Source organism: Eurosta solidaginis, chromosome 1, assembly GCF_040869045.1.
Source record: "Eurosta solidaginis isolate ZX-2024a chromosome 1, ASM4086904v1, whole genome shotgun sequence".
Classification (NCBI taxonomy): domain Eukaryota; kingdom Metazoa; phylum Arthropoda; class Insecta; order Diptera; family Tephritidae; genus Eurosta; species Eurosta solidaginis.
Genome location: NC_090319.1, coordinates 2,982,779 through 3,095,138, shown reverse-complemented (window position 1 = coordinate 3,095,138; position 112,360 = coordinate 2,982,779). Strand labels below are relative to the sequence as shown.

The 112,360-nt window shown below is 35.9% G+C and overlaps 2 protein-coding genes across 4 annotated transcripts; one reads left to right on the top strand and one right to left on the bottom strand.

Moving 5' to 3' along the window:
- The first annotated feature begins 5,273 nt into the window (after window positions 1–5,273).
- On the top strand, window positions 5,274–11,372 carry LOC137246288 (uncharacterized). 2 transcript variants are annotated; one of them, XM_067777401.1, is made up of 4 exons: window positions 5,274–5,668; window positions 9,483–9,973; window positions 10,600–10,966; window positions 11,046–11,372. In XM_067777401.1, exons 1-4 carry the CDS (start codon window positions 5,425–5,427, stop codon window positions 11,243–11,245), a joined length of 1,302 nt encoding a protein of 433 aa, XP_067633502.1. In that variant the 5' UTR covers window positions 5,274–5,424; the 3' UTR covers window positions 11,246–11,372. The 2 variants fall into 2 exon arrangements, with proteins under 2 accessions (XP_067633502.1, XP_067633509.1); XM_067777408.1 differs by lacking the exon at window positions 5,274–5,668 and adding an exon at window positions 5,897–5,918.
- A 16,496-nt stretch (window positions 11,373–27,868) lies between these two features.
- Window positions 27,869–99,762, bottom strand: LOC137246273 (uncharacterized). 2 transcript variants are annotated; one of them, XM_067777391.1, is made up of 10 exons: window positions 99,405–99,762; window positions 98,658–98,836; window positions 68,066–68,161; window positions 66,894–67,976; window positions 61,307–61,536; window positions 53,169–54,026; window positions 38,588–39,090; window positions 35,107–35,279; window positions 31,031–31,154; window positions 27,869–29,044 (listed from the first exon to the last, which is right to left on the bottom strand). In XM_067777391.1, exons 4-10 carry the CDS (start codon window positions 67,595–67,597, stop codon window positions 28,916–28,918), a joined length of 2,721 nt encoding a protein of 906 aa, XP_067633492.1. In that variant the 5' UTR covers window positions 67,598–67,976; window positions 68,066–68,161; window positions 98,658–98,836; window positions 99,405–99,762; the 3' UTR covers window positions 27,869–28,915. The 2 variants fall into 2 exon arrangements, with proteins under 2 accessions (XP_067633492.1, XP_067633486.1); XM_067777385.1 differs by lacking the exon at window positions 99,405–99,762 and having other exon boundaries at window positions 66,894–68,161; window positions 98,658–98,852.
- Window positions 99,763–112,360: the final 12,598 nt, after the last annotated feature.

The following is a 112,360-nucleotide window of genomic DNA, read 5'->3' as shown; positions in this document are numbered from 1 at the left end:
ACTCCGATAGGTGGTGCATGGATCGAAATATGTCAAAAAACCATATTTGCCGTCCGATTTTAATCATATTTGGAAAACATATTACATACATGAATAGAAAGCGACATATGAAAAAAATCGCCACCAGGTGGCGCAAGGATCAAGATATCCAAAAAAAAAATCGTATTTGTGATCGGATTTGGTCCACATTTGGAACACATAATACATACATGAATAGCAAGCGACTTATGATGTTCGACTTGGCTCATATTTGGACCAAATATTACATACAGTCCGGTAGAAGTGACAACAAAATACTTTGGAGTTCGAGGAGGGACAAGCATACGTGGCGCTGAGTCGAGTAAAGTATTTGGAAGGATTATGTATTGAGGACTTACATTGTAACAAATTGTCAGGAAAGAGTCCTTGTAATAATGAAACTAAATATAATGAGAAATAATAGGCAATTAAATAAAGACTAAAAACTTGAAATTTCTAAAAATGTGAAGAGTAGCATAACCTTATTAAGATTCAGTTGGCTTTACTTATGACTATCAATAGAAATTTGACGCGCCCAACGCTTTTATTTAATTATCTGATCAACGCACTAGATTGAGGAATGTGATGACTAGTATCTAAGACCTACCTAATTTATTTATTTCATTTAGTGACTAATTATTACAAGGACTCTTTCCTGACAATTTGTTACAATGTAAGTCCTCAATATATAATCCTTCCAAAGACTTTACTCGACTCAGCGCCACGAATGCTTGTCCCTCCTCGAACTCCAAAGTATTTTGATGTCACTTCTACCGGGCTGTATGTAATATTTGGTCCAAATATGAGACAAATCGAACCACAAATACGATTTTTTGAACATATCGATCCTTGCGCCACCTAGCGGCAATTTTTTTTCTTATTATTGCATTGTCATTGGGTTCTGAACTATATTCCAAGTTTCAAGCTTATCGGGAAGTTACATAAATTTCAATTACAAAATTCATGCGGGCCAGCCAACAGGCAGGCTTGTCAAGTCAAGCTAAATAAAACCGTTTTAAAAGAAGCCAATTTAAGATATTTAAATTTTCAATTTAAGATTTCGAAGAAATCTCAGTATTATTAAATATAATGCCGAGATTTCAAGATGGCAAAATGGTTTGCGAGGTCTGGGATTTGGAATCGGGATTCCCGGGACTCGATGCATTAGAACGATTATTTCTGAAGAACACAATCCCTATGTCTATATGCATGTGATGTTAAATGGCAGAGACCTGTAAGGAACCCCCATAATGGGCTTGTGTTCTCTCCATTTAGTGATTAGACAAGCACTAATATGGGAAACTTTGTTGCCATGAACTTGGTTTCACGCCTGTTAACAATTTTTTTTCTGGCATGTTCAGAAAAACAATGCAATAATCTTTGATAATTCGCATCTAGATTTTAATATTCTGCTGGCCACAAATTGAGCGGCATGTTTCACCATCGCTTTAAATGTTCAATGTGTGTTGTAGAATTATGGTAAGAAGTAACCAAAAACGGCAACCCCTCTCCAATGCCATGTATTGCATAGCGTGTGGTAAGAGAGCATTGCCAAGAAAATATGGGGCGAAACATAAACCACAAACAAAAAAAGTTTAACAGCTTTTAAGAGACGAAATCATCATTAATAGGATTTTCGAGTCATTGTATTTGATTTGTTGGTGGAAGTAGTGATGAAAAGGCCACATAAGAAAAAAATCCGTGCGGCCAACATTTGTTGTAAAAACAATTACAGCGAATACAAAGCGACGTTAGAATTTGATGAAACATTGAAACAAGGCTGAAAATAAAATCAAATTCAACTTTTTCCGCCTGCTGATTCTCCTTGCGTTGTTAGCGCGAAGATAGCAATATCACTTCGAATATGACTTGCAGTGGACCAAATATGTGGGGGAGAGAAGAGTGAATTTTTTGTGTGTAGTGTCCTTAGGTTTTTATGCACATGCATTAGACTGTACCAAGATATATGAAAATGAATGCTTACCTTATGGAATTTGAAAAACGGTTCACATTTACTTTTGCCTATAACTTCTTCAGTTATCATTCGATTAATTTGAATGATGTATTGTCGGCAAATAAGTAGGCAAAGTTTTATTGATTTTTGCAATATTCTTCCAAATATTAAATCTACAGCTAAATATACGCTTGGCAATTTGTTGCATGATAGCATAAGTTTCTGAAACTGATATTCCCACCTCAAAAAATATGTGGATATCGCCGTATCTGCAAGAAAATAAATTGAATTATTTCTTTTTTGGGAAAAGAACACTTTTAACCAGGTCGACCTCATAAAAAAAACTGATAAAATAAATGATCCCAAAGTTTGAAGTTTATATTCGTTTTTATCCTTGTAATTTCTGCCGGCCGCCGTGGTGTGATGGTAGTGTCTACCGCCTACCACACCGAAGATCCTGGGTTAACGCCCCGGGCAAAGCAACATCAAAATTTTAGAAACAAGGTTTTTCAATAAGAAGAAATTCTTCTAAGCGGGGTCGCTTCTCAGCAGTTTTTCGCAAGCGCTCCGAGTGAATTTCTGCCATGAAAAGTTCTCGGAGAAAACTCATCTGCCTTGCAGATGCCGTTGGGAGTCGGCATAAAACGATTAGGTCCCGTCCCTTTGTAGGACAAATTAAATAGGAGTACGACGCAAATTGGAAGAGAAGGTGGGCCTAAAATCTCTTCGGAGGCTATTGCGCTTTACACTTTTTTCTAATTTTTGCCTGATTCATACATGGTTATGTAACATTCGACATGGGGAAGCTGTATAATTCCTTCTTACGTCGTTTTAAGCTCTTACATACTTCAAAACTCTACAACCCGTTTAGCAGAGACAATTATCATACCAATGGGCCCTCTTTTGCTACTTTTTTTTCAACTGGCCTATTACTTATTGTACCATGAGCATTTTACATATCACTTTTATAATTATTGAAGTAACATATCATATACATTACGCTGTTTTTAGAAATCTTTGTTGGGGCCATTATTCAAGGCACTCTCGAATGTTTTGTATAGAGGTGTAAATTGGCCCCTTACTATACGAGATCATATTTTTTTTATTATACATTATTTGGGAGGAGCTGATTCATATGGGGGGGAGGTCCGCACCAAAATAAAACATGTACATCATGAGTAGTCTCGGAAAAATTCGCAAAGTTTATTTTACCGTTGATACTAAACGAAATTTGTTTTTTTTTTATATGGAGTCAATTTGCGTTAATAAGCGTAAAATGAAGAAGAAACTTGTATTTTAAATTAATATGTACCTTTAGCTATTATAAGCCATTAAGAAATTTAAATGCTTCGCTTATGTGCGACCAGTATGTAAATATGTCGTTTTGATATGAATCTCCATACAAATAAGAAAAAAAATCAAATTGTTGCAAAAATTATATAAACTCCAGATTAGCGTCTTTGGTATTGGGGTGATTAAAAGCTTGGTGAAAAAGTAGTTTAATTTAATACTTTAAGTAAAAACTAGTCAGGAATAGTATTACAAGCTGGCTTAAAGTCAACGTAATGAAGACTTGGTTGCATTTTTTAAGTTCGCCATTAGGAATTTCGATTGAAATCTGCAAGTGGAAGGGATCTGCATTAAAAGGTAAAATTTTTTAAAATATAAAATATGTAGATTTGGCGAGTTGGTGTTGACCTCCACATTTATCATAAGAGTTACTGTGGGAAATATATGGTTATGGTTATGGTTTATTAATTTTTTCTTCCATCGTAACATAGTAACTTAAGTTAACATCATTTAGATTGAAATATAAGAAAAAAGGTAAAGCATTCTGTAAAATATGATATAATGGTGTTGAATGCTATAACTACATAAATTATTAAATCTAATGTGTGGGGTTACATGGCACTTAAAAAGCATGTATATATTTTGGCAATAAAAAGCAGGCTTATATTTCTATTAAAAGGTTTCTATAATTAAAATTGTTAGTGTAAACACATACATACATACAACTACACGAATTCGTTAAAAATCAGATAATCTTAAAACAATTTAGCTACATCGTAGCTTCTACATATATTGTTTCTACATTATTCTTTAGACATATTGTCGTGAGAGAGCATCTACGTTACTTGCTTCGGGTGATGTCTCTTTTTACGTCCATTATGTACGATTATGTTACAAAGCAACACTTCCGAAGATTACAAAGTAGCTGAGTTATACCGAGTATATCATGGCATCGTACGATTACTAACACAATTACTTTATATAGTAACGGGTAACACATTTACTAATGTTAGCAGAAGTGAAGGGTAGCGTGTAATTGGGTGCAGGGATGGGAGTTCGTAAATTGGAATGTGGTTAAATCTGCACCGAACTTTATTGGATCGTGATTGGAATCCGGATCTTATACTTTTGTGACTTTAGAGATAATATTTGAAATTAATTTCCGAATTTCATTTTGGGATCATTAAGGTCACCGACTGATCCCGATGCTGAATGGAAATTCTTCAAAAGTGATCTTAAAATTCTAAGTTAGTTCCGCAATAAAATCATCATAGTGATTACGAAGACAGTCTCGAAAGGGTACAGAATTGTTCCAAGGGAATCTAAGTAGCCCCGGACGAAACTCTTTTTGGTCCAGCAAAGATTTCGTACTCACCATACTTCCACACTCTCAGCATTTTACTTTATGACATGTGTTAATCACATGTAATGTTTTACTGTTACTAATTGTACGATATTGCGATACCACGATGGAAAATTTGCAGCTAAGCAATATGTACTCGTCGCATCGGCATCGTCGTGAAGTAAAGTGTTACTTTTTCAATTATTCGTGCATAAACAGCTTACAGTTTGTGAGCTTATTCATATCATATAAGGCAATTTCATCATTATCATCAATAAACAAAGCTTTTTTTCAGTCAAACACTTAAATTAAGCTTTTTAAACAAACTGGCGGCCACCGTGGTGTGATGGTAGCGTGCTCCGCCTACCACACCATATGCCATGGGTTCACACCCCGGGCAAAGAAACATCAAGATTTTAGAAATAACGTTTTTCCGGTCCGACCAATTTGTACGGAAAATCAGGAGGAGCACAACGCAAATTGGAAGAGAAGCTCGGCCTTAGATCTCTTCGGAGGTTATCGCGCCTTACATTTATTTATTTTTATAAACAAACACGGCGCTTCGAACTGCTATCTATTTAAATAAATTGTTGTATGTTTTACATACATACATACATACATACATTAATTCATAAATATTTGTTTATATATAGCCGTACGCTACTAATATTTATTTATTTGTGAGCGCGTTATTGTTGAATGCTCTGGACAAACGGCAGTGTGAAATCGAGAATAAAAAACAACAACAAAAAAAAAAAAATTACAATAGATAACTTTAATATTAAGTCCATTTAATTTGTTGTTCTATTAGATAAAAGCAATGTCTAAAACTACGCAGCAAAACGTAAAATCGAACAATGATTCGGAAGCAACTGCGGGTGGTGATGGCAAAATTGTTTATGAAAATCCCAAATGGCTTAAGGCCGAATTATTTGAAAATCAACTTAAGGAAACAGTTCCAAATTATCAAAAGATCCTAAAATTCGAAGCTAAGCCCGCTGTGGCTGCTGGTGAAAATTATGCTACGGTCATGTTATGTGTCAATATAAATGTCGAGTTAATGGGTCAGTAATGTGATGGCTCCGAGCTATGAACTTTAAATGTATTTTATAACGTGACTTTATAACAATTTAGTGAAGTGCAAGGTTACATTTTACAAGCTTTTTTTTAGTTCGTATATGTACATTAGACTGGATCGGTCCACATTCGAAATAAAAAAGTTGCGAAGGACCGTTCCTAAATTTGAAGCTTACATATGTTGAAAAGGCCTCTGCAAATTTTTGTTTATGCACATCCTATTTTTTTTAATGAATGGTATGTTTTTACATTTCAGTTAAAGAATTGATATGTTATTATTTTAGTTTTGAAACGCTCTAAAATTTATTCTAATATCCTTTTTAGCTTGGCAATTAGGAAATCGGGTACTAAATACCAAGATACAATAAAAACCAGTTTTGGCTGCATGATCAACAATAGAATAAATCTGTGAGGCTTCTAACATAAGCTTAAGTTTCAGGGCGCTTTTTTGATACTTTTTTTCGACTCGGCCTAATGCACTTAAATATATTTGGAAAAATAGATTTAGAGTGATAACATAAAAACATAATTCGCGCTTAATTGGCTTTACATTTCTGGCCCGAGCAGCCCAAAGCGCGCCAGTTGTAACATACCTTAATTAGAATCACCAATTGAAATTACACTTACGGTCATAAAAAAAGCCGACGACAATATGTTCCCCTTTTACATCGTTTTTACGGTCATTGCACCTACGTAACGAAACTTTTTAGATATTGTGAGTAACATCGACAATCCCTTAACTCATTAGGTGATATCTTAAAGCAAAAAGCTTGAAAGTTCCTAGCATTTTGAGTAAAAGCAAAAATGTTTCATAAAAGTTATAGTTTAACCTTAAAAAAAAAAAATAAAAATTAACATAATTGTCTACGAAAGACAAATCACGCAAAATTGGGAAATCGTAGGCGGAGTACATCACAATGAAATATCCTCAAAAAGATTATGGACGAAATGTATTGAATAGGTGACATTATCCTCTCATTTTCGAAGTGGACGACCACGAAACCCCAATGTACGCGTTGAAAAGAATATCATCAGCATGGCTATTCTGAATACATTTAAAACTAATCCAGAACCTTCCGCGGAATTGAAGGATAATATAAACATGAAAACTACAATAGCAAAGGCACAGTGTCTATGGAGACAAAATAATTTGATGGCCCATGGTAAAAAAAAGAACCAACTTTCCACCACAAAAAAGCGATCCTGCACGCTAACTGGTATTACAAAAACATAACTTGGACAGGGAACGATTGGCCATGATTCATATTTTCTTATGAGTGTAAAATAAGTTTTATTGAGTTAAGGTTCGCGAAGCTTACTAAGCCACAAAAATCAGGAAGATTGAGTCAAAACTGCGTTCAGGCAACAGTGAAGGATTCTCCGTATATAATGGAGTGGAAGGCATTAGAAACCGTGAGAGTTGCTTAGATTTTGTTAATGGGGAGTTAAACTAACATTGACAGCATTCAAGACGGCATCTCACCAAGAATTTGGGGCTAGTCGAGCACAGTAATCTGAACGCATCTGTGAATCCATATTTTTGTATTTTTGGGGCTAACTACGCATTACAAAACTGGATTGAATTTATTTATTTTGCGCTATTCAGAGAATATGACTCGTCCCCAGTCACTCCGAGGCCAGTTTCTTTTTTCGCAGAACCAGCTTAGTAGCGAGGAAGGATTTTTGTGCTAAGAAGCTGACGATGTTCCTATTAACGCGTTCAGTGGCCTTTCGTGGTCGTCCACTTTAATAACGTGTTAATAAATTCACCTATTCAATATATTTCACCCAGAATCTTCATAGGAATAATTCATTATAATGTTCTCCCCTGACGCTTTCCATATTTTGCGTGATTTGTTCTTTTTAGACAAATATATTAATTTTTTCTTCAAGGATTATTGCTTATATGATTTTACGAAAACTGCTAGGATTTTCTTACTTTGGCTTTGAAATTATCGATATTAACCACAAAAACTAAAAAGTTTCGTTACGCAGCTGTAGTGGACTATAGAAACGCGGTAATAAGGAAAACAGTTTTTCTCGGTTTTTTTTGACCGTAAGTGTATATCATTCGGCACGTAGTCTCTCCAGCGCAATGGGGCATCTCCTTTGGTTTACGTGTGACCGTGGATACCGCTAGAGAAACTTCTGTTCAATCATTCCCGCTATTGGTATACATATTTTCGAGTAGAGAGCTCTTTCAGTAGTTTGGCCAATCGTATATGAATTTACAAATTTCTAAAATAGTAGTACAACTATTCAAACGATTTATCTATAAATGTTTTTATATATGATATGCGGTAGTTGGCTTAAATTATATTTTCCTTGGTGGTATTGAACAAAAGTGTTTTACATTTTTTTTAATACTTCACCTTATTATCAACTCATCACTTGAACTCAAGTGTAAAAAACTGTTACCACATAAGCAGATATGTTTATGTTAATATTGCACATGCAGTGGTTAAAATAAAAATCCATGGTATATTCCTCAAAATTTTGTTTGCAGCATGTACATATGTAGCTCGAAAGCAGTTTTATAAATGTTTATAAAAAATAATCTGTTTTTTCAAATTGCTTAAAGTTTGATTTACAAGAGAATATAGAGGAACGTCTTAATTAGCGCTTAAAAATTCTTTTGAAATTTTACCACTTATTATGTGTTTTATATACGAACCTGATGACAAATAAACGATATTACCTCTTTGCATGGTAGATAATTTTAATTTTCAGATAAACTATAGAAATATTTTCAAAATTTCCTGTACCTTTAAGATATTTTCTCAATATTTAAAAATTTTAAATTAGAATAGAAGAAAGAAAATTATAAGTTAACTACGATAGCTCGTCGTAGGGATCCATTTCGAGAGCTGATTCATCGGCAACATTTTGGCTCAATGTTCACTGTTTCTCCAAGAGATGTTGCATGTTTTTATGTAGAAAAACGAATCACAGCTGTCATAGGTGAATGGTTAAAACAGCGGGGCTATAATGTTGGTGAGGAAGGAGTTTAGCAGCCCCTGAATGGGCAGTTTTCTTATAATTTTCATTCTAATTTGAAAGGTGTTTCAGTTAAGAAAAATAGAATATAAAAAAATATATGCAAATATATCGCACTTTAGATTGGAAACTGGACATAATTTTCATTTCTAAGATGTTTTGATATTTTTAATAACTGAATGACGACATTATGTTCAGTCTCGTATCATACTCAACGAGATAAAAATGGCAGAAGTAGAGGTCTTTGCGTCGTTGTTTTATAAAACTTGCTCATCGAAGATGTTTGGGTTTTTGAATTTTGAGTGAATAAACACGAAATGGATCTGTATTTTACTATAAACAAGTTTATTTTAATCTCCTTAATACGAAAGTTGTATTTGGTAAGTAATTTTTTTTTATAGTAAAGTGAATTAACTATAAACGAAAAATGCCAAGCAAAAATAAAAACAAATTCTTCAAAATATTGTTGATATATTTTTCAACAATATATTAAATTAATAACTGAAGTTTAGCCATCTACTTTTAAATTGGCGCAACTCTTTTGGTGCCCTATAATATTGACCTCAACTATCATAAACAACAAAACTTTAATTGCGTTTTCCATGCAATATCACAACAATAATAATGACAAAAAAAATATTGTTAAGACCTTATTTCTTTTTTCTTTCATCTAGCGAAAAACACAATTCCACGTATAGTTAAGTTTTATACGAATACAAGAGTATATTACTTTATGACCTTAATTTGTACCATTTTTATTTTGGAGTTAGTTGGTTGACTTGTTTTAATGGCTACTCATTGCAGATGGCAAAACCAAACTTATCTCATACATGATGAAATTACCCCAAGAAAACGAGCACTTTATAGACATAATGCGAAATCATAACATTTTCGATATCGAACGCACAATGTACTATGAAATTGTTCCCGAATTTGAGCAACTCTACCGGCAAAATGGAGCAAAGGTGAATATTTCAGCCAAATGCTACAATTTTGAGACACCATCAGAATTTGGTGTCATTTTATTGGAAGACTTACGTCCTCATGGCTACAAGAATGCGAATCGTTTGGAAGGACTCGACTTAGAACATACAAAAGCTGTGCTTGAACGTTTAGCGCAATGGCATGCTGCTTCTGCGGTTCGAGTGGAAACCAAAGGTTTATACCCTGAGGCATTTCAAAAGGGCGTATTCAATGAATCACAGAGGGAAATGATGGAGAACTATAGAAAATCAAATATGCCAATATTTTTGGAAGCTTTAAAGGAATTTAAAGCCAAAGAAATTGTCGCCATGGTAAGTAAAATCTTATAATATAGAATTAACAAAGATTAAAGTCAAAAAAATTCTCTTAACCGCCTTAAAAAAGCATTTAAAAATGTTTATGTTAAAGCTGTCATAATTATAAAGTCGTATTTTACGAACACTGAAGGGGTAGGGATTTAAAGTGACGAGAACATTTGGAATATATTTGTTTAAAAAAACTTATTGATTACAAAGCCTTCCATAACAAAGAGCCAGTAGAGTTTTAAAAATGAAATCAGAAGAAACTTAATTCTTTGTTTGGGAAATTTAAGACTTTTCAAGTAAACAACAAATTGAGGACCCTGTTTTATCTTTGAGTTTGAATTTTAAGTACAAGTTTGTTAAGTTAATGGGTAAACTAGAATCGCAGGAGTTTATTGGCATCAACAGTGAGTCAGTAAGTCAACTTTACTGCCTTTTTGCTATGCAGCTTTGATACATTTTTTTAATTCGTGGCAGCTTTTCTTCGATTTACTTTGAATAACTGAAATATATGCCCACACTTTATCGAAAATCCTGGTCAATTTGGATTAATGTAAGACCTTTCACACCTATAAATAAGTAAACTTAACTTCAATGTTTCTTAGAATTTAAATCAAATTTAATTTAATTAACAGGAAAATGTTTTAGAAACACTGACAGACCAATTGATTCGTACGTCAATTTATGATCCAGACGATTTTAATGTTTTAAATCATGGCGACTGTTGGTGCAACAATGTTTTGTTTAAATATGACAGAGAGGGCAATTTGGAAGATACACTACTCATCGACTATCAAATGATCAACTATGGTTCACCTGCGAAAGATTTACTTTATTTCCTGCTTTCATCTACGAGTTATGATGTCAAATTGAAACATTTTGATTATTTCATCAGATTCTATCATGAAAACTTGGTAAAGAACTTAAAATTGTTGAAATATCCGAAAAAGCTGCCTACACTGAAAGAAATGCACATCGCGGTATTAAAATATAGCATTTGGGGTAAATATGGGTATTCAAGTTTAAAATACCTTTCTTGTGTTCTATCAATTTTTCCTTAACATAAAATATTTTTTTTTAGGAATAAGTGTGTGTGTGGGAATTATGGCAGTGGCGTTGCTAGAACAGAATAATGATGCTAACATTGATGGATTTTTTGGTAACTCGGAGGCTGCAACTCGCTTTAGAAATTCTTTATATGGGAACCCCCGATTTCTGAAGCATGCCAAAGTGCTGATATCATGGATGTACAATCGGGGTTTTATGGAAGTTTCTCCATAAACTGGTACATTTTATTTTAGTTCTTTTAGGTAATTCAAGATAAACATCGCGCAACTATATAAATAAAGCAATTTCCTGAATGTTTTCCCACTTAAACCCAAAATAAAATTTAGTGAAATTATATAAATGCCAATAACTTTTTTTTTAATTTGAATAGTTAAGCGGCAGCCGATTTCTTCTTTCACTGCCGCTAAATATTTTCTGAAAAGTTTAGTGCACTATGAAGTTTTGGACTTATACATGTTACCGTTATAAAAAAAAGTTATTATTTCCATAATCGTTACACTCAAAAAAAAAAAAAAAAAAAACTTCCTTTGCACATAGAAAATGAGATTGATTTTTCAGAATAGAAAATTTTCCCCAAATTAGTATACGAACTTTTTGCTAATGCAGAAAATATCCAATATCCTCTTATTTGCAACCTTCTACTAACGTTCGAATCACTAAACTGTTGCATAAATAACTTCAATATTCCATAATGCAAAATGGCCTTTATTAAAGTACTTTACAATAACACTTCCATTGCTCGCCAGATAGCGTCTTAAATCAAACTGATTGTCGTGCCTCTACTGCTGCTGCCTTTTATACTGTCTGGTTTCCTAGTTGCATACTTCTAGGCTTTTCTGTTCTAGAATTTACTAGTTAGTTATTAGCTACAACTACGTTTATAGCTTCTCATATGCGCGTGTATGCGAGAGTAATACTTGAACAAATTATTGCCTTCTTTTGTGAGCATCTCAGATAAGATATATGTATGCATGTGTTTGTGCGTCTCTTCTCCGCTGCTCGTATGGACATATGGGTAGACATAATGATTGATTTAATAATGTGCATACAAGTCACTGCTTAGCATCGGCTTAGAGATGATAGTATCCCTTAGTGTTGCTAATATTCGTCACAATACATATAAAGCTAGTTTTAAGGAGAATGTTGTTGTTTTCAGAAAGAAGTTCGAAAAAGTTTTTTATTGTAAAATTGGTCGATTTTTGTTCGGTTTATAGCCTTAGAAGTATTGTAAGTAATTAAAGATTTTAAAAATTTCTAAATGTTTTGCACTTATTTCTACCAAATTATGTTTGAGGTGGAATTTAAGTGTAACCTTAAATATAGTATGTGTCAAGGGTAGACCTTTTAACAATTTCCCTTTTTAAAATGGACGTGATTTTCCACCGATTTTCTTCTAAATTTCGACATGATATCTACGGCCTTCGATTACCCGCTTACAAAGCTCTAATCTATCTATTAAGTATATCTTTTAAGTATTAGTGAGCGGTGCCATGCCCATTTAAAAAATTCAATAAATTTCTTTTTTATATACATAGATATAAAGTCAATTCACAAACCATTTCTTGTTTTTTTTTACTACGCCATTTTCCAGACCTTCCACTGGGTAAAACCACTCTCCTTATACCCAGGTGTGCGATATTGAAGCAAAAACAGATCCCAAGATTAAACTGTGATAAACTGAAATCTTACTATTCTAATTTTTTTTCTACTGAATTAAACAAAACACTGAAAAATTATGAATAACTTAAACTAATTGAAGTATATTATTTAGTTTTTTTTGTTTGTTACTAAAGTACACAAAATAGTGGTTTGTTAAGAATATATTATTTACAAATCAATTACAGTCGAAATAATTAAATTTGATGAATGACTAGTGCGAATAGATTGATGTGGCATTATCAAACAACTATTAATTACACAATATCGTGTGTGTGTTTTATATAAACATATACATACATATTTATGTATCAAAACTAGTTATATCAATAAACTAATCAACTTTTTATTAAAAAGCTTCGTGTATTGTTAAAAGCTGTTGTTAATAAATTAAATGAATATGAATAGTTCAAATAACTGAGCAATGAGGTCTTTAATTATTTATAAGGCACAAGTCATTCCCATCAGATATGCAATATAATTTCTGAGAGTGAACAATTGAGCCACAAATGTGTAACCAATAAAAGTACGAATAAATTTGTGACAAACGTGATTTTTTATGAAATAGTTAAAGTGAAACACTGCCGAAACGAGACCCCGCTTAGAAAACTGTCTTCTAATTGGAAAAACTTTTTTCTAAAATTTTGATGTTGCTTTCTGATAGATCTTTACCCAGGGACAAAAATTCCGATATATATCAAATGGTATGCTACCATATGGGAGAATTTCCGTTGCTCTCTCATTCTACTGCAACAAAAGGGAAAGAACGCGATAGTTGATGCGTAATATTGGGCAGTAACAGAAAAAAATTTAATACATGGGTTAGTCGTCCGGTAGGTGTTGCGTGGATCGAAATATTTGAGGTGATTGTAAATTTGTTTAATAAGTTCTGTTATTTAGCAAATAATTTTAATTTTACTTAAATTTTTGTATTTTATGATACTTGTCTGAACTGTAAACTTATTGATAAGATCTTCAAGATAATTTAAAATATTAGTCTTCTTATCATGCTTCTAATTGCACACGATAAGGGCACTTAAACTTAAAATTTGGCGAGTATTTGGTTTAAAGGGCCCTACAAAAAGGTTCATATTACTTCAAGAAAAATAAATTGTTTCAATATTTTTCATACTTTTTTAAATGAGTAGCAATTTTAACTGTGTCAGGGTTTTTTATTAGTTAAAAAAGTGTTACGAGCTTTTATCATGAGCCGTTTGTCACAAATATATACTGATTTTATCCGATGGCTGGTCCTAAAAAAAATTAAGTTAAATTGGTAATGGGTAACCTCTAAGTTGCCATATACTAAATTTAAGGTTAAATGAAGTTATTTTATGGAAAACTTGCCTATACTTTCAGTTTTGTACAAATATATTAAAGCTTGGCGTAGCTATTGATTTTTTCCCGGTTGCCAGTCCGATCTAAGCCACTGTGCTGCGTTGAGTAAATTTGGTGACCGGAAAAACGGAATGATCAATAAACAGCTGATCGAAAATTGTGTTTTCTTAATTGGCCTAATAGAGTTTACGAAACCGACTATTCGGTAAATTAGAACAACAAAATATCAAAAAATACTACAATAACATCAATCAAAAAGTAATGAAAAATTCGAAAAAAACTACTAGTCTTAGAGCGAAACAAATAACTCAAAAATAAAAGTTATTTTCGACTTTTACGATTAAATTCAGAAAAATAAAAATCAATCAATTTGTCGATAGTCATTGTAATAAGAAACGTATTCAGTATGCGCTAAGGAGACTTTCGTACTTAACATTTTTCTTTTTATATCAACAGAATATGAAACTCATTTCATTTCGGCTAAAAACATTTTAAGCGATACTTTCATTGTCTTTTGTCTTTTTAAAGTTTTAACCAAAAATTGGACATATTTAGCAATAGTAAATTTGTTAGAAACGCAATTTTAGTTGAGCGGAGGAAACACTCCAGCGACAAAAAATCCCTCACCGCAATTCTCTGTAAACCATTTAAACTTTTGCCTGTGTGGGAGTTATTATGTAATAATTTTTCGAATTTGTCCACCGCAGAGCCGTACAAATATTCCTTTTCAGTTTGAGTGATTGTGAGAGGGTTGGTATGTGTGTAGTTCTAACATGTGTGTGTGTGTTATCGTCCCCCTCATCTATTGCAATGGGTAAGAAAATTTGTTACGGCTTCACGCGTTACCAACACTTTGGAAGCAATAAATAAAAACGTTACTAAAATAACGTAAAAATAATTTCAGCTTTTTTAATTTTTGGCATTTATTTAGTTATTTAATATTTTATAATTGAATTTTTAATGTTGATAAAAAATTAAAATAGCAATCCTTAGAAACAAAATTGAACCGCTAAACTTAAGCCGGAGTCATTGGTGCCGTATGTCGTATCGCTGTATCCGTATCCCTAACGTAATCAGCTGTTTATCGTTACGACGGTAAACCAAAACCCAATTGGTTGGCTACGATACGGTACCGACCTTAGCGGCACCAATAATCGATTGTATTGATTCTCATAAGGTTGGTCGAATCAGCTGTTATAAGGTTACCGATACGGTTACCGATAAAGCACCAATGTCTCCAGCTTTAGAAGCATTGTGGATAAGACAAGTGTGATAACTTCTGCCTTAAAAACTACAAATAGGAGCGATCAACTGATTTCTAATTGATTATCGTGGTCTCATTCTGTATCTCTTTCTATCACGCCATATTTAACTGTCAGACAGTTGACGGATAAATGCCACACTTGTTTTATCCACAATGCTGCAAAGAGTTCTTTTATTTACTGTTTAATTAAATTTGGTATTCCATAAAGCACAAATTGTTTTCAAATCTTCCACACAATTTTCATTAACGTCAATTCTCATAAGAAAAGAGTTGCAATCCTCAGTTCCTTAACGTCCCCTCTTCGTGAAAACTTTCAGCGAAGTTTATATTTATGCTTCAAAAGTTCGTAACAATAATCATATGTTTAAGAACTTCGAAAGTAAAAAAAAAACTTTATCCATTATCGCTGCAGATTATTTTAAACTTGAAAGCATTCCTTTGCTCATTTCGAAGTAGCTTTGCATGGCTTCAATGTATTGCGACTACTCTTGTAGAGGTGAGCAGCTGGAGCAGGAATAAGTTCACTTTCTTGAGAACAATTTTTTTAGAAGAGGGGGGAGACGAAGCTTTTCAGTGACACAACGACAAATGACAATGCAACTAACACATAACCATTGTACATACATTCAAATAAACAAACATATGAATATAGAATTAAATGCACGCTACAGCGGTGTAGCCAGGATTTTCGTTAGATGGGTAAATCTAAAAGTCTAGCTAAATTTAAGCTGGAAAAGTGAATGGGTAGACGGCTCCGGCACAAATTCAACAAGTTAGCGGATCTTCAATTCGGATTGACTTTAATTTCTGTATCCAACATGGCAAGTTTTCTAACGAAATAAACTTTAAAATTTATTCTCAAATCGTACCCCGTCATCCTCAGTTGGAGCACTGTCAACCTACATTCTTGTACACATATATACCGTACTCTATAATTGCTGCATCCATATAAACATTTTTTTACGTACCTATATACATACATATATCCTATAGTAGTGTGAACGTGATTCTATGCGCTCCACATTCAATGAACTTATTTCATGTATCAGCAGTCGTAGTAGGTCCCACTGTATGAGCATCTCTCTTCAGCGCCCTCAGCAAGCCGTTGTACGATTTCAGGAATGTAGGATTTAATGCTTGCCAGATATGCATGTAAAGTTGTGTGTGTGTGTGTGAATTTGTGATGTGAAGAGAGATGAGCGGCCATGTACGACAATTGCGATGCTCGAGTAATTTGACAAAGGATCAAGATGTTAATTTGTATGAAAATGATACCAGCAGAGCAAAAATACCCCATTGCTTTAATAAAGAGTTGTAAAATTAAAGGTATGGCAAATTCAGCAGGATAAACATTTGAGCAAATATTTGGATACACAAGAAATTTCACAGAGAATATTTTCGTTAGGACAAAAGCGTCTCGAAACTTTTCAACTTAATATCACCGTAATATGAGTGTTTACATGATACGTAACGAGAGCGTGCATGTGAAGTTCCAACACTTCAAGATAGTTTATTCATTAAGTAAGTCCTCAGTGAGTGCTGGGCCCATTCATTCAACCATAGTTTTTTTGTTTTTGTATTATTTCACCTATTGCGGGCAGCTGATATTAGAGCGACAGCCGTAACTATTTATTTCTAGTGTAGTAAGTCCCACAAATGTGTACCATTTAGTTTTGCTTTTGTTTCGACTGTTTGTGTCTGTGGTGTACTATGGATGGCACCGTCTTCTGACTAGAGGCGAGAAACATATTCGCGAGTTTATTTGTCGTCTCCTTCTCTGGCAGCACCACGTCCGTCGTATATTCATATGTGCCGCTTTTTCGTTCAGCCAATATCTTAATTTTTTTTATTTTCATTGTTTTGGTATATTTGGGTTCACAAGCAAACCGGAAAGAGTGTTGCCTGATTACAGAGCTAGGTCTGAGCTATCCCCATATCGTTTGTAGTCAGAGGACGAATTATAATAATGTGTAGAAATGAATTTATTTTTCAATAAGGGCATTCCTCTTAGTTCATCACGGTCTGAGGTTCGCTACATGAAAAATGCCTCAGGTTTCCGTGAAAGCCCTTTCGCCGCGACAAGCCGACCAGCAATGAGGGAAAACCATATTCTTTTACAATATTCTAAAACATGTTCGATTTTTCACTGAATTCTTAACCTCCTATTTTTAAAGTGTGCAATTGAAGTGGGAAGCAGTGTGTCACACAAAGAATGTAACTGTGCATATAAAAAGTTGATAAAATTAAGCCTTTTGTTGGCTGACAACAGGCCAAGAGGTGCAATAACACGTGAACGTGAGCTACCTTCGAGAATGCTGCTCATTCCTATGTAAGTTTATTAGACATACTTTGAGACTGCCGGCTTTGTAAGAGCAAAGAAGCTACATATGGGCGCAGGTGTAAGAGCACGATTAACTTCGATAAGCTCAGCAATGAACAAAGAGATTATTTACCAAACAAAAAGCAAAACTTCATTGTCATCCACTAGTGATGGTCGGGTTAAGAGTCATACTAAATTAGACACACTTCTGCTCATAAAAATAAAAACAAAAGCAAACATGTGAAATCAAAGCAGACCAACAAGGGACAAAGAAGGCTCAACTGAGGTCAACTACGATAATGCTGTTATCTAGACGATAAATAAAAGGCTTCTCATCAGCTGATTTTATTGTTTTTAATTCACTGGTATAGGGATTTTCAAAAGGAGAGGGAAATCGCAAAATGTAACCAACACATTGAGAATTATTTACTGCCATGGTGGTTAATTTTTTATAAAAAAAATAGTTTCATATCACTTTAAGTTATTTCTTAGTAAAGCATTTAATTTAGCGCATTATTTTCCAACAACGTACAAGAATTACAAAGTTTTATGTTTTCTCTCCATTCCATTCGCCTAACACCAACACGCAAATTTTGACAATCTGAACAGAGGTATGTTGCTGCTGTAGAGATGAGCCAACCATATGGTTGAACCATGAATAAAGGGTAATCGAATTTTTAAGCTAAAAGTGAGTTTAGTTAATTTTTAAAGCAAAAACCAAAAACGTTGTTTAAAGTACTTATATATACATACATATATGTAGTATATATCTACTATGTATGTATATTAAGAAAATACTGTACAAATCAAGTTTTTATATTCTTCTTTCTTACGATTTTTATGGTAAGTATTTGCTCTAAAAAGCAATTTGCATATTCTTTAAAGATGTTTCATTCGTTGACTCATTCATCAGCGGAAACAAAGTACCATAATTTCCAGCACGATTACAAGACGCAGATGAGCGTTTTCCGTTTAACTTTTTCCGACGCTGTGAGCAATTAGATGCTGTATAACGATTATGTCGCAGGATGGACTAGAATTTGTACGATTGTGGTTATCAAGGCATATTTAGAAATCAACAACACTAAGGCTATATACCTAAGCAAGTCTGCAGTCATCCAAATAAAACGCTTAGAGTTGAATATCTTATCATCAGTCTGACTAGCAGAGGGTGAACTCAAGAGGAAATGTCTCGTTATATACGGTGATGAATTTCCCGTCGTCTGCCCCTTTTTAAGCATCTCCTTTGACACTTACTGTATTATTAGCTGATAGAAAAGTCTCTCTCTGCTGGCTTGCCATTTACGGTGGGAGTATCTACTTGTTGATGGCATCTGTCCACAGTGCTGCTAAGAAAGCTCCTTTCCATCACTTCAAAAACTGAAGCCAACATACTCCAACGCAATAAAGGCCTAAGAAGAATGATAATGACTATAATTATATCATGCTTGTATTGAAGCAAAGTGATATGGTTAAGATCGCCATAAATAAAAATTACGTAATGCGTTATGGTTTTATACCAACAATTCTTCATAATGTCTGCACTAAGAGTTGCTGCACAGCGAAATTTTCCATACGTATACCAACAGATTGATAGTTCTTTCTAGAATCTATGGGTTGTGATGCCTGGCCGTTCTTAGTTCGTGAAGTGATTTGTCTGGTTAATTCCGATAACGAACAAACGAGAACTAAGCTGACATATATTCATTTGAAAGTATGGAAGAAAGCTCCCCCAGCGGTTTAGGGGGCTTAAAATATACACGCGGCAGGTATTCCTGTCGTAAGAGGCGACTAAAATACCAAATTGATTTAAGGGGTTGTGTAGCGCAACCCTTTGAAGGGGTTACCAGTGCAATTTATAGCTTCTCCAAGCCAACGACCAATCTCACCTACCCGTGGCGAGTCCTGTTTTTTAGCAGCCGAGGCTCTGGTCACTCCAAGTTCCTCATCGATCTAGGGAGTGGGAACGCGGTACGTCCTAGAAGCTTATGTGGTCATACTACATCGTTCCCAAGATGGTCGGGCTAGTACCGTAATGGTGCTTGTTACGGGACGTACCGGATCTATATCCGGCAAATGACCATCAACCATCGTTAAAACTCCCCAAAACGAACGAAGCCAATGACAGTGTGAAAAGAAGGAAGTTGTTTCTGAAATAGGTGTTTTCTTTGAGCATTAATTTAAATTCATATAGGTCAGGCTTAAGCAAGTGTAAGATAAGTGTGACTCTTCATCCGATTAGCACCAGTTCGTAGGTAGTCATTAAACCTGTAGTGCGAAACTGCTGTTTGGGTGATTGTCAGTCATTGCAGAGTCAGTAAAAAAAAGGCGTTTTGAGTGAAAAGTTGAGACTTTTAAGCAGATTTTACGTCGTCTCCATGGCGGAACCATACAAGCTGGCAGCACGATGTCATACATACAAACATAAATAAATATTCCATGTAATTTGGTTTTGTAAAAAGATGGACTAATGTCAAAATCGTACTGCGCCGGAAGTTCAAGCGTCAAATCACATTAAAAAGTACCAATCAGCTGACTTCCGGCGGTCACCTGTTCCTGGTTCCGCCAAGGTTGTAGCTGAAGTAATATCGTTCAGGGCACTTGTTGAGTATTTTTATACTTAGTTGAGCAGAGCTCACAGAGTATATTAATTTTGTTCGCATAACGGTACTCCGTAACGGCATAAACTAATCGAGATAGATGTAGACTTCTATATATCAAGATGATTTGGGCGAAAAAAGAAATTCATTTAGCTATGTCCGTTCGTCCGTCCGTCTGTCCTTAAACACGATAACTTAAGTAAATTTTGAGGTATTTTAATGAAATTTGGTATATAAGTTCCTGGGCACTCATCTTAGATTGCTATTTAAAATCAACGAAATCGGACTTTAACCGCGCCTACTTTTTAGATATCGAAAACTTTGAAATCCCGAAAATGTGCGATAATTCATTAACAAAGACGGATAAAGCAATGAAACTTGGTAGGTTGGTTGATCGTATGACGTAGAATAGAAAATTAGTAAAATTTTGGAAAATGGCCACTTTTAAAAGTAGGTAATTTAAAAGTTTTGCATGCTGTAATTTGGCAGCTGAGTATGTAATATTCGGTTACACCCGAACTTAGCCTCCCTTACTTATTTTCTCTTAACTCACTTTTACTTGTTTTTGTTCCATCTTCGGTAACTCGTTTCAGTTTTATTAAAATTCCATTGCAAATTAAATAGTTTTATTTATAAGCATTGCCCTTATGATGCGGTTAGTTGTTGTTCAATTAAATATTTTCCATCGGCTTTAATGAAGTTCTTAAACTTCAAACTTTGGCTGTTAGAAGCCATAGTGAATACGTACCGTCGCGTCGTTTTAACTTTGCAAGTTCAATTCCTGTAAATGACTAATTAAAATTTTTGTAGTTAGCGTTGCTACAAACATCTGTATGTATGTACGTTTGTGTGTGTATATGATGATAGACACTATGCAGATGAAATGAATGAGGCTCATCGTAATTTAGATTAAGTGCCTGACACCTTGATGCATCCAGTGATAGAACTTTGTAATTAGAATGTAGACATTGCAAATTATGAGCCAAGGTAACTTACGCAGCTTGAATGTTTGTATGTACGTATGTAATTGTTTTACTTTGCATTTTGACATACTTACCTTTGTACATACATGGTATATACAAGTTTATGTTCATATTTAGTTTTAAACCAACATGCCACGCAAATGATTTATAAGCACCGCACAATTCAAACACACAAAGACACTTGATTCATATTGTTTTGTTGATTTTCCGACAGGGTGGGTAATTGATGTATATTGTATACGATTTTCCGGGACCCTATCAAATTCGTTTTGGAAACTAACCAGTTTCGGCGTTGTTCCATCTTCAGATCGAATAATAACACTGAAGATGGCACAACACCGTAAACGAAACAAGGGATGACAGATAATCGAACGAAGACACTTCTTGCTAAAGTTTGCAAAGTGATATATTAAATTGGAATTTTTAAAAGAAACCATAACTTGATCCATGTACAAGACAACACGCTTCACTATGAAATATGAGCGTATGCGATGAAATTCCGGTAACATAGAGAAGCGATCCCTTCGGTAAGATGCAGGGAGACGCTACGAGTCGTCCGAGCATAGCGCATGGTTTCCGATACTTTTTCTCGCTGAGGTGAATAAAACAGTTTACCACCTATAAAAGGATTCGATCGGTGCCTTGCAACAATTAAGCTACAGTTTTGCAAAGACCATGGAACCAATCATGACGCAAACAAAATCTACATTGTAAAAATTTTGAATAAACTTTAATATGTTGAAGCTTATATACTCGCCTGACTTCATTACTATTTAACCCAGACCCAAGTTCATCATTTTATTGAAGAAGAGGAAATTCCATTCATTATTCTATTTCTCAAAATTTGTGTAGAACCGCAGCATGGATAAATAAAACTCCACTCAGTTTTCAGTACGGTTTTTTTTTATTTTGTATTTTTTATTGAATACAGTTTTTTTGTTTTCATTCTATAAAAGAACATTTGCACTCCCACATACATTTCTATTTTTCTATAAAAAATATGTGTGTGCGTGTGCGTGTCATTTGATATTATATATTTATGTGTTTTTAGTTTCTCATTCCACATTTGTTGGCTTTATTGTTGTATTGGCAATTATTTTACCCTACTTTGAACTTTCTTTTGTTCGTCAAAATTCCGTCGCTTATTGTTGACAAATACCGCTTTTGTGCGAGGAAAAGTCGGTCCATAAAGCCAACCAACAAAGGAAGAAGCTAACCAAGTTTATCCATAATAAAAGATGAACGAACACTGAACAACTTAACTATTATTTGTTATTTATAAATGTATGTTTGTATAAAAGTTCTCAAGTTTATCAAAAATAACACAAAATAAATAATAAATCTCAGCAATATCACTTAAATGGCTGATAAGCGAAGTTTAGTCGTTTTGCGGGATGATCCTAAGTGTTGGTTTTTCAAAAACACAAGTACAATTGCATATTTATATCTACATATTATTTAAAAAGGGTGGCAAAACGGATATAAATAACTACAGGCCTATTTCATTACTGTCTTCAATTTCAAAAATTTTTGAAAGGTCGAATCCTATCATTTCTTGACAATAATAACTATTTCAGCTCAATGCAATTCGGGTTCAGATATGGGCGGTCAACAGAAGATGCCCTGCTGGACTTTTGTTCTCACATATATAGGGAACTAGACAATAAAAAGAATTGTGCTGGACTGTTCGTTGATATCACTAAAGCATTTGACATGGTTGATCATCAAATTTTATTAGACAAATTGTATTTTGCGGACTTCCGTGGGTTTATATATAATCGGTTTAAATCTTATTTGTCAGGAAGAATTCAAAAAGTAAAAGTTGGAAGTAGTATAAGTAACCCAGTTACAATTAGCTTAGGTGTACCTCAAGGATCTGTCTTAGGTCCTATTCTATTTTTGATTTACCTTAATTCAATATTCTCGCTGCCATTGTATGGAAAAGTAACAGCCTTCGCTGACGACCTTGCTATCGCCTATGGCTCATCGACCTATCTGGATTTAGTAGCAGGAATCAATAACGATGTGCATTTGCTAAGAGTGTGGTTTGCAGCACATAAGCTCTGTGTCAGCAAGAAAACGAAGTTGATGTATTTCAATTTGCATCCAAAATCCTCACCTGACATAGCCATTGTATTCCATGCTACTGACTGCAAACGTTTTGTACTAAATAATTTTCTGTTCTGTGCATCGTTTAAAGCTGAAGTAAATTGTTCCGATAAGTGCTTCACTATTGAAAAAGTAAGCGACTTCCAATATCTTGGTGTTATTGTTGACCAAAACTTGAGTTGGTCTACGCATATTTCTCGTTTGAAGTCCTACTTGCGATCTTCCGTTCGTTATTTTTACAATTTAAGAAAAGTTTGTTCAAACGAAACACTTAAAACTATTTACTACGCTTTAGTCCATTCCAAGCTCCAATATGGTATAACCTGTTGGGGTGGCGCTGAAGGTAATAAAATCCAGCAGCTTCTAACTATTCAAAAATGGGTCATAAGAAAAATATGTAATGTTGATCGTTTTCACCACTCTATGGAGTTGTTTAGGGATCTGAAAGTTCTTCCTGTTAAGCATATGTACTACTATAAAACGTTAAAGATATTTTTCATTCGCTGTGGGTATTTACATAGCCTGGTATCGGATAGTTATAACTTGAGGCAAAACTCATATGGACTTGTGTATGTCCCGACCTCTCGAACAACCAACTTCAACAACTTCTTTACTATCGTTTCTTGTAAAGCTTTTAATGCGTTGCCTGCATGTATACGTGTCACTAGAAATCTGAATGAGTTTTTGGGAAAGGTTAAATCTTTTCTACTAGAGAAATCACACGAAGACATCAACATTTTGCTGAACCATAGCACTTAAAAAAATATATGTACATATTGTATTAATATATTTTATTACTTATTATTTTTAATCAAACTTCACCCCACGCACTATTTTACATGTTTTTGAATTCAATTTTATTCGGAGATGGCATTCGATACTAAATACATATATTTTTACAGAATGCCTTACTTTTCTTTCTGTAATTATGGTTAATTTAATTTAAGTTGCTATTGTAACATATATGCTGTTTTGAAAGAAAATGAATAAAAAATGAAATGAAATATACTCGTATATGAACTTCTTACTGCTTCATTTCTTAGGACATCACTTGAAGTCGTAAGGTGGGGATATAGCTTCAATCGTTGAGGCAAATACATAATATATATACGATATTTTGAAAAAAAAAAAACAAAAATAAACAAGAATTTGCCTATGAAAAATTAGCTAAATTTCAGAGCATTATCTATAATGGAACAAGACGAAATTTTGACATGCAAATTCCCAGTACGAAGAATCAGTACTTTTGGTACCTTATTTTATTTATTGAATAGTTTCTAATGCTCAGTTTAAATAAATAGTAAAGTCGTATATGGTTTCGTAACAGATATTAGTTTTATTAGAAAAAGTCGCTCTTTTGAGTTTTTAGTTTCCTTCTGAAAAAACAATTATATGAAAATTGTTATCTTTTTGTTCACATACTTTTATTTTCATACAGTTTCCCAAGTTTTATTCGGCTTCGTATCAGCAAGTGACGAAGTTATCGGGCTGCATTGTTGAATGACATGGGTATACCGGAATTAGCTTCATATATTTCATTTCACTGGAAAACATGCGATTGGTCTAGAATGAATGTTCTTCATAATTGTTGAACTTTATGTCTTCTATGTACTCCTGTTTGTTTGCTTACGGCCACGGTTGGCCAGGTCTCTTTCGATGCCTACCGCCGTCATATAAAAGAATGTGGGTATCTCCATTTCAATTTAAATTAAGATATTGAACATAACATGTTTACATCTGCACTTTTCAATTGAAATTAATTAATTTTGATGTGATATTTCTATTTATTTATTAATTTAAAATTTCATACCTTACACGCAAACTGTACATACTGCTCTTTCATAACGCAAAATTTTTTACGAAACCTATTCAGGAGCCATATTTACAATTTTGTATGTATATTTTTGTAGATACGCCCTTTCTTTAAAAGGAAAGTCGTCGTAAAATAGCTGAGATTACTTCTGAAAAAGCAGTATCAGCGAAAATACGGTATTTTCGATTAAGAGTAGTGATAGAACGATACGAGTACTGAGGGAGTCCCACAGAGGGTTAATGGACTTAGAATATACCCGCGGTAGGTGTGCCTGTCATAAGAAGCGACTAAAATACCAAATTGATTCTTGGGGTTGTGTAGCGCAACCCTCTCAAGGGGTTGCCAGCGCAATATATAGCCAATTGTAAAACTCAGTTACCCGTGGCGAATCCTGTTTCACGAGGCTCTGGCAACCCCGAGCTCCTGATAGATATAGGGGGTGGGAGGGCGGTATGACCTATAAGGTTGCATGTGATCATACCAAATCGTTCCTGAGATAGTCGGGCTAGTACCTTTATGGTGCTTGTTACCGGAACGTACCGGATCTGCAGCAGGCAAAGGACCATCAACATCGATAACACTCCCCAAAGCCTTGGGGGAGTGTCCTTCTCGCTACAACAACAACAGTACTGAGTGAGCAGTATCGATACTTTTACCAAATATACTCGAGTATTTTGTACTCGATGATTTTTTCCAAGTACTGAGTAAATTATGGATACTTTACCTCGATAATTTTCTCCGATTCTTTACCAAGTGCCAATGGTCGACATGTTTCAGATCAGCAAAGTAGAGTCCATTAACACCATACCTTGTGCATAAATTGAGATCGTCGACAATGCGGTAAAACCTCCTCAATTGACTTAAACCGACTTTTTGATAATGGTTGAGTGGGAGACGATTTCTGCATATGGTGGGTGGTAAAAGAAAATTATATATTTATTTTCCAGAATCCCCAACTCCAATAAAATTATGAAATGCTGCAAACTCCATAAAAATTTCAATACATTTTAAGCTGCCATGCAATAGAGCTTTTTCGTTTTACTGTGTAATTTTGGTGGATGCAGTGAACACATTTTACAGCATCGTCGAAGATATATTGGTATTGTCGAAATCAGATTATATCCACGCCTGCTTTCGAAAATGGGAAAAGGAACAATACTTTAATAAATACTGCTGAAGTCGCGAAATATGAGGAGTGGCTAAAAAAAAAGTTGCGAGGTACAATATAAATTTATTACAATTTTGTAAATGTATCCTTAACATACATGTAAGAGCTCACAAATGGGTATATAATGCTTGGTTTCGTCCAAACTTAAACTTCCTTATATACTTGTTTTCTATTAAATTCAAAACAAAAACCTTATTAAAAAAAAAGTTTCTTCACTTTTGGTAAAAATTCCGAAGTACTCACTTGGATCGAGAATACGCGACACCTTTTACTGAGTTTGAGTACTAGCATGGATACTTTTAACCGATTACACTGGATCACAAATTCCAATTTTTTTTCTGCACCAGAGATGCCATTATGAAATTCCTATGTAAAATCACCCCCTGATTTCGAAAATCAAGGTTATTTTTAATTCTATGGGAACGTTTTTCAGATATTTACGGATAACGGTTTTTTCCAAAAAAGAAACAAAAAATTGGGTCCACTTAATCATATACATCTCAAGAACGAATTGAGCAATTCCAAAACAGTTTAAAGCTTTGAAAAGGTAATAAAATTTCCTATAACCTGTGAATACAACACTTTTTGCTAGGCCCTGCAGATTCAAAGATAACGAACAATTATTACGGATTTTTCCCATTTTTTTCGTAAAGATATAAAAAAATTTGTACATTGCGAGGAAGGATCTCGAAAACTTTTTATTTCTTTGCAGATTTGTTTTTTTCTCTCTAAGCTCTGTTTTATTACAAAAAGAAAAATAAGCTTTCATTCAACAAAATCGATGGACTAATACAAAAGTTATAAGCATTCAAGGAAATATATCCATTCCCTAACTGACTGATATACGCTAACTTACTGATATACGAATACTAACACATATGTACCAGTAGGGTACTTAAGTATTAAATGAATATATTTACATGAATGCTTATAAATTTTGTATTAGTCCATCGATTTTGTTGAATTAAAGCTTATTTTTTTTTGTAATAAAACAGAGCTTAGAGAGAAAACAACAAATCTGCAAAAAAATAGAAAATTTTCGAGATCCTTCCTCGCACAGTACAAAATTTTTTAATATTTTTCAAAAAAAATGGAAAAAATCCGTGATGATTGTTCGATATCTTTGAATCTGCAGGGCCTAGCAACAAGTGTAGTATGCACAGTTTATAGAAAATTTTATTACCTTTTAAAAGCTTCCAACCGTTTTGGAATTGCTCTATTCCTTCTTGAGATATACAAGATTACCTGGACCCAATTTTTTTTTTTTGGAAAAAACCGTTATTCTTAAATATCTTAAAAATTTACCATAGAATTAAAAATAACCTTGATTTTCGAAATCAGGGTGTGATTTTACATACATAACCAGTGTTATTTTATATGAGTACCAATATCGATACTTTTTCTAAAAGTTCTATCACTAATTTAGGAGATATGTTGTAAGCTCACATGATTTCCTACAAAAAGTGTAGATACTGCTGTTTTTTGTAGATACCCACAGTTTTCGTTAGGATTTGTGGAAAACATGTGTAGATACTGCAAAAGTATGAATTTAAAACCACTATAACAGTATGTCTGGTTGCTATTTTAAAAATATTTTTACATGCCTATGTGAATAACTCAAATGTAGATACCCATATTCTTTAATTTAATATTTAATTTTAATATTTTTTATCGTAGTAATACAAAATCGTAGTATATAAAAAAATAGTACTGTACAGAGGCACTACAACTTAAATTTTTAAATCTTGAAGAGCTTTAAAAGCATTTCAGTTTATTTTACCCTTGAAATGCAATGAATGATTAAGTCTAACGAATCCCAGATATACCCAAAAGTGACTTGTGAGGTTCTTGATTGTGTTAAAAATATTTTTTTGTTCAGTTCTTGTTCGCAATTAGAATTATATAAAAGTTGCCCAGATATCTTCATAACACCCTTATTGTACTTGTATGTTAGTTTGTATGCAACTGTTTTATACCAAATAGTACCAATAAGAATTAAACCTAAACGTATACGCACCGGTATCTGACTTTTGAGTTGACAGGCGTATGTTTCAGTGTAGTTGGTTGGTTTTTAATACAAAAAACGTGCTCAAATACTTTCACAAAACGAAATGACATTATACATACATATATAAGGAGTAAGCTTATGTCTCTACTATACATATATACATACATATGCTATTCGTACTTATAGTAAATCGAGATTATTATTTGTCATTATTGTGTTCTGTTAAAGTGTTTTGTAAGACTTCGATCGGGATTCATCAACATTTCGCATCTTCAATACGTTTCATTTAACATCGATTTAAACATATTTTGCTTTAACAAATATGTTACATCCATTACAATATATTATTTAAATTTGTTTTGGTTTTATTTTATGTTTAGGACACATATGAATCACAATATTAAATATTTTTTAAATAACGTCCAATATAATTCCTATTATTTAATTTTATTTAATTTTCTATTGCTTACCTCGTATGGTTTTATCAAATAAATTTGTGTGTTTTCATTTGTTTATTTCATATGCATTTTATTTCTTTACCTAAATTAGTATTTATTTTAATTATAGTTTTTATTGTTGTTCTTTTTTTTTGTCGGTTATTGGTTATTACACGTTTGCCACTAATTAATTACCGTAATCACCGATGAACGTGTCGATTATGTAGCGCTTCACTTCATTTATTGAAGTGCGTTTATTTGAGCATTGTTTTCGTTCCTGATTATCGGGCAGCACCAGCAATTGTTGTAATTCGCCCTGTATTAATAAATGATATTAAATTATGTTAAACAAATTAAATTATGTTAAACAAAAAATGTTCAACCCATTTGCCATTATCTTGTTCAAATTTCGAAATTTTATTATAAATCTTATTTTTAAATATAGACCAAGGAAATCATATAGCTTATACAACGTTCCACTAAACCCAGACAGAAATTAAGTTTTGAGTTTTTAGCGTTCGAATACCGAGGTCCAAACGCATCTTTTGATTCTACGAATATTTTTATGAACTTTTCATTAAAATCGTAAAAAGTAAATTCAATATAAAGTTGCTAGGTAAGTAAGAAAAAAATTGTGGGGGTCGCTCGGATGCCAATTGCAAGGAAGCCTTTCTCCATGACCATCCTTACTGCCTGTTTTATCATAAACATTTGCTTTTTTGTTCTGTTTATTTTAATTATTCTACGGCTGCGTAACGATTCGTGTGTGCTCCGTTACCGCATGGTTGCGGTGCAAGTTGGCGTCACTTTGATGCGGCTTTGTCATCTTGCGTCGGCTTACCTCTAATAGGAACAAGGCCATCGAAGAAATATCCTACTAATGTTTTCACACAGATGGCTTATTGAATAATAAACGCAGTTTTCTACATTAAGACGCTTATTGAGCTCAATCTTCCCTACAAAATTCGAATCTATAATTATTTCCTTAGTAGCTAATCGAATGCCTAATGAAGTCAAAAGCACAATGCAACTCTATTGGGAGCGTTCAGTTTCTTAGTTTTTGGTGTGCTTAGTGCTTAAAAATGTCATTTGTCAAAGTAAATGTCATTGTCTGCATGGCGGAACGATACAAGGTGGCGGCATCGAACAGCTGATTATAACCTTTCTTTATTTGATTTGATACATCACCTTCCGGCGCAGTACGATTTTGATATTTGTCCATTGAATTTATAAAAACAAAGTACATGGAATTCTTATTTATGTATGTAGGTATGTCACCATGCTGCCACCTTGTATCGTTCCGCCATGATTGTCTGTCATATAGTATTGCCATTTTATTCGCTTCACATTTCATCCTTCATACTTATACTATGTTCAAACAGAAAAATAAATTGAGGCTATTTCGATTTAAATTGAGTGGTGTTCATACAACTCTATTTAGCTTACACAATAGTAATTTGATAGCTGGTTGGCTCATCTCTACAGTAACAACATTTGTTGAGACTGTCAAAGTGTGCGTGGTATTAGGTGAATGGAATGGAATAAAAATATAAAACTTTGAAATTTTTGTGTGTTGTAAGAAAATGTGTTCAATGTTTTGGTTTCATTTTGATTTTCCCATCTTCTTTTTACAATCCCTACTCCAGTGAAATGAAAGACATAAAATCAGCTGATGAGATGGGCCAACCATATAGTTCAGCCATGCGTAACTGACGTTTAAATATACTCAATAAACACACTTTACAATGTTGCATTTGCAGTTTGAAACAATTTATTACGCAATTTTTTTTAAATTGGCAATTTATTATTATAATTTATTATATGACAAATTGCGTAATAAATTGCCCAAACAGTATAAATTGCCAATTTGGTGTGTGTTTGAACCTAGTATAATCGAGCAGTTACTTCTGTGTGAAAGCAAAAAATTTACGATTTCATTAGAAGGTGAAATGAGATCATTAAGTTTCTGTGTGAAAACAGTATACTATCTACTACCATATGCTTAAGCTAGCTTGCGCCAAGGTTCACTCTCATCAATGTACATATGTATGTTTCAGTTCCAACTATGCAACTATTAAATTATACAAACACCAAATAATAATGGTTTTAGATTATCTCACGTATTATCTAATACAAATTAAAAACCATAAATTTCACGAAAATAGCTTACTATTAAAACCAATGCAATAAATTCACTACTAAAAACCATAAAATGTTGCTGACAGCGCAATTTGACACCGTTGAAAAATTGTCCCATTTCCTCTACCCCTTCAATTGTATGCAATACGTGTCCCATACTCACATTAAAGCCGCGTCCAATTTCCACATCAGCATCCAGTGGCAGCGTATAAAGGCGCTTCGATACGACAAAACTATTTGTCCAGGAACAATCGACATAAATTGAAATGAAATCACCATTTTGTATGCTACAATAATTTCACGGCAGACGAAGCGGGGTGAGGCAAACAATCCATGACACGCATGAAAAATAAAAAGTAAAAGAGATAAAATTAATTTAAAAATATATAAGAAATTTAAATATGCCAGTTGACGATAAAAAAAAAAAAACATTTACATACTACCTAAATGGAAAATGGAAATATTAAATGCATAACGCGCGATAAAAAAGTTATACAACGAGGAAAAGGTTAATTTGTGCAGCAACGGTGAATTGTTTCAAAAGGTAAATAACAAAGAGAAATGATATGAAAGTGAAAGGGTCCGTCCAGTGCTTTCGTTTATTCACTGCTTCAGTGCAACTTTAGGATGTAAATTGCCGGATGTATGAATATATGTGGATTAGTGTTGCCACTGTGGAATATTTTTCCAAACCAAAAATCTTATCAAAGCGGCTTCCAAATGACCAATATTTTCTCATTATGAATTTTTAGTTTTATTCAATCTACAGACTTATAAGCTGAACAAAACGCTATGTGAAACCGACTATCTTAAATGAGCTATTACTTGCCAAAGAAGGAACAAAATGAAATTTTATGTAATGGCTTCAATACTGTGGCGAATGTTGACACCACTATGCTGTTTGTAAATAATCGCAACAAAAAATACAGCAAGCAGCGATACTTATGAATGTACAAGGAAACGAAGAGATCTCACACACACACACATATAGTCATCAGCCGAAGTAGTTATTCACACATACACACGCATATGGCTACTAGAAAAGCATAAACTACAAATATACATCTATATAGCTGGTAAGATACAACTGTTCGCGAAATTACTAGACCTTAGGAGAAATGGGTAAACGAGAAAGCCGAGAGTATAAAGGCAGCGCAAGCTAAGGAATCAGTAATTAGTTTGATTTAAATACGCTTTTGTGAAGTACGTGATATTGAGATATAATTGTACTACTCCCAAAGTAGTCTAATAAAGACCATTTTGCAATACAATATTGGAGTTATTTATTCGACAGTTCAGCGATTCGAACATTAGCAGGAGGTGTATAAATTTCAAGAAATACCCAGAATTCATTACAATACTATTGCTTATAATTACTCTCTGTAAGCTGCCCTCCCTATCCCAATATCCAATGAAAAAAAAAGGATGGCATGCCACGTGTTTCAAGAATTATGGACTACCAGCCTATTAGTTATTTTTATTTTGAGGTCGCCGTGGTGTGGTAGTAGCGTTCTCCGCCTACTACACCGAAGGCCCTGCTATCAAGCCCGGGCAAATCAACGTGAGAAATTTTGAAAAAAGTTGTTTCAACTAGAAAAAAGTTTTTTCAAAAAAAAGTTAAATCGCGGGTTTGAATAAATGAAAAAAAATTTAAATTAGAATAGAAGAAAGAAAAAATTTAGACAACTACCAAAGCCCGTTGTATAGATCCATTTCGGGAACTGCTAAATTCCTCCATCGGCAACGTTAAAGCGCTGCTGCCATAACCATTCAGATATTACAGCGGTTATTTGTTTGTCTTCCTTATTACTATTTCTATCCTTTTTCTTTCAAGTGATTTTCACAGCGCTGCGACATCTGTCGAAGAAACGATATGAATATTGAACTTGCTTTATTGCAATGATGTCATAGTGTCATATTTATTTACACTTTTCTCCGTGCTCTGGGATGTATTAACAGTTTTTGGTTGTTATACCGGCCTACAGATTTGTAAGATCGTGGGTTCGAATCGAGCGGTTCGGAGTCGGCATAAAACATCTATGTCGCGTCCCGTCAGTTTATAAGAAAAATTAAATAGAGAATGGCGCAATTTGGAAATCGCACCGAATATTTTCTTTTTTATAGAACTCCCTTCTTTTCTATCTCTTAACATTAACTTTCACTCTATCTTGATCCATGTCGAGTAAATAATTTGTATATCAATTATTTCGCCAGATTTCTACAAAAACTGCTTAATTTCTATAAAAACGGCATCAGCTATATTTTTATAGCAGTTTTGCTACCAAAAGCTTTAACTTACCAAACCGCCTATCAAAGGTATAAGAAGGTACCAATGGGCGGGCTTAGCGTGCACAATTTTTATTGATACGTAATAAGAGGGCACATCTTATCCACAACCAACGTTTATTCGATTGGACCAAAACGGCAATCATAAAATGGATACAAGAAACTCGCTGCGGATAGTCCTGTGTGGAGTAGGGGGGAAGCGCGGCTGCAATGAGTATATGCGAGTATATGCATGAACGAGGCCGTGAGAAATCGCCATGGAAACTCGGAGGCGAACGGCGAGGAAGCGCTTGAAATAATAAATTTATCATTTCTGATATCTCATTCAGCTACTCCTGATATCCGATCACGGAGCTGAAAATTTGCGTCCCATTATTTTACTTTTAAAATAAAAGACTCACTGGAAAAATGTATTTACAATTGAAGTATTCTAACAGAGTTCGTGCGTAAATTTTATATTCAGCGTGCTTTGCCACTTTAAAAAAAAATTTTTTTTAAAGTCAAATTTTAACAAAAAATCTTTACAGTATATAAGTAAATTATGTCAAAATTCAACTCCAGTAATGATATGGTGCAACAAGACACAAAAATAAAAGAAAATTTCAAAATGGGCGTGGCTCCGCCCATTTTCATTTAGTTTGTCTAGAATACTTTTAATGTCATAAGTCGAACAAAAATTAACCAATCCTTGTGAAATTCGGTAGGGGCATAGATTCTATGACCGTAACTGTTTTCTATGAAAGTGGGTGAAATCGGTGGAAGCCACGCCCAGTTTTTATACACAGTCGACCGTCTGTCCTTCCGCTCGGCCTTTAACACGATAACTTGAGAAAAAATCTATATATCTTTACTAAACTTAGTTCACGTACTTATCTGAACTCACTTTATCTATAAAAAATGGCCGAAATCCGACTATGACCACGCCCACTTTTCGATATCGAAATTTATGAAAAATGAAAAAAAAGTGCCATAATTCTATACCAAATACGAAAAAAGGCATGAAACATGGTAACTGGATTGGTTTATTGACGCTAAATATAACTTTAGAAAAAATCTGTAAAATGGGTGTGACACCTACCATATTAAGTAGAAGAAAATGAAAAAGTTTTGCAGGGCGAAATCAAAAGCCCTTAGAATCTTGGAAGGAACAGTATCATGGTATTACATATATAAATAAATTAGCGGAACCCCACAGATGATGTTCTGGGTTACCCTGGTCCATATTTTTGTTGATATCTCGAAAATGCTTTAACATATACAACTAAGGGCCACTCCCTTTTAAAACCCTCATTAATACCTTTAATTTGATACCCATATGGTACAAACACATTACAGAGTCAACCCTGGTCCACTAAGACCCACTCCCTTTTAAACAATCATTAGCACCTTTCATTTGATTCCCATATCGTACAAACCAATTCTAGAATCACCCTTGGTTCACCTTTATGGCGATATCATGAAAAGGCGTCCACCTATAGAACTAAGGCCCACTCCCTTTTAAAATACTCTTTAATACCTTCCATTTGATACCCATGTCATACAAACACATTCCATGGTTACCCTAGTTTCATTTTCCTAGGTGGTGATTTTCCCTCATTTTGTCTTAAAAGCTCACAGCTGAGAATGTTATGTTCGGTTACACCCGAACTTAGCCTTCCTTACTTGTTTAGTTTAAGTCGAATCATAGCACTCTAATATACATATATACATTTATAACAGACATCTGTTTGTATATTACATACATGCACAACTTTTTTTAATACATATTTTCTACAACTGTGCAAAAAATTCATTATTACAATACTTTTGTTGGTTTGTCCTTTTTTTAATTTTCGTGTTGAACCAAGTGTTGGAGACACTTCAAAATGACGCTCACTAACTTACTTTGTCCATCAAAACACACAAAAAATAAAATATGTTCAAGCACTTACGTAAAATCGATTCACAACTCACCTGATGGCCACTTGATGCCAACGATAATCGTATAAATTAAATTTTACTGGCAGCATTTCCGTTGTGCTATCTCGTTCCAAATACAAACGCAAACCATCCTTGCACGAATCCAAATATAAATTGTGTGTGGCATTGCGTATCGAAAAAATCGTCGTTGCGGTTTTGCTGTCATTCTGTAAAGGCAACATTGAAAGTAAAGCCCACAAAAATGTTGCATATAGATATATATGTATGTATGTATTTATTTAGGTTTACGTGCGGATGCGTGAAGTGATGAAAAACATTTTCATATGCATATGTGGTGGTATGAATGAATAACAATATTTACGTTAATAAAAACTCATAAGAAAATATTTAACAACAAAATAAAATAAACATCAAGAGAATTAGTCGATTTATGCATATTCGACTACATCGTAGAGCTACATACATACATATATGTATATGAATGCGTTGGTGTTGAAAGTTGAAAACCATCTATCCTGAAATTTATACAAGTCATAAGTAATTAACCATATCGGATACGCAGTTTCACAAAAATAATATATGCGGTTTTGCACATTTGCCTATGCTATATGTTGGCATGGTAATTTGTATGCCTGTTGCTGACAGGTGAAGTACACTTTCAGTTTTCCTAACTAAAAATGTTATTTTTATTTAACACTGTTGTCTTTCCAGAAAAAAAAATTGAACTACATATACCGATTTTCATACATATGTACATAACTAGTTACAAAGCTTTTCGAGAGCTGAACTCAGCAAAAGTCATTTTATAAGAGAATTTTTTCATGTGATATATGTAGAAAACTTTCGTTTTTATTGCAAAAATCGAAGAAGCATGTAACTAATATTTGTCTGGCCGTTCAATAAAGACCTCAGAACTTGTTTGATGACCAAACGGAAGAATCTAAATAAAGTGCCAAGACTTAAGTTTTAGAACAATTCCGTCCTCTTGGCAAATACTACAAGTTTTTGAGGAACTAGCTTAATTACTGCCTCGAGATCTGGCAGCTCTGCCGCCTCTAATAACTAGAGCCTTGACCTGGCGAACGCAAGACACGAACACAGAACTTGCTCAACCATTTCTTCCTGCAGCTCGCACTTCCTATACCTGCTTTTACTTACGAGACCTAGCTGTGACGTCAGAAGGCAGTGCCCAAGTTAGTATCGTGAGCTTAAGTATTCTCTCTTCAGAAATGTGAGCCACTTTGTGAGTCTGCACATGATCTTAGAAATTTTGGAACCCTCGCTTTTGTTCACGCCTTTCCTGCTTGATAGCTCTTATGCAGCTCCGGTCTTCTTGTAATTTCTTCCTAACGGCTTGGGCCGTCTGTTGTCGTTTCACTGAGTGTTGCACCCTTCTTCGCCAACTCATCGGCCTTTCGTTACCTTCTATCCCTTCATGACCGGGCACCCAGTATATACATATGTATGGTCCGGCTTGGGCGAAGTTTTTCCAGTGCTTCTTTGCATTCCAGAACACTTCTCGATAAAGTACTGTGTGAGGTTATTGCCTTAATCGGCGCCTGACTATCAATATATATATTGACGAGACTGCAGCTTAAGCACGCTTCCTCCAGAATTTCTACTGCTTTCTTCACGGCTATAATTTTCGTCTAAAAGGCGCTGCAGTAACGTGGCAGCCAGTAGTATCTACTTCTTTCTGGATCGACGCAAAAAACAGCAGACCCAACCATTTCCATTAATCTGGAACCATTCGTATACAAATGTATAGTATTTTCTGCCATTTCTGCACCCTGGCACCAACCTTCCGGCTCAATTGTGGCCCCAAGCTCTCTTTCGAAGCTATGGCACGGGACCATATATTCCGTTCGCCCTAATTAGATGGCGCTGTACCGCTATGGCCATATGGCCTCCACTTAAGCCTTGTTGCAGTTGCTAGCGCGATGTCTTTGGCCATTAGGTCTGCAGGTGGGGTTGGGATTCTAACAAATGGCTTCTCGCCATATTGATAAATTCATGTATCTAGGAGGCAAAGCTGGTTGCCTGATAAAAGGATTTCTTGTAGCAAAAAATACAAATGCAATTGCCTTGGTAAACTCCATATAAATATCTTTCATGAACACGAAATTATAAAGTTACTTTATATACGATTGTTGTATGTAGCGAAAGGAGAAGATTCCATCAACACGATTAGCTGAGTACCTCTACATCTAATTCTCATCCGCCCGAACCTAGTCCTGATCCATTCTAAATCTCATTCTCACACTACCCTCTTTGAAACCCTTCCCAGTCTTTCTCTAGCATCGACACTGTCACAGATACAAACAAACATGTGAAAAGTTGTAGTAAACAAACGCTAAGATTTTTTGGCTTTTTTCTATGAGAAAGTGTAATACATTGGGAATTATGAGAAACAGTTAATTTATTTACCCTAGGGGTGTGTCCACTTTTCTAAAACTTTATATTGCCTATGTTTGGTTTAAAAGTCAAACAGGAAGATAATATGCATTTTTTGCATTTTTGAAATGCACCCGTTTATGGAACGAATGCATATTTGATTTCATATTTTGCGTTTAAATTGCTGGAGTTGAAACGATAGATCGACTTCTGCTTTACAACTGATTTCATACAGTAGATACCGAGATCAGAATCAGAAGCCCAACTTATTTCGAAGCTCCGAATTATCGGATTCGAAGCCTATCTATATTCTTAGTTTATAAATACGTAGCGTCTACTTATTCCTACATATCTTCAATTTCATATATCCGTACATGCAAAGAGTAAGCCGTAGTCCAACGAAAAAAAAAATGCAGTTTAATCTGCGGTGAAATATATTTTAGGACAAAGTTCGATTAAATCAAACAAAGTCATATGAAATTTTTTTTTTTTTTTTTTGTTATCGGAAAAGTTTATTTCTTTCATTGAACATGCTATTAGTGTTATTTCAACTTTCTGCCCTTTATACATATTTCTATGTTTTAGATATTACATTCGCTTAACTTCCGAACGTGCGGTGCAGGCTGGCCAATTACGTAAGCAAACATAGACCAAATCAAATATTTGGCAATGCTTTTCATTTGAAATCAAATATTGAAGTTGAGAAAATTTAAAACTCGTTCGTAAGACCTCAACATATGAACGGTTGGGTGTTCCTTTCAAATCACCTACGAACCAGCTGCGATTTCTAAGTAAGTGTAAACAAAAGACAACTTAAAATCTATTCAATTGATAGCTTTTTCATTACGAAAATTGCTTCTTGGTATTTTGTGCGAAAGACTTAAGTTATATACAAACGACCAGTTTGGGAATTCTGGCAAACACTTTAATTCCAAGAGATTTCTCTAAAGTGCTTAAATGGAAAAATGGTTTTTGGCAAATGATACGAACGCTTAATTGTTATGCAACACTTTCTGATGTCAATAATTTACATTTAAACACAAAATTTATGCTCTGCGACCTGCTCACTTTTTCCAACTCAATAAATAAAACTTAAATACTCATACTTCAATTTACTTACTCGAACTCGCAACGTTAGCATTATCGTGAAGTTCAACGTATTCCGCCAACTACGAATGTAACCCATGTTAGCTGGTGTCGTTGAAGGTGGCAATGAATTGGCAACAGTTGCTGCTATGCGCACAGCATTTGTATTCGTCTCACCGATTTTGAGTGAGCTGCCAAGTGCAGATGCTGCGCCAGCATCAAGTATGAAACTGACACCAGCGATGGCAGCGCCTGACCCAGCACCACCAGAGTTAGAGTCAGGAGCCGAGCCAAATCCAGTGTTCTTGTTGGTGGATGATATGGCGGCGCCTGTTGTTGGGGCATTGCTTGCTGAATTAACTGCTGTTATTGTTGTTGGTAGTGCCGATGACGCTGTGTCTGTCATTGATGTCCCCACTGTAAAAGTTGTTATTGTATGTCTATCAGCTGCAAGTGGCATAACTGGTGACGATTGCAACGAAACATCTTCTGGCAATGGGTATTTTTTATAAAATTTTAATAAGTCACTTATGTCATCTGAAATATTTGGAAACAAAAGATGAGTTGGAAATTTGGTTAGCTTTTATTTGGATTTATTTGCATAAAAGTGGTGAATGAAAATAAAAATCAAGAAAAGGCTAAGATATGCAAATTTCACAAGCCATCGTGGCATTGTCTTCTGATTGAGTTGGGAAAACAGAGATCCTGCAACTCCAAATATCAAATGGCTACACATGCATGAGTGGCATGGCAAATCAATAAACGTTCGTGTGTACGTGTGTTGCGCATAGATGAAACATATTAATTTCGCCTATGTTGACTTTACTTTGCATGTGAGTGACATCCAATTGTCAAAAATGTTGATTGTGTCGAGGGAATTAAATTCTACTAGTTTTGCACAAAATCTAGGAATTGAGCCCGTAGAACCGAATGGTTCAAAAACTGGAACTTACAAGTTACACATAAAAAGGAAAGGAAAATCTAAGAACTGGTTGGTTTTATTACTTTCATTGAGCTCAAGCTCATTTATATTTAGCAGACCTGTAATATATGGGAATAAAATTTTTAAATTAACTTAGATTGCAATGAAATGTGATTGCATTTATTATAATTATAAAAGTTACAATCAAAAATCACTTCATAGTAATTGATTGTAATTGCTTTTAGTTGCATTTTAATTGGTTGTGAATAGACTGAAGCCCAACTTTAGTACTCTTTCTGCCAAGAAAAATGTGTGGTCTTTCTAATAGTAATGGATAGAAAAGGACAAATGTGATATGCTATTTTATTGATTCTCTGAATTGATTGCATTCAAAACGATTGTAATTTGTTAGAGTAAATACGAATTCAAGGTATTGCGTAACGCAACTCTTTTACGGGATGCCAACGAAATTCGTAGTTCATCCAAGCCAAATATCAATCTCACCTACCCGTTGTAAATCCTGTTTATTTAGCAGGGTAGGCTCCTACGACCCCAATTACCTCATGGAAAGAGGCGGTTGGATGACCTAGAGGGATTAATATGTTTACATTGCTACTGAAATAATAAGTCTTGCGGCGAAAAGAGGAAATACGCATTGATTTAACAAATGGAAAATATTAGCGTCCGGCACTAGACTTAACCAAATCGGTTCAATGAATACTTGAAACAGTGGCATCACTATTTGCAGCCATTTTAGATTAGTATGCGAAATACGAATTGATACACGGTTAGAAATTCAAGCCGACATTTTAGGCCATTCATCGCTTTAAGCACGATTTGAGATATTTTTCTATTAATTCAGTTTCAATTCAAAACTTATTTGAACAATTAGTCTCAAATCTTAAAATTATTTAAAAAGAAAACCAAATAAATTTCAAAAACCTAAAAGTAAAAACTTGTAGTCACTTCTGGGTTTGAAACAAAATCAAAAAGTTTCAGAAGTCTAAAAATAGAAACTTCCATACACGTCGGGGTTTAAAACGGACCCTATGAGTTTAAACTTAGTGCTGAAACACACATTTCGTTGTACATGTAAGTTGCTATGATATGTTTTGTTACACAGATGCGTTAGCTCTGTAGGTAGAGCAAGCTACTGGAAAACGTGGAACGTTGGTTCGCAACCAGGCCACTACCCACTAATTTTATTTTTTATAACTGCAAGTGTAAACTTATCTTATTTCAAATTGAAACACAGTTCCATGCATTCACTTAAAGGAAGACCGTATAATCTATATTTGAAACCAATGGTCATAATGTAGTACAAAAAATTTTTAGATTAAGGTTTAAACTTTTTACCGTGTACTCATTTCTAGATATGGCAGGACCGAAGTTTATATCAATCACGAAGAAACTTCTATGCAGAAACAATGCAATCGATAATTTAATTTATATACTAGCATATAGTGACAACTTTAAGAAGTTCGGCCTTAAAGCTCAGCAAGAGTAAAAATATTTCTCATTTCATTTTACATCCGATTTGCCTTCATGTAATTGAACCTTTTTGCTTGATGAGACATATTGAAACATTATTATTTGTTTTACTGTTTTTTTGCTTCTGCGCTTGATATACATACAAAGCCCTTTAATAGATATTTTCCTATCTGCTTTGTTTGCCATTTAGTTAGAAGCAGCTGTTAGATTAATCAAAAGCGGCACACAAAATAAAAGAACATAGAAAAAGAGGGCAATTGCTTAGATATCTCTTTAAGTAGCAACGAACTTTATTTTATTTTAGTTCGCTATTTGGGTATGCTTAGGAGAGAAAAGCACGTACTTGTGACGAGACCCTGGATTCTTTCTGAAGTTAGTGGTATGGGCAGTACTAAGGAGATGTTTGAAAAACAGTCGGCAGGACGGTACCGATGCCGTGGGTTGAGGAAAATTTAAGATTTGCCTTTTCTAATTTCAAAAGCTCTACCAAAAGTATATTTCAGGGAATACTCGAACTGCCTTGCGAACGCATACTTCGTTTTTGCTTTCAAAGAATCCCAAGAGCAGGGCAGTTCAAAAATGTGTATATTGAAGTGCAAATCATAGTACATATACAAAATTATATGTACACTGAAATTTTTTAAATTGAAAAAAAAAAAAAAAAAAATTTAATTAAATTATTTTAATTATTTAAAGAGTTTTGATGGTCCCCTGAATTAATAAATAAAAAAAAATTTTTTTTAGTGCCACAATATTTTTGAAAAAATTTTGTTGCAAATTTGTTAGTGTAAATTTGAATATCATACCGAAGGACTTTGACTTCATATGGAAGTGCTTTTTCTTTGCACTTTCATATGAAATTCAGGCCCTTTTATATGAATCGAATTTATATGTGATGGCAGATGGGAGTGCTATGAAAATTTTTTTTTATATTCAAAGTGGAATTTGTAGCTGTGCCTATTCTTCAGGGCAAAATAAAAATAAAAGTGCTATAAGTGTATAGGGGTTGAGCAGCTCGGCACAAGAGTTCTTCGAATTCAAATACAAAAGTAAACTTACTTGATTTTGTTTCTCGTCCAAGTTCACTTATCACTATTTTAGATTCAATAGACTCTGTTCTGATGTTATGAAAGCTTTCGGGATTAAATATTTATATTTCACATACTAACAGCAAATGCATACTACTGCATACAAGAGACAATAAGTGAGGTTGATCCTCGGATTAAATATACTTTTAGATAAAGCAAAATATTTTTACGTTTGCAATTTTTCATTCTGTGTAGAAGCGAAATTATGTCTGGTTTTGTCAAGTGCAGCATATGAGAAATGTCAGAGAAATATAGGGGATACGTGAATACATAAAAATCACATATGTTTGTATGTATGTTTGTTTATCAAAGTAAATGCACTCTTCTATTTCTCCAGCTCAAGTATAGAAACGCGTTTTCCCTTCGCTTGGCAAATATTTATCATCATTAATCCCACTTGCTTAACTCCTAATAACACTCGAGACACCAATCAATCAACATATTTGTCTTCATTTCCTTCAACATTCATATACTCAAACGTGGAGTGTGAATGCAACCATTAAATAAGATGGATCCTAGTCTTACTTTGGGTGGGTGAAAATCGTCTCAGTTGCTATCCAATATTCACATATAATAGAGAAGTCGCAAAATTGGCGATTTGAAAAAGTATACAATTTTGGCACTCTATATGATTTTCTTGAGAGCTTGGCTTTAAACAAAAACATCCGGAAAAAAATCTGGATATTTAAAGGGAGAAAGTTTAGTGTTGTTTCGACCTAAAGATTGAAATTGAGGACGTCTCTTGTGCCTTTGTTGCTCTAAATTAAGTAATTCACGCCTTTGATGGAAATCGATAATGCATTTAATGTCACTCATATGCTCCGTGGTCGCAGGATTTTTTCTAGTTTGCATTATTATGGCACATTTATGCGACTTTTAAGCTGTAAGGGCTACGGTCGGCTTTAGAATTTGTATTTCTGAAGTGCTTTAAATTTGTACATATTGTAACGAATTTGCTGCAATTCCTCTGCTAAGTTCGATTCACTAAACTGTTGAATAAATAACTCCAATTTGTAGCAATGCAAAATGGCCTTTATTAAAGTACTTCACAATAACACTCCAACTGTACAACGAATAGCTTAATAACCAAACTGATAGCTTAAAGGAAACTGACTTTCAAAATAATAGTGCTATTGCTCGCTAGATATCGTCTTACTCGTAACTGCTTGACAATTCAAATCAAACTGAATTCTTCTTACTCGCCTGCATCGCTTTTATAGTTTACGCTGCATACTTCTAGGCTCTTCGATTTCCAGAAGTTACTAGTTGTTTCGGCTACAAAATCGGCAGCCACAACTACGTGCACAAATTATTGCTCTCTCTTGTGACAACTCAGATAAGGTATATGCATGTGTTTGTAGTTTACAGTCTCCCGCACACACATAAGCGTATAAGTAAATTCATCGGTGTGTGACATCTCATCTCTCGCTGCCTTGTATGTAAATGTTGCTCGTCGGAATGTGTACATATATGTAGACGCAATTATTGATTCGTTTATGTAGATACATAATGATTGAATTATTGATGTGCATTCACGTCACTGCTTAGATCGGCTTAGAGCGGGCAGCACTCCTTAGTTTTGCTAATATTCGTAACACTGCCCTCCACCTAAGTCTGATCGTCCCGATCAGACAAATCTCCCAATCTAAACGCCGCTAGCATCTCCAAATGTACCACCCTTCTAATCCGTGGTTTCCCAGTGGTTTGTATGCGGTAGATGGTATCACTGATCTTCTTCACAACTTTGTACGGGCCTTCCCAACTGCACCGAAATTGGGCTGGAACACCTTTCCGCCGGTGAGGGTTGTTTAACAGTACCAAATCTCCATTCCGGAAACCTTCCGAATTATTTTCCCTGTCGTACCTGTGTTCCATCTTACTACTCATTATTCTGGATCGTTCTCTCGCACTCTGTTGCTTGGCCAATGAAGAACTACTTTGTAGAGCTTGTTGTTGACGGATTGGCTTCACATACTCAGTATCATTCCGACGTTTCCCAACAAAAGTGCGCGCTGGCTTGAAACCATCCTTGCATTCTTTCTGAAAAATTCTTTCAGTCATTTTAGTGCGTCCATTAGGGTTTGTTGATGCCGTTCTTTTCCTCGCAGGTACTTTTAATTTCGCTTTATTTGGCACATTCGACCCATCAACCTTTGCTCGATCTACTTTCCTTGACTTTCGTGGTCTCTGTCGAATCTCCTCCACCAGCACTCGCTTACTGCTGAACCCTTTTTCCAAACTGAAGTTAAGTGGCACATCTTGGTTCTCATAATGCATCACCCTTCTCTGCATATCGATCTTGATGTCATGGTCAACCAAGAAATCCACTCCCAATATAACTTCATCAACAATCTCCGCCACAACAAATTTGTGTAGAACCATGACCTTCCCAATCAATACTTCACATATCACTTCTCCCTGAACTTGGTTATACTCGCCAGTGACCGTACGCAACTTTGCTCCAGGTAACGGTTTTACTCTCCTGTTGACCAAGTCAGATCGGATCAAGGAATGAGATGCGCCCGTATCTACAGTCAGTATTCGTTCGTTGCCATCCACATTCCCTCTGACGGTAAGACTGTTCGATTTTCTACCAATTTGCGACACAGATATCACAGGGCATTCAATAGCCGGATCTAGCTCTCTACCTCTTACTCGCTTTTGCTCATCTCCTCCAGCTTTCCGTTTACGCCCACCCACATTGTTGGAAATATTAAGGCCAAGATCGCAATGACGTGCAATGTGACCGGAGTTCCCGCATTTGAAGCATTTGATAACTTTTTCACTCCGCTTTTGCGATCCTTTCAGCGCCTCCAATATTGCGTCTACCCACTCTGGCCTTTCTACTTCCACACGGCGTGCTTTGAAAACTGGCTTACACAGAAGCGACGCTGTTTCCTGAATCAGAGCTTGTGACACCGTTTCTGCGAATGTTGGCTTTGGGTTCGCGTATGTGGCTCGCTTCGTTTCGACGTCCCGTATGCCATTTATAAAGCTCTGAATCTTCACTCTTTCCGTGTATTCCACGGGTGCATCCGCATTTGCAAGATGAGCCAATCTTTCAATGTCCGAAGCAAACTCCTGCAAAGTCTCGTTAGCTTTTTGGTAGCGGTTTTGCAATTCTATTTGAAATATCTGTTTCCTGTGTTCGCTTCCGTATCGCCGTTCTACAGCAGCCATCAATGCGTCATAACTGTTCCGTTCGTACTCTGGAATAGTCTGTAAGATTTCCGCGGCAGGCCCTTTCAGTGCCACGAACAGAGCTGCAAATTTATCTTCAGCATTCCATTGGTTCACTGCTGCGGTCTTCTCAAACTGTAGCTTAAAGACCTGAAAAGGAACAGAACCGTCAAAGGATGGTGTCTTTACCTTTGGATTACTCGCTGAAACAGCTGGGCGATTTAGTTGTAACTGCTCCATACGACTTTTAAATCATCTACTTCTGCCTGAAATTGAGTCATTTTTGCATCCTGCGCTTCCAGTTTTGATGATACCTGTTCCAAAATTTCTGCCGAAATTTCAGACATACGTGCCTCTTGCTCTTCCAATTGAGATGCCATATATGTCTTTTGGTCTTCCAGTTGAGATGACACTTGCGACGTCATTTCTGAAATACGTGCCTCCTGTGATTCCAGTTGGGATGCCATATATGTCTTCTGCTCTGCCAGTTGAGTTTCCATCTTGGATGTAATACGTGTCTCCTGTGACTCCAGTTGGGATGTTATATTTGTCTTTTGTTCTTCCAGTTGTGATGACATGTTGGTGGATATTTGTGATGACATTTCGGACATTTGTGCCGATATTGCAGCCAATATCATGTTCAAGTCTGTGTTTGTAACTGTCTGCGATGTTTCGTTTTTCTCTTCAATTTTTGTTGTTGTTTCGTCCCCATCAGGATAAAAGACAAACTCGTCCACATCAATTCCTTGCGACTCCATTACCTCTCGTAGCCGTGCTTGAAGTTCGATCTTATTGCCGGTTGTATTTAATCCACGGTTCTCCAAGTCCTTTTTCAGTTGCTGGATCTTCAATTCACTGAACTTTGCCATGCCCCAAGTTGTATTCCCAATCTTCGGAATTTATTCAACAATTCCTCTTCTGACACCAATTGTAACGAATTTACTTGCAAATCCTCTTATTTGCAATCCTCTGCTAAGTTCGAATCACTAAACTGTTGAATAAATAACTCCAATTTGTAGCAATGCAAAATGGCCTTTATTAAAGTACTTCACAATAACACTCCAACTGTACAACGAATAGCTTAATAACCAAACTGATAGCTTAAAGCAGGCATGCTTAACGAACGAAACGATATCATTTCGTTACGAAAATCAACGTTAATAAACGAAACGAAGTCATTTCGTTTCGTTTATTAACGTTAAGAACGACAAATTAACGTTAATTTGACGATCTTAACGTTAATAAACGAAACGAAGTGACTTCGTTTCGTTTATTAGCGTTGATTATCGTAACGAAATGATATCGTTTCGTTCGTTAAGCATGCCTGGCTTAAAGGAAACTGACTTTCAAAATAATAGTGCTATTGCTCGCTAGATATCGTCTTACTCGTAACTGCTTGACAATTCAAATCAAACTGAATTCTTCTTACTCGCCTGCATCGCTTTTATAGTTTACGCTGCATACTTCTAGGCTCTTCGATTTCCAGAAGTTACTAGTTGTTTCGGCTACAAAATCGCCAGCCACAACTACGTGCACAAATTATTGCTCTCTCTTGTGACAACTCAGATAAGGTATATGCATGTGTTTGTAGTTTACAGTCTCCCGCACACACATAAGCGTATAAGTAAATTCATCGGTGTGTGACATCTCATCTCTCGCTGCCTTGTATGTAAATGTTGCTCGTCGGAATGTGTACATATATGTAGACGCAATTATTGATTCGTTTATGTAGATACATAATGATTGAATTATTGATGTGCATTCACGTCACTGCTTAGATCGGCTTAGAGCGGGCAGCACTCCTTAGTTTTGCTAATATTCGTAACAATATAATTATGGAACACAGGGAAGATGCTAAATCCATGCTTGCAACCTGCAGCCCAATATGGATACATTACTTACGGTCATACATTCAGCCTGCGCCAAATGGCGAAAGGAGTTGATTGTATGCTGCCTGGAACACGAACGATAAGAAATACTGCCAACTCCGTAAGAATTAGGAAGGACATCTCAGACCGAGCTGATAATTTGTGATAATTTTGATATATTGGTTCATGTAGTTTCTATGGATTAAATAAAATGATGAAAAGAAGGGTTTTGCGGTGAGCGGGGACAAGACGAAGCACCTGCTATTATCAAAGAAATAAATGGCAAATTCGCTCCTCAGCAACTACGTGAATGTTAAACATAAATTCGAGACAACTACTCTTGTCAACAAATGCTAATATGGAGGAGTTGGCAACTTAAAAGAAAGTTTCGATCACAGCACTTGCTGGTCCTTTGCCGGATATATGTAGACCCGGTACTATTCCGATCAATTCGGGAACGATTAGATATTATAATGAGAATGGTCAGGTCGATCAATTTTGTTCGCCGCTAACGGCAAGCTTACCTACCACGGAAATATTATAAGCCCCTTAACCCGTTGGGGGAGGAACGATCCGTATTTACGGGCGAAGCCGACACTGCGAGAGCGGATGAGATGGCTGTTGGAATATTCGGTAGAAATATTTTCAATATATTTATGCTCTTGACAAAGACAAAAACATAGCGCATCGAGTAAAAGCACAAAGGCTTCAATAGCTAGTTCAAATACGAATATAGGAAGTTGCTCCGGCTCATAAATTATTCCAATAGGCACCCGTTTTTGTGAGCAGAGAAAGAAAAGGGGCATGTGGAAGAAAACGAGACTTCTGTAGTTGCACCCAATTGGCGACAATAATCGCTAAAAAATAATAATTGGCGTCAGTTCTTGCACTGCTGCCCAAACCGCTTAGGTCAAGCTCTAATTAATGATGACGATCATGATAATAGATCACTTAGTAGAGCAAGTGTAGTTGTGGGGCCATGTATGACTCTTTTACGAACCCTTTTAATATAACTTCGTGGCTATTGGAACCATTTCGGTATATACTGGCACTATCTATGGCTAATTTAAAATTATTTTAGGGAACAATTCACATATATTTGGAGTAAAAAATGCTTTCAAGACTATCTAGGTTATTATTATTTACAATTGGGGATTGTATTCGTTTGGTGAAATTATATTTAATGCTCCCTTTAGACCATCTAGACATTTTCAACCGCTTCATACACGCGCATGCGGATCAAATTTTGAAATGCGCGAACTTCTTCGTTGTCTGTGTACTGATTTCAATAAGCACTGCAAAAACATTGATACGTGTGGCTAACTTCTTGTTACAAAAAAATATCTCCTGACTACCTTAAATACGCAATAATTTGGGTGGATCGATTAGAATGTCGTCCTTTCCAATCTCCCACTATTATCGCCAGATCCAGTAATTTTGCGCGGGTGGTTTGGAATCACGTCCTTTCCATAGATCAGCCCTACTTATTGTGTTAAATATACATCGGCGGCTCGAAATCACGTCCATTCCGAAAGCACTAATAATCACTTCCCGTAATAATATATACTTTATAAAATTAATTTTGTTCACCTTGAATCACCTTGCATCCCCCTGTGGGTTGGGGGTTAGAATATGCCCACGGTAGGTATACCGGTCGTAAAAGGCGACCATAATACCATCGGTACCCAATCCATGAGTAAGGTGTTTTACTCGAAAGGTAGCAGGGTGGACGCGGTGTATCACCCTGTGAGACCCTAGGCAAGGTCTTTATAAAAACTGCTACCGCGGGAGCAGGAGAAGCCAGTGTGATCTGGTGCACTGCATCGAACGATGCTTTGTACTCAGGTCTCACCTCCTGTCCTGGGATGGCCCCCTTGTGGGAGCATCGCGGTGGCTGTGGTTTCAAATAGAGTTCACTTATGACACACGCTCTGAGTAGACTTGTTTTCCCTTGGGGCGTGTAAACCCGAGGGAATTCGGTCTCATGCTTGCCACGGCAGTCCCAATTTCATTGAGAAACTGACCCTGAGGGGCAGATGATAGGTTGGTCACATCCCTTAATTTGTGACAAATATGCTGCAAATAAGTTGACGAAAGATGGTGAAGGAACGCATGTTTATCGTCAGCCGAAAAACAATCGATAATTGTACGAGTGGGCCGGTGCTCATCTCGTCTTTTGAGATGTTTGAGGCTGCTTTAGACTGCGTAAGCGAATAGGAGGCGTTCGCTGTGTGGATGGCCACATCCTATATGTGGCAAGATTTGACGTTGTCAAATCACTGCAGTGTGGCGGACTGCAATGCAAGGATGTTGCTGGGGCAGGTACTCGGTACTTACAGGTCTGTGAGCGGAAAAGGTTGGACACATCCCTTAATTGTGGTAGGAGTTTATTTGGAGGCATATCGGTGCATAATTGTTGCGTAATTGAGTAGAAATTGGAGCGAAATTAGTAGCAAAAATGGAAGCCAATTTTTATAGCGTATGATTTTCATTTTGTTTCTGATACCTCAAGATTTTCATATCGCGATTTCAATCGTATAGACTACGGTAAACTCTGTGCAGGTGTTAATGCTGTAAATTGGAGCTCAATACATAGTATGACTTCTGCCGATGATCAGATAAGTTTTATTCAAAAGAACATAAGTACCCTCTTTGACCAATTTGTTCCGCTTGTAACAAGGTCAGCTGAGACCAAGAGGCATCCATGGTTTAACAATTTTATAAAGCAGCTAATAGGAAAACGCAACAAAGCTTATCTGAGTTGGAAACAAAATCGATCAGATAGAGCTTATAATGGTTACAAGAAACTGAGAAGAGACGTGACTAAAACAATCAAGAGGCAAAAAAGAAAATATTATGAATATCAGTTCAGTACAGCCATTGGCTCACAGAAGACGTGGAAGCAGATCCGCGAAATTGGCATTGGCATTGGGAAAAAACTACACATATTTCCGAATCGGTTAATGTAGATGAGTTAAACGCAACCTTTGCAAATTCCCCACCTTCTCTGCATAATATCAACTATAATCGTTATAGTTCTGGTCCAAGTGTTACCTTACCCGGTTTTGCGTTTAAATGCGTCGATGAATGCGATGTGGTCGAGTCCATTCTCTCAATCAAGTCAAACGCCGTTGGCCTTGATGGTGTCCATCCTAAGCTCGTAAAATGCATCCTGCCAAAAATTCTTTCATATATCGTTTACGCTTTCAACTCCATTTTTACCTCATCAGTTTATCCTAAATGCTGGAAAAAAGCTAAAATTATTCCTGTCCAGAAACCAAATGGTGACTTTCGACCTATTGCTATTCTGCCTTTTCTTTCTAAGGTTTTCGAACGCGTGATGCATCGACAGATAAATATTTTTGTCCATAACAACTCCCTGATAAGCCCACATCAGTCGGGATTCAGAAAAAGCAGGAGCTGTATCACAACACTATTAAGCGTTTCAGATGACATTAGAAGAAATATGGATATGGACCAAGTAACGTTTCTCACACTTTTGGACCACTCGAAGGCATTTGACTCAGTTGACCATACTTTACTATGCTTAAAACTTAAAACGCTTTTCAACTTCTCAGCTCCAACCTTGGAGCTAGTAAATACGTATCTTCTTGAGAGATATCAAGCAGTAAGCGTCGGTAGCTCCATGTCAAACTTTCTAAGTGTAGCCAAGGGAGTCCCCCAAGGATCTATACTTGGACCCTTGTTATTCGTTCTATATATAAATGACCTGCCATAAATTCTTAAATATAGTAAAGTGCACGTTTATGCAGATGACGTTCAAGTATATTTAGGCGGGCCCTCAGCCTCCATTAATAACTGCGTACGAAATGTAAATTCCGATCTATGTCTCATAAATAAATGGGCTAGTGATAACGGGCTAGTCTTAAACCCAAGTAAGTCTAAATGCATCGCTATTTATAAAAAAAACTATTAACATAGATCAGTGCCCCAAAATAACACTTAACAATGCTCCGATAAACTTTGTCGACACGGCAAAATATCTTGGTGTCATTTTTAACAGAACATTAACTTGGAATAATCATATCCTTCCTACAATAGGCAAAGTATATGGCAGGTTATGAACTCTATGGACCACACAGCACTTCACACCAATTAAAATCAGATTGCTTCTGGTAAAGTCTTACTTGATACCATCATTGCTGTATGGCTGCGAAGTTTTTGCCTATTGTGACAGTGAGTGTATTAAAAAACTTAATGTAATTTACAATAGCATAGCCCGCTATATTTATGGTATACGTCCTTATGAACATATTTCCGAATATGCTCATAAGATATACAATATAACATTCGACAATCTGCTTAAATTTAGATGCATTTCACTCCTTCATAGAATAGTGTTGTTTAAGGAGCCTGCCTATCTATACGAAAGACTTCAGCTAGCACGGTCCGTGCGATCATCTCAACTACTGCACACAAGATTTGGCTCACGAATTTCTGAGCGTCAATTTTTTGTTATAACAGTACGTCTCTGGAATGTTTTGCCTTTGGAGATCAGAAGCATTTCTAACATAATGCACTTCAAAAGGAAACTATTGAGTCATCTTGCTTAGCATGTTGAAATACTTTTCTCTTCTTTCAAATCTTAAATCTTATATTTTTCTCTCTACAATTTTTACATAAACACATTTAATATTAGGTTACTTTAACACCAAACACTGTAAATAAAACTTATGGTTGTTGTGTTTGGAATTTATAAAATAAAAATAAAAATATAGTAGACAATATGGCACACAATGTTTGTCAACGTAGTGTGGCCTCAAGCGATGTCAAGGGGCATTGTTGAGGCGGGCACTCGGCATTCACAGGTCTGTGTGCGGAAAAGGTTGGTCACATTCCTTGATTTTAATTGTGATGGAGTTTTAAGACGGAGCATAATTGGATGCCAAGCTCACTTTGTTTGTCAACGTAGTGCGGCCCTTTAAGCAATATCTAAGCAAAACCAAGCTCCGTCGTTAACAATGTATTTATACATTGTTGTAACACTGCAGAGCAGAAAAGGTTGGTCACATTCCTAAATTGCGACAAAACACAATATCTCAATCTGGTTAACTTGTTAATCAGATATCGAGATGTCAAAATCAATGAAAGAGGGACTCTGAGGCAAGCACGGAACTCGCGGTGGAGTTGCCGTGCAACCGGGTGCCATTACCCGAAAATGGAAGAGGAGGATGGATAGTCCTCCTCGGCCAAACCAAGGCTGGTTGACTTGAACACCCCAGCTCACCGATTTGGTACCAACTTGTTGGGCCGAAGATCAACGGACATTGATCTGTGTTTTACACCGGAGGTAAGTCTTCACGACAGGGACTCCCGTAATGCACGTCTTTCGTCTGAATCACCTTGCAATTGTGCAGTAAATCCGTAACTATATTTAGTCTGACTAGTAATTAAATTTGTACACTAATAAATAAATAAATAAATAAATATTTCAGAATAGTTTTTTGAGAACTTTAACACAATATCTTGATCAATCGTGGACTATTACAGCATCCATAGAATACTACCACCGAATTTATTCGGGTTTTCTTTTCGGGATTATTTATGAAGTATTTCGAAAACGTTTTTGTATCGTTCGAGGACTCGTCCAAATCATATCGATACTGTTTTCGGAATCTTTTTAGGGATATGCCAGTATCATTTCGGGATTTTTGGGACATATACATAGAACGAGGTCCAACCAATTTTAAAGAGGGCCAACACACAACTTGAAAGTACAATTTAGCTGATAAAGGTTATCTCATATCCAGGCACTCACTATTTTTTAAATACGGATTAGTTACAGTTTGCAACTGATAGCTGCAACCACGTCCTGTGCCCTATAGAATAACTGCTTATCATATTTTAACTAAAAGCTAAGTGATCTTATGAATATCCCAAATTGCAGAAATTTTTCTGCCAATTTTTACAACAAATCTGGTTGAGAATTTTGAGCTAATAAAATTTAAATATTTCACATCAGCAGTAAATCTTTGCAATCATCGCATTTTCTAAGTGTACGAAGGTTTTTATAGCTTTTAATCACAGATATGTTCGTTTACCTACCACTGCACTCAAATGTGTTACAATTCCGCTGCTCAATATTGTAGCCTTCGCAAAACATGGTCGAATAGCTTTTCGTTGGTTTTCGATGTTTTTGTTTACGCCTCGTCGGAGTTACTGGCAAATGTGAATGAATTTCATTTTCCTTCGTCGCAGGTTTGTCAAATTTTTCAAATAATTCCTTATCACCTTCAGCACCGAAGAAATTGTCCTCATCCACTCTCATATCACCTTTAAATGTGCGCAACGCAACTTTATATTCACCAGTATTTTCGCTTTTGAAATCATTAATTTGGTCATCCACATTTTTGGTTACACCAACTTTGTCAGCATTTGTGGTTTCCTGAATTGTCAACGAATTGAATTTATGTGACATAATCATGCTGTCGTACATGTCGCCAGTCGCTGTCGCAGTTTCTGGTGTCGCATTAACGGCATTATTCACTCCTCCCGATGGGACTACTGAATAGGCGACATTGTCTTTAGTTGGTGCATTTTCATTGTGCTTTTGCATATTCGCGCTGCTCTCTTTAGCAAATGTGCTCTTCCTATGGCTCTGCTGGTGCAATTGGTCCTTTTTATCATTCAGTAATGCATCGTCACTCTCAATTCGAGTGAAGCCAGTTAACGCATTATCCATGCGTCGGGTGTTTTCGAAACCGGCTCTACTCGGCATACCATCATCATCGACCACATCTTCGTCATCAGCATCATCATCATCATCTGTGGACGCTGCATTCAAATTTAGTTGCATGTTAAAATTTACCATTGGATTATCGAGCAAGCAACGCCGAAATCTTTGTTGTACACCTTTGCCGCATGTAACGCTGCAAAGCGTAAAATCACTCCAATCATCCCAACCTGCAGTAAATCGGTGTCATATTGTTGTTGTTGTAAAGAAGATGCCCAATCCATTAGAAGGTATCGTTGTTGGTAGGGTGTTATGATTGTTACGCAATTTGAATCAGTTTTTATTGTTGTCCAGCACCGTTGTAATTGGAGCAGAAATGTTATTCGCGTAAGTTGTTGTTTTTGTAAATATCAGTGACATTGGTTTATTTGCATGTGCGAGTGTGAACATCTCAACGCATGCGGCAAATTGCAATATGTTGCCAACGATTTATGTGGCGTATTCGTGTAACGGCATAAGTTACAGTAGTAGCACTCAATGATACATCAGGTGTAGGTTGCAGCAGCGGGGAAAGAAGGAGTAACATGGCCAATGTATGTTCATCATTCAAAATCAAAAGCGGCATAATTTTCAGCCGTTGTGAAGATTTGATGTAGTGGAAGTAAGTGTTGAGTTGAGGAGGGTGTTTGTGTTGTTGTTGATGATGATTGCGGTATAGACATCGGTGTTGCCATCATGTGCATTGCACGTGTACCGGAAATGAGAGACAGAGAGATTATATTTAAAGTAGTATTTTTTTGTTTTTGTATGAACAGCTGACAACGAGAGTAAACAAATATGATGCAAGTGAAAATTTAAAAGCTTTGCAGTAAATAATTCTTAAAACGGACAATATCGAACTCTAAGCGCCAGAGTTCGCATAAGCGTTATGCAAACGCCCCCCCTCCCTCCCCTCCTCACGGGGTACATATTTTTTTGTTTAAATTTTAAGAAAGCTGAAGAAGAAAGCTGAAGAAGAAGCGCAGTCAATCTCTATTAGTTAGGTTGATTTGACATTTAAGTATCGCCACAATCCGAACTGAATTTATATCGCAAAATTTGCCTTCGCTGTAAAGTATTTTTTACCGCAAAATCAGCAATTTTAGCTTCTTTGCATGTGGCATTTTTACTCTCTGTATTTCCTTATCGTTTGCCATTATTTTCCAACCATTATTTGCGTTTTGTGGAAGCTTTCGTACCAACAAAAATAGCATATGTATGTGCACATAATACGCATATACATATGTAGGTTTCATTATGCTGTTTTTTTTTCTTTCAATCAGCAGCTTAAGCTTTATGAAGGGTTCTGTATGAGAGCTATTTCGTATTGCCGAAGTAAATAAAATCAATGGCCACTTGACACCTAAAACCATAAAAGGATGTTAGGCGCAAACTCCCCTAAAAACATGCATATAGCTCGTATGATACACACCAAACTTGCTATTACACACATGTACTTGTGCTTAGAAATCCTCCCGACAAAAAACTAAGTAGCATATAATATAATATCTAATGTTTACATCATTTTGAAGCGACTCAAGAAAATTAATACTATACAGTTTTGAAGCAGGATTTGACCAAAGTCTCTGGGCGTACAGAAATCCTAAATTTGAATACTTGGAAGAACCTTTTCACAGAAAAGGATGATACCAAAGTTGGCTGGATTTAAATGCGCAATCAACGAAATAAACATTTTGATATGATCCTCCAAGCATGACTATCGCCAAGTCTTGATTCTAGGGATGATCATATGGAGACTTCAATGCACATGCTTCATTATGGATTTCACATTTCTTAGTAGCGAAATGACAAGACAAACAAAATGATCCATCAGTAACGTCTACACACATAGGGCTATGCAGCTATAAGCTTATAGCGCAATGGAAAGAGTTGACGCTCTGCGAGTCAAATTGAAATCGAATGCAAATATTGAATGGGCATGGCGGTTTCAGGCAGAATTTATACAAGCGTAGAATCGAGGAAACTGTAGCATCGAACTGAAAACGCAGAGTACGTCATATTAAATTGCCCCTGTTGCAATGCGAATTTTGAGAGACTCATAACTTGTACTTTTTTAGACTAAAATTTACTAAAACGGAGAACTTAAAATAAAAAGTTCGAAATTTTGGTGAAACTTTCTCGAATTTTCGATATTTTTCGTAAAGGGTTTTTAAATTGGTTTGCATAGTTTCGAGTTACAAAATTCATAAAAATGTTTTCTTCAATACCGAAAATAAAAAAGAAGAATTTAATTGGCAAAATTTAATGAAAACTGGCACTGCTGTTTTTCTGTTCGCTGCTGTAAATTTCCTACATATGCCAATCGAAAATTTTCCTGTACGAAAAATGAATTGGGAAAGAGATTGCAAGAAAACGTATGCATTGGTGAACTTACGAAATAGGGTAATAGAAAATAGAAATAAAAATAAAAATAAGGCGTGCGCGGTACCTTAAGCTTTTTGATTAAAAAGGATTAAATCCAAAAAGTTCATCGTGTAACTAAAACTGTAATAACTATGTAAAGTATCTGAAAAACTAATTAACGATTGGAGGGGAAAGCGTACAGCGCGTTCACATATTGTTAGAGTAACTGTGGAAACTACATACTAAACTTTCCACATTTTAGTTTTCTTTCATTCAAATCATAAACCAAATTACAAAAAAAAAAAAAAAACGATGTAAAGAATTAATTTTGATGACCAACTGGAACGAAAGCACAAAATTGGAAAAAAATTGTTGTTAAGTTTTTTTTTGTGTTGCAGCCTTCATATGTTACAAGTGCTGATAGCTAACATAAAATTTATGAACTTTTGATAATACGAAGGTCATAAAATTTTTCCTCATTATTTATTAGCAGCAAAGCTCGTAATTTCTTCCCAAGATATTTGTACGTTATAAAATGTTTATGAGTTTTTTAAATTAAGGACTGGATTGGGAAATCCATGCACATATGACGAATTCAGGCCAAAAATAACATACCGTGTGTTGGAATGCTGTGAAACGGTTGGTAAGCTAACTAACCCAGTAAAAAAATACTAGATTACAACTATAAGTTTCTGGCTGAAATCGGAATTATGCGAAAAATACTGGATATTTTAAAATAATCAAAAAAAGTCGCATATTACTTTTTACTTCAACGGTTTTTTTTTTTGAATTATCTTTTATGGAAAGGTGGGTAGTGCATTTCGCATATACCCAGAAGCGAGTCTCAATTGATCCCACCTAGCTCAGAACTATTACATTGAGAGTCGGCAATAGTTGTAGTTCTGTCCCCTCGCAGTTCTTTTACCAACACTTTTGATATTGCGATGTTCTATTGAAATGTAATCCAACAAAATCAATAAAAGCAAGTAAGGAAGGTTAAGTTCGGGTGTAACCGAACATTACGTACTCAGTTGAGAGCTACGGTGACAACATAAGGGAAAATAACCATGTAGGAAAATGAACCGAGGGTAACCCTGGAATGTGTTTGTATGACATGTGTATCAAATGAAAGGTATTAAAGAGTATTTTAAGAGGAAGTGGGCCATAGTTCTATAGGTGGACGCCATTTAGGGATATCGCCATAAAGGTGGACCAGGGCTGACTCTAGAATGTGTTTGTACGATATGGGTATCAAATTAAAGGTATTAATGAGGCTTTTAAAAGGGAGTGGTGGTATTTGTATATGTGAAGGTGTTTTCCAGATATCGACCAAAATGTGGACTAGGGTGACCCAGAACTTCATCTGTTGGATACCGCTAATTTTGTTATATTTATAATACCACGAACAGTATTCCTACCAAGATTTCAAGGGTTTTTTATTTCGCCCTGCAGAACTTTTTCATTTTCTTCTACTTAATATGGTAGGTGTCACACCCATTTTACAAAGTTTTTTTCTAAAGTTATATTTTGCGTCAATAAACTAATCCAAATACCATGTTTCATCCCTTTTTTCGTATTTGGTATAGAATTATGGCATTTTTTTCGTTTTTCGTAATTTTCGATATCGAAAAAGTGGGCGTGGTCATAGTCCGATTTCGGCCACTTTTTATACCAATACAAAGTGAGTTCAGATAAGTACGTGAACTGAGTTTAGTAAAGATATATAGATTTTTGCTCAAGTTATCGTGTTAACGGCCGAGCGGAAGGACAGACGGTCGACTGTGTATAAAAACTGGGCGTGGCTTCACCCGAGTTCGCCCTTTTTCACAGAAATAAGTTATCGTCCCAGAATCTAAGCCCCTATCAAATTTCACAAGTATTGGTAAATTTTTGTTCGACTTATGGCATTAAAAGTATCCTAGACAAATTAAATGAAAAAGGGCGGAGCCACGCTCATTTTGAAATTTTTTTTTATTTTTGCATTTTGTTTCACCATATCATTACTGGAGTTGAATGTTGACATAATTTACTTATATACTGTAAATATATTAAATTTTTTATTAAAATTTGACTAAAAAAAAATTTTTTTTTAAAAGTGGGCGTGGTCGTTCTCCGATTTTGATAATTTTTATTAAGCATACATATATTAAGCATACATATATATATATATTTTTTTTTTTTTACATGTAGTAATAGGAGTAACGTTCCTGCCAAATATCATCATGATATCTTCAACGAATGCCAAATTACAGCTTGTAAAACTTTTAAATTACCTTCTTTTAAAAGTGGGCGGTGCCACGCCCATTGTACACAATTTTACTAATTTTCTATTCAGCGTCATAAGTTCAACTCACCTACCAAGTTTCATCGCTTTATTCGTCTTTGGTAATGAATTATCGCACTTTTTCGGTTTTTCGAAATTTTCGATATCGAAAAAGTGGGCGTGGTTATAGTCCGATATTGTTCATTTTAAATAGCGATCTGAGATGAGCGCTCAGGAACCTACGTACCAAATTTCATCAAGATACCTCAAAATTTACTCAAGTTATCGTATTAACGGGCAGACGGACGGACGGACATGGCTCAATCAAATTTTTTTCGATCCTGATGATTTTGATATATGGAAGTCTATATCTATCTCGATTCCTTTATACATGTACAACCAACCGTTATCCAATCAAAGTTAATATACTCTGTGAGCTCTGCTCAACTGAGTATAAAAACTAGCTTTAGTTTTTTGGCAGCACAACCAATTAAGATTGAAAATTGAGATTATTAAAATATCCAGCTGAGCCTTAAAAAAAATGTAAATTTATGTGTATTATGAAATGTTTGCAAACTTTGTCACACGTTTTCCCATTCAAAATTTATTTTTCCATATGAACATTAGGGTATGTCATTCATACTGTTACAAATATTAGCAAAACTAAGGGGTGCTGCTATCTCTAAGCCGATGCTAAACAGTGATCATGCACATACATAGATCAATCATAATGTATCTACATAAACGAAACAATAATTACGTCTACACATATGTACCATGTACGTATACGAGCAGCGGAGAATCAATGCACAAACACATGCATATATCTGAGATACTCCTGAAAGTGTGCATTGAGAGAAGCTCTAAAATCGTGCAATTGTAGTTACAGCTGAGAAATTTGAGAGCTAATGGCAATTAGTAGATTCTGGAAATGGAAGCGCCTAGAAGATGCTAACGTTGAAATCAGAGAGTATAAAAGGTAGCAAATGTAGAGGCGCTGGAATTCAGTTTGATTTGAGCTATCAAACAGTTATTGATTAAGCACGCAATCTGTCGGGCAATAGTAGAGTTTCAATCAGTTTAGTTATTAAGCCAGCTAGTTGCAAAGTATAATTGTTATTGTGAAGTACTTTAATAAAGGCCATTTTTCCATTATTCAATATTGGAGTTATTTATTCAACAGTTTAGTGATACGAACGTTGGCAGAAGATTGCAAATAAGGGGAATTGCAGTAAATTCGTTACAATACATACGCAAATATTGTCTTCCGTAAGCTATAAGACAGTTACTGTCATAGAAACAATGTTCTTACCAAATCCCGTTAAATTTAGTCGCTTTTTGTTCAACATTGATACCAAAAATTTTGTGAAGAGCTGAGTTATTGTACTAACATATCTACAATGGTATTGAAGTTAAGTGCATTAAATGCATTGCCAATTTTTATCCATCACTAAAACTTTAAGAAAATTTTTTTTATAAAGTGCCACGCCCGAATTTTCCTTAGATCTTAATATGATATCGAGAACCATAGTTCAGCAAAACTGTAAAATGACACTTAACGGCTTCTGATTTACGGCTTGCAAAGCTTTTAAATTTTCTTCTCCGTAATATGGGCGGTGCCACGCCTAACTTTCAAAACTTTGTTATATTCTCTTATGCCTGGTTTGAAAGCATTCCTGAAACCAAATTTCGTTGGGACTGATCAAATTATTTTTCGATTATCTAAAAAGGGGCGGCTGGTTGCCCGTTTTCAAATTATTTTTTCTTTCGTACTTTGCCACACCATATTATACTGATGTGAAATCATTACATAGTATAAAAAAAGTCGCTTTTTCTGTCCCTATGTCCCTTTGAATGCTTAAACCTTTAAAACTACGGAACGGATTTTGATGCGGTTGTTTTTAATAGATAGGGTGATTGAAGAGGAATGTTTATATGTATAATAATATCGATTAAATAGTGGAGAAATACTGTTATTTTTGAAGTTTCTAATGTGATGTCGTAAATAAGTAAATTTTTTCCGCTTACATTGCAAACGAGGGCTGAACCCTACGAGGTTTATCAAAATAATGTACACATTGAAAAGGTCTACAGAAAACTACCCGATGGTATTTGTCTATCTCCCACGGACATCCCACAATAAAATTTTGTATCCCGTTCGGGCTGGGGTCTTGAGATTAAAACGAAGACCTGGGGAATCCTGGGATGTGTTTTTACAATGTGGGTATCAAAGGAAGCTGTTTTTGCGTACTTTGATACGGGGTATTTTTCGTACCCCTGGGTGACTAGGGTCTCGATATATAGGCCAAAACGTGGACCCGGATACCCCTAGAATGTGTGTGTAATATGGATGTCAAACGAAAGCTGTTGCTAAGAGCTTTAAAGTAATTTTCATTCTGATATTCGATTTAGTAGCATTAACCTGGCAAAACTGATAAAAATATGCATGCGAAGCCGAAATAAAGACATGAATTAATAATACCTACATATCTATTTACATACGTCCTATTCGATTTGCCTGAAATTTGGTATACCAATTTGCCTATATTAGTACTAACGATGCTTTTTTTCGGGAAGTAGACCATACTCTGCTTAGAAAAACTTTTTCTAAATTTTTTCAATGTTGCTTTTTCAGGGCCTTGAACCCAGTGAGTTTCCGAGCTATTTTAAAATGTTTTTTTTTTTATTGATTGCATGAATAATAAATTATGGAAACACCATAAACTTAAAACAACAATGCTCAGGTTCAAAATAATTGTGTTAAAATGGGATCGCCCTACATCGGGTATTTTATTTAACGTTTTTTTCTTTGTACACATTTTGTTTTTATTTTCTCAAACTTACCCAAATGTTTCCAGATGCGATTCTCGAATTGTGGTGTCCAGCGGTGCAAACCATTTATGCTTATTAATAAAACGTCCAATTGTTGCGTTGTACGTAGATGGCTACTTAGTTGTTGTTGTTGTTGCTGTTGTACAGTTATCAATTTGCCAAAAACAATTAACTCAGTGGGTAGCATTTTTAAAAGTTTCCCATCGAAACATGACAAGGGCTGAAGTGTTGCATTCAATTGGCTTTTAATGTTTTTAATTACGCATATTTGCATTTGTTGCAATAATTTTACATGGAAATAAATGAAGCGAAAAAAATAAAATTATTTAGATACAAATATGTTAAATCAATTTAAATATTTTTGTTGCAGTTATTTAACTAATTTAATATTCGATTTATTCAGAAATTTTAATTAGCCAACGTTTTTCTAATTGTTGGTTAATTACATTTATTTTAACTGTGCAACAATCTCGGCGTTTGTCTTTGGCGAAATGTTTTTAACACAGCGAAGAAGTCTCAGACCCATATCATAAACTTTAAATTTTCGTTTCGCGACTATATCCGGTTTACTTTAATCATTCATAATTCATTTCTATTTCAATATTTTGACTATTCGTTACCATGCCGAGATGATTTATTGACTAAGTATTTCGAAAATATTAAGGAATCCTTATGATTTCGGCTATATTTCGGTATTTTAATTTTGATAATGTCGAGCACGCTTCGGGATATGCTCGTGATAGTTTAAGAATTATTTCGGGCTTGTTTTCGGACTATTGCCACCCGATTCGGGATTGTTTTTAGGGCAATTTCGGAATTATTTCGAGATTTTTTAAGGGTTATATCGGCAATATTACTGTCTTAAGGATAACCTCCGGACTATTTCTGGTTAATCTCAAACATTTTCGGACTATCTAGGCATACCTTTTTTGTTTTATTGATCATTTCGAGACTATTTCGGAATTGATTTGATAATAGCGGGAATATTTTGGAACCATTTGTGATTATTTAAGTTTATTTCGAGATTATAACGAAACTATCGCCGTATCATTTTTGGACAATCTTCGAAACACTTCGTGATCGTTAAGTTATCATTTTGTGATTATGGTTAACAATTTGGGTCTATTTCGAAACCGTTTTGATGACCATTTCAAGATTCTTTTCAATATTGTATTGAAGCTATTTCGGGATCTTTTCTACTATTTCTGTATTCATTTCCTTGGAAACATACTTTTTTCGTTATTACTCCCAGTTTATTCGACTTAGACCAACAATATTTGGTGAACTCGTCATACACATAGATCGAGTCGTAAGCATTTTCGAATTTTAGTCAACGTATGTTTTAATTTCTCAATTCTAACCATGATACAATACATGAGACATGTGAAGCCAATATATCAAAATGGAGTTGTATTTGACTATACTATGATATATACATTAAAATGTTGCTTCTTGATTTTTTTCTGAAAAATTTTTATGTAAATATCATAAAAAAATGGTGCATTTATGTTTTGTTTTTAAATATGAAATAACGTCCGTGTGATAAATTTCTATTTGTCGACGGGCATTATTTCTTTTTGAAGGTGTGAGCGCTGTTACCATTGTCCAGTACTGGAAACAAACCGCTGCATTGCGACCAGTTACATCGATAAAATGACTTATTACCTCCACGGTATGCATGCCAGCCGCAATAAGCAGAGGTGAAAAAAAACGATACCGAGGCAACTGGGCTAGTATCCCACATTTTCTCTCTCATTTCTTGCTCCCACTCTTACTCTTAATCACACACTTTTACCCTTACTTTATCATTTACTCTCCATCTTCGTCCTCCTCCTTTTACCTTATTGTACTTCCTTTACTTTCATATTCTTTCCCATATATTTACCTTTTGTCCTTGGCTTTCACTGTCCCATTCTTTTATGATTTCTTTAAATGTCCCTTTTCTTTTCCCCTTAGGATAACTATATCGATTTGGCTCTTTTCTACAAAGGGCGAACATTTCAACCCGGAAGCACTAAAAAAGTTGGCAAATAGTACACATTTCTTCCTCTCTACTACCTCAAAATTTACTACTGGATTTAAGGGGTTGTGAAAATGTTGTTGTTTTACTGACTTTTTCTTTCTACTAAGTGTATCATGATCCGAACAAAAATAAATGCTGACTTTTGGCGAAACTGTGAACTCATACGGAAACATCAACATTGTGCATAAATTAATGAAATTTACATATATGTTAACCTACAAAAAGTGGGCTGGTAACAGATTCTTAATTAAGTCGATTAAATTCAATGAATTCATTATACTTGAAACAATATAGCACCAACAAGAACGCATGCAACCAGTCAGGGTTATTCATATATGATCGGAATATTGTCAATGTGCTATATGATGGTATCTATAATAGTTAGTGTACCCTGTACGAAAATTGGTTCGGATTGTCCCAAACTTATTTAACAGTAGCTCCATTAAATTTTTTTGGCAATAAGTTGTCATTCTTGTGTCTTACAATTTTTGGTACTTTTGTGATTTCAATAAAATTTTTATTGCAACCAATTCCTCTAAATTATTGCCAACTATTTTTTTTATAAAACAAGTCAACAAAAATATTTGTTATAGATCACAACTTGTAATTGCAATCAATGCCTTTTTAATTATTACCGACTTAAATTTTTAAAAAGTCAACGTTAATCAATTACTTGATAGTGGATATTAGACTGGGTTGGTCCCAATACAAAAAAAAAGTTGCTAATGTCCGCCTCTAAATTTGAAGATTATGTTGAGAGGGTTTCGGAAAATTTAAAAAAAATTTTTTTTGATCCTTCGAAATACAGCCAAAAAGTTTTTTTCGTTGTAAATTGGTTATTTGACGTCCGATTTTTAAAATTGATATGTCATTATTTTGGCCCTGAGAAGCTTCACATTTCCGCTTAATGTCCTTTTAAGCCATGAAGTCGTTTTCACATGATTAGGTCAGCTAACAAAATTTTACCCCCCCCCCCCCCCCCCTTATGTTTTTTTCCTTACCAAACGAAAGTACTTGAAAATTCAAGAAAATGTTGCTTTGAAACCATATTACTAAAATAATAAACAAAGAAGTTATAGCACTTTCAATATTTATTACAACTGTTATTTTGCCTGATCCCTATTATACTTAGACCTGAAATTCATGATACTTTTGGAGTAAACATTGCAGGGTTTGCACTGAAAAGTTAATAAAGATATGCCAAATATCATGAATAGAGGAAGTCAAAGTAAATAAGTGAGTCAAACCTGTTGTTTCGTATTTATAATAATTACACTATGCGACAAAATTAACTTTTTTTGCTGCGTATTGGACAAACCCACTTTTTCGTAGAGATTGAGGCTTAAGTAAACAAAGTACTGTCTCCGTTTTTCGAACTTAGCCTCCAAAAAATAGATATCGGCTTACGAAGTTTGAAGTTCGAAATTCTACATTTCGAAATTTTATTTTATTTTTTTGTTAACGCGTTCAGCAAATTGAACAAGTAAAAATGTGGGCGTGGTCCGCCCTTTTCCTTATTAGAAGGGCTGGATTCTTTTTTTGAGAAATTTAGTATAACAGCTGTTATACGAGGTGAAAAGTCAGAAGTCAGAGTCTGACTGTATTCAGGATATATCCACTGGATATCAATTAATGCAACCGATTTTAGGTTGTAAATTTAGCAATAAGAATAAAAACCGAGTGCGCTTATTGCAATCAAAACTGATTAAATTATTAATTCAATTTCATGATTATCTGAATTTGATTTTCAAATTCGTCGAGACTCAATATATTTCCTACCGTGTGTGTTGATATTGGCGGCCACCGTGGTGTGATGGTAGCGTGCTCCGCCTACCCCACCGTATGCCCTGGGTTCAAACCCCGGGCAAAGCAATATCAAAATTTTAGAAATAAGGTTTTGCAATTAGAAGAAAATTTGTCTAAGCGGGGTCGCCCCTCGGCAGTGTTTGGCAAGCGCTCCGGGTGTATTTCTGCCATGAAAAGCTCTCAGTGAAAACTCAACTGCCTTGCAGGCGCCTTTCGAAGTCGGCATAAAACATGTGTGTCCCGTCCGGCCAATTTGTAGGGAAAAATCAAGAGGAGCACGACGCAAATTGGAAGAGAAGCTCGGCCTTAGATCTCTTCGGAGGTTATCGCACCTTACATTTATTATTATTTTTTTGTGTTGATATGTATTTCGAACGTATGTATGTATGTTTATGTTTTGTTACGAACATATACAGTTACTCACAAAAGTAAGTACACACTTGGTTTATGATGAAAGAAACTCAAATGCAGTGGCTCACAGCTTAATTGATAATCTTCATCTAAAATATCCCAAATTCCCTAACAGAAACCACATTCAAAAAAATGTCAAAAGTTATTCAGAGGTAAGCAGAATAAATCAAATTTCAAAAATGACAATCAAAATTTTCAAATTTTTTTTTAGAATTTCTAGAAAAATTTTGAGTATGCAGTTTTGTAGCCCAATAAATTTTAGTATAATAATGTGCAAGTTAGAAATAGCTCAAAATGTTTCCTGAATTTTCAGAATTTTTTTCGGCGAGGGTGTTGGCAATTTCCCACATACATCGCATGGACAAAAATGCATTTTCTATGTGGGAAATTGCTCATCACCCTCGACGAAAGAAATTATAAAAATTCAGGAAACATTTTGAGCTATTTCTAACTTGCACGTTATTATACTAAAATTTATTGGGCTACAAAACTGCATACTCAAAGATTTTCTAGAAATTCTGAAAAAAAAAAAAAAAAATTGAAAATTTTGTTGGTAATTTTTGAAATTTTTATTAATTCCTCTTACCTTTGAACAACTTTTGACATTTTTTTGAATGTGGTTCCTGTTACGGAATTTGCGATATTTTAGATGAAAATTATCAATTATGCTGTGAGCCACTGCACTTGAGTTTTTTTTCAGCATAAACCAAGTGTGAACTTACTTTTGTGAGTAACCGTAGGTGCACAAAAATGCATCCGAGAATATTTATGTACCGTGTCCAGACAAACTAACGGCTCATTTGCAGAAAATGCGATGTTTTATTGTTAATTTGTAAATGTTGATTGTGCAAAATATGCAAAGAGGCATTTTAATGGGTCATTTCTTTTTTCGCAATTAATTATGTCGAAGTGTAGAAATATGGAATGGAAAAAATGTGTAAATGTGTGTGTGTGGTTAAGGAATTCGTTTGGTCAGCTTTGTACAGCTGTTGCAGAAGAGAACGAGAGACTCTTTAATAGCACTTGAAACTTGCAACACAAAAAGTTTATCCACAAAGACATGTATGTAGTTAAGAATGTTTATATGTATTTGTATGTGTGACCGTGTATATGTGTGAGTGAAGGAATGCTATGCGACCACTCATAGTTTGGAGAAGTTTGTAAATTGTTAACCTCTTTTTAAATTAAATTGTCACTCTTCCACAACTCATGTACACACACAGACACAAAACACACTTGCACAGGCTCCCAACGGAGTTCCCCCATCAGCAACTATGCCAGCTGTCAGTTACTCATCTACCCATCAGGCATTCGTATGCACACAAAGGAATCACAAGATTTTCATTTATGTTGACTTACCCTTCATACTGATGTGCAGACTCAGTTGTAGCACTGTCAACGCCACCATTGCCATAGCTAGCACCATGCCCTGAGTCAGCAACATCTGCTCTGGCAATGTCACCTCCGCGTGCAGCATTCTCTGTACCGGGTGTCATTTTCAACAGCGAAGCGCCTTTGTATATCGTTTCCGGTGTTAATGTTATTAAAATCGACTCGTCCAACACGCTGACCGAGTTTGTCGTTGCTATGGACGAGGTCGTTGTTAACATTGAGCTGGTCAATGTGGCTGCATTCTGATTTCGCTCGGACTGTTGTTCTGCTTGTTGCTTTTGCTGCAGTGGAGGCTGGCGTGCCAAGTTGCTAGCTTTTGCTTCTCCTGTTGCAGTTTGAAGTGTTTCTAATGTAAAGAAATTATTTTGCACATTCTGCCACTTTAAGTCGGCATTGACAGCGGCACGTCCAAGCGTACTAACGCCCGCTCGCGCTGCTGCTGCGAACAATTCTTCTATTCTGGCATCATCTGTGAAGATGTGGGCGCCAAGTGCTTTCACAATGACTGGACTCTTTCTGATCAGTTCGGCGATGCTGTCGTGGGCACAGGGATTCGGCTCATGTCCCCTCCTAAACTCAATGGGGGTCGAGTGTATGCTCGAAAAGAGCAACGCTGGGCACAGCAAGGCACAGACAACAATCAACGGCCACGGCTGCATGCTGATGGACATATTTGTAGTCGCCGTCTTTATTTGAAAGGCCCGTTTACTAGTGATTTTTTCGTTTTTGCTGAAGTTGCTTGTTTAGCGCTGCTTGCAAGTTTCTCTTTCTTTAGCTTTGGTAATTTTTTTGGGTTGACCAAGATTTGCGCCTCGAGTAAGTATTAAAGTGTTGCAGTCCCACTATGTAAGTATTTGGCTTTTGTTGTATATGAGTTCTATTTTTTGTAAGCTAGCAACAACTCCAAGAACAGCAATTTTGCTTGTCTGTCGTTTTCAAAGGAGGAACGGAAATGTTGCAGCACAGCTAGAATTAGTTGTCGCCATCATTGTTCGTACAAAGTACCGGGCTTCCGTTAAACTTTGCTGCCCTTTTGTATGTGTATTCATGCTAGAAGAGTTAGTCGAGTTGGTCGTGTCTTTGTATTTGGGTTTCAGGACAAAAGTCACGTTTGATTTTCATAATCCATTTTTTCTTACCGCATTTGAAGTGTTGTGCCTTGCATTATTTGTTATTGCTATTTCAAGTGGTTTGACACTGCAATTTGAAGAATTTCTGACTTTGTCACGTTAAATCTGTAAAGATGTGAGATTTCGTGATTATTAATGCGAAATTGTAGTTTCAATTTTCAAGAAAAATAAACACAAACACACACAAATGCTTGAATTTAGTATATACAGTTACTGTCAAAAAAAAAAAAAAACCCCCACGAAAATTGTTTCCCTCTTACAGAATTTCTGCGGTCACTACAAAAGAACGTTTATAGTTTTTGTGGTCAATATTCGTTATAACTCAGCTCACTTGGTGATATGTTAAGATAAAAAGGTTTTCGTAAAAGCAACGATAATTAAGTAAAAGTAAGTGTATTATCCTTAGGAAAGAAATTTATTCACATAAATGTCTACAAGCCGCAAATAACCCGAAATATGAGTAGCATAGGCCATGTACATTGCAATGAATCATCCTTTAGGAGATGCTTTTTAAATACATTAAATTAACAAATTGCTTCAATAAAATTTAAAAGCAATTAGGGCAATCCCCGCTTAATTCATACAACTAAAAAGCTTCGTTACGCAGCTGTAGTTACGGTAGAAACACCGTAACAGGGAAACAATTTTCCTCGGATTTTTTTTGACCTTAAGTGTATGTAAAAGGCGCGAATGAAAAGAAAACATCAGCGAAACACTGCCTTTCCCCAATTTAAATCTTATGTTGGGAGTGATTCCGGACCAATTTGTTTTTAAGGCCATTATTTTAGTCGCGAAATTCAGGATTCTTGTCCCCCTTCTAAACAGAACCAGCTTCGTTTTGCTATGTTTGATAGCTAATCCCACCCAGGTTAGCCTGTATTAAACAGAACCAGCACTTATCGATAGGATCATACGGACTCCACCTTGACTATCCTCCAATCATGATCGTGTTACTTTTTTAATAAATTCCAGAATTCCCTCTTGCTGTGAAGGTTCAGCAGGCAGCGACTTTCATGAGTCGGCGAACTGTTGTACGTAACCTCATATAATTATTTGCATATTTAAGCGTTATTTTTTTTTTTGCAAGCGAAAATATAATCGACTTAAGTATTAAAGAGCACAATTATCGTATGCCTTCTTAAAATTGAATTTACGGCTGGCTGCTTCAGATGAAGTTTTCATACCCAATCAAATTGTATTTCACAATGTTTCTGATTACTTGCATTCGTCTTATAAATTTTGTTATTCCGACCTAAAAAAATATTTTCTGTACATAACTGCGCTCTGCCCATAAGATGCTCGTAACAACAAGATTATAAAACACAAAATAGTTTGCTACTAAAAAGCGCTACTCTGCAAATAATGCAATTTTTATATTTCACAACTCACTTGCACTGCATTTACTTGGCTCAGCAATTACAAAAAGTGGGCGCACACAAAATGCGAAATCATTTCAAGACATCAACGAGCTGCTGCAGTTGCCTACGAGCATAGAAATAAAAGTAAACGTCGAATGAGGTCTTCAAGTAAAATCATTTCTGACTTGGTCAAGGACTGCAGTAAAAATAGCAACTTCTGCACAACGAATAAACGAAAACCAAGCTAAAAATGGGAATGATAAAAAAGTAAAACAAAATGATAGCAACAGACGCCAACATTGAATGGAACTAAAAACAAGTACACCAAAATTGTGGCCACTATAAAAATGCACACAAAATGTTAACGACAGCAATTTGTTGCAAGAAAGTTAATTCCGAGGTGCAGAAGTGAAACTTAGTAAAATTTATTGGAAATATGTAATGCGAAAAGCCGATATGGCAAATACCAAAGAAATACATTAAAAAAATTGTGACTTTATTGCGGTCAAAGCGCTTGCATTGCAGCAAAGTGTCATTGAAGAGGTCGATCAGAATGTTTAACCAATACAAATACAGACATTCACATGCATAGACATACATACATATATCAAACGCCCCCACAGGCACCCAATAGAAACAAACAAATAAATAAACTAATGAAAAGCGAAATGTCAATTGACAATCTATACAATTTATTTAATTTACCATAGAACCATTATCGTCCTTACAAATCTATACACACACACTCGAGTTCTGGAGCGCACAAAAGAGTAGAGCAAATAGAGTGATGGTTCGTCAAAAGTACTTTTACATATATCCCATATCTATATACTACAGTGAGTCTCAGAGATAAAATCAAAAGGATATATTATTGAAGTTTTTTAAATTATCCGGTCCTTCAGATTTCATTTTTTCGAAATGCGCGATATACAGGAACAAGACCAGTTAAATCGCAATCATATCTCCTACAGTCGAAAACAGTTTTACATTCTTTACCTTTGAGAAACAGATTTTGTGCAGCGAGTGTTATATCTGTTCTTATAGAATAACAATGATTCACCCCACGTTGAATTTCCTGGTAAATTTAAAAAATAAAACTGACCTGTGTAGTCAGTCTGCCAAAAACGCCCCACCGACTAGAAACTGCAATTATTTTTTGTTCCTTTTATGCATGACGAACGTGGTTTATCAAAGATAAAAAAATATTTACAGAAAAGCAGTGAGTTCAACTTTATTCACATATTATGTACTTCCACTGCAACTTGTCCCTCCCGTCACAAGCTATATGAGCTGAAATTTTTTCTTTGTTAAATATACATACAAGTTAGATAAAGCGTATCTTAATTTCTCAAAAAGTTATATGGAACAACTTATTTTCAAATGATTTTTCTCGTGTGCCTAAAATTAAAAGTAAACTAATCCACTGACAAGCGCGTATTTCGTAGTCCCACCCGTCACTTTTAAAACATTGTAATTTATGTAAGAGATATGTAACTCCAAGTTCAAAAACTTCTTATCAAATGAATATTCGCCGTTAAGTGATAAAATTTCAAAACTTTTATAGTTACTAAAATTGAAATGCCCCATAAGAGACTCAGAGTTTTCACTGATGGAAAAGAAAATCCCGAAATAGTGTCGATATATTTCTTAAAATTAGTCCAAGTAGACTAAAAAGGATGACCAAGAAAGGGAGTTAAAATAGGCTTGCAAGAAGAGCCCCATATAGGGTACCGTTATATACAGAACGAAAGAGTCTTTAGTAATCGGTAAACGAGCAAATTTATGATTTTTGCAATCACAGAAAGATTCGAATATCATCAATAATTTCACAAAATGCTACGTGCGAAACAATAACTATAAATAGGCTTGGGTGCCAGGTACTTAAGATGTTCATTGTGTACGTCTAGAAAACTAAAGGTTTTAAATTACCTATAGCTCACCCAGAGGTTGAATTAAACAGAAGTAACTTAACAGAAACAGATAACTTCGAACTTTTTGAGAAGAGCTTCGTCGGCCTGTTATCGATAAAAACGGACAAGTTATTATTTTAGCTAATTGTCGAAAGTGAATTATTATCGTCGATTTAATGGTTTTTATCATCGGCTGATTTTCGCCTTGTCATCGGTCTCTTATCGGCTTGTTATCGGCGGTTAGCCGAAGTTTCATTGATTTTCCAAAGTTTGTTGTTGTTGTTGTTGTAGCGATAAAGTTGCTCCCCGAAGGCTTTGGGGAGTGTTATCGATGTGATGGTCCTTTGCCGGATAAAAATCCGGTACGCTCCGGTACTATAGCATCATTAAGGTGCTAGCCCGACCATCTCGGGAACGATTTATGTGGCCACATTAAACCTTCAGGCCATTCCCTCCTTCCCTACCCCCAAGTTCCATGAGGAGCTTGGGGTCGCCAGAGCCTCGTCTGTTAGTGAAACAGGATTCGCCGCGGATAGGTGAGGTTGACAATTGGGTTTGGAGAAGCTATATATTGCGCTGGCAACCTGAGGCTGTGTAGCCCCTTGAATCTGGTATTTTAGTCGCCTCTTACGACAGGCATACCTACCGCGGGTATATTCTGATCCCCTAACCCGCTGGGGACTTTTCCAAAGTTTCAATGGTATCTGTTGGATTGCAAACCAATGAGTCATCGTTAACAAATCGATAACTTGCCGATATTAAATTGGTTACACGATGGCAAATAAGTAACACTCCAATAACAAATTCCACCACTTTTTGTTAAAAAATCTTTAACTTTTGATAACAAACAGTATGCTGACAACAAAATGATAACGTACCGGTCATATTTTGAAAGTTCATAGATATAATTTTTTATAGACAACAAATATGTAACACTTCGATAATAAATCGATAGCTTCGCTTTACCTCGCCAATAACACAGCTATAACAAATGTTTCCTTGCCTTGCATAGTTTCTACATTGTGCTACAATCAAGTGGGTGCACTTACGCTTACATTATGAATTCCCTCATACAGCATGCCAATGCGCCTAGTCCCCCATATAATATTCCACTTCCACACTAACCTTACGTTTACATTCTGGATTTCAGACCGTAAACAAAGACGTTAACACATTAAGAAATGCATAAAAAAAATCAATTTAAAAAGATATTTCGATAGCTTTTCGTTCGGGTTAAGTTCGCGAAGGACTTGACAATATAAATTTCTGAAAACAACCGAAAATGCCGTTTAAAAAAAAGTCTTTAATTTGAGAAATGCATCAACATTTAAATATTAAGAATCAGATTGGTTTTAAAATAAGCCTAGAATGGAGGTTGAAGGAAAATATTGAGTGAGTAAAATGAAAATCTTTTATGTAGTCTTAGCAAGTTTTTGGTCACTGTATGCATGCATTCACATACGTAATTCTTAGTGCAGTTATTTGGTAACAACACCACACTACAACGTCACACGCACACATACATATGGGCACATTTACTTATGACTTGGCGACACTGAGAGTGATTGCGTTCAGTTGGTATTTAGGCCACAACAACTCTACGACAAGTGACAATCGACAACCGAGAAGAAATAAATATAAACTAGTCAACAACAACAACAACACAACAATGATGATGTTTTCGAAGTGCAACTTGGATTGTTTGGGAGCGATATGATAGAAAATCACGAATTTAGTGTTTGTTAGATGAGGCATTTTCTCTCACCATACAAGTAGAATGCACATCCACTTTTACCTCATACATACTTGCATACACACATAACTATTTAATAGTTACCTGTCGAATGAATAGCGCCTGATGTGGCACGTGATCCAACTAACCTTAATGCGGCAATTCTCTTTTTATTCGAATTTTTGAAGTCATCACGTTCACCACTCATTTTAGGAAAATTGCCAGACGTGCAGTCATGCCGGGAAGAAGAGAGTTTAGAAGGAAAAATAACAACCAAACAACAGGGTAACCACTTCTAACCAAATTGAATCGTTTTTCCCCAAATGACTAAAGAGGAAGAAGAGAAGACGAAACTTCGCTGTACATTTACGGACAAAGAAGTTAAGCCAAATATTGCAGTTTGAGCTTTCAGTGGCGTGCATGCATGCGTTTATATGTGTGTGTGAGGTATTTATGTAAATATATAGCCAAATGAACTATGCGGAATGAGGCACACCCGGCTATTAAGCAATTAAACAAAAGCCAAAATGCAATTAAGTACTCGCTGGAACTGCACAACGTCGAGTGAATTGTTCTCCTCCACTTACTTCGAGTATTTTAAGTAAACTTCCTTACTTTCTTCTTTTGGTTGCACTTGTAGCTCACCTTTTGTCTTGTTCAACTGTAAAAGAAACTATCAAACTATGGCTACATTATTTCGGTCGACTTTCAAAATTAAAATTGTACTGGTATGATCATAAAAGCAAATGAGTGAATAAAATTAAGATAAAACAAGTAAGGACGGGACTGTCTTCGGCTGTGCCGAAGACTTCATACCTTTCATGAATGGGGCTGAACAATAATCTTATCCCATTTGTAATCTCCAAATAATGCGCTGTATAAGATAAGAAATATATAGTGAACAGATGTACATACCTACACGATTTTAAGATAAATATAAAATGATGGCAAAAAACCCCCTTATCTGAACGATCAGTTGTATGGGATATATATTATATATAGCTCCGATCGAAATGATTTTTACAGGAAATCTTCTATGATATATTAGAATAAATATCACCAAGTTTAACGTTTTTATATTGAAAATTAAGGGAGAAATTGCCAAAAATCTTTCTATCTGAACGATCGGTTGTATGGGAGATATATGTTATAGTGGTCCGATCCTACCGGATTCGACAAATGTCTAATATAATACAAAAATACATCCTTGTGCCAAATTTCATTGAGAAATCTCAAAATTTGAGGGACTAGTTTGCGTTCAAACAGACAGACGGTCGGACAGACGGACGGACAGACGGATATGGATATATCAACTCAGTTCGTCGCCCTGATCAATTCGGTATACTAAATGGTGAGTACATCTTCTCTATTTCTCAACGGTACAAACATCGGACCAAAGTTAATATACCATTTCATGTTCATGAAAGGTATAATTACGAAAGTGGTGAAGGTAACGGAATCACGTAAATAATAGTTTAATGACGTTGTGAGCAACCAAAGTACTACCACACATATATAGGGTATCTGTACCCATTGCTGTGAGATTATCAAAAATTTCAAACGTCAAAGCCAGACAATTCAGCCTATGATTGTAATAACTTACATTACACGGGTCAACACAAAATTTGACTTTGACTTCAAAGCATTAAATTTCAATTTTTTAGGTCGTAATTTGACGAAAAAAAAAAAAATATATGGCATGAAAAAGTTTGCTTTCGTATTTAGGAAACCGCTTGAATGAAATTTTTCAAAATCGGTGGTTTTAAATTTTACTTGAAAATGAAACAATTCAAATAAATATGTTTATTAAGTTTTAATATCGAAATAATTTACAAGAAAGCGGAAAATGATTTAAAAGTGTATACTTTTGCTTTTTCTTTTATGTTTATAGGTACTATCCCTCAATAAACCCCAAATATAGTCTCCCATCATGTTTTCATTATAGTGGCCTTTATAACGTCGTTCGAAGAAGAGCTTAAAAGCTCTGCTTTACTTTTTGGTAAATTTAAATCTCTAATCAAATCAGTAAACTCTTCAGTAGTGATGAAATGATGTTTTGGTTGTTTTGTTGTCGGTAAAAACTCCTTATCGGCATTACTTTTATAAGAACTAAGAGATGATGATCCACTTCTATGCGACAATTTTTTCGGTGGCTCTGGTACTGGTCGTGTCAGATCGTGTCCGACTGGAGCAGGATATTCGATAGGTTTTGCATTTTTACCTCTACGTCTTTTACTCGGATTCACAATGCAAAAGTAGCAGTCTTTAACGTGGTCGTTTGGTTCTCGCCAGATTCTTGGTGTTGCAAATTTCATAGATCTTTTCTCAACTCGATAACAACATAGAATATAGAAAGAGCAACCAATATATCTATATTATTTAATTTACTATTTAAATAAAATTTGCTTACCTTCCAACTACAAGCAACATGTGGGGACCAGGTCTTGTCTTCATTCCAAACAAGACAGCCAAAATATGCTTCGTAGGCTTCACAGAGGATGAGAGATATATTTAATTCATATTAGCCGTGTTTTTTAACACGCGCGTATACGTTTCGTTTGCGCCTGTTAAAAAACGCCTATCTTCGCTTAGATAATGCTTAGGAGACCCATCTAGCGGCTGTGGTTAAACAACTAGCTACAGCAACAGGGTGTACCGAAAAGCGGAGACGCAACGCTCTGATGGCCATAGGGTATAACATATAGCTGAATCAGTTGCGATGAATTGTGGACACAGATAGAATACATAGAATTAGGGTACAGGGTGAAACAAAGACACATATTTCAGTTACATCTGAGTATAATGCGTATTGAAATTTAGTAGGACAAAATTTATGCGCAGCAATTTCAGAGGTGTATTTAAAGTTTGTCGATTAGCAGTCCATATCAAGTTTAAGCGTAAACGACTATACGCGTGTTAAAAAACACGGCTATTATATGTATATCTCGAGCTTTAATAAATTGCCCACATATATAACAAAAAGCATCAGCTTCATATTTACACTTTCGCGACGACATTTTTGGTTATTCTAGATTTGTACAAAACACCTGATCGTTGTTTATTTATCACTCTGGCGCCATGAGCATTGTTACTGGGTCGAAATTTCTTAAGACGGCCACTTTAAAATCGATTGTCACAGTTTTCATTGATTAATACGGTTTTTAGTTGGTTTGGAGGTAAAGACGATCTCCCCAAAATATTTTCGCAAACACTTTTTTTTACATTAGTTATTAATAGTTAGAAATTTTGATCATGTTGCAAAATAATAATTTGTTATACAAATCAATTTTATTATGACAAAGTATATGAACTGACGAAAGTTTTGATGTAGAAAACTTTGAGTTTCGATAAACCGTTCACGAGTTATTAATTTTTTAAAATAACATGATAAAATGATCAAAAACTCTAATTGTTAATAACTAATGTAAAAAAAAAAATTGTTTGCAAAAATATTTTGGGGAGATCGTCTTTACCTCCAAACCAACTAAAAACCGCATTAATCAATGAAAACTGTGACAATCGATTTTAAAGTGGCCCACTTGAGAAATTTCGACCCTACTATAACTACTACGAAAGCAAACTTTATACCGAAAAAAGGTATTTGCTTTTCGTTTTTGTTTATAATAAAACAGAAAACCATGAAATAAACTTTAGGACAACGAACACAAGTTTTTTGTAGAGTCGTGTTATTTGAGATAAAGGAAATTTAAATTGCACTAAACGACTGACGTGGACGAATAATAGAGTGGTAAGTTGGACAGGGTGACAGTAGGTTGATGTACATATGTTTATGTAGCTGATGCAGTAGTTGAGATTGAGTGGTACTAAAGAAACATTTTTATTAAGAAGCGACCGACAACATCTGAGCAACATTTGTGTGGAAGTGCAGCGCGGAAATTCAAATTCGATCATAAAACAGCAAAGTAAAACCATCGTAAAGTTGTTAATTTAATAATGGTCGAGCGATAATGAAGTTTTTCATATAGATGCGTTTAACGCAATCCTATGCATTCCAGTAACATCGCCGCAATACGCAAGATGTTGCGTTTGTAAATTTAAAGGGACATCAGACTTGGCAATTGAAGTTTATTTCGCAAAATTTTTCGAAGCACTACTGGTATAAACATTCTCACTAAACATTATAAAATACTTGCTAACATATTTTGTGTTCTATTCATTTATTAAATTGCAGTTTTTAACTGTGAAAAATTTGAGAAAGTACCAACAAGTGGGAAAATAATTTCACTTGCACAGAGTTAAGGCACCTGTAGGCAAATCAAATGTCAAATTCTTCTTCTTATGCTTTGCTTGCAACAAAAGTTGGGGGATGGCTACTTTTCGATGCCAGATGGCGCTAATGTCGCTCGATCTGCCGTTCTCCATAAAAATACATGCAATCTTCTCATTATGCATAAGCTTGTGTTAAACGCATCGTTATGAAAAACTGCTTATGTGTATATGACGGGGTCTTAACAAGTAAATGAAAATGGCACGAGAAACAAGACCTCAAGAAGTTCGATTTGATGAGCTTTGTGTATTTAAGTTCAAAAGTGTTCGCGCATGGGTGAAAATTAAATCACAACAGAGGTAACTTTACCTGAAAGAAATTTTTTTGGGATTTTTCAGAGGTTCATTGGTAACAATCCATACCGACAAGTTATTATTTAACTATCGGCTTATTATCTAATTAATTAATAATTACCGTCGGGTTATCGATTTGGTAACACAGAGTCTAAGGCGTGTTATTGGCTTGCCATGGACGGGTTACAGATATGTTATCTATTTTCTATTGAAATTTACCGGTATCTGTTTTATAAAAACACAATTCCATAACACACTGACAACAAGTAAGTAACATTATATTCACAAAACCTATAATTAAAAATCCAAAAACTTTCGACATCAAAGCGATAACATCCCGGTAAAGACTGGTAACACTCTGGTAACAAATCGACAAACTTTTAATAACATATCGATAACTTTTCGATTAACCATCTAAACTTTTCGATAATAAGAAATTTACAACATGCCTATAATTTGTCGATAATAAAGCAATAACCCATCCATAGCACACCATTAACACTTCTATAACAAATTGATAACACGCCATACGGTTTCGGTATCGGCTTCGGGTTTGACTTCTATAAGAAAGAAAAAAAGAGAAAAAAATTTATTTTCGTTTCTTTGCTTTTCTTGTCTTTTCCTCTCTTAATTTCTTTTCTTTCCTTTTTGCCCTTGAACTAAAGAAGATTTTAAACATTTATGAATTGAAATTTTCGGATCTTATGTTAAACAATGCAAAGTTTGAGCAATAGCAGTTTGAGCGACCTCCCTCCGCTGTAACCCAGAAATAGTTGAGCTCATGAAAAAACTATGAAGGATAAATTCGTCCAGCGCTAGATGAGCACGTTTTGATGCTCGCGCGCTGAGTCATCGTGTGACCGAAATTTTGTGGTTGATTTATACTGATCAAAAAAACATGCTCCTACCTCCAGGAACGCGGTCACAAAAACATGTATAACTTTCGACCTAATGCAAAATAGTGACTTTTTTCACCAACATTTTTGTTAGGGATTGTAGAATTGAATGAAATATGTTAAAATTTTCTCGCCGGCGGAGAAGTTTTATTAATTTTTAATTATTTAAAACAAACAGGATTTTTTTAGCAAAATAATAATTTGTTATAAAAATCAAATTTTTTATGACAAAGTATATTAACTGACGAAAGTTTTGATGTAGAAAACTTTGAGTTTCGATAAACCGTTCACGAGTTATTAATTTTTTAAAATAACATGATCAAAAACTCTAACTGTTAATAACTAACGTAAAAAACATTTTTTGCAAAAATATTTTTGGGAGATCGTCTTTACCTCCAAACCGATTAAAAACCGTATTAATCAATGAAAACTGAGAAATTTTTAAAGTGAAATTTCGACCCAGGAACGACCTGTGTTTCTGTGAAAATTTAAGCTTAAAGTAAAATTAAAATTTATCCAGCCATATTAGCTCATAAAATTAGTAACATAGTTCTATGATGTGGCCATTTGATACAAATTCTAAGTTGTAACCTCATTATTTCAAGAAAGGAATTCGTTCAGACGGTATACAAAGTTTGTTATAATTGTCTCTGGCATTAAATTAAGAATCAAACTTGGCTCGACGTGGATGTAATTAAATATATGCATATATATGTACATGTGTGCATTCTTTCAACACTGTTTATCTTTTCCATTTCTTTTATAAATACTCCCTAATACCGCCAAATTTGTCATTCACCATAAGCAGAGACTCAGCCAAACAACCAACATTGGAGTTTCTCGCTTGAAAAGAGCAGACGGATACAAGAACAACTGTTTGCCGATTTATTAATCAGGCAAACATGCAGTAATTTAAAGCGACATGGACAACAGATCTCACGTTCAGGACGATTTTCATTTCCTTGCTCCAACCACTGACACCTGTAATACATACACATACAAATGTTCGTGTTGGCAGTTGCTCATTACGTATACGACACGTTGTACTGAATAATATTTGCAAGCGGCCAACACAACCGACATACGTTCACAGTTCAGGTGACTTTGCTCAGTTTGGTAGGTTAGAATGTGTTATGTACCACTAATTAAGCGCGCAAAATTGTTGGTTATAGCAATGTTCAAATCCCCTCTTCACCCAACGATTTTTGTGACCCACTATTGAAAGTGAAGTGGATTTCTGTCTATGAACTGTGTTAGCGAATTTTTTAAATATTACATCATGTATTTATTTTTATGTTACGTTAGGCTAAAGAAGGCTTTACCGGCTTTAACTGTAGCACTAACATAATTCGAACGAGGGAAAGCATATGGCAACAACTTTATTTGCGCCACATACGGCTCCATATCAAAGGGGAGCAATTGTGGCACAATAAAAGCTGAATACAGTATTTGCAGTGTTAAAAAAGAAACATGTGTAAACCTGTTGCAATTTACATTAAATAAAAAAATTAATAAAAGTAAGGCGTGATAACCTCCGAAGAGATTTTAGGCCGAGCTTCTCTTCCAATTTGCGTCGTGCTCCTTATAAATTGATGGGACCTACTTGTTTTATGCCGACTCTGAACGGCATGTGCAAAGGCAGATGAGTTTTCGTTGTGAGCTTTTTATGACAGAAGTACACTCTGAGTGCTTGCTAAATAACTGCCGAGGGCCTACCCCGCTGATTGATGTTGCTTTGTCCAGGGCGTGAACCCAGGATCTTCGATGTGCTAGGCGGAGCACGCTACCATCACACTACAGCGGTCGAAATTTACATTATTTACTGTTTTTGTAAATGCGCTTACATTTCTATGTATGTATATGTGTGCTTGTTAATACAAAGCCGCTTAGACATCCGCTATTAGAAACGTGTTGATAGACTTGCAGACTATCATCCTTATTTTCAATATTTCTTCGCAATCATTGCGGCGGGTATTACTTTTCAAACTGAGCTTTAATAATCAAAATTGTGTGCACAATATCGAGCACCTTGTTTCGTGAATAATACACAGAAGAGTGAGGAAGACGAAGGTGGAAGAAAGAAATAGTAAAGGGGAAACACATTTGTAGCGTATTAAATTTTTGAATTTTAAAGATAAATTAGTATGGAGTTTTGGAAAGAAAAATTTATTTAGAAACTGATGAGGGAGATATGAGGGGATCTCATTTCCTCGCAGAAGGTTAGAATGAGGTAGTAATTGAGTGAGAAGAAAAAAAGAGCAGAGGAAAAGGAAAGGTCGAAAGGAATGGAAAAGGGAAGACGGAAGTAAGGAGCATGGCTGTGGAAGGGATAATGTGAACGTCGAAAGAAGGTGGGCGGATGGGTTGGGATGCGTTGGAACAGGAGTTAAAAACGAAGAGAGTTAGGGGAAATAGGGGGAGGTGAAGAAATAATAGGACTATGGGCGGAATGTATGCACGAGGCAGGGGAAAGAGAGGAGGGGAAAAGAAAAGACCGAAAACAAGTCGATGAGAAGAACAAACAAGAGTAAGCGAAGGAAAAAGCAAGAAGGATTAGAAGAAAAACTAAAGTTTAAGGCGAATTTAAAGAGAAAGAGAACGGGAGAATGACAAAGCAAGGAAAAAACCTAAAAGCTTGGATGAGAGGAAAGAACCGAGAGGGGCAGATGGAAAAAAGGCAGAGAGCGATAGACGAAAGGGGAAATAAGTTTAAAAACAAGAAGAGGAACAGCGAGTGTAGAGCGCGTAAGAGTTCAGATAAGAAGAACAGGAGAACGCAGATATAAGGAAATATTTATATACAACGGTTAAAATTACTTTGGGTTAGAGTAAGCCTCAGGAAAGAGATGGAGGTCCTGCAAGTAATATTGGAAAGAAAGTGGAAAAAAAAATTTACCATAACAAAAACATGGTGCCTTTTTGATTGAAAAAAAAAAAAAACACAAAAGTAAATAGCATACATCCACAGCTGAGTGTTACATGAAACTATCTCGTCGTCAGTTCAATAACACCCTATCTCAGAAAACCCCGCAGAAAGTAAAAAGTCAAATTGTTCGAAACAAATTTAATCAAAACAAGTAAGGAAGGTTAAGTTCGGGTGTAACCGAACATTACATACTCAGTTGAGAGCTATGGTGACAACATAAGGGAAAAAAACCATGTAGGAAAATGAAACGAGGGAAACCCTGGAATGTGTTTGTATGACATGTGTATCAAATGAAAGGCATTAAAGAGTATTTTATGAGGGAGTGGGCCATAGTTCTATAGGTGGACGCCATTTAGGGATATAGCCATATAGGTGGATCAGGGTTGACTCTAGAATGCGTTTGTACGATATGGGTATCAAATTAAAGGCATTAATGAGAGTTTTAAAGGGGAGTGGTGGTAGTTGTATATGTGAAGGCGTTTTCCAGATATCGACCAAAATGTGGACCAGGATGACCCAGAACATTATCTGTTGGATACCGCTAATTTATTTATATATGTAATACCTGCCAAGATTTTTAGGGCTTTTGATTTCGCCCTGCAGAACTTTTTCATTTTCTTGTACTTAATATGGTAGGTGTCACACCCATTTTATAAAGTTTTTTCTAAAGTTATATTTCGCGTCAATAAAACAATCCAATTACCTTACCAGGTTTCATCCCTTTTTTTGTATTTGGTATAGAATTATGGCATTTTTTTCATTTTTCGTAATTTTTGATATCGAAAAAGTGGGAGTGGTCATAGTCGGATTTCGTTCATTTTTCATACCAAGATAAAGTGAGTTCAAGTAAGCACGTGAACTAAGTTCATTAAAGATATGTCGATTTTGATCAAGTTATCGTGTTAACGGCCATGCGGAAGGACAGACGGACGACTGTGTATAAAAACTGGGCGTGGCATCAACCGATTCCGCTCATTTTCACAGAAAACAGTTAACGTCATAAAATCTATGCCCCTACCAAATTTCAACAGGATTGGTTAATTTTTGTTCGACTTATGGCGTTAAAAGTATCCTAGACAAATTAAATGAAAAAGGGCGGAGCCATGCCCATTTTGAAATTTTCTTTTATTTTTGTATTTTGTTGCACCACATCATTACTGGAGTTGAATGTTGACATAATTTACTTATATACTGTAAAGATATTAAATTTTTTGTTAAAATTTTACTTTAAAAAATTTTTTTTTAAAGTGGGCGTGGTCCTTCTCCGATTTTGCTAATTTTTATTAAGCGTACATATAGTAATAGGGTTAACGTTCCTGCCAAATTTCATCATGATATCTTCAGCGACTGCCGAATTACAGCTTGCAAAAGTTTTAAATTACCTTCTTTTAAAAGTGGGCGGTGCCACGCCCATTGTCCAAAATTTTACTAATTTTCTATTCTGCGTCATAAGTTCAACTCATCTACCAAGTTTCGTCGCTTTATCTGTCTTTTGTAACGAATTATCGCACTTTTTCGGTTTTTCGAAATTTTCGATATCGAAAAAGTGGGCGTGGTTATAGTCCGATATCGTTCATTTTAAATAGCGATCTGAGATGAGTGCTCAGAAACCTACATACCAAATTTCGGCTAGATACCTAAAAATTTACTCAAGTTATCGTGTTAAAGGACGGACGGACGGACGGGCGGACATGGCTCAATCAAATTTTTTTTCGATCCTGATTATTTTGATATATGGAAGTCTATATCTATCTCTATTCCTTTATATATGTACAACCAACCGTTATCCAATCAAACTTAATATACTCTGTGAGCTCTGCTCAACTGAGTATAAAAATTTAACAGAAGCCACTTTAATATTTTAAAGGAACTCTCAGTGCATATTTGCTTTGGTCTCAAACATGTTACCAATAATCTCTACGACTCTATTAAGTAAATGGCAGTAGAAATAAAATTTGAGTATAAAATCAAAATAAAATAAATAAAGTCGAAGCAACAAGAGAATGATAGCAAAATGACTAAATAAAAAAGGAAAGGAAACATAACGCAAATAGCTAAGAACCTCATTTCCATATTGATGGTCGTTTTGGCATTTTGTTTACAGACTCCAAATAGCTGCTATTGCGAATGTCAGAACCAGTGGGAGTATTGAAGTTTTTGTCCGTTTCAACACTTTGCTCATATCTTTTCTACAAACCAGTTTTCAGTAATGCCAATAAACTTTTTCACACAGTCAATCGAATTTTGTTGGTTTTGCTTTTCTACGACATTATTTGTTGGGGTTGTCCTGTTGCAAGCAGCGTTTGATTCCCCAACAATAAACTTTTCCGAATTAAAACGATAAAGAAAAATAGTTTCGCCATATTGTGTGAATGTTTTTCAGAGCAGAAAAATATTAAAGGATGAGTAAGAAAAGAAAATACTTTTGATTTGGCCTTTTTTTGTTGCCACTTATTAGCCGCAAGGAATATTATCCTTATGAGAATTGCGCTTAATTTATTTGCTTATTATGCCAAACAAAATTTCATAAGAAAAATATTAAAAATAAAATGTAATCGCGAAAATGAACACAAACTTGTTGGAAATGGGAAATTATAGCAAGAGATATTTTCTGGCGATTTAAAGAATAAAAGGATACAACAAACTGTAATAAATTAACATATGCGAATATATTTTTGTTGAATATTTGTGACATATTTTATGGAGTTATTGAGCCATCTGATTGTTATGAGCTTAGCATTTTGATCAACTTGCCTTTGATTTATTGAACTGATCTGCTATAAGTCAGCAAAAAAAGGCGAACAACTTTACACAAACATTTATCTCCCCCGAATAATGACCCTCTAAATACTCATAGAACGCAATATTAATAGATAAAGCAAAAGCGTTGAGTTTAAACCAAAATTTCGTTTTATATAAGTTCGCTTTACACAATATTGGACTCACAAATATCTCATTCTTTCAAACCCTTCCTCTCCTTCTACGCGGTTACCGCTAAAGTCTTTTTTGTACATAGACCTACAAGAAGAACATTATTAAACTTTCTACATAATCAGCGTATCTGACACAAACAAGTCCTTTGAGCATTTCCATGTCGGATGTATGTGAGTAAAAGTGCTCAACTAACGCCATCGGAGACCTTTGAAAAGTTGGTTGTAAGCTATTTTCATATACACAAACAAATGCATTGACTCTTAATGTTAAGATTTTACTTTTGTTGTTTGTGGTCACCGCAAGGCAGGGAGCCTCACTCCATCTACCCCCATCTAACACACTCACACATAAATGTACGTGCGGGCATAAGGGATTTTAAATTGAATTCGTATAAGTATTAAATACTTGTGTTATTTACAGGCTTTCCTTCATAGTCTCTTTACACGGTCTGCTTGTAATCTTTTAAATTAGAAATAACTTTGTATACCAGTGAGCGCTTGTCATATTATTTTCGAATATTGTAGCAATGTGGCGTTTCAAAGTTGGGGGTACAAAACGAAATATGAGGTCCACCACAAATATGACAAAGATAAGTGCATTTTATGGCCTAGATAATTGTGGATGGAGGGTGTTGACGGTATGTTGGTGCTTTGCCTGGTCGCATTGGTGGATCCTCCAGGGACAGTTTACGGCAGAGATGATCGCCATTTTAAATGAGAAGAGCGAGGAGTCACCGGTTGCACGGTGGCAGGACTCTGTTGGGCGATCCGTTGGATAAGGGGAGGTGCACCATAAAGCAACAACGACAACTACAGCTCACGCATCGGTCTGTGGTCGGGGTAACGGCTGACGGGAAGCGGTCGGACGGCCATATGTCGGCATTTGGTCCTCCTAATGGTGGCATTACACAATATTTTCTTTACTTTCAATACTTTGGTTTTAACTTCAGTTTATTTATTTTGCTTCTACCATAAAATATTCAAATATCTCTTTAGGGTGCTAACTGGTATATCAAAACGGGCCGACAATCTGCTAGGTATTCAGCTCGAAGTAAATACTTAAGTCAGACGAATTCTCATTCTCACTTTGCGTGGAGAAATAATTTATTTCCTGTCCTTTATTTTTTTTGCTGCTAATATATTTTTACATTTTTAAATCATTTTTTTGTTGGAACTCGAATTAAACCAATTTCAAAGGGAAAGTTAAACGAAATGTTTTACCAAATATTTGTGTATTTCTGTGCGTGTGACAGTTCAATAACGTCCTTAATTGTCTTGTTGTACTGCCATAAATTCATTCTAGTGTTAAGTGGTTTAAGCTTAAGCCCATGTTGTGTTTTCAATTATCTTGGAATTCTTGTTATAATATGTACATAAGGACATTTTTTTATGTGCCATTAATCAAGAAGAAAAAAATAATTCAAATTAATGTTCTTAGACAGAAGGATCTTCAGGCACAAATTTAGTAAGTTTATTAAAATTAAATTTTTTAGGTATAAAAGAATCATCAAAAAATTTAAGAGAAAGTGGGTCCTAAAACTTCAAACTTATAGCTCGTAAATATGAAAGACGCTTCCCAAGGCAGTCGGTTCTATGTACCGGAGCGACTCGGGATTTTTCCCGACCAAGGACTGTCATTTCAGTATAACCCCATTTAATTTGTTGCGTCCCTCCCACAAATTGTCATCCCAGCAGCTCCTTGCAGCGGGACTGCTCCATATTCTCTTTTTAGGACGGTCATACTCTGTTCATTGTGTCTCGTTTAAGGGATGGTTGCATCGGACAGGTTGTTCTGGGCTTGATCCCAAAACCCGACGTCCACGTAACTTTTATAAATCTTTTGTGGCTTCTTGCTGTTCACGTCCAAGGGCGTCCAGTAGTCTATGCCTTAGCGCCCCCTTGGGCGGTGCCACTTTCCTAGACGGTAACCCCCCGACGGATTTCATTGCGCCATGTTGCCAGGTCGCAAACCCCAATCTACCGTGTACCCCAATGCTTGCCCAAGGACGCCCAGTCCCAGGGCCACAACAGCAGTTGCGTCCTGGCCTTCCTCAACCCAGGCGTAGTCACCCGTCACTTACTCCCAGAGTGGCGACGTCTCCCCCTATGCACTTCAGAATTCTGTAGTTAAACTGTAATGGACTAACTGGGAAGATCACGGAGATCGTCGATTTCATGAAGCGGCACAACATCCGCATTGCTGCGATTCAAGAGACTAAACTCACAGCAAGATTTGCACTGCAAACTTGTTCTGGGTACAATGTCCACAGAAAAGATCGCATGAGCGGAAATGGAGGCGCCCTCGCGTTTATCATACACCACTCTGTGCAATATCATATATTTGATCCTAGAAATCATCAACATCAACATCCCTCCTGCCACCTGTTGCCCCAGTGGATACCGCCCTAATATTAGCGCCTTACTCACTGACAACAATCGCATTATCTTAGGCGACTTTAATGCCCATCACGATCTATGGAATTGAAACTTGCGGGCCGACAGTTGAGGTGAGATGTTGGCGGATCAAATAGAAGAAACGACGTTCTGCACAATAAACGGAGACGCCTCCACACGTATGGTAGGAAGCTGTCACAGTTCGCCGGATATCTCAATAGTGAGCGCAGAACTCGTAAACTGCGTCAACTGGCAGCCGATGGTAACATTGGAATCCGACCACCTGCCAATACTTATTACGCTCGAGCGTGCCGCCGAATTCATCGTCACAGAAAAAGGCACTTTCATAAACTTTAAAAAAAGGAAAGTGGGACGAATACAAATCTTTCACAGACAACCTCTTTTCTGCCCTCCCTATCCCGACTGATGCCCACCAAGGGGAGCGTGCTTTCCACAAGGTCATTGAGTCCGCCTCGGTACGTTTCATTCCCGCCGGGAGAATTCCCGAAATTCGGCCCCACTTCCCGGAGGAGGCCGCAAATTTAGCGAGAGAACGTGACCTTATAAGACAGCTCGACCCAGGCGACCCCCAAAATAAGGCATATAAACCAACGCATCAGATTGCTTGTGGATGAACACAAGCGGGCGAAATGGGAGGAGCACCTAAGAGGTTGTAATCTCTCTGCCTGTGTGGGTAAACTTTGGTCCACCGATAAAGTGCTGTCGGATTCAAAAAAATGCGCGAACGTTTTCTGCCGTCAATATGTAATGCATTCTACGGTCGACAAAGATAGACAGAGGGCTAACAGACACAAACATAAACATAAATTCAGCGCGTAACCAATTACCATCACCGCCAGAAAGGTTGAAGATGCCATTGGTCACGCTAAACCATCCAAAGCAGTGGGCCCAGACGGCATAGCCATGCCGATGCTTAAAAGCCTAGGGAAAGAGGGTTTCAAATACTTAGCACATGTCTTCAACCTGTCTCTTTCCACCTTTGTCATACCCGAAAAATGGAAAATGGCCAAGGTGGTCCCGCTACTAGAGCCTGGGAAACCAGCTAACATAGGAGAATCGTATCGTCCGATATTTCTCATATCGCCAGTAGCAAAGACGCTTGAAGCCATTTTGTTCCCCTACTTCCAAGCAAATTTGCAGCTAGCCCGTCAGCAGCATGGCTTCAGAAAACCCCATAGCACCACCACCGCGCTAAATGCCATTAGCACCCAGATAAATTGCGGTTCAAAAACCCCCACCATAGGACAGTACTCGTAGCGCTAGACCTATCAAAAGCTTTTGATACTGTCAACCATGGCTCGTTACTGCAAGACCTGGAAGGGTCTACCCCATGTCTTAAAAGGTTGACCGCAAATTATCTGGGTGGTCGGCATGCATCGGTGCAATTTAGAAACAAAACATCAAAACCAAGAAGAATTAAACAAGTGGTGCCACAGGGTGATGTCCTACCCCACTTTTGTTTAATTTCTACATATCTAAGCTACCTTCACCACCAGAAGGAGTCACTATCGGTTCATACGCCGATGACTATACAATAATGGCCACAGGCCCAGGCGCACCGATCGATGAGCTCTGCAACAGAATAAACGACTACCTCCCTGATCTCTCCAGTTTTTTCGCCTCGCGAAACCTGACATTATCACCGACTAAATCTTCCGCGACCTTATTTACAACATGGACGCCCCAAATGTCGACCATTTTGAACATCCATGTCGATGGCACTACGCTACCGACTGTCCTACACCCCAAAATCTTGGGTGTGACGTTTGATCAGGATCTACATTTTGGTGAGCACGCAGCCGCAATTGTTCCGATAATTCAGAGCCGTAACAAAATCCTCAAATCCCTCGCTGGCAGTACTTGGGGAAAAGATAAAGAAACGCTCATTACTACATACAAAGCAATTGGCCAGCCCTTTACGTGCAACGCGTCCCACATATGGTCGCCAAGCCTAAAAATTACCCACTGGACGAAGCTACAGGCCTGCCAAAATACTGCTCTCAGAATCGCCACGGGCTGTCTTCTTATGTCCACAGAACACCATCTACATAATGAGACGAGAATACTCCCCATCAGGGAGAGAAATGAGAATACCCAGAAACCTGGGTATCCACACAGATATCTGATTGTTGAGCCAACACCGCCTAGGGGCTTAAGGAGTCATCTCCGTAAGCATTTTGAGGAAATACGGCACCTGAGAACCCAGCCGTATGAAGCAAACAAACACAAGCATGTCCTTGGTGAACTCCACAAACAGGCGTCGGACATTTATGCCGGGAATTGCCCGGTGAATCCAGTACTGAAAGAAAAGTACCCAAAACTTGTGGAAGAAGAACGCTTACTCCCCAGGGAAACGCGTGTCACTCTTGCTCAACTTCGTTCTGGATACTGTAACAGGTTAAACTCTTACCTATCCAGAATCAACCCCGACATACAAACTGTATGCCCCGCTTGCAATGTGTCCCCACATGACACCAACCATCTCTTTAATTGTAATGTGGAACCAACGCCTCTAACACCCCTTTCCTTATGGTCCACCCCTGTTGAAATGGCAAGTTTCCTTGGACTCCCGTTAGAGGATATTGATGACAATTTGTGATCGGTCGCGGCCATTATGGGGGGCGAAGCACTGCTACAACAACAACAACAACATGAAAGACTAATTTGAAACAATTAGGACAGATTAACCTTGCAGACTGCAAAGTTCTTCTGATCAAAGGAATCAAGGATGAAGGCCAGAGGAGATTCAAAGGATTGATAAGCGCAATACAAAGCTTTATAGCTTTAAAGCTTCCGCAACCCAATTATCAACCTCACCTACGCGAGGGGAATCCTGTTACAAATATGAGTGTATCATACACATATTTAGCAGACGAGGCTCTGGCGACTCCAACTTCCTCATGGAACTAGGCGGTGGTCATATCGATCCCGAGATGGTCGGGCTAGTACCTTAATGGTGCTTATTTCCCGGAATGTACCGGATCTATATCCGGCAAAGGACCATCAACATCGATAACACTCATGCTAAGCCATGTTACAGGGAGTAATAATTTAGCATCTACGCTCCAAGGAAGAAATGTGCACACCTTATTTTGCCGAAATAGGATCCATTATGGATATGAATTGCTACAGAGGCAGTGAGGCTGCTTTTAAAAACGCATAAGGCGCCGAACAACTAGTGACAATATTTATTTGCTCATTTAGTTAGTCTAAGGACCGTTTTATCATGTGAACTTAAACGTTTGTTTGCCCTGTAAACACAAGTTTTCTTCACAAAGAATTCCTTTATCGGACGGAAAAACCTTTAAGTTGGCATGAAAAACGGCCATTAGTCTTTTAAAAGTAGGTTTTATACTGTCTGTCACTTTTTTCATGTCTTTCTAATGAATCGCTTCATATTCAAAAAGGGTAGTACCTTTAACACAAACAGTTTACCATGGCTACATGTTTTTACATAAAGTAGACTTTTATAATGTTCGACTAGAACAAAAGATTATATTGCGCCGGCTCTGTAGTCCAGAATGATAGGCGCTACAAGGGAGCAAACGAGGTCACAACGCAACCGTTGATCTAAATATTGATGCCAATTTGGAGAACCAAGGAAGATACATTTTTCCTGCACTTGCTTCTCCCAAGTCAGTTAAGGTCTCCCCTTTACTCCGCTTCCCCTTACTCCGCTTCGTATGAAATACTCTCTATAGCGAAGCGTCCTCGTCCATTTGAATAACTTGACCTTGGGTGCGAAACTTTGGAGCTATTATTCGCTACAGTTCATCATAATACCTACTTTGATTCTCGTGATTGGCAATGCGGACACGGCCGTAAATATTCCTTTTCTCTCGAACACTCCATTGAATAGTTCCCGAGACTGTCGGGCCTGTACCTCAATGGTGCTTGTTACAGATACGTAGCGGATATATATCCGGCAAAGGACCATCGGCATTGATAGTATTTCCAAAAACCTTCGGGGAGTGTCTTTCTTGCTGCAATAACAACAATAACAGAGATTCAACCGGTGTATTTCAACCGGAGTTTTTTGTTGTCCAGGAGGCACGTAAAGTATTAATGGATACAAGTAGCACCATCAACAGGGTACCCATCTGAGGTTAATTAAAGCATGGGACGAGAGTGGCAATATGCAACTTCCTGAACATATCACTAAAGAGCTCTAGTTAGGACAAGAACTATACATATATTAATGCAAAATGCACTTACAAATATGTATTAAATAACTTCTTAAAACAATTCGTTAGCTGAATCTTTCGATCGAAGCCATTGGCAGACTGCATCCTTATGGTTCAAGTCTTTCAACCCGAGTAAAATGATTCACCTCACACGCAATATTTTGCCAACATTCAGCATACATATCACTGATGTTTTTTAAAAATCAATGCGAAAATAATTTCTTTGTAACAGCAATCTCTTTATTTATTACGTATACGCCCTGGGGTACCAGATGCCCGTAGAGAAAATTGGGCTAAAAACGAGAAAGCGAGAAAAAAATGTTCAAGCTGATGTTTTTTGTCGTTTCTATTTAATTTTTCTCGTGCTGCATGAAGAAAACAAGAAAGAAAAAAAGCCATCAGCAAATTATCAATTCTTCCTAGCAGTCAAGCAGAGCGTTGCGTTTTGCTTCTTTCTGTATTTTTTTTTTTTTTTTTGTACTCAGTTCTAATTGACATAAACATTTTTCCAAATAAAATAAATAAATAATAGCTTGATATTCTTGCTAAAAATATATTAACAAGTGGTTTTTTATGCAACAATAAAAAGTTATTTGTATTATTATATGGCTTAATTTGAAAAAATTGTTTTTAAAGATTTTTATTTGCAAGTAAATATGTTACAAAAAACAAAAAAAAAAAAAACAAATTGAGTAATGCAATTATTTTATATTAATACCGTTAGCAAGGCCTCATTTTGAGTTTTTCCTATTTTGTTTCGAATGATGTTAGTTTTATCTTTTCTTTAAGAAGCACTTACACATTCACCATTTATACAAGAAGCTAATGACTTTTTTACTTTGCCTTTTCCGCTTTTCCGCACTTTACATACTTTGGCATTGTGCCTCTTGCTAATTCTCCCTGAGTGTCATTAGAGCGAGTTTTTAAACAACTTGAAGGAATTCTTGAGTTTCGGATAATTATGTCGCTTCACAGCCTCGTTTTTGCCTGCCAACGCCAGCCAAGTCTCATAGTTTTGCACACATAATTTATTAAAATTATCTTGTTATGTATAATAATTACGAATTGCTGGAAATTATGATGGAACCATTAAAGTCTCATAAGTGGGCATAATATTTCATACATTTTATAGTTAAATAGTTTTCTTGTTCAGTTTTATTCACGCTACAGTGGTGCTGTTTTGGAAGAATCACATTTTGGCTTCCAAAAATAGTCTTGCATACATATCGATTATAAATGTAGTTATGTTTGTACAAATACATGCAAGCATGAAAACAATTTGTGCGACATATTTATTATTTATTATTGCAATGAGTGTAAAATTAATTGCAAAATGTACTCAGCTTCTAGGATATTTTTTCTGTCTATTGACCCATAATAAACAGTTATGCTAATTACAGTTTGCCTAGGCAACAGTGTGCTATTTATTAATGTACATACATATATCTATAAATGCATGCAAACATATGAAGAAAATTATGAATATGTTTTTATAAGGTTATAGCATCCATGCTCGCTCTTAACCCTAATTGCGCAATCGCTGTTTAGATATTCTTTTTCAGCATCAGGCTAAATAAGTCGCGCGATATGGAGTCGCCTTGTCGGAAACCTCTTTTGGTCATAAAGTACCCAGGGAGCTCCTTCTAATCTTGTGCAGCTGATGCTATTTGTGAAGGTTATTTGATGATCTTGTTAATTGATGCCATCCCAGAAATTTAACGGAGAATTATTTTCAATCCATACAATTTTAAAACTTTTGTGTAAAATGATTAAAAGGATGTTGTCTCCAGCGTTCGGAAGTTTTATAAAAAAATGTATCCACGAACTTGTTCAACTTTTGGGCGCTTCTCGACATTGTGCATACCCTCCGAAGCATTTTTGTAGAAACAGAGATATAGGGGGAGTGGGGGCTACGCGCCTCTGGCACACAATTTTTTTGCCTTTAAAAACGAATACAACACAAGAGCAAACCAAAACAGTTATACAGCACAAGCAGAAATAAAAGATTCTGAAATATTTTTGTGTTGCTTTGACATTGACGTTGCGTTTCCTGTGGATGTAGAAAATGGCAAGCAAGACGTAAAATTCAAATTCGAATTCACCAGCAATACGTATAGATATAAATACTGGCAGACCCGGCAGACGTTGTTCTGCTCTAAGTTTAGCCCATCTTCATACATTTTAATAAGCTTTTTCCATCTAACTCTTTTTCCACCAATCTATAATATTAAAACGAAATGCAAATATTCGGTGCTTTTCAAATTCGGCTTAAAAATTGCACATGGAACAACTAAAGACTTAGTACATCTAAAATGTCTTAGTACCTCTAAATCGCGGGCCCCTCGGAAACCCCGGGCCCGGGGGTAATCCCCCATCCCCCGTCTCATAGGGCCTGGGGATGAGCTATACTTGATATCATTCGCTATAATATTTTTTAGTGATAAGCACGTTGTTTAATTAAACACCAACCAATTACACGGAAGTATATTCCACCTGAAAATATGAGTGCCGGTGCGTATACGTAACATTTTATTATTACGTGTAAACATATGAAAAATTTTACAGTAAAATAATATTGCGGCTATAAACTGAGATATAACCTATCCTATATTTCAAGTTAGATCAAACTACATACAGGGTGAAAAACAAATACAAAATCGGTTCAGTAGTTTATGAGTCCATCGCGGACAAACAATGTGACACGTGATTTTTATATATAAAGATGTCACACGCAAACTTTTCAACTCCTTTTTTGAATGCAAAGTTTGACCGATTTCGGTGAAATATGTACCCAGCTGTAGGAAATGGGGTTTTCAGTACATAGAGGGTATGTAGTTTCGTTATGTTAGGAGGCATGGAGAATAGTGTATGATCTATTGTACCAGTGGGAAAAACTGGGAATCTTGTAAAAGGGGGTGTGATACCTTCAATAAATTTTTTTTTTTTTTCCTTTTCATATTTCTCCTAAGCATATCTGCCAATTTTATTAATGTCAAAGTTTTACCGAAAAGTGGGATATGTTGAAAAAGGTGGTGTGGCATCTTCCCATACAAATTCAAATTTTCACAAGTATTTATTCGTTACCTCGCAATCTTTATCGCTGTATTTCGCTGGATGTTAAAAAAGTGGGAAGTATTGCACAAGAAAGTAAATTTTAGGAATTGTATACCATCCGTTATAGTTCGAATCGCTCAACTTTTGAATAAATAACTCAAATATTTAGTATAGCAAAATGCCCTTAGACGGCCGCCGTGGTGTGATGGTAGCGTGCGCCACCTAGCACACCGAAGATCCTGGGCTCACGGTCTGGGCAAAGCAACATCAAAATTTGAGAAAAAAAAATTTTTTTTTTTTTTCAATTAGAAGAAACCTTCTATATGCGGGGTCGTCCCCCGGCAGTTATTTGGCATGCACTCCGAGTGTATTTCTGCCATGAAAAGCTGCCTGTGAAAACTCATCTGCCTTGCAGATGCCGTCAGAGTCGGCATAAAACAAATAGGTCCCGTCCCGCCAATTTTTAGGAAAAATTAAAAAGCAAATTGATAGATAAGATCATTGATAGATAAGCTTGGCCTAAAATCTCTTGGGAAGATATCGCGCCTTACATTTATTATTTTTATAATTTGCCCTCTATTTGATTACAACACTCGCGTACTACACTCATAGCGTGTTAAGATCAAACTGATTCATTATTCCTCAGCTGGCGCTCGTTCGCATTTGGTCTAAACTTTTCACGAACAGCTACTTATTTATTTTTCCTTTATGTTTCTGGGACTCACTTTTGTCTTCTAGTTATAACCATGCGTGGGTACGTGTGAGTAATAAATTTTAATCATAGGTAATGACTACATGTCTGTATGTGAAATAATCTCTTCGCTCTTAGCTTCATTGTTCGCATGTATGTGTGGTTGCTAACTTTGCTGTTGTTGTGCCTTTATTTACTAGCAGCATAGTGACGTATAGAACTGCTAATATCTGTGATACCAAATATATTCCAACTTTATTTAAGTTAAGCCTATTTCATTGAGCTAAATTGCCGATTTCAACGAAATCGTAGGGTGAAAATTTTGTAAAAAGAGCTGAAATATCAAAAACAATACATCGCTAAAAATTAGCCACGCCTGGGAAGTGAAGCTTGGATTGGAGCAACACAACATAAACACCGTGTTGTATAGAAGATAAGAATTTATGAGAAAGGATATGCGGCCCATTTCAAAGAAAAAGAGAAATATGATTATCCCATGTCTAGAAATGGATTGGTTCACCTTTCAACCGCGGGCGATAGCGAGTTGTGTAAACTAGCGACTGCCTTTATTTAAGCTGTTTCACTTCAATTAAATTACGGATCTACATATCTCTAGTTTTCCAACAAGAAGATTTAATATTTGATAATAAGAAATACTATGCTATAATAATTTTTTTTTTTTTTCAGAAAATATGAAATATGGCATTACTCGTGAAATTTGATGACATAACATTACTTAAGCTCGTGCTAATTGTTTAATTTTTGTGCAATTTGAAATATATCCGATAGAACAAATATTTAACTTGACTGCATCTGGTCTACAAATATATATTTTTAAAATATCTTTATACTCAGCGTGCTTTGCACACAGCTTATATTAACTTTGATTGGATAACGGTTGGTTGTACAGGTATAAAGGAATCGGGATAGATATAGACTTCCATATATCAAAATCATCAGTATCGAAAAAAAAATTGATTGAGCCATGTCCGTCCGTCCGTTTGTCCGTCTCTCCGTTAACACGATAACTTGAGTAAATATTGAGATATCTTCACACGAGCTTATCTGGACCTAGAATAGATTGGTATTGAAAATTAGCGAAATCGGAAGATAACCACGCCCACTTTTTATATATATAACATTTTGGAAAACACCAAAAACCTTATTATTTACTAAATAATACACCTAGAAAGTTGAAATTTGACGCGTGGACTGATATTTGAAAAAATTTTATAATGGGCGTGGCACCGCCCACTCGTGATAAAATCAATTTTACAAATATATAAATAATTATAAATTAAAAATCGTTAAACCTATCGTAACAAAATTCGGCAGAGAGGTTGCCTTTACTATAAGGAATGCTCTGAAGAAAAATTAACGAAATCGGTTAAGGACCACGCCCACTTTTATATAAAAGTTTTTAAAAAGGTCGTGGACGAAGTGGATTTATAACAGTAAATAGGACAAACTTAGGCGTGGCGGCGGTGCCTTTATGACTGAGCAATTTTCTGTTTCGGAAGCCATAACTCGATGAAAAATTTATATATCGTAATAAAATTGTGTACAAATATTTTCCTTATAGCAGAAAATATTTCTAGTAAAAATGGACCGAATCGGCTAAAGACCACGGCAACTTAGATATAAAACAAATTTAAAAGGGTCGCAGACTTGAATAATTAGCTATAACTTAGCAAAAAATAGTTTTGAATCAATGATATTTCATTTATCAACTTTTATTGTAAGACGAAATGGGGAGACATTTTTTTTAACTGGCGGTGGCACGTGTTATGTAGAAAAGTAATTTATCTGAAATGAAATGTAAAACTAAAGTTCACGCTGAGTATATAATGTACAGTTACACCCGAACTTAGACACCTTTACTTGTTAGCTTTGGCCTAGAGGTAGGATATATTTAAAGGCTAAAATTTCAAAAGCCGATTATATAAGAAACAAGTAAGGAAGGCTAAGTTCGGGTGTAACCGAACATTACATACTCAGTTGAGAGCTATGGAGACAAAGTAAGGGAAAATCACCATGTAGGAAAATGAACCTAGGGTAACCCTGGAATGTGTTTGTATGACATGTGTATCAAATGGAAGGTATTAACGAGTATTTTAAGAGGGAGTGGGCCATAGTTCTATAGGTGGACGCCATTTAGGGATATCGTCATAAAGGTGGACCAGGGCTGACTCTAGAATTTGTTTGTACGATATGGGTATCAAATTAAAGGTATTAATGAGGGTTTTAAAAAGGGCGTGGGCCTTAGTTCTATATGTGAACGCCTTTTCGAGATATCGCCATAAAGGTGGATCAGGGGTGACTCTATAATGTGTTTGTACAATATGGGTGTCAAATTAAAGGTATTAATAAGAATTTTAAAAGGGAGTGGTGGTAGTTGTATATGTGAAGACGTTTTCGAGATTTCGACCAAAATGTGGACCAGGGTGACCCAGAATATCATCTGTCGGGTACCGCTAATTTATTTATATATGTAATACCACGAACAGTATTCCTTCTATGATTCCAAGGGCTTTTGATTTCGCCCTGTAGAACTTTTTCATTTTCTTCTATTTAACATGGTAGGTGTCACAACCATTTTACAAAGTTTTTTTCTAAAGTTATATTTTGCGTCAATAAACTAATCCAAATACCATGTTTCATCCCTTTTTTCGTATTTGGTATAGAATTATGGCATTTTTTCGTTTTTCGTAATTTTCGATATCGAAAAAGTGGGCGCGGTCATGTCCGATTTCGGCCATTTTTTATACCAATACAAAGTGAGTTCAGATAAGTACCTGAACTGAGTTTAGTAAAGATATATCGATTTTTTCTCAAGTTATCGTGTTAACGGCCGAGCGGAAGGACAGACGGTCGACTGTGTATAAAAAATGGGCGTAGCTTCAACCGATTTCGCCCTTTTTCACAGAAATAAGTTACCGTACCAGAATCTAAGCCCCTATCACAAGGATTGGGAAATTTTTGTTCGACTTAGGGCATTAAAAGTATCCTAGACAAATTAAATGAAAAAGGGCGGAGCCACGCCCATTTTGAAATTTTCTTTTATTTTGCATTTTGTTGCACCATATCATTACTGGAGTTGAATGTTGACATAATTTACTTGTATACTGATACTGTAAAGATATTAACTTTTTTTTTTAATTTGACTTAAAAAAATTTTTTTTTTAAAAGTGGGCGTGGTCGTTCTCCGATTTTACAAATTTTTATTAAGCATACATATAGTAATAGGAGTAACGTTCCTGCCAAATTTCAACATGATATCTTCAACGACTGCCAAATTATAGCTTGAAAAACTTCTAAATTACCTTATTTTAAAAGTGGGCGGTGCCACGCCCATTGTACAAAATTTTACAAGTTTTCTATTCCGCGTCATAAGTTCAACTCACCTACCAAATTTCATCGCTTTATCCGTCTTTGGTAATGAATTATCGCCTTTTTCCATTTTTCGAAATTTTCGATATCAAAAAAGTGGGCGTGTTATAGTCCGATATCGTTCATTTTAAACAGCGATCTGAGATGAGTGCCCAGGAACCGACATACCAAATTTCATCAAGATACTTCAAAATTTACTGAAGTTATCGTGTTAACGGACGGACGGACGGACGGACGGACATGTCTCATTCAAATTTTTTTTCGATACTGATGATACTTTGATATATGGAAGTCTATATCTATCTCGATTCCTTTATACCTGTACAACCAACCGTTATCCAATCAAAGTTAATATACTCTGTGAGCTCTGCTCAACTGAATATAAAAAATGTTTCGGTGCAATATTTAAATAAACAGATAAATAGTACAGTTAAAACTAAAATCTTTTGATGAAGACTTCAAACCACGTATTTCCCGAAATGAACAGATCACATCAAATGCATCACATCAAATAACATCAGATATACTCACCAAATTTAGCGGATGCTTGTGGGATTGAAGCAAATTGATGACGCAAAAACTCATCTGCTAATCGATAGGCTTAGAAAAGTATTTGTGAGAAGCATTCGTTGAAACACTTGTGTTTTTAAATAAGCTTCTAACTGCTGTTTTGCTTCAATTAAAAATTTGATCTTGCTTATGTTTCTTTCCTTATGAGAGATCAAGTCAAAATATTATAAAATTTAATTTTTATAATTAAAGCTAAGAAATTTGCTTTCTCACAAATTTAAAATTAACATTTGTGAGTTTATAAGTTATAAAAAAAAAAACATGTCCCGCACTTTTGCGTATAGCAATTAAACATTTAGCAAATCTGATTCTTAGTTGCATCATAAGGGAACACATCAGAGAGCAAGATTTTTGGAAGCGCTTCGTTCACTTTAACTTTTTATACTCAATACTTGATGAAAATAAACTCACAAAAATTCACTTTAAATTTATTTTAAAATATTAAATCAATAGAATATTAAAACCAAAGTTTAAACAGAATTTAAAAATTTTAGGACATTTGTTTAAATGTTGAAATGCAGTTTGTATTTGCCGATTATTGTTTCCAAAAAATATAAAAATGTATTCAAACCGCAGTCTAAATTGAATTCAAATGTAAAATTTATCAACTCACTAAAATATCTAGAATTTTTTCACGCTTTACTTCTATTTTGTGATTTTTTATTGATTTCTCTCCAACAACACATTATAATTAACCGCAATATTTACCATACAATTCAACAAAAGTTGCTTGCTTATGACATTCTAGCAAACGCAACAGTTGGTGTTGTTATTGTTTAAGATATTTTTTTGGTTTCCATTTTGCTTAATTGGCCGACGCTGCAAATACTTTGATAACGCATTTACTTTGCGGTTTGATTTTACTTCAGCGCACAAGTACACACAGATTCAACCGGCATTTGGCCTTTATCTATTACAATTTTTGTTTTTGTTTTCCATTAAATTTCTTCAAAGGTTTCCCTAATGTTGCTCACACTGCCAATTGTTGCACTTCACTGTGAGTTTATGGCTCAGCGACATTGGCTCTTTGTCCATTTCTTACTTTTCCGAAACTTCAAGCACGCGCGCCAAACATTGAACTGATGCTAAACCAAAAAGCGCTGCTGCTTTTATAGCCGTCAGCCGTTATCGGAGCAAAATCATTTTCCACTGACGAATGTGCAGTTTTTGCTTTGGTAATTTCTCTTTGGTATTTGCGCCTGCGCGGATAAAATGCAAATATTTGCCGGCTTTTCAACTTCCGCTTTTAAGCGCTTCGTTTTGTATTGTTTTTGTGTGTACTTTTGCTGTTTCCACAGTTTTTCCTTCCTTTTCGTTGCTTGGCTGGTATGTCGCCTACATTGGGGCTTGACGGTGTTCGCGCCTCTTTGTTGATTTTGTTTACATTTTTCATAAGCTTTCATTAGCATGTTGGAGCACGTGCTTAACCATATGCTCGTGCTGCTGCAGGCGTTAAGCCTCTAAGTAAAATAGGTGGAGCACATACTTGCTAAACTTAAACCGCACTTACCTGACGCCCTTCTTATGTGACGTGGCGTGCCTCCTGGGCCTGTGGCATCAGCCTTTCGCTCACTTCGCGCGCTCGTACACACATACATACAAAGACACACTTATGCATATATTTGAAATATGCATACGGACAACAGTTGCATTTGAGCTGCATACTCATGTGATTATAGCCCCTGCTTGTTGTCGTACTTACGCCCCAACAACCACTTCTAACGTACTATGCCTGCTGAGCTTTTAAATTGAATTGCGGGCAGGAAATAAATTCATAAGAAAAATCGGGTTTCATGTGAAAGCGGTTGGCAGGAGCGCAGAAATTTAGAAAGTGGGGTGTGCTTAGGTAAGCTGTTGTTATTATTATTACATTTTCTTCCACGTCCCTTTCAACAGTCTGTTTTACCTTTAAACTCAACTGCAAAGCAAAATCGGATCCCTGCCTATTTTGTGTTTGTGTTTTGTCAAAAGTGTTGCTGATGCTTCTTGAAAAACAGTCACGAATGTGTTTTTGGATTTAGAAATTCTTGACGTGCAATAAATTCGTTTAGGTTTTTGCTGTTTTTGCCGCTTTGTGTTTGCGTTGTTGAACATTTTGACTGTCGCACTTTTTTGACATTCTCTGCAACTAAAATTTATATGAATGCTTTTTGTAGTAAACTGAGGATAGATGCCATTAGGATTTTGATTTTTTACTAAAGCACTGAAGTTACTTTGTTGCAAATACATAAAAAATAAATATTAAAAGTTGTATAATATTACATTTGTTTTACCTTAATGCGCTAGTTCTGCGGTAGTTCGGAACTAGTGGGATTCGCTGCACGGTAGTAACGAATTTTTAAATAACTCAAACCCTATGCTACAGTGAGAAGTTAAAGCTGACTTTGGCATATTCTGGAAAGTGAAGTGGAGCTGGCCTGATTATTGGTGCAGATGCGAATCCACTCCAAAGAAACTGGGATAAATCGGTTACTAATGTTACTAGTGAAGTAAGCATTTACTTTTTTTTATCCAATACAAGGAGATCTGTGTAAACAATAGAGGAAAATAGTGAATTTCTGTTCTGCTAAAAGGGAGATGGTTTTCTGTCTAGGTTATCCATCTAGGGAGCTGATGACTTGGTTATCGACGGGTAGCTTTCTTGCCGAGTACTTTTTTATGATCACAAATAAATTTTGTTTTCAGTTAATAAAGTACGTCTCTATATTTAGGAAATCTTAGAGTCAAGAACCGGCACCTGGTGTACAATTATTAAAAAAAAAAGTTGCCTGCCGGGCCTCTCTGCTGTTCCGACTTGTCTAGAACTACGATAGATGCACTTCTGGAAAATTGGCCCAAGGAACTTGTCTTAAGGAATCCTGGCCTTTCTTATACTAAAACCTTGTGTATGGTGGCTGCGCGATGAGTAGCATGGAATCACTGACTTCAACCTCCTCCCTGTACAGATCGAGTTTCTACTCTATATTTACGATGGATGAGCACAATACAGCATGGCTCTTTGGTTCCCAATCACAGTAAAGGCAAGAACCTGGACTTGTATCTATCTTTCATAAATCTCATTACTCGTAAGATTGGCTCTTTATGCTGAAGGATTGATAGATATTTATACGGATGAAAACTTAACTGGCCACCTGAGTGTATTCCCGAGTTACAAGGTTTAATTCAATCAACGACAAAGTACCATCAAAATCGACTAACTCTCACAAAAAACTAGAAACTAACGCTAGAAAAAGAAGGAGAAGAAAATTTCTAAGCAAATTTTATATGTTTTTGTTACTTCAATATAACTTTATGAATCCTTGCTGCCACTGGAAAAAATTCTCTCGCAAAAGGTGCTTAAACTTTCTAAGCAAAATATAAAATATATTATTTAATATCGCTTAAGCTGTGAAAGTGTGGGTAGAGTGATTGCCTATCATAACTGATTCAAATACCTTAGCTAGTAGCAAAAAAACTCCTCATAAAATTTTCAAAAACCGTTGTTGCTCTGCTGGTTGGGAAGCCCATCGAGTGTATTTCTTCTATGAATGATTTTTTCAAAAATCTGCCTGAGCAGACGATGCACGGAAAAACTGTAGAAAAGTTTTGAGAAGGACACCTGCAATTGGAAGAGAACACTGGCCTTATACTCCTGGATGTTTTGTATAGTAAAATTATTGTAAGACTATATTTAATTTTTTTTGCTACATAACCAAATATTTTGCTGAAACTCCAAATATTGGAAAAGCGGTTCTAGCTAAAACTGAAGCTAGTCCCAAGAGAGTAAAAGCTAAAGGGCAAAAAACATAACATATTTCGTACTTTTTTTGTAAAGACTTAAACATATTTACACATAAGAGTTTTACTCGTAATCGCTGTTTTGTTTTATTTGAATGCTACGCACAAGGCAACTTAATAACTCTGTGCCCTGGAGCTCAACACCTGTTGTGCAAGCACTTCTACTTATTGTTGTTATTGTTAAATATTATTCATGCGCGTTGTATTCGCACACGCAGCCTTTTGATCCTTTGGCAGCCAGAGCACACCTTTTGTATTCACCAATTGGCGCATGACAACAAACAAAAAAAAAAAAAAAAAACGAAATTGCAATAACAGAATTACGGTTTATATTTATAAACTTTGTTGTTGCATTTTGTTAACCCCATCGCAAGCTGAGCAGGAAAAGGTATGCAGCACTCGTATGTATATTTATGTATATGTCAAACAGCAACAATGGCACTGAGAATACCGCCAACAGAAAAGTTGGCTAAGTTAGCTGTCAACCGGGCAGTGATTTATGGTATTTGAGTTAAGCATAGAAAGGTTAATTTTTATCCATTTTAATGGCTTAAGGCATCTAGAGTGGAGATCAGAGTGCAGCACCGAAGTCAATTTAATGGGATATCAAAGATAAGGTGACCGGCCACACAAAGCACACGAAAGCGCCGGCGGCCGAACATGAATGTTACTTAATTCAGACCATTCAACCCGAAAGACGTAATAAAACTTTGTAAGTGCTATAAATTTTGAAATAATATATGCAATAATGGAAATAACTTTGTGTAGTAGGATTTTTTTTTGCGAGAAAACAGTGATGCACTTTATGATTAAATTTGGTAAATGAAAACGTGTTCGCATCTATGTACAACAAGTAAAACAATACCATTATCAAGGCGCTATTAACACAAAGCAAATATTCCCTTTTGACTTACATGGCGTATACGTAACTTTTTATATATACATACATACATAACTGCATATCTGGAAGATACATTTGGCAGTCCGTTTTATATTGAAAAATCATGGTATGAAATGCTTTAAGATTAATAAGCCACATACGCAGCAGAAAATTAAGCGACAACTGATTCGATTTTACAGCGCTAATCTCCTCAAGACTGCACTCCAACGCAGGTCATTCTGTAGACGGCACGAACTCGATCAAAGTTTGCTTGTTATTTATTTTTCTCATTTAATGAAATTAATTATTGCTTAGTACTGCCACGGTGCATCAGTGTGGTCATCCGCAGTATGGCGTAGTGACTAACAACTATTGAATATAATTGGTAGGCGTTCTTAACAATAAAAACGGCGATGGTATGAATCTTTTAATACGAGGTTGCCGGTGCCTTAGACTGCCATGTTTTATACAAACTGTTAAGGTGTGATACATAAAATTTTGGAATGAATATCCACTTTGTTTACAAACACCCATAGGTTAAAAGATAAGAGGGACGAACAAATGAAAGAGTTCTATTTAGACTGACATTTTGAGCGCTGAACTAAAAGCTAGAAAATTGTATACGATTGTCTGAGTATCAAAGAGAACAGGAATCTAACGATCAGATCAGATTGCGATGTATCGTAACATGTGACCTCAGCACTATTATTTAGTTTTCGTTGTCAATACGCTAGCTTATGCCTTCCGTGACAATCGGACGATCGTTTACAGTTTGTTTACAATTTCTTACATTTTCAAAAAATGTTCGAATAAATAAAAGTCTTTGGAAAAACCAGCATACAGACTGCTGAGTGGAATATTACCCTATCCTTGCTTCCGTTTCGAAAACGCTCAATTTTTGAATTACGTCCTGTAGTATCTAGTAATATTAGATTTATATAGCACTCTCAGAAATATGTGTCCTAAATACGAAAATTAAATAAATCAGTTTGCTGTGTAATATTTGAAGAGAGAAGACGTGTATGAGATTTAGTAAAATATTAAGAGATAGATCCGTAAATTTAAGATCTAAGGGTCTATCTCTAAATATTTTATTAAATCTCTAACACGTCTTGTCTCTTCAAATATTACACAGTAAACTGATTTATTTAACTTTCATATTTCTGAGAGTGCTATATAAATCTAATATTACTAGATACTACATTACTATTTTCTTTTAATTTTGAAAATTATGCTGCTATCCTAATCTTCTTGATATAATAAGAATTACTGCATGTATCGCTGTGGTAGCCGTATAACTACCATCACACCCTCTGCAACATGTAGCGATGGATTTCCTTGGACCATTGTCTTCTGGGCATAACTTGCTAGTTGTTGTTGATTATTACAGTCGTTTTGTAAAAATCGATGTAATCAAGAAAATTTATTCAACAGAAACAGTTAAACGCTTTCGTATCATTTTTGCCCGTATTGGTTTACCATTTTCTATAACCGCAGATAATGGAAGACATTTTATAAGTGATGAGCTTAAAACGTATTTTTCTGAAAATAACATAGAGTTAATAAGCACTATTCCATATTGGCCGCAGCAAAATGGTGAGGTGGAACGTCCAAAATCGATCTATATTAAAACATTTAGTCATCAGTCAACAACTTAAGCGAGATTGGATGGAGGATCTACAAAGTTATCTTCAAAAGTATCGATCGACAGAACATTCTACTACCTTAAAAACACTGGCTGAGTTAATTTTTCGAAGAAATATTCGCGATAAAATTCCTACAATATTCCAACCGGTAGAGAGAAATACAGAAGTTTATGATCGCGATAAAGAGAAAAAAGAAAAGGAAAAGAAATATGTGGATAAACGGCGAAGTGCAACGGAAATTGACATACAAGAAGGTGACGACGTACTTGTTAAGCAAGCTGTAAAAGTAAATAAGTTAGCACCAAATTGTGATGCGGTAATGCATCAAGTCATAAAGAGGAAAGGAAGTGATGTAGTACTCCAAAGTCATGCGACTAATAAAATATATAGAAATAATGTTGAGCATCTTAAGAAGGTTCCTGTTGAGCAAGCAACACCAACATCTAATAAAAGACAAATACGGCTACCACGGCGATACATGCAGTAATTCTTATTATATCAAGAAGACTAGGATAGCAGCATAATTTTCAAAATTAAAAGAAAATAGTAATGTAGTATCTAGTAATATTAGATTTATATAGCACTCTCAGAAATATGAAAATTAAATAAATCAGTTGGCTATGTAATATTTGAAGCGACAAAACGTGTTTGAGATTTAATAAAATATTAAGAATTAGATCCGTAGATCTTACACCGACTATTTCAGAATTTGTATCGAAAACGCCCTATCTGAGGTCAAATTCAATACATGTTTACATTAGCTGGGTTGTTTGTGAAAAAAATTCTGAGATAGGGCGTTTTTCAAGCGAATTTTGACATAGGGCGTTTTGGAAACGGCAGCCGAGTTAGAGTGATATTCCACTCACCAGTCGATATGTGATCGAAATAGCCGCGAGTTCATAACTCAAACAATCCGTATATTCATTGCACTACCGAAATTGAATGTGCGAACACGGGACGATCGATATCTAGAGGGTGTGCCGGTACCAACGGGCAACTCCTTATGGGTTACTTTCAGCCCAGGGACCAGCCTACTGGGTTCCAGCTAGTACAACTCCATCTTCCATCCTGCCACCGTGTAGTCACGGAGACGGCGGTGCCCAGCGAGTGAGAAACCACTTACGGGTAATTCAATCCATGCAGTTCTGGTAGCAAACGACGATACAAGCTACCGTATGCTATCCCTTGAGGGTATGCCAGTGTAACAAGGCAAGGTCTCAACTTCCATAGCCCTACGTCATCATCGACCTTTCCATACGCTCCTGGTACACATTCCGCCGCCTTACTAACAATGCTGATAGCTTCACTATTCAGATGTTTGCCAGCTCTACCCTACCGCTGCCCACTTAATATCCACCTTACTGCAACTGTTGGCCGATATTCTCATCGCAGAAAAAATACGAGCAACTTTCCCTCACTCCGCCCGACACATACTGCTAAGCCAGGTCACTCTGCCAAATCGCTCTACATTATCTTGGTACGAAGTCTCCTGTCCTCCTTACACCTCAAGCAGTGTGTATTTTTATTTGGTGGGGGTTTGATAAAACCAATCTCATAAAACTATTTCGAAATTATCCAGAAACCAATGCTGATTTGGTCTCTAACAGAATCGAAACCAATACCAACTAACTACTAGAGAAAGTCCCAAAAATATCTAAAGATAGTCCCATAATAATCCACAAAAGACCCGAAAAGCAATGCCAAAATTACCCCTAAGAAAGGCCCACTTGCAGAAAGGCAAGTTATCATTATACCAAGAGTTGGCTTCCCATGAGGGGTTAAACTAAACAAGTCGGACAAATTTTAAAATCTTATCATATTTAGAAAAAGAAATGACTTGCCGTTATATTCGAAAAGAATCCTCAACTAGTCCAGAATTGAGGTGAAGGTCGCTCACGCAGCAACTACTATCTAAAGAATGAGGCAAATAATTAATATCGACATTTTCTTCTCTTTAAGACCGCAAAATATGACAAACGACAACAAATAAAGCCGATTCCATGGAAAAGTGAACACTCTAATGTACATACATCAATTTGTGTACAAAGACAAATATCTACGTGGCATAAGTAATGAAAAGTAAAATATTTAGTTCAAATGCCTAATGGAGCCTTGCAACACATTTCAATATATGCGCAATTTAATCACTCTTTTTCTTTTTCTTCTTCTCTTACTTCATTCACCCTATGCACAACATCGTGGCCTCAGTAATTCACCATCTTAGAATTATTGATTTGCATTTCAGCATTCACAGTTGAAAGCATCGTTAGCACCGTAAAATGTGAAGAATTCCCACGAAGGCATTCAATGCATCCGTCATAGATAAGGAGATACGCCAATGTTTGTGGATGTATGTGTGTGTTTGTGTTTATAGGTGTGTGTGAATGTATTCGTTTGTGAAGCGGCGCGTACCTGTGTGACATTCTTTTGCCTCTTTCATTTCACTTTACAGCATCACGATGAATTTTTCCTTTATCTGGGTATAGATATATGTATATTTCATATTTCATATTTGTTTTTGTTTTACTTCTTCATTCCATTTTGTATTTTTTTTTTTCTGTTTCTCCCGTACAGTTCTCCTTAGCACTTTCATCATACTCCCACTTAAACTAATTTTCAATGCGTTTTTAATGTAGTTCATTTTTTCCTGTCTCATTTGTGGCTTATTCATTTTCGCACTTCATCGTCTTGTGTGAGGGCTTACATATCATGCCAACTTTCTCGCCTTCATGTTTGTATTTTAGTCTTTATTTCAGTTTTCTTTATTCGTCTCATTTAACAGTTTCTGGTGCAGTAATTTACTTAGTATGTTTGTGTTTGTGTGTGTTCCTCCTGTACAAGGAGATAAACATGATTCCAGTTCACATGAAGGATTTGCAAACAATTTCTACATTTGTTTTTGTATGTATTGTGTTTAAGTATGTGTAAGTGAGCGTCGAAAGAAAATATTGTAGGTGTTCAATTTTTGCTCGTATTATAGACTTTTTTAGAACTTGATTACATTAAAAAGATACCAACCACCCTGCAAAAATCGCGAGTACTCCATGCATGCATGTATGGAGTACTCGCTATGGGCCAACCGAGTACTCCAAAATTAACCACAATTCATACAAAAAATATGGTCCAATTAACATTGCGATGTCCTCGGACTGGACCATATACTCCAGCTTCGCATTACATCAGAGTAATCCATGGAGTACCCACAGTCCAATAAACATCGTGTAGTGATTACAATCGTTAAAAACGAGCAATGATCGGCTTACAATATGTTCGTGTAGAAACATGAGTTGGTCCATTGCTGCATTACAGTGGAGTATAATGGTAAGTACTCCAGTAGACCACATGATCCAACGATTTTTGCAGGGTATTAATAACTCGCCGAATTTGTTTCTTTCACAAGGGAGACTAGGTAACCATATTTAGTAAAAGTGGAGCAGCTAAGAAGGAGGGGTTTGATGATTTATTTTTGTTTATTTATTTTTTTACAGATTATAATAAGCCCAGCTTATACCTATATATAGTAATTAATATATAATCTAATTTAAGTTATTCATATTAATCTATTGACTGCCCAAATGGAGTGAGAGATAGGTGTCAGACGAATTACACCAACGCATCGATTGTACCAGTTGTATCTGACGCTGTTAAGGTATTTAAAGTTCGAAGGCGACATCTGAACGGCGATGCACTCATTTGGTTGAGTTACAGTATGACCTTCGGCTACTTTTTGCATACGTGGGAAAGCTTCCTAGTGTCAGCGTAGAGTACTCGGGATGTATGTAATGCTATTGGTGATTCGAAAGTTTGCCCACCTTTTACTAGATTCATCTCGAGTGCTGCTGTAGATAGGTGATTTATCACATATGTTAAGTTACATCCTAAGGAATCCATTAGTACAGTGCTTTGTCAAAACGCCAATAGACTGGCATAGCCTTAACGTACCCGCTGAGCATGCTTAAATGCCTGCCACCCCGGTCTCATTAAAAAGGAGTCCGCCTTTTGAATATATCAAATGTTTTAATGAACTTGGATAAAGTAAGCAAAGGGGGGCAGTTACAGGTTTACCGTAATCTTTCCGGGATAACGGCCGTATACCATCGCGGCGGAACAGGCGAATAGAAATCCTGAATTTTAAATAAGCTTACGGCAATACAGATTGCCTCCTATGGGAATCCAACACAGATCATTCAAGTACTCCAAAATTTTTAAAATTGACGATACAGTCTGAAATCGCTAACAATAACGTGAGCTCTGCTTCCCGACTTCACAATAGGGCTGACTATATTCAACGAATCCGTGATGCAGTCCAGCGTTAGTCTTTTGGAAGTCAGACAACTGTGGGCAATCCCCAGAGATCCTTGGAGTTTCGTTGAAACGATTTCCTTTAGGGCGAGACACTTTTAGAATTTGAGTCCATATAGTTTTTGTTCTTGATGTTGATTGGATGATAAAAGGTATTCCTACAGAACTAGCAAATTTTAGCAACTCTAGTGCAATGGGTTCATAAGTAAAATCAGTGCCATTTTCAATTGCTATGATATCTTTGCTGACCATCACTCAGCCACCACTTGCTTCCTTTATTTTCAGTTAAAGTATGCAGTATTCTTCGGAAGAATTTCCCTAAGTCCCAAAGATTTTCGCAAATGTATATCTTTATGCAGAAGCTTTTCTACCGAATTAGAAAATCGATGCCTCTTGTACAAGCCAATAGAGATACCAGGTAACTGGTGTAACGTGCAATGGTGCAAAACTGAGCGACTGGATCTCAATATGGAAAGAGTAAACAAGCAGCAAGTTCAAGCTTTGATCCATTTGTGCAGTATATAAGAGTGATAAAATTTTACTTAGTGGGTTAAGGGGCAAAGAATATTCTCTTCGCAAGGCATGACTATAGTAAAAGGCGAATGAAAGAAACAAACCTAAAGGTTCGAGAAGTCAAAAGAAATTCTTTCCGAGACCGTAGAACTAGAAGGTGATTAAACCGGAGTGTACGATATTTATATCTGACAAAGTTGTGCCCGTATCCGTAATACACCCAGAGTCATTCCCGTCTATCCGAGCTTTGTCTTTTTAATAGCACCTGTACACCGCATTGTAGAGGTTTTCTGGGGACAGCTCTGAGGATTGCTAAAAGAACTTAACACTTGGGGAAATTATAGTCCACAAAACCTTTAACGCTATCAGTTATTCTTTTGTTCTCTCATTTGTCATTAATAATACACTTAGTTGTCAATTTGTCTACAAAAATGTTGTTACAAAATATTACTCGTATATGTCGGATACGTATTTTTGAGAACTTAACCTTTTTTGTTAGACTTAAACATTATTTTCATATTTACTCGAGTGTTGCTCTTTCGTGCACCTAAAACAAAATTAATTCTTTTGTGTCGTTAAGCTTTGAAGTCCTTGCTTATTTATGTTTATATGTATGTACATATATGGGTATATGTATGTGTATATTTTTGTACTTTGGCTGACATTCCTATCAGTTGGAACATAAAGCCAACATTCCGGTTTATTTAACCCATAAAATGTTTACACTTGACTTCATTTTACATATTCGCATTTATCAGCAAAGCAACAAAGGTAGTCATGTGGATCGCAATTAGGGATGAACAAATTTTGTAAATTTATATTTTCTTTCTCTTCGTAATATTCATAATATTGTGCGCAGCAACACATTTTCCTGGTAATATTCAGAATGTTACAATTCATATTCTGAAAATTACAATTAAAGCTCAGAAAAATTTTCAGGGGTTTTTCTTTCATTCAATGGAAATAAATGTAACCAAGATGGTAAATTTTACCGTTAGTAGTTTGATACATGGGCTACTTTCTGTTAACGAAATATTGGACTTCATTGTAAACTAATTAAAATAAATTCTGCTCTCCTTATCCAGCGTTATTTTTGAAGGAAAGAACATCACACGAAGGCAAAGAGATGGTGAGCTATCCTTATCAGGGCAGCTACCACCTAACCCAATCTAACCATTTGATGTGCCTTCTCCTGCAACTTAGGACCTTTTGTGTGGTCGGCGAGCATCTGGAGCCTATGATCCAATGAATGTACATTAGAGTGGTCCTCATAAATCCAATAAACAGTATTTTCCAGTCCCCCTTTACAGTAACACCAAAGCATGAATTATGACATAGCAAATTTTAGTTCCGATTGAAGGCGGTTAAGGAGCGTGTCACTGTGGTTAAAGCTCAGATTTTAATATATTGAGTCTTCGTAGCGTAATCGGAATTTGGACGCCTGTTCCACACCAATATGAGCTTAAACGCCGGTTCTACATTACCAAACCGTTTCCTATCGGGAAGAAAATTTATATGTGAAATTTTAGACCTTCGAAGCTCTGTACCATGGGGTGAGACTTCCAAAAAACCCGTTTTTTTGTAAGGGCCACTCTAAAATACTTACTTACTTAATTGGCGCTTAACCGTCTAAACGGTTATGGCCACTCTAATATACACTCTCTAAAACAAAGACTTTGCATTCCAAAAAAGGAATGATCTAAGTCCAAAGGGGGCCGAAGAATGCGACAACTATTACTCTGACCAGCAAGTTTCGCATTTTGCAAATTGTTCTATATAAATTAAGAAGATTCAAAACTCCCATCCCTATGACAAATATTATAACATACATATATTGGTATATATGAATGTAAATTTCCTTCAATTTATGCGAGTGTCATCGCATTTTACTTTTTACTACAAGCTCAATGTTGCCATTTAACTTTAATAACTTTCCCTGATTGGTCGTCTTTTTGCCAATTGACCATATAAATGTAAAAATATATCATGGCCTATATTTCCTAGCTGTTTGTTAGTCACTATATACAACAGAACTACTTACGGACTCATCCCAATATATGTCCATATGTGTCCGCATTGAGAAACGAAAGCCAACAAAATGTTTGACTAAAACCTTTCTAAAAGCTTTTTCATTCAATTCCAACTACTAATTTAAGGCAAATGATTATTAATTCTCAAACTGCCGAAGCTGAAAATGATTTTCACATATGTATGTTTATGCCAGACTACATACACGCACACACACAAAAATCATCTCCCTGTTACGTATCGTTAAATTCACTCGGTTTCGTCGTTAAAGTTTTATGAAGCGAATAAGCAGAAATTCTAGCATTATCCTTTCTTTGTATTTTATGCATGTTATTGTTGTTGTTAGTTGGTTGTAGTAAAATTTGTTAAGTAGAGTATCAATATTGTACAGATATATACAAGATGACCGTAATAACAACAACAACACGTGTTGTCACTGCTATTGGTAATTATAGAGATGGTAATGGCTTTTGACACTTGGCTAGAAAAAATATTGTTATTGTTGCTGTTGCTGTTGT

What these genes read in the sequence shown, in the direction of transcription:
- LOC137246273 (XM_067777391.1), bottom strand. Translation starts at nt 67,597, where the DNA reads ATGTCCATCAGCATGCAGCCGTGGCCGTTGATTGTTGTCTGTGCCTTG. An exon ending in TAACACATTTGAGTGCAGTG is followed by an intron (nt 39,091 to 53,168) that starts GTAGGTAAACGA and finishes CAAATATTTCAG; the next exon opens with ATGACATAAGTGACTTATTA. An exon ending in AAATTGGACGCGGCTTTAAT is followed by an intron (nt 29,045 to 31,030) that starts GTGAGTATGGGA and finishes TTATTAATACAG; the next exon opens with GGCGAATTACAACAATTGCT.
- LOC137246288 (XM_067777401.1), top strand. Translation starts at nt 5,425, where the DNA reads ATGTCTAAAACTACGCAGCAAAACGTAAAATCGAACAATGATTCGGAA. An exon ending in CCAAAGAAATTGTCGCCATG is followed by an intron (nt 9,974 to 10,599) that starts GTAAGTAAAATC and finishes TTTAATTAACAG; the next exon opens with GAAAATGTTTTAGAAACACT. An exon ending in ATTAAAATATAGCATTTGGG is followed by an intron (nt 10,967 to 11,045) that starts GTAAATATGGGT and finishes ATTTTTTTTTAG; the next exon opens with GAATAAGTGTGTGTGTGGGA.